This window comes from Leucoraja erinacea, chromosome 14 (assembly GCF_028641065.1).
Source record: "Leucoraja erinacea ecotype New England chromosome 14, Leri_hhj_1, whole genome shotgun sequence".
Lineage (NCBI taxonomy): Eukaryota > Metazoa > Chordata > Chondrichthyes > Rajiformes > Rajidae > Leucoraja > Leucoraja erinaceus.
This window is the reverse complement of record NC_073390.1, coordinates 20127724-20271902: the sequence shown is the minus strand read 5'-3', so window position 1 is coordinate 20271902 and position 144179 is coordinate 20127724. Positions and strand designations below refer to the sequence as shown.

General features: G+C 42.8%; 1 protein-coding gene across 1 annotated transcript; it reads right to left on the bottom strand.

The window, feature by feature from the left end:
- Positions 1–22844: 22844 nt before the first annotated feature.
- LOC129703352 (TSC22 domain family protein 2-like) lies at positions 22845–95133 on the bottom strand. Its single transcript, XM_055645723.1, has 3 exons — positions 92255–95133; positions 26487–26538; positions 22845–24520 (listed from the first exon to the last, which is right to left on the bottom strand). The coding sequence occupies exons 1-3, from the start codon at positions 94099–94101 to the stop codon at positions 24245–24247; spliced, it is 2175 nt and encodes a 724-aa protein (XP_055501698.1). The 5' UTR covers positions 94102–95133; the 3' UTR covers positions 22845–24244.
- Between the last annotated feature and the right edge of the window lie 49046 nt (positions 95134–144179).

Sequence of the window (144179 nt, the reverse complement as noted above, 5' to 3'; positions counted from 1 at the left end):
GTCCAACTTTGGTCTTAACTAATTTTTTCCTCTTCAATACCAAAATAAGCTTTTATTATCTATCCTCCTTTATATTCTTGGCTAGCTTACCTTCATACCTCATCTTTCCTCCCCGTATTGCCTTTTTAGTTCTCTTCTGTTGCTCTTTAAACATTACGCAATCCTCTTGCTTCCCGCTCATCTTTGCGCAAAGATGAGCTCATCTCTTTTATTTTTAGACTGTCCCTGATGTCCCTTGTGAGGTCGCTCCTTATTCCCCTTGGAATCTTTCTTCCTCTTTGAAATGAACTGATCCTGCGCCTTCTGTATTATTCTCAGAAATACCTGCAATTGTTGTTCCACTGTCATCCCTGCTAAGGTATCTTTCCAGTCAACTTTGGCCAGCTCCTCCATCATGGCTCCATAGTCCCCTTTATTCAACTGTAACACTGACACCTCCATTTTACCCTTCTCCCTCTCCAATTGTAGATTAAACTTGACCATATTATGCTAATCTCCTAATGGCTCCTTAACCTCAAGTTCCTTTATCAAATCCAGTTCATTACACAACACTAAATCCAGAATTGCCTTCTCCCTGGTAGGCTCCAGTACAAGCTGCTCTAAGAATCCATCACGGAGGCACTCCACAAAATCCCTTTCTTGGGGTCCAGTACCAACCTGATTTTCCCAATCTATCTGCATGCTGAAATCTCCCATAACAACCGTAGCATTACCTTTACTACATGCCAATTTTAACTTTTGATTCAACTTGCACCCTATATCCAGACTACCGTTTGGGGGCCTGTAGATTAGTCCCATTAGGGTCTTTTTACCCTTACAATTCCGTAGTTCTATCCAAACTGACGCCAAATCTTCTGTTTCAACGTCACCCCTTGCAAGGGACTAAATTTCATTCCTCACCAACAGAGCTACCCCACCCTCTCTGCCCACCTGTCTGTCTTTTCGATAGGACGTATACCCTTGAATATTCAGTTCCCAGCCCTGACCCTCTTGCAGCCATGTCTCTGTAATTCTCACAACATCATACTTTCCAATTTCTAACTGAGCCTCAAGCTCATCCACTTTATTTCTTCTACTTCATGCATTCATCTAAAACACTTTGACCTCGGTATTCACCTCCCCTCTCGCACCGCTATTGGCCCTGACCTCACTCTCTTATCCCTTCTTGAACTTTCCTTCCCATTAATTTGGGATTCTTTTGTAACTTTTCCTGTACTCGCTTCCCGTTCAACTCCATCTTTATACTCCCAATTTGTCAATCTCTCCTGATTAATTTTAGATTAATCGTGCTTGTACTGACCACATTCAGTTCCAGAAGTAACTAGTGCAATGTAGACAATGCTGAGCATGCAGCCAAATTCACAATTACCTTCCTAGTATTAATACTTAGACGGGTGAGCAAAGTTTATTAAGAAAGTAACCACAAGTGAGTTTTAAGTGCTCCTGTGTCCCATCCTGGTGTATGTCCAACTCCTACTATCCCATCCCTATTTTCACCCATATCATGTTAGGCTGCTCTGGAGGATTAGAGAGCATGGGTTCCGAGGAGAGATAGCTGAATGCATAGAAAATTGGCCTCATGGAAGGAAGCAGAGGTTGATGGTGGAAGGTTACTTTTCAGACTGGAGGCCTGTGACTAGTAGTGTGCCTCAGGGCTCAGTGCTGGGCCCATTGCTGTTTGTCATCTATATCAATGATTTGGATGAGAACATCCATGATATGATTGGCAAGTTTGCAGATGTCACAAAAGTGGGTGGTATTGTAGGTGGTGAACATGATTGTGAAAAATAGCAGGATCTTGATTGGTTGGGCAGGTGGGCTGAGGAATGGTTGATGGAATTTAACACAGGAATGTGTGTGTGTTGTATATATTAATGCTTTGGAAGAGAATGTAAGTGGTTTAATTACATACAGTGCCCTCCATAATGTTTGGGACAAAGATCCATCATTTATTTATTTCCCTCTGTACTCCAAAATTTGAGATTTGTAATAGAAAATAAATCATGTGATTAAAGTGCACATTGTCAGATTTTAATAAAGGCCATTTTTAGACATTTTGGTTTTATCATGTAGAAATTACAGCAGTGTTTATACATAGTTAACCGCCACCATTTCAGGGCACCATAATGTTTGGGACACAGCAATGTCATGTAAATGAAAGTAGTCATGTTTAGTATTTTGTTGCATATCATTTGCATGCAATGACTGCTTGACGTCTGCGATTCATGGACATCACCAGTTGCTGGGTGTCTTCTCTGGTGATGCTCTGCCAGGCCTGTATTACAGCTATATTTAGCTTATGCTTGTTTTGGGGGCTAGTCCCCTTTAATTTTCTCTTCAGCATATAAAAGGCATGCTCAATTGGGTTCAGATCGGGTGATTGACTTGGCCACTCAAGAATTGACCATTTTTTAGCTGTGGAAAACTCCTTTGTTGCTTTAGCAGTATGTTTGAGATCATTGTCTTGCTGCAGAATGAACCCTCGGCCAATGAGTTTTGAGGCATTTGTTTGAACTTGAGCAGATAGGATGTGTCTATACACTTCAGAATACATTATGCTACTACCATCAGCAGTTGTATCATCAATAATGATAAGTGAGCCGGTACCTTCAGCAGCCATACATGCCCCACCCCACCACCGTGTTTCACAGATAAGGTGGATTGCTTTGAATCTTGGGCAGTTCCTTCTCTCCTCCATAACTTTCTTCTGTATGCCCATTAACTCAAACTCTGATATGTTAATCTTCATCTCATCTGTCCACAAAACCTTTTTCCAGAGCTGTGGTTGCTCTTTTAAGTACTTCTTGGCAAACTGTAACCCGCCAATCCCATTTTTGCGGTTAACCAGTGGTTTGCATCTTGCAGTGTAGCCTCTGTATTTCTGTTCATGAAATCTTCTGCGGACAGTGGTCATTGACAAATCCAAACCCGACTCCTGAAGACTGTTTCTGATCTGTCGGACAGGTGTTTAGGGATTTTTCTTTATTATAGAGAGAATTTGTCTGTCATCAGCTGTGGAGGTCTTCTTTGGCCTGCCTTTAGAAAGCTCATCAGTGCTCTTTCTTCTTAATGATGTTCCAAACAGTTGATTTTGGTAAGCCTAAGGTTTGGCTGAAGTCTCTTCTATTCTTGTTTCTCAGTCTCATAATGGCTTCTTTGACTTTCATTGGCACAACTTTGGTCCTCATGTTAATAAACAGCAATAAAAGTTCCAAAGGCGGTGGAAAGGCAGGAGGAAAGACTAGGTGCTGAGAGCTCTCTTATACCTGCATTAAGGAGGCAATTAAACACACCTGAGCAATTACAAACACCTGTGAAGCCATTTGTCCCAAACATTATGGTGCCTTGAAATGGGGGGGGGGGGGTGGGACGATGTATAAACACAGCTGTAATTTCTACATGGTGAACCCAAAATGTATAAAAATGTCCTTTATTAAAATCTGACAATGTGCACTTTAACCAGATGTAATTTATTCTATTACAAATCTCAAATTGTGGAGTACAGAGGCAAATAAATGATGGGTCTTTGTCCCAAACATTATGGAGGGCACAGTGGAAACAGAGAAAAATAGGTGCAGGAATAAGCCGTTTGGCCCTTCAAGCCAGCACCGCCATTCAATATGATCATGGCTGATCATCTAAAAACAGTATTCTGTTCCTGCTTTCTCCCCATATCCTTTGATTCCTTGAGCCCTAAAAGCTAATTTTTCAGATAACATCAAGGTGAAAGGGGAATATTTTGAGGCAGGGTGCAAGTTTTTAAGAGAGGTTGGTAGTTATATGGAATAAGTTTATAGAGGTGATGACAGATGGGCACAAAATGCTAGAGTAGCTCAGCGTGTCAGACAGCATCTCTGGAGAAAAGAAATGCGTGACGTTTCGGGTCAAGAAGCTTCTTCAGACTTTTCTCCAAAGATGCTGCGTGACCCTCTGAGTTACTCCAGCATTTTGTGTCTTTTTTCAAGGTTTACAGGAATATGGGGTACATACAGACAAGCAGGATTAGTATAGATAGGCATCTTGGTTAGTGTGGATGGGTTGGGCTAAAGGTGCTATTTCCGTGCTGTTTAACTGAATCTAAAACACTATAATTATCTATTCTCACACTCTGCCACTTGACATTTTAGCGCTGGCAGACTCGTATCCTTCATTGTGGATACTCGCTCATAAAAACATTTGACTTCTCTTCATTGCCTAGCTGGGATGCAGTTGTTTAATGCCTATGATGCTAAGAAGAGGCTTATCAAATTTGCATCTAGTGGACACTGAACTTAAAGATTTCCTTTGCAACCCAAAAAAGTTGGATTTTGATATTTCAACTGTGCATAAAATCTACAGTTGACATATTCCACTCCAGGGTTACTTGGAAATAATCCAACCACTGACCGTCAACCGACTTGCTAAACATTTTGCAAGCTTGCTTGTATTTAACACCGCCATTTAAAAAATTTGACTTTAAGCTATTCAGCTATTAAGTAGTACATTGTGCGCTCATAAGTACTGTAATCATGAAAAATCTCTGCAGTGGGTAGAACCAGTGGCGTAGCTGATAGACACACTGTCTCACAAAACCAAAGACTTGAGCTTGATTCTGACCTCGGGTGCTGTCTGCGTGGAATTTGCACGTTCTTCCTGTGGCTGAGTGGGGTTTCTCTGGGTGCTCCAGTCTCCTCCAACATCCCAAAGACGTGTGGGTTTTATCGATTAATTGCCCCTAGTGTGTCGGGAGTGGATGTGTAAATGGGATCACTGATGTGAACAGGTGATCTGCAGTCGGCATGGACAATGGGCTGAAGGGCCTGTTTACATGCTGTATCTCTGAACTAAACTATCCAGCAATAAAAAAAAGTTGTGTGAAGGTAACCGAGTTCTCCAAATCACCCAAAATCCTAGGTTTTTGTATCTTTCTTTTGATTTGCATCCTCCCTCTCTCCCATTACTTGCCTTCTCATCTTATGACACAAGACATTTGGGCTTTTGGCTCTGTGCCATTGCCCATGGGTGTAATCCTATGTCATATTGCCCCCCTCTCCTCCCTTCTATCTCCCCCTACTCCAGAGACGTTCTTCTGTATGCCCATTAACTCAAACTCCCCTTTGATTCATTTTACCTTTAATCTACACTAATGGGTATTTACAGTAGCCAATCGATTTTGGGGTGCAGGTGGAAACTCGCATTACATGCAAAGTCTCCGCAGAGGATCAAATTGAAGTTGGTGAAGCTATCATACAGCAGAGTTAATTGCTCTGCCACCGTGCCACACTTTCTCTCTTGCTGCTTTTACAACCAGACTGTGGTGGCTAACCAGACTTTTGAGAATATCTGTATTAAAGATTTATTTATTTGATACTTTGGAGTCATCTTGACACACAAGCTAGACTCGTATCTAAAATAGTTTTGGAGAAGAGTTATGAGGATATTGTCAGGATTCAAGGGACTGAGCTATAGGGAGAGGTTGAGCAGGCTAGGAATTTATTCCTTGAAGTATTGGAGGATGAAGGATGGTCTTTATAGAAGTGTACAAAATCGTGAGAAATAGATCGGGTAAACACAGTCTCTTGCCCAGAATAAGGGAATCGAGAACCAGACAACATTGGTTTCAGGTGAGGGGGGAAAGATTAATAGGAATCTGAGGGGTGTTTTGTTTTGTTTTTTACACAAAGGGTTGTGGGATTAGAAACATGCTTACTTTGAGTGACTGATGTACAAGCACACCTAGGTCTCATTGCACCTCCCCTTTTCCTAATCAGATAATAATCTGCCTGCCTGTTCTTGCCACCAAAGTGGATAACCTCACATTTATGCACATTAAACCCCACTTGCCCACTCACCCAACGAATCCAAGACACCCTGCAGTCTCATAGCATCCACATCGCAGATCCACCTTATTACCACTACTCCCTGCATTAAGGCACAAAGCTTTCAGGTTAGTTTTTCTTATCTCCCTTCTACCTTTTGCTTCTGGCCTTGTTTTATGACCCTCTGTCTCTTTGCATTGGGTCCCATACCCCTGCCTTCTTAGTTTAGACGTGATCTTTCCTACACTCTCTATCCCGTTAGCTGCACGGATACGCATCCACATTGTTGACTCCACCCCCCCCCCCCCCCCCCCCCCCCCGTTATGTTTAAACCTATCCGTGCAGCATTAGTAAACCTGCATGCCAGAATGTCGGTTCCCCTCCAATTAAGGTGTAACCTGTCCCTTTTGTACAGGTCACCCCGGCCCCAGAAGAGATCCCAGTGATCTAGAAATCGAAATCCCTTCACCAACTCCTCAGTCACACATTCAGATCCCCTATCTCCCTGTTCCTACCCTCACTGGCATGAGGTACTGGAAGCAACACAGAGATAACCACCCTAGAATCCTGCTTTTCAGCCTCCTGCCTAGTTGTCTATACTCGCGTTGCACAACCTCCTTCCACTTCTTACCCATGTCATTTGTGCCTACATGCACAACTATATCCGGCTGCTCACCTTCCCTCTCGAGGATGTTCTGAAGTCGATCTGAGACGTCTTGAACCCTGGCACCAGGGAGGCAACACACCATCCTCGAATCTCGCTTGTCACCACAGATTCTCCTGTCCGCACCTCTGATAATGGAGTCACCATCACTATGGCTCTGCCTGACATCAGTCTCGCCGGTCAAGCCTCAGCGCCAGGATTCGAGTCACAGAAACTGTCTGCCCTCGGATTGGAAGCGTTGCCTGCCCCGACAGCTCCCAAGAGGAAGTACCTATTTTCAAGAGGCACTTCCACCGAGATGTCCTGCACTAGTTTCATCCCCTTCCTTTCCGTCTCTAACCATCATACCTCTTGTACTCTTGGAGTGACCACCTGACTGTAGGTCCTGTCCAGGAAGCTTTTGCCTTCCTGGATGGACCACAGGTCATCCAGCTGCTGCTCCAATTCTCTAACTCAGTCCTTGAGGAGCTGCATCTGGACACAGCTCCTACAGGTATAGTGGCCAGAGACACCAGCAATGCCCTGGACTTCCCACATCCTGCAACAAACGCACTGCAATAACATTTCTGCCATCACGTCAATAAGTTTAAACGTTTAAATTAAATTACACACATAACAGAATAAATATAGCCTCCTCGCCGAATACTGTTGAGCCAAAGACTTGCACTTTGCCTCTCCAAGGCCGCTCCCAATGGGCTGCTTCACTACACCTGCACTTAATTTTATCTAATCAAGACAACTATCCACTCAACTAATTAGGATGTCTTGGACAATCTGCTCCCTCGTTGGTCCAGCTTCTGCTCCTCTGCCGACTTCAAGGTAATTGCCCTGGGCTGTCGCTTGGCGCTCTTTTTAAAGCTCCCGAACTTTACTAGCATAGGAGAAAGCCTATATGGAGCGAGCTGCTGGAGGAGGTCGTTGACGCAGGTACTATCACAATATTTGAGAAACATTTAGACGGGCACATGGATAGGATAGATTTAGAGGGATATGGGCCAAACGCAGGCAGGCGGGACTCTTGTAGTTGGGACATGTTGGTCGGTGTGGGCAAGTTGGTCCGAAGGGCCTGGTTCCATGCTGTATGACTCCATGACTCTGGTAAGCACACAATTATAGTTACTGTGGTCTGAATTGCCTGTTTCTGTGTATTAAGATTCTGCAACTCCCTTTCATCTCAGCATATCATCTGTTCTGAACAAGTAGTTAATCCTTGCATTGGCTGCCTTTCTGTTCACACAGCTAATGTCAACTGTGCTAACTACATTAGTGGCTAATTAGCCTAGATAGTTCGTCATTTGTATTTGGAATACGAGTCACCTTCATATAGTTCTACCCTCTACCCTGTTTATGCGATAATGTTATCTATAAGTGACCTTGGGTGGAGCAAGGGAAAGCTTCAGTTGGTTTGGAAATAGAGTGTTGACAAGCCTACTTGATGCAGGTCTGGTTCCTTACAATCTGTTTTTCTCAAGATTAGTACAGGTAGTATGCTTTTCTACATTATTTGCTGAACCGTTGGACCTATTTTAAAATAGTTTGGGGAACTATCATGTAATATATTTATACAACTAATAAGCTCAACTGTAATATAGGTATAGCTGGCTGTCGTGTGGAAGAGATTAATGTTTCAGGTAGAACACATAGGATTGTTCACCACAGAAATAAGTAGTGTCCCATTATACCTTTGACAGAAAGTGATAATAAGGACTGCAGATGCTGCTTTTTCAGGCCCACTGATTCTCCGGCAACTGGTGGTCCGGTATCACTGGACAAAATTATGAGACCACACTTAAAATCCCTCCTGGAAGAGACCCCCCCCCGGAAATGTAGCCTACGCTTAGGCCAGCTGAGGCGGCTGATATCAACCTCTTCAGCCGGTTGAATTTGCCTCCTGTGGCCAAATCCCTGGAACTCTGGCCGGAGCTGGCAGATCCGCTCCAATAGCTGACTTCTGCGGCCGATTTTCTGGGCCAGTATCTCAGCCCCCCGGCGGGCTAGGTGAACTGTTCCAGGAATACCTGTACCAAAGAAAGGCAAAGTGCTGGAGTTAAACACAGCGAGTCAGGCAGCATCCCTGGGTGGCATTTCACGTCTGATGAAGAATTCTGACCCGAAACATTGTCTGCCCATGTTCTCCAGGGATGCTGCCTGACCTGCTGAGATACTCCAGCATCATGTGTATATCTCTGACAGAGCTATCCTATTAATCACACTTCCCTCTCCAGAGCCCCTGCTACTGTCCTGTCTAGACTTTAGAGATACAGCGCAGAAATAGGCCCACTGAGTCGGTGCCGACCAGCCATCACGCTGTGCTATCGTACACACTGGGGACGATTTATAATTTTTTACCAAAGCCAATTAACCTACAAACCTGTACGTCTTTGGAATGTGGGAGCACCCGGAGAAAACCCACGCGGTAATGAGGAGAACGTACAAACTCCATACAGACAGCACCCATAGTCGCGATCGAACCTGGGTCTCCGGCACCATGAGGCCTAAATGTCACCATGTACAAATTCTCCCCATCAAGTACAAATCCAAATCACTTTAGGAAAGTTACTTTTTAAAAACGTATTCATAGGTTGTAGACATTGTTGGAAATGCCAACATGTTTTGTCCATTCCTAATTGCTCCTAAACAGGGGAGATAGTTGAGATTGAATGTCAGTGATGTATCTGAAGGTGAGACTGGACAAAGATGGTGCACGCATGAAAGACATTGATAAACTTAATCGATTTAAACAACAGTCTGGTAATTCCATGGTTACTGTTACTGAAACCTGCTTTTGAAATTCTTGAAATACTGTCACAATTGGAGTGAAACGTCTTTGATTTGAGCCACTAACTCTACCGCTGTAGTACATTGCCACAGCGGTAGAGTTGCTGATTTACAGCACCAGAGACCAGGTTCGATCCTGACCTCGGGTGTTATAGTTACAGAGTTTGCACGATCACCCTGTGCCCGCACGGGTTTTCTCTGGGTGCTCCCACATTTCAAAGATATGCAGGTTTCAAGGTTTAGTGATCTCTGTAAATTGTCCCTAGTGTGTAGGATAGAACTCGTGTATGGGTGATCATTAGTTGGAGTGGACAGATACTGTTTGACTTGCTGAGTATTTTGAGCATTTTGTTATTTCAGATTTCCAGCATTGGCAACTTTTTTTGGTTTTTTTTTAATTGTCGGCTGCTGTGCAAGGATTCAAACTTGCCTTTTGATCAATGGTCCAGAAATCTGGCTCGTACTCTGGTGCATTAACCACTGGCTTCTATTATTTTAAGCAGCGAACTCCAGATCATCGTGACTCCATGTAAAACTGGAAAATCTCTCTCCAGTTCAGTGTCAATGCTCTAAATGTTACTCCTCCGGTTATTGGTGTTGCTGTGGGTGCAAAGTTCCTCCTCGTTTATTCTATCAAAGCCCCTCGTATCATTGAACCACTAAACCTCACTTTGACCATTGTTGCTGTGAGGAAACACATTTTAGCTGCTCTAGTTTCTCCATGCTACCTTGTGTGCTTTGTGGCCTTTAAAATGTAATTCTACACTGACAGTCTTATTTGGGATAGTTTGCTCGAGTAACAAATTGGCCACTTGACTAGGAGGTGAGGTTAGGATATGGTGGGCTTAATGTGGGTGGCTCTGGGTCTTCCTAAGTCAGGAGAATGCGTTCCGTTTGCTCAATGCCCACAAGAGAAATGTCTCTGACTGTTTGCCTCATTTACTGTAAAGCCGAGATCTTTGAGAAAGGAATGTGCAGTGTTTCTGAGGTCTATTCTTTCCGAGATGACATTAAAAGGGATATGTGCTGTGAAGGCATCAAGGTAGCAACTTCACTTGGGGATTACATTTGTGTATCCATTAGTGGTACCTCTTTTTGTTAAAGTTCCACTTTTTGCAGTTGCCCCTCTACCTGCATTGCCAGGCTAACCCAAAGACACATGGAGAGGGAGGATCCTACTGCTTCTAAATCTGCTCCTATCACTTAAACATGAAACTTACCTGTTAAATTAGATGAAGTAATTCTCCTTTAACAGTCTTTATTCCTATTGGCAAAGGTTTTACATTGATCTTTGGACAGCTCCAGTGTATACAAGGTCAAAATGACCCTGTTCAAATATGCAACTTTATTGACTTGTTTTTATTCCTGCCACATAAACCTTGGCTACATATACACTTGGGAAAATGTTCATTTGCCAAATACACGTGGCATTATGCAATATGGTTCTCAAATAAACAAGCGGCTTTCAGCCATCCTAATAAGAGGGCCACATGACAAACTAAGTGAATGTGTTGTCCTTGGAAGGAATGCAAAGGGAACAAAGTTAGATTGTGAGGAGCGATTAAGCAAACTGTTTGTTCCGCTTGAAAACGGGTCAAAGGAGTGATTGAATAGAGGGTGAGGGCGACTTCAGCAGAAGCTCTTTTCTTTAATATTGAGATGGTTATATTTTAAGACGTATAGTGACTGCTGTGTGGAAAACGTTAATTTGCACATTAAATGTTAATTTGCTGAATGGATTAGAGGGTATTGGTTATTAATAGGACTTGAACAAACGTGGATTGTTTCCTTTGGAGCATCGGAGGTTGAGGGGAGATGTGATATAAAATTGAGAAGCAGAGATAGGGTAAATGGTCGGAACCTTTTTCCTCTGGTTGGAAATGTCAAAAGACTAGAGGAAGTAGCTTTAAGGTGAGGGGAGCAAAGTTCAAACTAGATGTACGGTATAAGATTTTTTTTACACAGTGATGGGTGCCTGGAACATGCGGCCAGGGGTGATGGAGGTAGATACAGTAGCGGCGTTTAAGATGCTTATAACCATATAACCATATAACAATTACAGCACGGAAACAGGCCATCTCGACCCTTCTAGTCCGTGCCGTAATCTCCCCTAGTCCCATATACCTGCGCTCAGGCCATAACCCTCCATTCCCTTCCCATTCATATAACTATCCAATTTATTTTTAAATGATAAAAACGAACCTGCCTCCACCACCTTCACTGGAAGCTCATTCCACACAGCTACCACTCTCTGAGTAAAGAAGTTCCCCCTCATGTTACCCCTAAACTTCAGTCCCTTAATTCTCATGTCATGTCCCCTTGTTTGAATCTTCCCTACTCTCATTGGGAAAAGCTTTTCCACGTCAACTCTGTCTATCCCTCTCATCATTTTAAAAACCTCTATCAAGTCCCCCCTTAACCTTCTGCGCTCCAAAGAATAAAGCCCTAACTTGTTCAACCTTTCTCTGTAACTTAGTTGCTGAAACCCAGGCAACATTCTAGTAAATCTCCTCTGTAATAGGATGCTTGTGGATATTGCAGAGAATGGAGGGTTATGGATCATGTGTAGGCACAGGAGATCAGTTTAACTTGGCATCATGTATGGCACAGACACTGTAGGTCTGTTCCTGTGATGTGCTGTCCATGTTAATCGTGAAGTCAAAGCACTACCTCCAATCTGCGAGTCAGTTGATTGAGTTCCCTTGCAAGCTATGGATTCTTCAAGCTGATTCTCCATTAAGCTTGTCTGTCCATAACCATTTTTAATCATTCTATGTATCTTGCTTTTATATGTCCTGGTGGTAATGTTAAAATGTCTGGCTTATAAGGACAGTGCTAGGGGCTGAGGTATAGGGAGAGGTTGAGCAGGCTAGGACTTTATTCATTGGAGCACAGGAGGATGAGAGGTGTACAAAATCATGACGGGAGTAGATTGGGTAAATGTGCAGAGTCTTTTACCCAGAGTAGCGGAATCAAAAACGGGAGGATATACAGTGCCCTCCACAATGCTTGGGACAAAGACCCATAATTTATTTATTTGCCTCTGTACTCCACAATTTGAGATTTGTAATAGGAAATAAAACACATGTGGTTAAAGTGCACATTCTCAGATTTTATTAAAGGCCATTTCCATACATTTTGGCTTCACCATGCATAAATTACAGCAGTGTATATACGTAGTCCACCCATTTCAGGGCACCATGATGTTTGGGACACAGCAATGTCATGTAAATGAAAGTAGTCATGTTTAGTATTTTGTTGCATATCCTTTACATGCAATGACTGCTTGAAGTCTGCGATTCATGGACATCACCAGTTGCTGGGTGTCTTCTCTGGTGATGCTCTGCCACGCCTGTATTGCAGCCATCTTTAGCTTATGGTTGTTTTGGGGGGCTAGTCCTCTTTAGTTTTCTCTTCAGCATTTAAAAGGCATGCTCAATTGGGTTCTGATCGGGTGATTGACTTGGCCACTCAAGAATTGACAATTTTTTTGCTTTGTTGCTTTAGCAGTATGTTTGGGATCATTGTCTTGCTGTAGAATTAACTGTTGGCCAATGAGGCATTTGTTTGAACTTGCAGCTAACCAGTGGTTTGCATCTTGCAGTTTAGCCTCTGTATTTTTGTTCTTGAAGTCTTCTGCGGACAGTGGTCATTGACAAATCCACAACCGACTCCTGAAGAGTGTTTCTGATCTTCCGGACAAGTGTTAGGAGTTATTTCTTTATTATAGAGAGAATTCTTCTGTCATCAGCTGTGGAGGTCTTCCTTGGCCTGTCAGTCCCTTTGCGATTAGGGAGATGAACAGTGCTCTCTTTCATCTTAATGATGTTCCAAACAGTTGATTTTGGTAAGCCTAAGGTTTGGCTGATGTCTCTAAAGGGCCTGTCCCACTTGGTGATTTTTTTTTCAGCGACTGCCGGCGTCATTGACTGACATATCGGGGTCGCCAAAAGATTTTGAACATTTCAAAATCCAGCGGCGACAAAAAAAATGTTGCGACACTTGAGGAAACACCAAGCGACAATACGTCATCACGCAGCTACATTTTCGGTGACCTGATACGTCAGTCAATGATGCCGGCAGTCGCCGAATAAAATCGCCAAGTGGGACAGGTCTGTAACATTTTTATTCTTGTTCATCAGTCTTATAATGGATTCTTTGACTTTCATGGGCACAACCTTGGTCCTCATGATGATAAACAGCAATAAAAGTTTCCCAAGATGATGGAAAGACTGGAGGAAAGACTAGGTGCTGAGAGCTCTCTTATATCTGCATTAAGGAGGCAATTAAACACACCTGAGCAATTACAAATGCCCGTGAAGTCATGTGTCCCAAACATTATGGTGCCCTGAAATGGGGGGACTATGTATAAACACTGCTGTAATTTCTACATGGTGGAAAAATGTATAAAAATTGCCTTTATTAAAATCTGACAATGTGCACTTTAACCACATGTGATTTTTTTTTTTTCTATTACAAATTTCAAATTGTGGAGTACAGAGGCAAATAAATTAATGATCGGTCTTTGTCCCAAACATTATGGAGGGCACTGTATGTTTAAGGTGAGTGGGGCAAGAATTAATAGTAGCCCGAGGGCCAGCTTTTTCACTTGAGTATGTGGCATGAGATGCCAGAAGAGTCGGGTACTAAACACCATTTAAACTCTTCAGCTACATGGATAGGAAAGGTTTAAAGGGAGACGGGCCAAATGGGATGAGCTTTGATTGGGGCATCTTGGTCTGCATGGAAGATTTGGGCTGAAGGGTCTGTTCCTGTGCTGTGTGACTCTGTGACTCTGACTAATGTACTTTTTCCAAATATATTCTAAAATTAAACTTACTACAGGTACCTTTTTTGTTCCACTGCAGCTATCTTCCAGATTATTCAGAGCATCCGGATGGGCATGTGAGATGGACAAAACACAAACTTCTGTACCTTTTAAGTGTCTTGCTGTTAATTCCAGCTGTGAGTCTAACCATTCCAACACTTTCGTTATCTTATAAACAATGGATTTTACAGAACTCTGTCTGTAAATGCTTCTGACAAACTTAATTCCATGGTGTTGCTAAACGTCCAGTTCATTCCTTCGTGTCTCTCTCTCTGGAGGCAAGGGTACGGTGAAAGCCATCCAGCAATTTGATTTTGTATTTTAATCAGGGAAACCAGTTTGTAAGTTCATATTTAATGTGAATATTTTAGCATTATATATAGTAAGAGTATGTAGGTGAGAACCCATTTTGTGCATTCTGAATTTTGTTCCCATCCTTTCACACTAAACATCAAAAATTGTAGAGAAGATGAATCTACTGCCTGTCCCCTTTTGAGATACAAAATGTGCATCTTTCTAAATTAAATTTATAATTCCAGAAAAGTGCCTTTTTTTGTATATTAAAATGTACAACCATTTTGAGACTTGGATGGGAATGATTTTTGAAGGTAAATTGATTTTGATTTTTCTTTTCATTTGAAGTAGGCAACCTTTCTAAAGTCTTTTAGTATCTGATGAAGCAAACTCTGGTCTAACTTTTTTGGGGAGGGAAGCAGCGGGTTTAAGTTTTAATTGAACTGAGGTAACGGTAATCTGGTACTGAGGTACAATGTTCTGAGCATGTTTTGAGGGCAAGCATGGCCATTTCAAACGTGCTCACCGGCAGTTTCTTCTCTGTGGTAATTGAAACAATCAAAATACAATCTGCTTCATTGTCAACAGTATAGTCTGAAACTGTTGTAAATCACAGCATGATAATATTGCCACTTTTTTTGGCCACTTGTTGCTGCTTTGTCTTATCAGGGCCAATCGATTTGTGTTTGAATGTAAGCAACTGCAGCATTTTGTCGCCCAAATAAATATATTTTTGCTTGATTCAGCTGATGTGCTCATTTTAAATCTCATTGTCTTCAAAGATAAACGACTTTTCAGAACAGTTATTGTAATAAATGATTACCTTCAAGTGCCATTCATTATTACTGGAGAGTCTGAGTGATAACTTGTGAAGCGGGAGAATCTATGAACCCAAGGCAGGTAAATATAATTGTCCTCCATTTCAAATCATGTGCAATTTATTTTTGTTATTAAAATGTGGATGTGGAAATTTTCCTGAGAACTATTTACACCGTGGTACATCTAGTTTACAAGCCTGCAGTCCAGATGTGTGTGTGTCACATTTACACATGATTGGCTTGTGCTCTGTCCATGAAACCTGCCAGTGAAGTTTGTTTCACTTCCTGATCGAGGAGGTGTATCAGAAATGGGGAAGAGGATGCTGAAATCTTTCTTGACAATGCAAATGCCTAACACATTGCTGCCATGGAAACGAGGCCACAGTGTTAAGTTTTGTAACAGAGAAATGCAATAAAGAAAATTATATCTCACAACATTATTCTTGCCAGTGAAGTTGCCTTATTTGTGTTACTGCTCTCACACATTTGCATCGTGGTTCAAGTTTAATTATTCACCTTTAACTATTTACAGTGATATTGATCTGGTAGATATTTTAATTCCTAGAATACACAGAAAAGATACTTGGTGTCAGGCAGAATCCTAGTTGAGACACCACCTCATCCAATGCTTAGGAAGGAATTGCAAAAAAAGGGTTACTTGAAGTTAGAGAAATTCATACCACTGGGTTGTAAGCTGCACAATGAAATATGAGATGCTGTTCCTCCAATTTGCATTTTGCCTCACTCTGACAATGGAGGAGAGTGAGAACAAAGGTCAGTGTGGGAATGGGAATTAAAGTGTTCAGCAACCGGGAGATCAGGTAGGTCGGTCCACGTGGACTGAGTGAAGGTGTTCAGCAAAACGATCGGCCAGTCTACGTTTGGTCTCATCGATGTGCAGGAGTCCACATCTTGAACAACAGATACAGTAGCTGAGGTTGGAGGAGGCGCAAGTAACGCTTGCAAGTGAAAGAGGAGACTTCCTCCTGTCTGTACATTATCAATATTTAATTAAACCATTCATCATTATACCCGAGGGTTAAACTGTACCAGTAATTACAAAATAGTCCCATAAGATGTAAAATAGGAGGTCACCTCATGAAATAGCAGTAAATCACATCAAGTGCTTTTATTAAAGTGACATCGATCATCGACAAACTGGAGCAACTTTGGGCAATCTGGTTTAACTTTCTCAAAAGCCTAAATAACATTCCATCCCTCCCCCACACAAATCATACCAGCTTTCGTTCTTGCCTGGCTGCAGCTAACAATGGCCTGTTTCCTTTATCATTGTTAATTTTTTGCATTTCATTCATTTGTTCTATATCTCTCGTTTCCCTTTCCCATGACTTTCAGTCTGAAGCAGGGCCGTGACTCGAAACGGCACCCATTTCTTCTCTCCAGAGACGCTGCCTGTCCCACTGAGTTACTCCAGCATTTTGTATTATCTACCCTTTTAGAATGTTTAGAATTGGCTGCAACTGGGATGAATTCACTGCAGGCTTCGTTTTTATTTAGAGATACAGCATAGAAACAGGCCCGTTGACCCACTGAGTCCATGCCGACCAGCAATCACCTCGTACACGAGTTCTATCCTACGCTAGATACAATTTGCAGAAGCCAATTAACCGACAAACCTGAACATCTTTGGAATATGAGAGGAAACCTGAGAAAACTCACTTGGTCACAGGGAGAATGTACAGACATCACACATAGTCAGGATTGAACATGGGTCTCTGGTGCTGCAAGTCAGCAACTCGACTGCTGAGCCACCTTCTGACAAATTGCCAAAATAGTTCTCTCCCCTGCACATGAAGGATGGCAAAGGTTGATTGGGTGCAGAGATTCACGGAATGACTGGGGGGGCGAGAAGAGAACCCGTAGCCAAGGAGATTAGAAACATAGAAAATATGTGCAGGAGTAGGCCCTTCGAGCGTGCACCGCCATTCGATATGATCATGGTTGATCATCCAACTCAGTATCCCATCTCTGCCTTCTCTCCATACCCCCTGATCCCTTTAGCCACAAGGGCCACATCTAACTCCCTCTTAAATATAGCCAATGAACTGGCCTCAACTACCTTCTGTGGCAGAGAATTCCACAAATTCACCACTCTCTGTGTAAAAAATGATTTTCTCATCTCAGTCCTAAAAAACTTCCCTCTTATCCTTAAACTGTGACCCCTAGTTCTGGACTTCCCCAACATCGGGAATAATCTTCCTGCATCTAGCCTGTCCAACCCCTTAAGAATTTTGTAAGTTTCTATAAGATCCCCCCTCAATCTTCTAAATTCTACCGTGTACAAGCCGAGTCTATCCAGTCTTTCTTCATATGAAAGTCCTACCATCCCAGGAATCAGTCTGGTGAACCTTCTCTGTACTCCCTCTACGGGCATTTGCCCACTCACCCAACCTATCCAAGACACCTTGCAGCCTCCTAGCATCCTCCTCACAGCTAACACTGAGTTGGATGATCAGCCATGATCATATTGAATGGCGGTGCAGGCTCGAAGGGCCGAATGGCCTACTCCTGCACCTAATTTCTATGTTTCTATGTTTCTAAGAATGTCTTTCCTCAGATTAGGAGACTAAAACTGTATGCAATACTCCTACTTTCAATGACTGGTGTACCATGACACTGCATCTCCCCTTTTCCTAATCGGCCACCATTCAGATAATAATCTACTTTCCTGTTTTTGCCACCAAAGTGGATAACCTCACATTTATCCACATCATATTGCATCTGCCATGCATTTGCCCACTCACCCAACCTATCCAAGACACCTTGCAGCCTCCTAGCATCCTCCTCACAGCTAACACTGCCCCTCAGCTTCGTGTCATCCGCAAATTTGGAGATGTTACATTCAATTCCCTCATCCAGATCATTAATATATATTGTAAATAGCTGGGGTCCCAGCACTGAGCCTTTCGGTACCCCACTAGTCACTTCCTGCCATTCTGAAAAGGGTTTTTGTCAAAGGCTTTCACAACTGAAATGTTAACAATTTTTCTCACATGCTTCTTGATGTGCTGAACGTTCCAGCATTGTATTTAAGATTTCCAACATCTGCCGTGTATGTTTTATAGAAACAAAGAACTGCAGTGCTGGTTAATACATCAAAGGACACAAAGTGCTGGAGTAACTTAGCGGGTCAAGCAGTATCTCTGGAGAACATGGATAGGAGACAGCACGGAAACAGGCCCTTTGGCCCACTGAGTTTGTGCCAACCAGCCATCACCTCGTACACTAGCACTATTCTACCCACTGGGGACAATTTACCAATGTTGCCAAAGCCAATTGACCTACAAACATGTACATCTTTGGTGGGAGGAAACCGGAGCACCTGGAGTAAACCCACACGATCACAGGGACAATGTACGAACTCCACACAGACAGCACCCGTAGTCAGGATTGATCCGGTCTCCGGTGTTGAATAAATTGTTGGAGCTTTGATTTCTTGCTAAGAGTGGCTTCAGTAAACTGCACTGCCATTGTAGTAATTGATTAATGTGAGCTTATCAAAAATACATAAGTACAGATGTATTTCTCAGCAGGAAAGAACAGCAGCAGCTGATTTTTTTTTAAATTATTGGTCTGTGTTTTGTAGCATGTGCACATTCTGCCATCTGCTGGACATTGGACATATTACAACAACTTCTGGCTTGGTTTGAGAGGCAGAACCTTTACCACCTGGTGATCTGTTACATTTTGCTGCAGTGGTAGAGGTCCATATTTGCTTCTGGATGGAATATAATGCCAGTATTCAACATAATTTTATAGGAAACAACATTCTTCCTTCATAAGGCATTAAATGCAGATTGGAAGAAGAGCATTTCATATTCTGAAGAGACACAAAATGCAGGAATAACTCAGCAGGTCAGGCATCATCCCTGGAGAACATGGATAGATGGTATTTAGGGTCAGGACTCTTCAGATTGATTGGGTGAAGATGGAAGAAGGGCTGGACAGAACACAGCAGGTAACGTTTTTTGTGGCTATCTGGTTATTGTTATTTCATGTTCCACTTGTGCAGCTTAAATTCAGAGTTTAGTTTAGAGATGTAGCATGGAAACAAATCCTTTAGCCCACCAAGTCCCCATCGACCACAGTGAACCCATTAACATTAGTTCTGTTATTCCACTCTCTCATCCATACCCTACACTCGGGGCAATTTACAGAGGCCAGTCAACCTACAAACCCGCACGTCTTTGGGAGGAAACCCATGCCATCAGGGGGAAAATGTGCAATCTCCACGCAGACAGCACCCGAGGTCAGGATCAAACCCAGATCTCTGGCATGGCAAAGCAGCAACGCTACCAGCTTCACCACTGCATTGCCCTTGCAGTATTGTTCTAGTGTTTTTGTTTACTTTCCTTCCATAAATCTTGTTTCCTTGCTTCTCACAAAGTGCAGCTAAGGTAAGGACTATGAGAAAGTTATGCTGGGGCTCGATCCTGTGTAACGGCCTCTAGCACACTTCATTGGCGAATTATTTCAGGAACCACGATTGGCATTGATGCATTGTAAAACAATATATTGAATTGATGGTACAATGAACATGGAGAAAGACAAGCTGTGTTTTAATGCTGAATAATGAATAAAATACATTTAGAAAGGTACTTTGGGGTCCTGGGATTGAGCAAAGCAATTGACTTGCTTACCTTTGTTTTCCATGAGACAGCCGGTGAATTGGTAGAATGGCTTGTTAATTGCCACGCTGGCAACCTTTATGCCGCCTGGTCCCCAGTGGACTGGCCTCGTTCCTTGCCACTGGGAGCAAGATTTCAGATGTTTCCTCCACTGCCTCTCAACTTGTTCCTATTACTGCCTCAGGTATACTCTGGTCTTGGATCCAAGCATTTCTCAAGCCACTGCATGCCCAGGAACGCAAGTCTGACTCGCACAGCCCAGTCAGATGCAGAGCAACAGGTTAAAGGATGAGGGCAGGGTGTGCGTGGAGATGGGCAGCAAGAGATATGGAGCAGGTGAAGATTACATTAAAGAATGATGTAATTCTTCTAAACACGGGCATCAGTTAGGAAATCTAGTTAATATCCAGACAACAGGTCAAACATCAACCCCAATGCATTGAAAATCAAAACAGATGGTTGACAGGTTTAGGTTTATTATCACATATACTGAGGCACAGTGAAAAGCATAGTTTGGCATGCTCTCCAAACAGCTCACATAACAGGAATACAAAATCAAGGCAAACTCAAGTAGAATATGTAGAGTAAAGGAAGTTACAGAGAGCAGAATACAGTTCTCAGCATTGTAATGCACCAGTTCCATGGACAAGGTACTGTCTTGCAATTGGGTGGAGGTGAATCAGACTGGTTCCAGCTTATGGAAGAGCGTTCAGAAGTCGATAACATGGGGAGCAGCAGTTCCATATTCCCACAGAATTATCAATGTAGCAAACTACCACCTCCAAGGATAATTAGAGATGAGCAATTAAAGGCTGCAAAACCCAGATCCCTGGAATGATTATATGAAAGATCATCTGGCTGAGGTCAGTCCGTCCATCGAGTAATGCTGCCTCATTGTACAAAGGTCACTATACCTGTCCAATTGTCTTTTAAATGCTGTTATACTACCTGTATCCAGAAGGATTTAGGTATCACTGTACAAATTCAAGATAAGATGCTGGTACAGAAAGCTATTAAGGCAAATATATACCAGCATTAAACAGGAAATAGGAGGATGAGGAACATCCTCGTGATATATAGCAAGACCAAACCATCAGTAACACATGCGAGTCTTTACTTAGAAGGAACACGAAAAATCAGGCAGATTCAATAAGGCTTCACAAGATTAATTCCAAAGATTGAGGGGTGGTCAGAATCGGCTTATTTTCAATAGGATTTTAGAAGAAATAATTATATACAGTGCCCTCCATAATGTCTGGGACAAAGACACATCATTTGTTTATTTGCCTCTGTACCCCACAATTTGAGATTTGTAATAGAAAAAAATCACATGTGGTTAAAGTGCACATTGTCAGATTTTAATAAAGGCCATTTTTATACATTTTGGTTTCACCTTGTAGAAATTACATCAGTGTTTGGGACACAGCAATGTCATGTAAATGGAAGTAGATGCTGAGAGCTCTCTTATACCTGCATAAAGGAGGCAATTAAACTCACCTCAGCAATCACAAACAAGTTATGTGTCCCAAATGTTATGGTGCTCTGATATGGGGAGACCATTTCAGGGCACTGCTGTAATTTCTACATGGTGAAACCAAAATGTATAAAAATGGTCTTTATTAAAACCTGACAATGTGCACTTTAACCACATGTGATTTTTTCTATTACATATTCAAATTGTCGAGTGGAGGCAAATAAATAATTGACGGGTCTTTGTCCCAAACATTATGGAGGGCACTGTACTTGCAAAAGAGTCGAGTGAATATTCACTGTGTTGGTCCTCAGGCCTGGACTTAGTGTAAACTTGCTGACACATCAAAAGTTCGTACAAGGATAATATTTCATTAAGCTGGGTATGCAGAGGTCATTGCCTCCAAATGAGAGCTAACCATTCAGGATGGCAATGAGAAGGGATTTCTTCACTCAGACAGGAAATCTTTGACATTCTCTACCCAAGACAGCTGTGGGTGTTCACAAAGTATCTTCAAGGCAGATTTGTATGGTGCTACAATATTACAGGGCTCAAGAGATACCAAGTTAGCACCGGAAGGATTGAAGCAAATTGATCAGACGTGTTATTATGGGTGGTAGAAGAATGAGGGGCCAAATGGTCCACTTTGGCTATTTCTAATCTTTCCACTCCCACAATAACCTACTTACCCTGCAGAATTCCCAGCACGAGTGTGTGGTTGCAGACTCCAGTACTGACCCAGGATAAATAGATTTTCCCCATGTAAAACAATCACTTGGACAAAGCCAGGCTAACATGTAATCAGCCAGGCCAGTCTGTAATTAACCAAAAGATGAACAAGCCATTTTATTGTCCATTTGCAATTCAGGTAGTCTTCCTGTGGAAAGATTCTGACAAATTAATAATAGAAAACTACTATGCAAATGAATTAAACTCTAGTGTTCATTAGAGTTTTCAATTTTTCAGAAATAGGTCTGAGTTAGGAATTGAGAGGGAGGAAATCAAGGAGGTGGTATCAGGGGGAGTGGTAGTGAGCCAATTGTTGGACCCAAACTGAAAATACTGGGAACACCTGGCAGGTCAGGCAGCATCTGTGGAGAGAGAAATTGAATTCATATTTTAGGTTGATCACCACAAAGCATATACCAGCTGATTGAAGAACTTTTTGCCTAAGTGTGGAGGAAATAGATTTGATTTCTCCAAGGCAGAGGTACATAGATATTTGATGAGGGGCAAGGTTAAAGCAGGTTGATAGTTATAAAGGGCAGAGGTTACAGTGAGTTCAGCCAAGATCTTAAAGGACAAAGTAGACTTATGGTGTTTATTTATGCTCCTAATCGCCATTCTTATTTCCTCTCTACCTTCCTTCCCCCCAAAGACACTATGCATGTCCAAGAACCAGCTTGCAATCTTGTAGTTTATTTTAAGCAGTGGATTTGTGATCAGTCTCAGGCCTTGCATTTGAAGTTAGACACAATGAGATTTTTCTTTAAACTACTGTTGCAGTTTTGCTCATTTTAATTTAACCACACAGGACAAATCGCACATCTGAATCGGCACGTTGCATTTATTAAATACAATAAAATCTGCAATGTAACAAAACTTTATGCATATGAAATTCAAAACACCATTTAAACAAAAGATGGCTCACTCCATTTTTTTTCTGACTAGCACTTAACACTAGTTCGAATCCAGCTGTTTTAGTTTTCATTGGACATTGTTCACAGACTAAACTTGTTACAGTAAGAGTGCTCAGTAAAAACATGAGGTAAGAAACTGGTTTGACAAAGGGGTCATGCAGAACATGCTGAAGATTAAAAAGGAAAATAAAGGATGCATGTTATAGCTCGAGAAAAAAAAAAGTACAAACTAAAATACGTACAGAATAAGCGTACAAAATAAATGAATTCAGATACAGCTTTGCTTCTTTGGTTACAAAGTAGGTTGAACAATTTCACAGCTTATTCCCCCCCCCACCCCAAACATACTTCTGAGGAAAGGAGAAAAAAAATGTAGAACAATCATGGCAATTCTCCCCCTCACCCAACCCACAAAGAAAAATCAGTAACAGAAGTGAGCACAGTTTATTTTTCTTTATCAAAAAAAAGCCCAAATATTCTTTCAAGGTCTTAAATCGCAATGTCTGGTGCCTACTTGTACATGTCTGCTATGTTCTTCCTTACATTACTTACACTCTATACAAAATTTACATTCAAATTGGGATTCAACTATTGCAGAAGAAAATCCCCAAGGTAAAACTGCCATTAGTGTCAGAACTCTTAAGCCAGGATTTTTTTTTAAATTTTATTATTGCCTATATATTTTTTAAACTAATATATGCAATCCCAACTATCGCTTGCTTTTACCAGTAATCTTATCTTTTAATTTCAAACTTACAAAAAAAAAGATTCTGTGACATTGTTCATATACATATGAAAATAGCAGCCCTGTAATAAATAAAAACAAACAGTAAATGAAAATTCATGTATGCAAAAAAGTTACGAGAACAGTGGCTCTTTTCGAACAGAGCTGCTTATTGGATCTTAATGTTAGACAGGAAAAGGCTCGTGGCCTACAGATTCCTATAATATGCATTTTATATATATTATTTTTATATATATAAAAACCTTGGTAAGCCAGAAAGATGGAGGTACCCTCTTGTCCATTAACCGGATGAAGATCCGCTTTTCTCCAACAAGATTCAGATCCTTCAACCAACTCTGATTGTGCAGTCACACATTTGCTGATGCCAACTGGGACATCTCAGGCAGAAAGCTCTTGCAGATGATTGTCTAATACTGAAAAGGCCAAGGAGCAAAAAACACATTTAAGCATGGCTATTTGCTGTTCAATGGAGAGTGGTAAGAACACCAGTGGCACACAGAGACAGGATTTTTCTTATTTTTTTCCTCTCTGAAGGATTTCCTATGCAGGCGAGCGAGTTTCATGCAGAAGGAATGTTAGGCTGCGGAGGAGGCTGCGTCTGTTGTGTGCTTTGTTGAGGTTGTGCTACTGCTGCCGGCTGCTGTGGTTGGGAAGTGCTACTGAGGTTGGTCACCTGCGTTTGAAGCTGAGTCAGCTGGTCATTGTTCGCTAGAGATTTTAACAGGGAATTCTCTCGTTCAAGTATACAGTTCTTCTCAATCAGCTCTTTGATCTGCTCCTTTAAGACTTCCACTTCCTCTCTCACAGCGTACATCAGATGACTTTTCACTAAATCCTGCATTAAAACACAGATAATCACACGTTTAGTGAAATAGATTTCACACTAGCTTGAAATCCTTCCGTGAAAAGAGAAAAGGCCTGCTAAGTTTGTTATCACGATACTGTGGAAACAAGGCAGAAGTGAGATCAAGCCTGGAATACTTGTTGCTCAATGAAACTTTGCATCAAAAAATTTACTTGACAGAAATCCATTTTCTTGCCGAGAGGGAGTGCATTAATGGACATTCATGATTATTATCTCTCCTATAATATCAACTCAATGAGAAACACAGACTATTCTACCGCAGGAATTAATGATTTCAAAATGGTCTCCTGTCCAAAAGGATTGAAAGATGCAATATGGAAACAGGCAATACAGCCCACAACACTGAATGATCACCCATTCACACTAATTCTGTTATCCCGCTTTCTCATCCACCCCCTACACACCAGAGGCAATTTAGAAGTTAATTAATTTACAAGCCGGGACGTCTTTGGGATGTGGGAGAAAACTCATGCGATCACAGGGAGAATGTGCAAACTTCACAGACAGCACCCATAGTCAGGATCGAACTTCTGTCTCTGGCGATATGAGGCAGCGGCTCCACCACTGTACTGCCCAAACTGTAACATTTGAGCATTTATGAGGTGTTCAGTCTCTCCCACACCTCACCATCTTTGCACACTGCACTGTCCAGTTTCACTTCAGACAAACTGTTAGCTAATTTATAATATTGACATGGCTTATATGTACCTACAACCACATTGATAGATATTCTCACATATACCCATTTTAAAGACTGCTTGTGTGGAATCCTGTTCTTCATCCAGTACTTGTAAAACAGACAATGAAGAGATTCTTACATCCAAGAGTCCAGAAATAGCAAAACTAGTCAGGAAACTTCCCCCAGGCAAAGACCAAATTACATGGAATGATGATTCAAATATCACAAAACAATGCCAGTCATCCACCTGGGCTGCAGTGCTGTTGAGCTATTAATTTACTTGGCTAAATTTTAAGTCTGTTATTGTTACATTTAATGTTTTTTCCCCAAACATCTGCAGTGGTACACCAGCATTTGGTTTTGGTATATTAGTGTCACATGCACCAAGAGTGAGAAACTTTGTATGCTATCCAGTCATATTATACTCTACACAAATACAATTAAGCCATACACAAGTACAACGGCTAATGCAAAGAGAAAAATAGTAGAGTGCAGAATATTGCTCTACAACAATGACAGGAATACAGCAACAGAGAAAGAGCTTAGAGTTGCAGCAATAGAGAAAGGGCAGATTAAAAGGTTCAAGTTGAATGATTTCAGTTGGGTGATCAGGATGACAGCATTAGTCTATGAGGATCGTTCAGTAGAAATGTGTAGGAAGGAACTGCAGATGAGGTTTAAACCGAAGGTAAACACAAAAAGCTGGAGTAACTCAGCGGAACAGGCAGCATCTCTGGAGAAGGAATGGGTGACGTTTCGGGTTGACCAAAACATTACCCTTCCCTTCTCTGCAGAGTTGCTGCCTGTCCCGCTGAGTTACTTCATCTTTTTGTGTCTATCTTCATTCAGTAGAAGCTGTTCCTGAAAGTGGTGATAAGACACAAAAAGCTGGAGTAACTAAGCTAGTCAGGCAGCATGTCTGGAGAAAAGGAATAGGTGACATTTTGGGTTGGAGACCCTTCTTCAGACCGAGAGTGAGATACCCTCCAATAGACATCCATTCACTGTGCCTACCTCCCACCCTCCTTTAGGGTTTTTCTGCTCTCCTGCTATTGTGCAGAAGGGTCCCAACCCGAAACATTGCCTAATCATTCCCTCTACAGAAGTTCCACTTTTTTGACAAATTCTAATCTTATTTAAATCAAAAGGAAAGAATAAAATGCAAGCTCAAATTTGCAAGTTGTAAATCAAAAATTCTTGGGAACTTCATTAATTTGAAACGGAAAAACGGAATATTAATGGTATAATTTCACTTACCATGGCCTGTTCTATTTTGTTATCGATTGCTACCACACTTGCTCCTGAAGCACTGTAACACAAACAAAATGCACCATGATTACAACGTGTACTCTTTTCAGAAGTTTTCAAATGAACCACCAAACCTTTACTGTATGCAATGTTGCAAAACCAGAGGCTGGTATAACACTACTGGTGTAGATTTGAAAGCCACACGATTGACAGTTAACACTGAAGCACAGCGAGAACTAGATTTAGAAAACAGTTTCAATACTTTTCTCCCAACGGCTTCATTCAAATTTCTACGCACTGATCAAATCCCTAAATTTATTACGATTTTAAATTTCTCATGACAAATCTGAGCACAAACTTGATTTAACATTCCATTACTGGTGCAGACCCTCAGATAATATTTAAAAAGGTGTTGTTTTTTTTAAATATGGAGTGCAACCTTTAAGCCCTTTTTTAATGACAATGCAAATTTTCAGCGATTTGTTTACAATTCCTAGGAAATTCAACATTATCAGTAATATGAGCTCACCTTTCCAATGAAAGATTGAGAAATACAAGGAACAATTTGACAGCAATATGTATTATACCTACACCAAAACAAAGTGCTATGTCACAATATTATCACCTCAAAATAACATCCAGATCTTCATGCATATTAAAGCAAACCTGGGTAACAAATTTAAATTTGGGAAGAAATATACATTCTAGTCAGATGCTAGTATTGTCAAGATCTAACACCAACCAAGCTAAGCAAAGTTGCCATCAGCTTAGAGCTTAGTGTTTGAGGTGTTTGCCAGCTGTACATTTGCATTAAATAGTTAAAGACACAAACTCTCAGCTTCTTCCACTTCACTCTTTCTTTGAGATGAAGGAATACAGATAAAACTTTGGAAAGTACCACGTCTAGATTTAGACTGGAATGCCTCCATCCCATATCAGGATAGTTAGCACCGTAGCATATGACTTTGCCATCTACTAGGAAGAGTAACTTTATTAAGGTTAGACACATAGTGCTGAGAGAAACTCAGCGGGTCAGGCAGCATCTCTGGCGAAAAAGGATGGGTGACATTTTGAATCGGGACTCTTCTTCAGACTGAAGTAGAAGGGAGGGAAATAGAGGTAAGAAAAGGCCAGAACAAAGCAGGACCTGCAACAGATGCCCAGGGAGGGTGGAGCCCATAATGGCCCATTGTTGGCTGGTGAAGAGATGATAACAAAGGGAGACTAGGATGCAAACAGAGGAACTAGTAGGCCAACTAGGGTGGGGAAGGAGGAAGAGAGGAAAGGCAGGAATTACTTGAAATTAGAGAAATCAATATACTGCTGGGTTGTAAGCCGCCCAAGTGAAATAGGAGGTGCTGTTCCTCCAATTTGCGTGTGGCCCCACTCTGATTGTGGAGAAGGCCCCGAACCGTACGGTCAGAATGGGAAGGGGAAGGGGAGTTAAAAATGTTTGGGAACCAGGAGATCACATAGAGCAAGGCAGACTGAGTGTAAGCGTTCAACAAGACGATCGCCCAGTCTGCGGTTGATCTCGTTGAGATATAGGAGCCCACACCAAGAACACAGATACAGTAGCAGAGGTTGGAGGTGGTGGAAGTGAACTGCCTCACATTTTAATTGAGGCTGTGGCTCCTGCTACTCTTGTTTTGTTGCAACATATACTGAGGGGTGGAGGAGGAGAGGACCCTGGAAATGCGATTAGGCTCAGTTTGAAACAACAACAAAAAACTGCTGGAGGAGCTCAACAGGTCGAAAGGCATCCATGGAATCAAAGGGATGGTTCATGTTTCAAGTCGAGAACCTGCACCAGGACGAAAAGAGAGGGAGAGGCTGGTAAGAACCCAGATCAGAAGGGATGATTGGTAGATAGGACAAGGAGAGAATGGAGAGAGGATAGGGAAGATGAAACAAGGAAGAAACCCAGGTAAATAGGTATGTGGGTGATGGGCAGATGGGATGAGCAGGGGTAGGGTAATCATTTGGGGAAATGTAGTGGGCAAGAGAAGCAAAGAATGAAGATGGAAGAATTTCTTTAGCCAGAGGGTGGTGAATCCATGGAATGCATTGCCATAGACGATTGCCGAGGCCAAGTCATTGGGCATTTTAAAATCAGAGATGGATAGGTTCTTGATTAGTAAGGCCGTCAAAGGTTATGGGAAGAAGGCAGGAGAATAAGTTGAGGGAAAAGTAGATGAGCCATGATTGAATGGTTGGGCAGACTCAATGGGTCGATTAGCCTAATTCTGCTCCTGTCTGATGGTCTTATGAAATAAGGGATTGGAAAATGAGAACAGGAGTGTGCTGGTGGGAGTGGGAAAGGAGCACTTTGGGTGTGGGTTGCGTGAAATTGGAAAATATATATACCAGAGTTGCAAGTTCCACAAGTAGAAGGAGGTATTCTTCTAGTTTGCACATGGCCATACTCTGGCAGTGGCTAAAGCCAAGGACAGACAGGTTGGTGTGGGAAGAGGAGTTACAACGATTGCAACCGGAAGCACAAAATGGCCACCATGGACGCTCTTCAAAATGGATGCCTGAACTGTGCTAGATCTCGCTGGTGTAAAGAATCCACATCATAAGTGCAGAATGCGGTAGACTGTGATGCTTTCGGACCTAGTGGAAACGAAAGATGCTATGCTGGATGCAGAGGCTAAATGAAGTGAAAGGTATCTTCCATTCAATTCTCAAGTCGTGCTCAAGATTTTTGCCCAAGGTTCCAGCATCTGTAGTTTCTTGTGTCTCCATGCTTCCTTTTAATATTGCTCATTCTGACTGAAATCATTTCAAGCAAAAAACTGAATTGCTAAGAATCTAAGCTTGTGTCAGTCTTTGTTCTCTACTTTTGACTCGTACTCACCCTCAACATCCTATCAGCATCTTACCCTGCCAGATAAAATCTAGATGTGAGAATAATTACAAAGCCAAAGAGCCAAGTTCAAGCATGCCCCAAAGATAGCAACGTTTTGGAAAAAGTAACCTCTGCTGTGACTCACAACACCGGATATTCGATTTTAAGAGATTATAGAGGCAGATATTTCTCATAACCATTCTACATTAAAAAAAAAAATGATCAGATGGGCAAAGTAATTAGGGTAAAGAGGAAATAACACTGCACCGTGTCATTCTGGTCTGTAGGGGAAGTAGATTTAATAGTTACTGTCAAAGACAGGTGGATAATGACGCTGTGCCTTATCATCCAATGACTAATTTTACTAGTCGAGACAACACTGACAAAGTGACTCAGTGGGTCACTCAGCATCTCAGATGATGCATGGATAGGTGATGTTTCGGGTCAGGATCGTTCTTCAGAATGTTTGTGGCAGGCATTCCCCCCCCAACAAAATGTTGCCTATCCATGTTCTCCAGAAATGCTGCCTGACCCGCTGTGTTACTCCAGCACTGTGTCATTTGTAAGCCAGCATTTGCACTTGGGTTCCCAGAACATTGATGGTAAGTAGTCAAGGTTTGCCCACAGAATCTTTAAACTTTCATTTAAAGAACTTAGCTGATAAGAGATCTGTGGCCGACTTACAGCAGACCAACTTGATCATGTTACCTATCCATAACAAAGCTGGTAAATGTGACCATTGGACAACCTCAGACAACCTCCATCCTTGCACGATTGTGTTGGGCAGAACTATAATTGTGTTAATTGGGATGGACTCTGGTAGTTCAAACAGAGCAAGTCTGAACATCTGAGGTTCCATCGACAATAAACAGCAGAAATGCATTCCGTCATATATATATCTGCAAAGTGAGGATGATCTGGACTGCTGTTATAATCACAGCAGCAGATTAGCCTTGATCCAAGAGCACAATAGGTCACCATAATAGTTTAACTTACTTTAAAGATACAATATGGAAACAGTTCTTTCTGCCCACTGAGTCCACGCTGACCATCGATCACCTCTTCACACTAGTTCCATATTGCCGCGCTTTCTAATCCACTCCCTAGACATGAGGAGCAATTTACGGAGGTCAAGTAACCTACAAAGCCACAAGTCTTCAGATATGGGAGGAAACCCACGTGATCACAGGAAGAATGTGCAAACTCCACATACAGCAAGAGAATCGAACCCATGACTGGCACTGTGAGGCAGATCTACCAGCTGCGGCAATGTGCTACCCTTATTCGTGCTATGTACGGGGCTGCAACACAGGGCTAGTTGCTAAAAAGCAAAATTAGCATGCAATTTAAAGAGTTAAGAAATTACATAACCGATGAATTCAAAGGTGAGGCATGAAACGCAGCAGACATTAACAGGCAAAGATTCCAAGAATACCCCATCCTTAAAAATGGCAGACATTCATCCTGTAAGCCACATTCATAAAAATATTTAGCTGCTGTCCAATGATCCATCTCTGCTTCCTCAGATTCCCACCATCACATTCATCTTTAGCCAATTCAATACATTTCGCGATTAGATGAGAATTAGACACGAGGTTACAAGATTAGAAACAACACGTGCTGAAGATCTGCTTCTAACCAACCTCTTCTTGTAACAGTTAGAATACTGGCAACCAACTAACAATATGGAAGATTGCCCACACCGCTGGGCATAAAAGGACAAATGCAATCCTGCTAGTTGCCGCTCTAATTAGTCTATTCACAATCATCAGCAAATCGACAACGGTATCAGTGACACTGCTAGAAAACATGGACCAGAGGCAAATTCCAAAGGGAATTGAGAGTGACTTTCCTTTAGAACGTTTGACCTAGAATGGCAACAAAATCCCAGTGATAAGCATCCAGGTGAAATACCTCCAATAGTTAAAGTCATATATCTCCTAAAGAAAGATGGTTGTGGTTTCTGGACGTCAATCATCCTTGCCTCCTGGTCTCTGCCCAACCATCTGCAGTTGCAAGAGAGGATATTCACTAATGAGTCTACTGTTCAATTTCATTTGCAACTCCTCAGCAAATGAATTATTCCTTAGACATGCAGCATGGAATGGTAAGTGGCAAGTAATATTGGTACTCAAATGCCACTCGATGACCATCGCCAACAACAGAATCTAACAGTAAACACTTGATATTCAACAGCGATACCATTGAAGTCCTAAGCAATTAATATATTGTGTTTACATGACCAAATGTGAATCGATACTTAAATAATGTTGCCACAAGAGTTCTTCAGTGGATGGGCATCCTGGAGCAGACCACCCACACCTGGTACCCCACAACATTTTGCAGGCGATAATTAGATATTTGCAGGGGATATGAGGATAATTAAAAATGGTATTTCCTCATTACACAGGTCAATCGCTTCATGTGCCAACAGTCAAATCTATCCCATGTATCTACTTATTTCCCTGTAAACTATTTCTCTCAGGTACCCATTGACTCATTAATTGAAAATCATATTTTCTCATAACATAGAAGGCCAAGCGTTACATGTGCCATTGGACAGATTCCACCATCTTAAGCCACATCACAACTCTTGCCTCTTGCTGTAGCATCGAACACCAACCACACAGGTAGATCAACACCACTCAAAAGAAAGCAGCCTGCTTGACTGCCATCCTATTCAGTAATCAGTAGTTCCCTCCATTAAGACCTGCTGCAGCTAGCAGGCAGTTACTTGTCACAGCCACTGTAAATACAACTCCCAAAACTGTATCCTCACTCAAAGGGCAAGGGCAGAAAGCATATATGGGAACATGCAGGTCATAGGGTCACAGAGACGGAGCATAGAAACAGGCCTTTTGGCCCAACCTGCCCATGCTGACCGAGATGCCTATCTAAGCTAGACCCACTTGTCTGCTTTTGCCCAATATGCCTCTAAACCTTTCCTATCCATGTACCCGACTAAATATCTTAAAAGTTATACCTACTTCAACTATCTCTGGCAACTCGCTCCATATACTCACCACTCTGTGAAAACGTTGCCCCTCAAGTTCCTATTAAATCTTTCCTCTCTCACCTTAAACCAATATCCTCTGGTTAAATTTTGACTGTGCATTCACCCTATGAAGTGCTTCCATTCATGATCTTGTACACCTTTATAAGATCACCCTTAGCCTCCAAGGAATAAAGTGTCAGCCTGCCCAACTTCTTCCCATAGATCAGGCCCTCGAGGCCTTGCACCATCATAAATATAGAAGGTACACAAAAAAACTGGAGAAACTCAGCGGATGCAGCAGCATCTATGGAGCGAAGGAAATAGGCAACGTTTCGGGCCGAAACCCTTCTTCAGACATCATAAATATAGAGGTGCTCTTCAAACCTTGACACCATCCTAACTTGGAAATATATCACTGTATTGTAACTGTCGAAATCCATAATTTCCTTTCCCATTGGCACTGAGGAAGTACCTTCCACAAGAGGGTAATAATTCAAGGTGACCCAAAACCACCTGAAGGAAGAATGGGGACAGTTAAACAATGTTGGCCTGGCCAGTGATATGCACATCTGGAAATATTTAAAAAACCCTGAATGACAGCAGGCAATGAAATCAGTATCCTGCAAATTGAGGCAGTGGGAGGAATATAAGTGCAGATCGCTGGCCTGTAATGTTGAAGGAGGAATGTCGAAAGTACTAAATAAAAAGGAAGTGAGACGGTGATTTCAATTCCTAGGGAATTCCTAGAAAAATCACCGCAAAAAGCACTGAAAAAAACCATGTTCAAATATTACACTTACATTTTGACTATGTATAGAAACTTGCGAATCCGAATAGTTTAAAATAATGTGCAAATAATTCAACATCTGTAAAATTCATTTTTCTTTTGCATTGAAAATGAAATTGAAACCACAAGGTTGTTCATTCATCCTCTGTATCAGAAATAAAATGCATCTGACAAATGCAGTTGGAAAGTACTGAACTCGCTTGTTTCCTTTTGGGCAAACAGGTGCAGAGATCACTCGAAATCCTATTCAATACATTCAACACGTCGGCTATATGTCCAGTGACAACATTTAGGGCATAGCCTGTAATGATTTTTGTTTTGGCAATCATTAAGGCGGCACAGTTAATAAGTTACAGTGCCAGCGACCCGGGTTCAATCCTGACTATGGGTGCTGTCTGTACGGAGTTTGTACGTTCTCCCCTTGACTACGCGGGTTTTCTGCAGGTGCTCCTGTTTCCTCACACATTCCAAAGACGTACACGTTTCTAGGTTAATTGGCTGTGGTAAGGATTGTCCCGAGTGTGTAGGATAGTGCTAGTGTACAGGAATCGCCCAAAGGGCCTGTTTCCGCGCTGTATCTCTAAACTAAACTGCACAGACAGAGAGATTTGTAATTGCCAAAACCATTGTCCGTTGTCCAAGTGAAGCCCAGCTACCTCATTCAAATGTAGATGTGAGTGGATGCCACACAAGCATCCTGAAACCTGTGGCAGTGCAAACATAAAATAAAATCCAGGTGCCCGAGCAAAAATGGGTAATTTACCATCGCAGAAAATAATTAACTCCACTAAAGTGGTTTCTGTAAAGTTGTGCATTTATTTATAGATACACTGATTTATTCAAATATTCACAATTCCCCATGTAGCCAGTCATCTTTCACAAACACTCTGGAACCCTTGGCTAACTCCCATTCTCATCTCTTCAAACACTTATCGCTACTCCCAAACACCTACACCCTCCCCTCCCCCTGTATAAACAATCCCCCCCTCTCCTCTGCCCCACCTGGACGCACCAATTTCTCTCCTCCCTCCCACCCCATCCACAGTAGTACAAGACTTTGGTGAGGGCACCTTTAGAGTATTGCATTTGGTTTTGGTCAGCCTGTTGCAGGAAAGATGTTGAGCTGGAAAGGGTACAGAAAAGATTTACGGGAAGTTGCCAGGACTAGAGGGAGAGGTTGAGTAGGCTGGGACTCTATGCTTTGGAGCGCAGGAGGATGAGGCGTGATCTTATAGAGGTGCATAAAGGGCCGGATTCTCTTGGCGATTTTTTCGGCGATATATACACACATGAATATTTATTCATGTGTGTATATATTTATATCATGGTATATGGACACATTTATCTGTTTTGTAGTAAATGCCTACTATTTTCTGTGTGCTTAAGCAAAGCAAAAATTTCATTGTCCTATACAGGGACACATGACAATAAACCCACTTGAACACTTGACTGCCGGCGTCATGTTAGTGTCGCCAAAAGATTGAACATTTCAAAATCCAGCGGCGACAAAAAAAGGTTGCGACACTTGAAAAAATACAGCGCGTCATACGACGTCACGCCGCGTCACCGCCGCATCTTTTTCGGAGACCTGATACGTCAGTCAATGATGCTGGCATTTGCCGAAAAGAATCGCCAAGTGGGATAGGTCTTTTAGATCATGAAAGGAATAGATAGGGTGAAGCAGTCTTTTACCCAGAGTAGGGGAATTGCGAACCAGACAACATGGTGAGGAGGGAAAGATGTAATAGGAACCTGATGGACTGCTTTTTTTTTAACACAAAGGGAGGTAGGTATATGGAACGTGGTGCTGGAGGAGGTAGTCGAGGTAGGTATTATCATGTTTAAGAAACATTTAGACAGGTACATGGATAGGATAAGTTTAGAGGGATATGGGCCAAACAGGTGGCACTAATGTAGATGGGGTATGTTGGTCGGCATGGGAAAGTTGGGCTGAAGGGCCTGTTTCCACGCTGTATGATTATTACAATAAACAATTCGACAAATTATTTTTATCTGGCGTTTTACATAGTATCGTTTATGCACCCAGTTATGAAATAGTTTTCACTTCCTGTGCTATTTAATTGCTTTATAAACCAAACTCTTTCACTGATCAATTTAAGCGCAATGCTGTAATGATAACAAAACGTTGATCGACACTGCTAAGACACAAGTGCAAGAGATCTTTATGCGTAGGTCATAGCAATTGAAATCCTGCTCTAAACCCCCACAATAACAAACACTTACCGCACAGTTTTCCTTTTTATTTCACACGAATATCTCCGAGAAGTCACTTTTAGAGGCATGGGTAATTCTGAAGAACAAACTAAAGCTAACTGAGCGAGAACATCAAATGTCGTCTGTTAATGCTTACTGCAGCCTTCTGGCTTAAGCAACAGGATGTATCATACCAAAAGCGGCAGAGTCAATCAGCAACGGGCAAGTAGAGACAAAAAAAAAAAAAATCATGGTTGACGTTTGCATTGGCACTGATTGCTAGGGAACCTAACCACCGCCCCTTAACCGTCTACGTTTCGAAAGATTTGCGACATGATAGATATCTGCACACAAAAAAAATCCCATTACCTTCACAGGAAACAGGTCAAACTTACTGCCTATTTATGTTAAAAACAGTTAGGGTTATTCCAAGTAAGTTTCCAAGTACCTATTTAGAATGAAAAAAAAACAAACTTCATATCTTCTGAAGTTTAATGTAAAAAAGTACACGGGTTTCTGGGCAACTCCACAACCATCACCGATTGCCAAATAATAATTTATCATGGTTACAAAACCAATGTCTCCACAAATAAGAATTTGGGAGACAAATGTTACTAAGTTTTCAAAAACATCAGAAGCAAGCTGGCACACCAGCCACTAATAAACCTCATGGGCTACATAACTATGGGGTAGTAACCTTTCATCCCTTGCTTATCTCTGCCCCTAAACCACGGGTCGGCAACCTTGTTCTGCATAGGGGCCGGGATCCATGTCCGTGAACCAGTTAATAAATGGAGGTAATAATAATATATACTAACTAAATTAGTAATAATACATACTAATAATACATAAATTAGTAAAAATACATACTAATAATACATACGAACTAGTGTGACACTTAGTGTTTTTCAATTCATTTTCTGCAGTTCCCAGATCCCTCACGTCCCCAGAACTAGCTGCAGTTCCCAGGTTGCCTGCTTGCCCCTGGGACTGGCTGTAGCGCCCAGGTTGCCTGCCCCAGGACTAGCTTTAGCGCCCAGGTTGCCTGTGAGCCCTGGGTCTAGTTGCAGTTCCCAGGTTGCCTGCGAGCCCCGGGACTGGCTGCAGTTCTCAGGTCGCTTGCGTGGCCTGGGACTGGCTGTAGCGTCCAGGTCACAAAAACAAAATTGGGGGAAGGAAAAAAAACACGGCCAGATGATTTCGGGTTACGGGCCGGATCCGGCCAAGGAAGGAGCTTTAAAGACTCTTGGGTGTATGGAACAAGCTGCCAGAGGAGCTAGTTAAGTGAGGAACTATTGCAGCTTTTAAGAAACATTTAGACATTTAAACATTTATTCAGAAAGGATAGGTTTAGAGGGATATGGGCCAAAAGCAGGCAGGTGGGACTAGCGTAGATGGGATGTTGGTCAGCGAGGGCAAGTTGGACCAAGGGCCCGTTTCCACGCTGTATGACTATGGATATCGGGGGAAATCCAGTCTTACATAGGGACATTTTAAAAATTGTGATCCCAGGCTGGATTCTACCACATATAAAATATCCTTTCCACAACCATCCTGTCAAAATCCTGAAGGATCTTCCATGTTTCCTTCAAGTCCCCTCAATTGTTTAAACTCCAGCATGGTACCTAGAAAGACTTGTGTATGTCGTTTGTCAGTGATCTAGTTACGGAAAGACAAAAAATGCTGGCGTAACTCAGTGTTTTTCGGGCCGCATCCCTGAAGAACATGATTAGGTGGCGTTTTGGGTCGAGACCCATCTTCAGACTCAATATCTCTATTATCTATTCACAAAGGTACGCTTACATCAACCGCTTATTTTCCATAACCACCTTTGACGCAGCACTTTCTGCAGATAGAGGGGCAACCTCAGCACTTGTGGTGAAGATGTGAATGGGGTTTGCACATTAGTCTTATGACTGTGTCGATATTCCCCAGGTGCTCTAGTTTCCACCTACAACCTAAATACAGGCACTTTGTGTTTTACGTGTGTTTAATTTGTGCGTCTTTGAAATAATGCCCTTGTTCCTTTAATACCAAAACTTGATTTATACGTTTGTATTGTTGGAATAAGTCACTCAAATTTACTGCATAGTCGGGTGTAGGTTTAATTTATGCCAATTATATCACACACTGGGTAGGAAAATAGATCAATATATTAGCAAAGAGGTGAAATAAATAGGGAATTGCAATAAAATGCAGAAAAGAAAAACAAGCATAAATGAAAGTAGACAAAGAACTGCAGATGCTAAAATTTAGGGCAAAAAACAAAGTGCTGGATTAACTCAATGGGTCAGGCAGCATCTCTAGAAGACATGAATAGGCAGCATAACAGGCCGAGACCCTTCTTCAGACAGTCTGAAGAAGGGTTCTGACCCGAAACTTCGTTTTGCCAGTGTAAAACGATAAGATGCATTAAATAGTGAGCCACAATACTCCCACCTGCCTGCGATTGGCCCATATCTCTCTAAACCTGTCCTATCCATGTACCTGTCCAAATGTCACTTAAACATTGCGATATTACCTGCCTCAACTACCTTCTCCGACGTCTCGATCCATACACCCACCACTTTGTGTAAATAAAGTTACCCCTTGGGTTTCTGTTAAATCTCTTCCAACCCCACCTTAAACCTATGTCCTCTGGGTCTTGATTGCTCTACTCTTGACAAGAGACAATGTGCTTTTACCCAATCTATTCCTCTCATGATTTTGTACACCTCTAAGATCACCCCTCACCCTCCGCCTCTCCCTATAGCATAGGCCCCCAAGTCCTGGCAACGTCCCTGTAAATCTTCTCTGCAATTTTTCCAGCTTAACATCTTTCCTATAACATGTTGCCCGAAACTGAACACAATACTCCAAAAGTAGCCTCCACCAACATCTTGCAAAACTGAACTTCCAAATCCTATATTCAATACTCTGATGAAGGCCAATGTGCCAAAAGCTTTTCTGACCACTTAAGAAAAATTCTCTCAATTTACTTTCCTCTCTCTGTTCCTGTCCCAAATTCATTTTTAAAATTCCAGTTTTTCAGTCTTTGACCTTGGATGCTGGAACAATTGATCTGATCTAAGAGTTTCATTTACAACACCCAATACCTGGCTCCAATTAAACTGCACACAGCCCAACTCCTTGTTCCTTTACCACAATATCTACCTGAACTCAAAAGGAAGCTATTGGAAAAAAAGTCAGCTGGTTTATCAGTTCATGAGAATTGACTACAAGAGTTTTAAAACATTGTTGGGCCTTGCTCTCATCTGATAATGCATCTCAGTATTCCATCTTAAAAAGTTTTGCTAAAGATAACACTCAACTATTTTCCTCCACAACAAGACACTAAACTCTACAACAAAAAAAATCTACAGATTTGTCCAACTCTCCAGTCTTGTGCACTCAAACCTTTGAAATATGTGGGGTCCTTTTCATCAGAAGTCTCTGCTACATCCTTCCCTTCTACCAGTGCTCAGTTTACCAAGATTTGAAAGACTGGCATTAGCTCAGACTTGTACCAGTCTTCCAGACAATCTAGACCCTTGCAATTTTGTACAAGAAAAACGCCTGCAGAGGATGTGATCTCTCTTGACCCACATTCAGCCCTGTATCACTTTGACAATAAGAACGATGTCAGAATGCTACTCTTTGACTACAAATTGACCTTCAACACCACAAGGCCAAATAAGCTCATAATTGAACCTCGTCCTTGGGGCATCATCTGCAACTGGCTTCGACTTCCTCACCAGCAAACCCCCATTGGTTAGAATTGGTCGTATTTCCTCTACCCTGACTCTGGTAACCTTTCAGAGTTGCGTGCTCAATCCCTTGCGCTGTTTCCGGTACACCCATGACTGAGTGGCCAAGGACAGCACAAAGTCCATTTTTAAGTTCGCCAAAGAGATGCCGCACAGGAAAGAGATCGAAGATATTGTGTCATGGTTTCAGACCAACAACCAAGCCCTTAATGTCAGCAGGACAAAGGTGTTAGTTGCCGATCCAAGCAAGTGAGGGAGTAAACACACCCCTGTCCTTATCAACAGCTACATTTTCAGAGTCAGTCATACAGTGTGGAAACAGGCTCTTCGGCCCAAATTGCCCACACCGACCAACATGCATCATCTACATTAATCCCACCTGCCTGTGCTTGATCATAACCCTCTAAACCTATCCTATCCATCTAATTGTCCAAATGTCACAAACGTTATGGTAATACCTGCCTCAACTACTTCCCATGGCAGCTCATTCCATATAAACACCATTCTGTGTAAAAAAAGTCACCCCTAAGGTTCCTATTAAACCTTTCCCCACTCACCTTCCTTGGCATACATATCACGAGCAACCTAACCTGGTCCCTTCACACTGATACCATGATCAAGGCACATCAGCATTTTCTTTCTTAAGATTCTGAGAGGATTCATCATGTCCACCAGCATTCTCCCAAACTTCTACAGACGAGCTGGAGAAAATACTTATTCTGATAGGAGGCAACGGCTCCGGACCCCCTGAACCCGCAGAGTAGCAAACGCAGCCCAGTCCATCACAGGCTCATCACTTCCTTCTATCCAGTCTATCTGCACAGTGCATCTCATCAGAAGGGCTGGAAGATAGTGCCAGTAACTCTGCACTGCCTCGGAAGTCAGCCACAATTGTTGCACTTTTGTATTTGCTGATGATTGTGGTTATGTAAAGTATGATTTTACTGTAGTATAAAGTTCACTGTTCTACAGTGCATTCAGAAAGTATTCAGACCCCTTCACTTTTTCCACATTTTGTTACGTTACAGCCTTATTCTAAAATGGATTCAATTCTTTTTTTTATTTTTTTTTTTTAATCAATCTACACACAATATCCCATAGTAAAAAAGCAAAAACAGGTGTTTAGAAATGTTTGAAACGTCAATAAAAATATCACATTTACATAAGTATTCAGACCCTTTACTCAGTACTTTGTTGAGGCACCTTTGGCAGCGATTACAGTCTCAAGTCTTCTTGGGTATGACGCAACAAGCTTGGCACACCTGTATTTGGGTAATTTCTCCCATTTCTCTCTGCAGATCCTCTCAAGCTTTGTCAGGTTGGACAGGGAGAGTCGATGTACAGATATTTTCAGGTCTCTCCAGAGATGTTCGATCGGGTTCATGTCCAGGCTCTGCCTGGGCCACTCAATTCACAGGCTTGTCACAAAGCCACTCCTACTTTGTCTTGGCTGTGTGCTTAGGATTGTTGACCTGTTGGAAGGTGAACCTCCGCCCCAGTCTGAGGTCCAGAACGCTCTGGGGCAGGTTTTCATCAAGGATCTCTCTGTACTTTGCTCCGTTCATCCCGACCAGTCTTCCAGTTCCTGCCACTGAAAAATGTCCTCACACCACCATGCTTCACCTAGGTATGGTATTGGCCAGGTGATGAACGGTGCCTGGTTTCCTCCAGACTTGACGCTTGGAATTCAGGCCAAAGAGTTCAATCTTGGTTTCATCAGACCAGAGAATCTTGTTTCTCATGGTATGAGAGTCTGTTAGGTGCCTTTTGGCAAACTCCAAGCGGGCTGTCATGTGCCTTTTACTGAGGAGTGGTTTCCGTCTGGCCACTCTACCATAAAGGCCTGATTGGTGGAGTGCTGCAGATATAGTTGTCCTTATGGAAGGTTCTCCCATCTCCACAGAGAAACTCTGGAGCTCTGTCAGAGTGACCATCGGGTTCTTGGTCACCTCCCTGACCAAGGCCCTTCTCCCCAGATTGCTCAATTTGGCCGGGTGTCCAGCTGTGTGAAGAGTCCTGGTAGTTCCAAAGTTCTTCCATTTAAGAATGACGGAGGCCACTGTGCTGTTCGGACCTGCAATGCTGCAGAAACTGCTTTATACCCTTCCCCAGATCTGTGTCCCGACGCAATCCTGTCTCGGAGATCTACGGACAATTCCTTTGTCTTCATGGATTGTTTTTTCCTCCGACATGCACTGTCAACTGTGGGACCTTATATAGACAGGCGTGTGCCTTTGCAAATCATGCCCAATCAATTTAATTTACCACTGGTGGACTCCAATCAAGTTGTAGAAACGTCAAGGATAATCAATGGAAACAGGATGAACCCAAGCTCAATTTTGAGTGTCATAGCAAAGGGTCTGAATACTTATGTAAATGTGATATTTCAGTTATTTCTTTTTAATTATTTTGCAAACATTTCTAAACACCTGTTTCCGCTGCTTCATTCTGGGGTATTGTGTGTAGATTGATGATTTAAAAAAAATGTAATCCATTTTAAAATAATGTGGAAAAAGTGAAGGGGTCTGAATACTTTCTAAATGCGCTGTAGGTGCATGTGACAATAAAGCACCGTTAAACCATTGAAATATCAAGGATGCATGCCACCCTGGCCATTTTGTTTCCTCTCTCCTCCATCTTCACCTCGAAACCATTACAACTTTCCTTCCTCACTCTAATGGTTAGCATTTCATGTCATGGTTGTCATATGCACAAGTATACAAAGGTACAGGCACGACAACATTCTGACTTGCAGCAGCATCACAGGCGTTTGGAATCGGCCAACACAAACCAAATTATACATAAATTACACAAAATCTACAAGACAGTGCATTGAAACAATTCCCTATACAATGACCTAGTGAGTGCAGTCATGGGTCACAAAAATGTACAGTCACCCAACCTCAAACAGAAATGCTTATGCTATTGTCCACTAGTATTTCAATTTGTATGGTGTTCAAATCTCTCCAACCCCTACTCTTGCATTTGTAGGACCCTTACATTTTTCAATCCCCACCCATAGGCTTATCCTTATTTGCACTTCCTTTTATCACATGTTGAATGCCACGCCTCAGCTGTCTAGATACCGTGCTTAAGCTCCACAATTTTCTAAATCTCTGGCTTTCTACTTCCCTCTTTTAGCCAATCCTTGCATCCTAAATCAATTTCTCAATAACCTAGTGTTCAGTCATCTGACCAAATATTCCAATTATTTCCTGATTAGTTGTCAAGCACATTGGAATGGCTCACTCCATTTAAAACACTCTCTAAATAGCAAGTTATAAACAACTCTAAACAACTCATGACCCATGCATTGGGAGAGGAGACTGGAGTGCAAATGTGTTTGATGCTTGCATATTCGACATAGGTACTGATGGCAGGCTTGGCATCCCTCAAGTCATCATTCAACTACTAAATGATTAGCATCATGCCTCAGAAATTTACTTCCCAAATGAGAATACTGGGAACACAATGCCTGCAATGCAGCAAATCAAGATGCCATTTTATCCTCCCTTTGAGGGCACAATGAGCAGGCATTAAATGAGATCCTTCCAACATTTCTATTCCAAGGCAACAATAATTACTGGCAGAGATATATTAATTGTGCATTGGTAATTACTGGTGGCTGCTGTTTCAATTGTTGCAGTTTAACATGTTTAAGAAGGAACTGCAGATGCTGGAAAAATCGAAGGTAGATAAAAATGCTGGAGAAACTCAGCTGGTGAGGCAGCATCTATGGAGCAAAGGAATAGGTGACGTTTCGGGTCGAGACCCTTCTTCAGACTGATGTGGGAGTGGTGGGGGCGGGAAGGAGAAAGGAAGAGACGGACACAGTGGGCTGTGGGAGAGCTGGGAAGGGGAGGGGAAAGAGGGAGAAAGCAAGGACAACCTGAAATTGGAGAAGTCAATGTTCATACCGCTGAGGTGTAAACTACCCAAACGAAATATGAGGTGCTGCTCCTCCAATCTACAGTGGGACTCACTCTGGCCATGGAGGAGGCCCAATTAAGCAATGGTAACTTTTAACCAATTCAAGATAGAAAGAATGAATTATGTATGGCCAGGAGTCTAGACCTCAAAAGATAATGCTGGATCATCAAGTACAAAGAAAACCAATTTGCCATTACAATTTACCATTTAGGACAACACAGTGGTGCAGTGGTAGAGTTTTTGCCTTACAGTGCCAGATACACGGGTCCAATTCTGACATGGGGTGCTGTCCGTACGGAATTTGTACGTTCTCCCCGTGACAACGTAGGGTTTCCCCGAGCACTCTGGTTTCCTCCCACACTCCAAAGCTGTCGGTTAATTGGCTTTAGTAAAGATTGTAAATTGTCCCTAGTGTTAGTGTAGGGGGATCGATGGTCGGCTTGGACTTGGTGGGCCTAAGGGCCTGTTTCCACGCTGAATCTCTAAACTAAATCATGAAAAATACCGATAAATTAATTCCCATTGGTTATTTTGCACTATGACATATACAGTGGCTTGCAAAAGTATTCATACCCCTTGAACTTTTCCACATTTTGTCATGTTACAACCAAACGTAAATGTATTTTATTGGGATTTTATGTGATAGGCCAGCACAAAGTGGCGCATAATTGTGAAGTGGAAGGAAAATGATACATGGTTTTCAAATTTTAAAAAAAATAAAAAACTGAAAGGTGTGGAGTGCAAAAGTATTCAGCCCCCTTTACTCTGATAAAGGTGGGTGTGGTATGTTTTTTGACTCTTCCTTCGGGGGGGGGGGGGGGGGGGTGCGACCTTTCCTACCGTATCCCCCGTCTCCGTGTCCGTCTGCGCTGAGGCCTATCGCGGAGCTGGCGGCCTCCAACTGCGACCGACCTCGAGGCTGCGGAGGCAGAGCCAGGACTTACCAACGCGAAGCTGGCCGACTTCAGGGCTGTGGTTGCGGTGCGACCCAACTTCCGACTCGACTTTGGAGCCTCGGAGGCTCGGCCGAGGGCCAGTAGACGACATCATCGGGAGCTCGCAGGTCACAGGTGGTGACCTGTTTTCCGGAGATCCCGCAACTACAGCTGCGTCTGCTGGACTGGAGGGCGACAGCGTCGACCTCCCCGGGCCGCGGAGTTTGAACCGGCCCGTTTGCGGAGCACGGATTCAGCCGCAGGACTTACTTACCATCACCCAGCGGGGTCACAACATCGGATGCTTGGATTGCCTCAGCGCAGAGGGAGAGCAAGGAGGGAAGAGACAATGACTTTGGGACTTTAAACTGTGTTGAGTGTTTGTTATTTATTCTATGTTATGACTACAGGCTAAATCATTTCGTTGCACTGAAAAGTGCAATGACAATAAATTGAATCCAATCCAATACCCCTAAATAAAATCCAGTGCAACCAATTGCCTTCAGAAGTCACCTAATTAGTAAATAGAGTCCACTTGTGTGTAATCTAATCTCAGTATAAATACAGCTGTTCTGTGAAGGCCTCAGAGGTTTGTTAGAGAACATTAGTGAACAAACAGCATCATGAAGCCCAAGGAACACACCAGACAGGTCAGGGATTAAGTTGTGGAGAAGTTTAAAGCAGGGTTAGGTTATAAAAAAATCCCAAGCTTTGAACATCTCACGGAGCACTGTTCAATCCATCATCCGAAAATGGAAAGAGTATGGCACAACTGCAAACCCACAAAGACATGGCCGTCCACCTAAACTGACAGGCCGGGCAAGGAGAGCATTGATCAGAGAAGCAGCCAAGAGGCCCATGGTAACTCTGGAGGAGCTGCAGAGATCCACAGCTCAGGTGGGAGAATCTGTCCACGGGACAACTATTAGTCATGCACCCCACAAATCGGGCCTTTATGGAAGGGTGGCAAGAAGAAAGCCATTGTTGAAAAAAGACATTAGAAGTCCCATTTGCAGTTTGCCACAAGCCATGTAGGGGACACAGCAAACATGTGGGGGAAGGTGCTCTGGTCAGAGGAGACCAAAATTGAAGTTTTGGGCCTAAATGCAAAACGCTATGTGTGGTGGAAAACTAACACTGCACATCACCCTGAACACACCATCCCCACTGTGAAACATGGTGGTGGCAGCATCATGCTGCAGGGATGCTTTTCTTTAGCAGGGACAGGGAAGCTGGTCAGAGTTGATGGGAAGATGGATGGAGCCAAATACAGGGCAATCTTGGAATAAAACCTGTTAGAGTCTGCAAAAGACTTGAGACTGGGGTGGAGGTTCACCTTCCAGCAGGACAACGACCCTAAACATATAGCCAGAGCTACAATGGAATGGTTTAGATCAAAGCATATTCACGTGTTAGAATGGCCCAGTCAAAGTCCAGACCTACATCCAATTGAGAATCTCTGGCAAGACTTGAAAATTGCTGTTCACAGACGTTCTCCATCCAATCTGACTGAGCTTGAGCTATTTTGCAAAGAAGAATGGGCAAAAATTTCAGTCTCTAGATGTGCAAAGCTGGTAGAGACATACCCCAAAAGACTTGCAGCTGTAATTGCAGCGAAAGGTGGTTCTACAAAGTATTGACTCAGGGAGGCTGAATACTTTTGCACGCCACACTTTTCAGTTTTATATTTGTAAAAAAAAAAATTTGAAAACCATGTATTATTTTCCTTCCACTTCACAATTATGCACCACTTTGTGTTGGTCTATCACATAAAATCCCGATAAAATACATTTATGTTTGTGGTTGTAACGTGACAAAATGTGGAAAAGTTCAAGGGGTATGAAAACTTTTGCAAGCCACTGTATACCTCAAATTTTAAAATAAATGTCAGATTATTTCAGTGGGATTTTGACTGAGCTTGAAGGTTTATCAGGTAATTTTGAGTTTGACATTAATGCTGAATACATCTAAAGAGGTACTACATGACAAACTATACATGGTAGTTTTAAAACCACATATTGAACTATAAGGAAAGTGAAGTGCAAAGTAAGGTGCATTTCAATTGTGTTCTATTTGTTCAATTTAAAATGTGAGTTTGTTGGAGCTATTCATTGGTGAAAATAACATACTGTTGCAAATTGGGCATTTATCCTCAACTTTTGCATCCATAATCTGAGCACTGAAAGGTAGTGCAGAAATTAAGGAATTATATTTACACACAGGTTCAATCAGCAAATTGCAAAGAGCGTTTCTCACCACTGCCTGAATCATTAGAGAGAATCGGAAAAAATTATGAATTCTGACCATTTACTCCATTCACGAGGCAACATTATGCATCTACCTTGAACACCATTTTTTTTTTTTTTTTTTTTAAGTGACTTGCAACCCTGGAATCGATACATGACAAGCTGCCAGCACTCATACAGAAAATTCTCATCACATGCACACTGCAGCAACTCTTCTGCACTGCAGACTGTGGCTAGCTCAGTAATATCTGAATCACTTACGGAAATGTGACCTCTGTAACTTTGCTATAATTACCCAATTCAAAGTTCTTCTCTCACGAACCCCTGATAACAATACCCCCGCAACCACACCCCCCCCCCCTCCCCCCACACAAACAACTCTGTCAATTTACTCAGAACGAGCACTTCAGTAATAGTTAATTGGAAAAAGGGGTCAAATACATTGATTTCGGGCTATAGGGAGATGGGTGGGGACAGGAGGAACAAACTGCCAGACCAGATTTCCCTCACTAGTACGTGCTGGCCTTCTATCTATTCCTGAGCTAAAAATATATCAAAAGATAAAGGAACACTGGGGAGCAGGTGGAGGAAGATTAACAAAATAGCAGCATAAGATTTTTTTTTAATTTCCAGATAGCTATAGAAATTAAGAGGCTTGAACTGTCTTTTCCAAATGCAATTCCATCTTACCCCTCAGAATCCCCTTCAATAACTTACCTCCCGCAGATGTTAGGCTCACTGGTCTGTAGTCCCTGTGTTTTTCTTTGCAGCTCTTCTTAAACAGAGGCACAATTTTTGCCACCCTTCAGTCTTCCAGTACCTCACCCGTGGTTAACGATGATGCATAACGGTAAGAGATGATGCATCTCTCTCAGCCAGCGCTCCCGCAATTTCTTCTCTAGCTTCCTGCCGTGTTCTTGGATATATCTGATTAGGCCCCGGGGATTTATCTACCTTCATACATCTTAAGACATGCAGCACTCTTCTACAGACTATTCCCAAGACATGCCCATTAACTTTCCCCATGTCTTCATGTAAAATTGTAAATTGTAAAAATGTAAAGTTCTTTCATGTCTCCACAGTAAAAACGAGAAATATACATCAAGGACCTTACCCACTTCATGTGGTTCCACACATAATGTCCACTTAACTTAAAACAACACAACTCAATGCTTTTTGCCATATACTTTTAATTCAGACTGAACATGTTTAGTTTGTACCTGCATGAAAAATCCAGATGTTTCTGATTAAATGATGCACCTGGCTTCTGAAGTGCAGGCTTTACTTCCACCACTTAAATAATTACAATTGTGGGTTCCAACCAGGAAATGTATGTGGGTCTGTATGAGGAGAGACATGCTGCAATAAATTAATTTTAAAATTGTTTGTGTATAACCTACACTGTCAATCATACCAAACGCAAGCCTAAAATAACACAAATACAGGTATTATAACGCGCAGTTTAAAACGCTGCATAACTGCTGAACAAGATGTACAAATATCAAGATCTGCTTTTCTTCATAACACTTCAGAACATTGACCTCCCTTCTGCAATACAGATTCTCGTTGTGCAAGGAATTGCAGTGTTTGAATTGGTGCATCGATTTAAACCTGCTGATTCCAAGCACTTTAATCCACGCTCATGAATAACAAAAATCTCATTAAGTATTCCAGAATACTGCAACACCCAAATGTGGTCAAACCACCTATCTCCTGTATAGTTCTGGCAAGACATCAGCTGGGTTATGAGCAGCACTGCTCTCTAGTGGTTATATTGTGTATACCTGGCTGCACCCACTAATGCAGGCAGCCCCTGCGTTACCAGGGTGGGGTAGGTTTGCATCTCTAGAAAATGCCTCCCATCACAAATTTGCACAATGCAAAGCCACAGAAGGGTCAGAGAGTCATGTAGCATGGAAATAGACCCTTCAGCCCACCTCATCCAAAATACCCCCATCAAAGCTCGACTCATTTGTTTGCGTTTGTCCCATATCCCTCTAAATACTTCCTATCCAAATGTTATTAATGTTATAATATCATATAATACTTGCCTCAACTACTTAATCTGGCAGCCCGTTCCATTTACCCACCACCGTGATAAGGTTGCTCCTTGGGTCCAATTAAAATGTTCCCCTTTTACCATAAACCCGTGTCTTCCACTATTAATTCCCCCATCCTAGAAACAAAATTGTTCGGTTATCCACTCCCCTCATGATTTTAGCACCTCAATGAGATCACCTCACATTAAACCTATGTTCTTGATTCCCCAACTCTGGGTAAAACACTGTGCATTTACCCTATCTATTCCTCTCATGAATGTATACACCTCTATAAGATCACCCCTCTGCCTCATACGTTCCAAGAATAAACTCCTAGTCTGCCTACTCCCTTCATACAACTCATGTCCTGGTAACATGTTCGTAAATCTTCCCCGCACCCTTTCCAGCTTCATAGCATTTTCCGATAGCAGTGTGACCACATTGAACACAATATTCCAAGTACTGCCATCAAAGTCCCACTTGTCCCTATTTGCAGTGTCAGCAGTTAAATGAAAGCAATTTGACACAAGATTTAAGTGCAACCTAACCAAAGATCTGACCCAAAATGTTTCCTCTGCAGAAGCTGCCTGACCTGCCAATTTCATCCAGGTGCTGCCATTTTTTCTTCAACACTGATAGTATTTCTTCAATGAATGGCAACAGTTCTTTCTTTACCTGAAGCCACTCCATATTCTATTGTAAATTTCTACCAACAGATTTCCTGCCATCAAGAACTCAATTCATATGCTAATGGAAAATTTCAACGGTATTGCAGCTATATACATAAATTAGGATTGCTGCAATTAATTACATGCAACTTATATTTAAATTTGCACTTCATTAATTTGATAATCATGGCAGGAGCCTGCCAGTACATTTCGAAAAGCGCATTTATCTTCACTGATCTAACCATGGTGCCGATGCCCCACTGCAGGAAAGATGTGGCGGCTTTGGAGAGGGTACAGAGCAGGTTTACCAGAATATCATGGAGTTATACAGTGCGGAAACAGGCCCTTCGGCTCAACTTGCCCACACCAACCAACCAACCAACATGCTCCCTCGACACTAGTACCACCTGCCTGTTTCACCTTAGGTTCCCGTTAAATCTTTACCTCAACCTTATGTCCTCCGATTCTCAATTTCGCAACTCTGGTCAAGAGACTATTATCCAATCTATTGCTCTCACGATTTTGAATGCTGCCTGGATAAGGGTTTCAGCTTTAGGGAAAGGTTGGGTAGTCCTGCATTGTTTTCTCTGGAACGTCAGACGTTGAGGGGAGACTTGATAAAAGTGTATAAAACTTTGAGGGGTATAGATAGGGTGCACAACCAAAACCTTTTTCCCCAGGGTAGAAATGTCCAACACTAAAAGGCACAGCTATAAGATGATAGGGAAAGGTTTAATGGAGACTAGACCAAGTGGGACCCGTTAGATCACTGTCACACGAGAGGCCTGGTCCCCCAACACAACCCGATCCCCAACGTAAGATTCCACCACTCAGACATTCCCCCAGCGCAATATCCCATCCATCATCCATAACTCCCAACTAAGTTTATTTTTAAAGCATAGTGGTTGAAGCCTGGATCCCACTGCAGGGGTGGTCGTGGTAGAGCCAGATACGATGGTGGCGTTAAAGAGATTTTTCGATAAGCACACGGAAGTGCAAGGAATATAGCAATATGTATCATATAGAAGCAGATGAGATCAGTTTAACTTGGGATCATGTTCGGCACCAACATTGTGGGCCAAAGGGCCCATTCCTGTGCTGCACTGCTTTCTCTTCTAAATTTAGCCATTGAACACAAGCCACCTGGATATGGGCAACATTACATTTCATCTCCCCTTCCCCCCCCCCCCCCCCCCCCCCCCACCACCCCCTCACAAACACCTTCAGCCAAGATAATAAATCTGGAATCAATTAAGTGGGGTTTTTTTTAAATACTCATTTTGAAAATTTGCTAAGAAACCAAAACTTCTAACAATTCAATATCATGCCAACAATATTCAAATTTTGCAACAAACAACATGAAACAGGAAGGGCCAGAATGTAAAAATACATCAAAAATTTATGGGTTTCAGTGTACTGGCAAAAAAGTGGGAAGAAGCAGAGGTTTTATGGATGCATTTACATCACTTGTCAAAAACAACCCCCAAATTTGGCATCAATTTCTAAAGCAAACAAAGCTTTTTTATTTCCCCTCGAGAAGTAGTTGACCACTAAAAGTTGTGGTTGTAGGCCCAGCCTTACAAAAATCTGCTTCACAAGTAGAGGTTGTGCTGCCAGAACTCCTGGTGGAATGTGCATCGGCACATTTCTCTCCTCTCCATAATACACAGCAAAGTATTTTTCCATTTGCAGTTCTCTACAGACTATTTGGAGCCACCTGGGATAGCCAAACATCCTTTGGGAAATGACTGCAAATAGCAAAGTTATACTAACATTATTCCATAAAGGCCACCCTGTTCAAGCATGAAGTGACCATCCACAGCCATGAACAGTGCAGATCGCAATTGGCAAAGAAATGGAAGCCAACTGCAATTTGATCATAATTTCAAAATACTCAAGGCAGCCACTGTGCCAGCTTCATCATTGTTAGCCATGGCAACTTCAACTATTTAAAGAACAAAGGCCACCACTTCACAGCATTAAACAGTTAGAAATATTGAATGATTATCAATAACATTACAGGATTTATTTTCCATGAAGTAGCTTAGTTAGGGCATTGATGATACAGTGTGTGGGGTCAAATTCATTTCCAGAGACTCCCGCACCTCTGTAAATTGGTAAACAAATGGAGGCGGAGTGGCACACATATACACGCACTAACTGCACCCAAGTAGAGATGGTTGAAAGCTTCAAGTTCCTAGTTGGTCATCATCACCAACTTGTCCTGAACCACCCTTTTTGAAGCAACAGCCAAGAAAGCACACCAATGCCTCTACTTTCTTAGAAGGCTCGGGAAGTCTGGCATATCCCCAGCAACTCTCACCAACTTCTACAGATGCGCCGTATAAAGTATTTTATCAGGATGCACCACAGTACGAGCTGGGAACAGCACCATCCAAGATTGCAAGAAATTGCAGAGAATAGTGGACACAGTCCGGATCACACAGACCAACCTCCCTTCTACTAACTCCATTAACATTTCATGCTGCCTCAGCAAGGTCACCAGTATAATCAATGACGAGTCTTCTCCCAGTCATTCCCTCTTCTCCCCTTCGGCAAGAGGCACCAAAGTGTGAAAACACACACCTCCAGATTCCGGCAGCTCATTGGAGACCCTCGGACTTTCCTATGCAATGAATGTTATTCCCTTTATCATGTATCTGTACGTGGTGAATGGCTCGACTAATTATGTATTGTCTTTCCACTGACTGGTTAGCACGCAACAAAAGCTTTTCACTTTACCTCAGTGCACGTGATAATAAACTAAACTAATGGGATTTCAGTAGCGTTTGTCCTTCATTTTAAGCTCGGAGGCCTATCTGCCCCTCAAGAGGATACAAGAAGTTCTTTGTTACTACGTTAAGAATTTATCTGGCTAATATCAAAATTATATTAAAAATGGTAACCGCATGGAAGGCCAATCAGTCCATGATGACTACAGCAAGTACATGAGAACAATCGAGAGAGCCTCATCAACATTGCCCCCCCATCCTTAGAGCCCTGCAAATTCCTTCCCGTCACTTATTTATCAGACTACCTTCGAACTGTCCTTTGTTAAAGCTTCCTCTAATGCTATCTCAGCAGTGCACTCGAGAGCTTTTAAACATGTGTGGTGTAAAAATAATGTTACTCCCCGATTCTTTTGCTATTCACTGTAATTCTCTGCCCTCTTACTTCATTCTTTGCCCCCTTAGTTCATGATTATGGGAATGGCTTATTTCCAATACCATCCTTCACGACTTTGAATACTTCTACCACATCTCCTTTGATCCTTTGAAGGGAACAATCCAACTACTTCTGTCTCCCGTTCCCGGAATCTTAATAAATCTCATCTGCACCCTCGCCAAAGCCTTCGTATCTTTCCTAGAGTATCGCACACGATACTCCAGATGTGACTAAACTAGTTCATCATTCAGTCCAAAGACTGCTTCCAGAGATTTTACCATCATTGTATGTCTGTAATCAATTGATTTCCCTCTATTCATTTTTTTAATGTGTCAGTATTGGTATTTATCCAGTCCTTAGGCAGCATCATGAACCTGTCCAATTTTGAAGATTACAGTAAGGGTTCAGCAACCACCTTCCTCAGCAACTGGGGTGCATTCTACTAGGACCAGGTGAGTTACCCACAGTCAATACTGCAGGCCTTTCCAATACCACCAGCTAAGATTTTAGCCGATCCAGAATTTGGTTAATCTTCCTTTGCTGAGATTCCTGCTGCAGTTGATGTAAAGAACCTTAGTTTAGTTTAGAGATACAGCTTGGAAACAGGCCCTTCGGCCCATTGAGTCTGCGCCGTCCAATGCTCACCCGCAGTCTAGTTCCAACCTACACACTGGGGACAGTTTACAGAAGTCAATTAATCTACAAACCTGCATGTCTTTAGAATGTGGGAGAAAACCAGAGCACTGGGAAAAAAACCCACGCAGTCACTGGGAGAACATAGAAACGCTGTAGTTAGCATGCATAGTCAGGATCGAACCAGGTCTTTGAAGCTGTAAGGCAGCAACTCTACCGTGGTGCCCCTGTGCCACCCCAACCTCTTGGTATCTCAGCCAGCCCTCTGCCTCCACCAGTGGATGAAGAGATTTTATGACCATTACACTAATGCGCATGCAAGATCTTGATGTGTGCAAGCTGACTGAAAAAAATACTGAGATGTTAAATTGGTTGTAAAGTGCTTTGCAATACTTAAGGTCATGAGGACCACAATTCTCCTTTTCTAAGAATTAGAATTCTGTGCAAAAGTACAAATTAGATCAGCTTTCTGTGAATTGGCTGCTTGGTCGGGTGAAACTTCCACCTTTTTCAGCATAGCAACATTGCCACTTTGTTAATCTAATAACATTTCTAGTATTAAATGTAGTAACATTTCTAGTTAAAAGCAGCAAAGAGTTGCAGAACTGCAAGTGAGCTATGATGTTTCATCACTTCTGACCAGATCCATGTTGACAATTCCACTAAATGTACAGTAAAATGTATTTTCAGCCACCGAGTCCGCTACAACTAGTTATCCCCATACACTAACACTATGCAATAGACTAGGGACAATTTACAATTTTACTGGAACCAATTAACCTACAAACCTATACGTCGAATGTGGGAGGAAACCTACACTGTCACAGGGGGGAATATATAATCTCCAGACAGACACCATCCGTAATCTGGATCGAACCTGGGTCTCTGGTACTGTAAGGCAGTATCTCAACTGATAGCCACTGTTCCTTATGGGCCTGTCCCACTTAGGCGATTTTTCAGGCGACTGCCAAGTCACCGGCAGTCGCCTCAAAACCCGGCGATTGGAACGGCACCTGTCAGATTGGAACACACACACCGCTTCCTTCACCAGCCCGTTATGCAGGCGGGGGACAGGGCAAGCGGGGGGGAGTGCTGTCTGAGTGAAATTCACACAGTGCAAAGCACACACCATGATGAACAGGAACGTTGGCGCTGTAATTAAGACGGCTGAGCACAGTGTACGGGAAGGGTCACCCAAGTCCTTTAAAAGAGGGGGGAGAGGGATGAGAAGGAGTGGAAACAACTTTTAAGAAGCCAGAGATACACGGCTGTGAAGCTTGGCAGACATTAACATTACCGGTCGGTTATCCTTGGTTCCGAAAACGACTGGTTACGTTTTTTCCCCCCAATGAGCCAATGAAATTCACCGGTCAGCACTGGCTACAACCGACGAGAACCTATAATGAGCCCACGACTAGTTCCCAGAATGTGGGAACTCCTCACGACCATAACGAGCCCACGACTAGCTCCCAGAATGTGGGAACTCCTCACGACCATGGAGGCGACTACCCGGCAACCATCCGTGAACATGTGGCGACCGCATAGTTTCCTGCAGTCACCTAAAAAGTTGCCTAAGTGGGACAGGCCCATTATGAAGGAATAACAATTGTAAATGTGCAGTTCTACATGCCAAAAACTTGTCTCTTGATCACGAGATAGTTACCCTGTACACAAGAAACCCCTTTTATATGTGCAATATCCAAAAATCTCTGGTACACATATGCATAGTCTGGAATGGCTACAGAATAAGACAATTAAAACCAACATAATTGTGAAAGTAACTGGTGGGTACAAGGAACTGCAGATCTTGGCTTCTCCAATTTTAGGTAACAACAAGCCTGTCCCTCTATACCCAACTCCCCTCTCCCCCACCAAGACTCACCTACTTCTTCACTCTTCTTCCATCCCCTTCCACCGATTCCTTCAACTGACTTCACGATTCACAGCTCTTCAATCCTTTTTCTCGCATCTGTGTTTTCATCTCTGGCCTTCATCACCATCTGCTATCAAAACCCCACCCTCGCCCCTCATCCATTACCTGCCAGCCTTTGTCCTGTCCGGAACGAAGATGAGGAAACACTTTTTCACACTGAGAGTTGCGAGTCTGTGGAATTCTCTGCCTCAGAGGGCGCCGGAGGACGGTTCTCTGGCTACTACTATGAAGGTTGTCATATTAAAGAGCTAGATAGGGCTCTTAAAGAAAGTGGAGTCAGGGGCTATGGGGAGAAGGCAGGAACGGGGTACTGACTGAGATGATCAGCCATGATCACATTGAATGGCGGTGCTGGCTCAAAGGACCTACTCCTGCACCTATTGTCTATTGTCTTCCCCTTTTCCAGCTTTGTCCCCCCCCTCACTCGCAGTCCAAAGAATCCCAACCCAAAACATCACCTATCCACGTCTTCCACAGTTGTCGCCTGACCTGCTGAGTTACTCCAGCATTTTGTTTTTTTTCTGTAAACCAGCATCTGTAGTTCCTTGTTTCTATTGTTATAAGTTATGCCTGATCCGCTGAGTTACTCCTGCACCGTCTTTTCTGTGAAAGTAACTAATTGGAGTTATAGATTAGAGCCGATTGGCTAGCACACAACAAAAAGCTTTTCACTGCACCTCAGTACAAGTGACAATGAACTCAATTGAACTTAGTCAATCATGCCTCAGTGTTGGAATTCATCTCCAAATGAGAGGCTTCCACGTTTGTGCCCCAATTCACGAGCATAAATATAGTTCAGGATAATGCAGTACACTCCATAATGAAGGAACCATCTTTCAGACTTGACATTGAAGGTTCCTGGGGGTTCAGCAAAAATCCAAATGCACCAGTCAAGGCAAGAAGACCTTCAGCAAGCCCTGGCCTCAAACGCAATCACCAAAACAGATCCGGTCATCGTCACATCAAGTGAAAATTTGCATTGTGTTACCCCAAGATTTCAATATCCTATGCTTTATGTTAAAAGTATTTAATTAGTCATGGAGTCTTGCAAAATGCTGCAGCGATGAGTGATGATGCACATTCAAAACCACGTACTCAACCTATGTAGAATTAATTCACCCACAAAGGGCTTGGAGAAAACACTTCCAGATACATTCACATAAAAATCAGTGAGTCACCAAATGATTTAAATGAAATCCGGATACCTTACTCAAAGTACAGGAAAAGGAAGGGTTAGAATGAGCCTGTATAGAGTGAGTCAGTTCACAGACACTTGGCAAACCAACCTCCCTGCCTTCAAGCCCTTTAATAGTCATACGTACATCACCAATCACTTTTAACCCTTGTCCTAATACTCAGCTGAAATATTTTAAAATTTAAGATTTACTGCTGCGGCACAATGGCGCAGCAGTATTGTTGCCTTACAGCACCAGAGACCCCGGTTTGATCCCGACTACGGGTGCTGTCTGTACTGAGTTTGTCCGTTCTCCCTGTGACTGCATGAGCTTTCTCCGGGTGCTCTAGTTTTCTCCCACACTCCAAAAACGTACAGGTTTGTATGTTGATTGGCTTTGCTAAATTGTCCCTCGTGTGTAGGATAAAACTAGTGTACGGGGATCACTGGTCGACATTGACTCGGTGGGCCGAAGGACCCGTTTCCACACTGTACCTCTAAACTAAAAAGGTATAATCCAGATTCTTATTAATGGCCAGCCAACAGAGGGAATGTAAAGTCAAAATGTTTCAGAATCTAGCACTGGCCATATTTTGGTACAAATATAGGAGTTGTTAGGGAATTAACAACAAGAGCTCCATTTCAAAGGGGAATACACAACCAATGTTGTAGTGAAAACCAATATTTACGTGCATGCTCAAATAATTCGAAGAATGAGGTTCAAATTTCAAGCACTGCCTTAACTCCCTCTAAATTTTTTCCTGGACCCAACATAGATAAAAATCCCAAGTTTACAAAGAATTAGCAAATTATAAATAAAAATGTTCTCAAAACACTCAAGTACAGGAGCATCTGTGGAGAAAGAAAGTTAACATATTGAGTCAAAGTCCCTTCATCAGAACTGGAAAAGTGAGAAAGTAAGTGCCTTGGGGTGTAGAGGATGGTGAGTGGAGAGACAAAGGGAATCCATGTTATAGGGTGGAAACCAAGGCTGTCCAAGTGACAGTGTTTTTTTAAGTTGCAGATGAATGGATTAGAAAACAAATGGAACATACTGGAACACAGCAGCTGCTGGAAATCTGAAAGAAAAAAATGCTGTAAATACTGCACTGAACAGGCAGCATCTGACACAAACAGGAGAAACCGGTTATCTCAAATAGTCTAATTCAATACAGAATTGAATATACAATTCAATACAGAATATAGGATGCAACATGCCTAGATGGAAGGTGAAGTGCAGTCCCTTCAGCTTACTTTGGTTTGATTGGGATAGTGTACAAGGCCAAAGGTAGGGGATTGAGTAGGAAAAATTACCATCTGCTTTGCTTTCTCCACCTCAAACCCTCTGCAAAAATATTTTCTAACGTTTCAATTTAGATGAAGGGTCATTGCCTTGAAATTCCAATCCTGTTACCCCTCCATGGATGCTTCCTGACCTGCTGTTCCAAGCCCTTGTCTTCCTTTCCCCCTTTCTCCCTCCCCCCTGGCTGGGTGCAATTGTGTCCCATCATTGCACTGAAGAACAAGTGATACTTGCAAGAAAATCTGTGTGTCAAAATTACCACATGGGAGATTTATTCCTGTTAACAAAAAGTCAAGACAGGTGCCCCAACAAGATTTCAAATATTTTAATCCCATTTAAAGACGAATAAATTTTAGGTTTTACAAACAGGCCTCAGAAATATCCAATGCAACACATTGGTCAGCCAATTAAATCAATTACAATTTACTTTGTATATTTAAATTAAAAGTTATAAGATACCTTTCTACTTCCTTTTAGCCCTTCAAGTCTGTGCTTGCTCAAAGAACAATGTCATTTCACACTCATTTCCCTCCAAGAAAGAACACGAAACTGCAGTTGCAGATGCTGGTTTTCCAAAGAAAACCAAAATGCTGGAATACTTTGGCATAGGCAGAACCGTGGTACAGCGGTGGAGTTACGGATTTATATTTCCAGAGATTCGGGTTCGATCCCAACCACGGGTGCTGTCTGTACAGAGTTTGTACATTTTCCATATGACCGCGTGGGTTTTCTACAAGTGCTCCAGTCTCCTCCCACATTCCAAAGCCGTGCGGGTTTGTAGATTAATTAGGCTCTGTAAATTGTCCCTAGTGGGTAGAATAGACGGGTGATGGCTGATCAGCACAAACTTGGTGGGCCGAAGAGTCTGTTTCCATGCTGTATCTCCAAACCAAACTCAGTGAGTCAGCAGCATCCCCAGAGAACAAAGATCAGTGATGTTTCGGGTTAGGATACTTCTTCTGGGTCCTTTGTCATGCTCTTCTAGCTTTCTCCTCCCCCCGTTCTCCAGTGATCCTGCCTGACCCGTTGAGTTACTCCAGCATTTTGTGTCTTTCCCTGTAAAAAAATTCTCACATGCTACTCAATTACTGCATTTCGTTGTCTCTGTACTGTACACTGACAATGCCAATTAAAGTTGAATCTGAATCTGATCTGAATCTGAATTCTATCCTGTCTCTTCCGCTCAGCTACCCAAACTACGTGCAATTTGCAATATACAATTAACCCAACTGGCGTGGCTTGGAATGTTATCTTTGTGAAACAGACACAACACTATAGTGGTTAGCTCAGGATAAAACACTGTGTTTGCATACATTTCACTATTCTTAGAAAATAGCCATTTTACAAAATTTCTGTTCTTTATCTTTCAACAGATCCAAAAACATCAACCAGTAAAGCACAGAACCAGGCCCTTTGGCCCACAACATCCATGCCGAGATAAACTCATCTGCCTGCACCACCATTTCCTGCATATCCATGTGCCTATCTAAAAAAGTCTCCTAAACGCCACCATCATTTCTGCCTCCACCACCATTCCTGACCACACATTCCAGGCACCCACCTACCTAGAAAAAACACTTGCCCCTCCTTCATCAAATACATCTCCTTTAAACTGTGCTCACTGTTTTAACGAATTAGAAGAGGGAATTGAATGTGACATCTCCAAGTTTGTGGATGACAAAGCTGGGTGACAGTGTGAGCTGCGAGGAGGATGCAATGGATAGCTGACTTGGACGGGTTAGGTGGGTGGGCAGATGCGGTATAATGTGGATAAATGTGAGGATATCCACTTTGGTGGCAAGAACAAGGCAGATTATTATCTGAATTGTGTCAGATTAGGAAAAGAGGTGCAACAAGACCTAGGTGTCCTTGCACATTAGTCACTGAAAGCAAGCATTCAGGTACAGCAGGCAGTGAAGAAACCAAATGGCCTGTTGGCCTACATAACGAGAGGATTGGAGTATAGGGACAAGGAGGTCCTACTGCAGTTGTACAGAGGCCTCGGGAGACCACAGCTTGGAGTATTGTATGCAGTTTTGGTCTCCTAATTTGAGGAAGGACATATTGAGGGAGTGCAGCATAGGATCACCAGGTTACTTTCCGGGATGGCGGGACTGGCATATGATGAAAGAATGGATTGACTGGGCTCATATTCACTGGAATTTAGGATGAATACAGGAAAAATGTTCCCAATGTTGGGGGAAGTCCAGAACCAGGGGTCACAGTTTAAGAATAGGGGGTAGGCCATTCAGGACTGAGATGAGGAAAAACATTTTCAGCCGAAGTTATGAATCTGCCACGGTAGGCAGTGGAGGTCAATCACTGGATGTATTCAGGAGAGGTATAGCTCTTAGGGCTAACGGAATCAAAGGATATGGGGAAAAAACGGGAGCAGGATACGGATTCTGGACGATCAGCAATGATTATATTGAATGGCGGTGCTGACTTGAAGGTCCGAATGGCCCTACTCCTGCACCTACTTTCTATGTTGCCTAAATTTTCAATTCCTGATGAAGGTCAACAGAGGATCTGAACCATTTGGGACTCGTGTGTGCGTTCCCTTCCACCTCCATTTAATCCCATTTAACTCTCCCCAAACTATTTGATTCAATTTATCAGTTCCATTAATTGCAAGCATGCATTCAACTTAATTAACCACTTAATGTCAGGAAGCATTTTTACTGTCTAACATTGGCTGAGCCAACAGTGGGTTCCCTAAAGTAATCTTGGTCTGGAGCAATGATTAACAATAAATTAAATCTCACTGCTGCAAATGGAGTATTTAATTTTACCCAATTAAGTCTGGAATAAAAATAATTCCCACTGATGATGCCGACCACTATAGTCATAAAAAGCTCACTTGATTCATTGACATAATTTAACGTGGAACTCGTTACTAGGCCCAGTCCTATAATCCACATCTATAGCATTGTGGCCAATATAAAATTTTTCTGAAATGGCCTACCAAATCATGTTGAATTTGCTGACAATACCACTGTTGTTGTCCCAGTCATGGGTGGTGATGCATGAAAAGACATGATTACTTATGCAAATCAATTAGAGTGGCCCACGACTGACCACATCTTCCCATCTCCACTCCATTCTGCTTCCCGCAGAGACGGTTCCTCCGCAACTCTAGTTAACTTGTCCCTTCCCACCCAAACCACCCCCTCCCCAGGTACTTTCCCCTGCAACTGCAGGACATGCAACACATGTTCATTTCCCTCCCTCCTCGACTCCATCCAAGGGCCCCAACACTCTTTTCAGGCGAGGCAGAGGTTCACTTGCACCTCCTCCAACCTCATCGACTATTGCGTTCCAGGTGTCAATTTCTGTATGTCGAGACTAAGAGCAAGCTCCGCGATGGTTTCACTGAACACCTCCGCTCAGTCCGCCTTAACCTACCTCAAAGTCAAAGTAAATTTTATTCGTCACATGCACCCGAAGGTGCAGTGAAAGGAATTTGCCAGCAGCGATACACTTAAAAATACACACAATATACAATAAAATTTTACACAAACATCCACCACAGCATTCTTCACTGTGGTGGAAGGCAACAAAGTTCGGCTAGTCCTCCTCCTTGTTCACCCGTGATCTGATGTCCCAGTTGCTCAGCACTTTAACTCCCCCTCCCATACCCGATCTGACCTCTCTGTCCTGGGCCGCCTCCATTGTCAAGAGTGAGACCCAGTGCAAATTGGAGGAACTGCACCTCATATTTCGCTTGGGTAGCTTATACCCCAGCGGTATGAACATTGACTTCCCTAGCGTCAAATAGCCCTTGCTTTCTCCCTCTCTCCATCCCCTTCCCAGTTCTCCCACTAGTCTTACTGTCTCCGATTACATTCTATCTCCGTCCCACCCACTCCCCTGACATCAGTCTGAAGTGTTTCGACCCGAAATGTCATCCATTCCTTCTCTCCAGAGATGTTGCCTGTCCTACTGAGTTACTCCAGCATTTTGTGTCTACCTTGAACTGGAGTGGTGATTTTTTGATAAAATATGGGCTCCATTCATTAATTATCTGATGGGATAGATTGACCCAGCACGAAAACCCAACTGAAACTTGAACTCAGGATTAGATGAAAGTCATACTTTATAATCTACGAACCTATCTCCAATGACGTATTATAAGTAATCCATTCCACTTTTTTTTTTTTTTTTATATTTGTAACTCTTTTTTCTCTTTCTCTCTTTTTCTATAAAAGAAAAAAAGAAAAAAAAAAAAAAAAAAGAAAAAAAAAGAACTGAAGTGGTGATGGTTGAAGCGCACCCTAACACAGGTAATGATTTGAGGTGAACACCACAGCACGAGGAAAAACTAGTAAATTTACATATGGGTTTTGAAAAAAAAGCCAAATATGCCATGAAATGTAAATGGTACAGTTATTTAATGGGCCATGTGCTGAAAATATGCATTTACAAATTAATTTACTTACAAAATGTGTGCGGACCACAAAAATTCCAAGAAACGGCCAGTTTAAAGATTTACATTCACACTATAGGGCAAGGTGGCTATGCAAAAATCCATGGAATGTCTGCGATAGAAATGTATGCAAGGAAATGTGATGTCACACTGAAGTGCATGGACTGTGCTAAAAAATGAGTTGCAAATGTTGATAATTGCATTTGAAATTATGTGAAGTATATTTTTGAAAAAAGTGAAATGAAATGGATAACCACTCAAGTAATTTTCTTAAATCTGCGCAAGGATCTAATTCCTTAGCCATTCAATTCTAATGTTATATAGGACTTTGAACATTTATGCGAAAAATTCCACATCCTGACCTTTCCCTCAGTTCTGTTTGCAGCATTGCAAATACATTCCTGCTCTCAGTAATTCTCAGGAAAAAAGTCCTGTCCAACCCATGTTCTCTTTTGCCAACTGCTCTCCCTCTCCTTCGAACTGCTCTCCCTCTCATTCTGCAAGTCCTTTCATTAAACAAACTATTTTGAAGCTAACTTTGTTTGTAAATGGATCCATGCTACTGCCAGATAGGTTAATGAAATGAAAAATCATGCTGTAGTTCAGAAGTGCAACAAGCATTAGCTGGTTTGGCTGAGCAATAGGGCTGGACAAATCGAAACAGGTGGCTTTGAAACAATAGCTATATTATTCATTGCTTGAAACGCGAGAGGATATGACTAAAAAGATCCCGTGACATTTCCATCCTGTAACACCAGGATGACACAATTTCAGTGTTAGTTCCCATACTATTCCAGTTTGAAGGCAGACATCAATGATGAAATTTACAAGTACGTTCAATGTGCCAACAAAGCCTTTGGCCATCTATGTTCTCAGACTAGGGTGTCAATGCTGGCACAAATCCTATCAGACAGCAGTGATCCCTGCTTTGTTCAACACTTCTAAATCATGGACTGTCTACTCTAGGGCATACAATCAAAACACTAGTGTTTCTAATTCTTGATTAGTAAGGGTGTCAAGAGTTATGGTGAAAAGGTAGAAGAATGGGGGCGAGAGGGAAAAATAGATCAGCCATGGTTGAATGGCAGAGTAGACCCAATGGGCCAAATAGCCCAATTCTGCTCCAAGAACTTATGAACAGTGCGATAGCATCAATGTCGTCTCCACAAAATCCTCTAAAATCACAGGCAGAATAAGCAAATCAAAGCTAGCATTCTCTCCCAGACCACCAACCCCAGCATCAAAGGTTCTAAATAGTCTCAAGAATGAAGGATTCCGACTCGAAACATCAATGTTTTTCAGAGATGCTGTCTGACCCGCTGAGTTACTCCACGCTTTGCCTTCTGACATATATTCTCAATTGGCTCACCATGTAAAAATTACAGCTGTGTTTATACATAGTCTCTCCCCCCCCCCCCCCCCCCCCCCCCCCCATTTCAGGGCACCATGATGTTTGGGAGACAATGTCATGTAAATTAAAGTAGTCATGCTTAGTATAGCACATCCTTTGCAAGCAGTGACTGCATGAAGTCTGCAATTCATGGACATCACCCGTTGCTGAGTGTCTTCTCTGAAGATGTTCCGCCAGGCCTGTATTACAGCCATCTTTAGCTTATGCTTGTTTTGGGGGCTAGTCCTTCAGTTTTCTTTTCAGCATATAAAAGGCATGCTCAGTTGGGTTCAGATCAGATTGACTTGGCCACTCATGAATTGACCATTTTTTAAGCTTTGAAAAACCCCTTTGTTGCTTTAGCAGTACGTTTGGGATCATTGTCTTGCTGTAGAATGAACCTCTAGCCAATGAGGCATTTGTTTGAACTTGAGCAGATAGGATGTGTACACTTCAGAATTCATTATGCTACTACCATCAGCAGTTGTATCAATGAAGATAAGTGAGCCAGTATCTTCAGCAGCCATACATGCACAGGCCATAACACCCTCACCACCATGTTTCATAGATGAGGTGGTATGCATTGGATCTTGGTCAGTTCCTTCCTTCTTCCATACTTTGTTCTTGCCGTCACTCTGATATAAGTTAATCTTCGTCTCATCTGTCCACAAGATCTTTTTCAAGAAATGTGATTGCTCTTTTAAGTACTTCTTAGCAAACTGTAACCTGGCCATCCTATTTTTGCAGCTAATCAGTGGTTCGCCACAAAACCAGTTGTTCGCGCTAGAATTTAGAAGATTGAGGGAGGATCTTATAGAAACTTACAAAATTCTTAAGGGGTTGGACAGGCTAGATGCTGGAAGATTGTTCCCGATGTTGGGGAGATCCAGAACAAGGGGTCACAGTTTAAGGATAAGATGAGAAAAACATTTTTCACACAGAGTGGTGAATCTATGGAATTCTCTGCCACAGAAGGTAGTTGAGGGCAGTTCATTGGCTGTATTTAAGAGGGAGTTAAATGTGGCTCTTGTGGCTAAAGGGATCAGGGGGTATGGAGAGAAGGCAGGTACAGGATACCGAGTTGGATGATCAGCCATGATCATATTGAATGGCGGTGCATGTTCGAAGGACCAAATGGCCTCCTCCTGCACCTATTTTCTATGTTTCTATGTTTGCATCTTGCAGTGCAGCCTCTGTATTTCTGTTCATGAAGTCTTCTGTGGACAGTGGTCATTGACAAATCCACACCCGACTCCTGAAGTGTTTCTGATCTGTCCAACAGGAGTTGGGAAATTTCTTTCTTATTGAGAGAATTCTTCTGTCATCAGCTGTGGAGGTCTTCCTTGGCCTGCCAGTCCCTTTGCGATTAGTCAGCTCACCAATGCCCTCTTTTTTCTTAACGATGTTCCAAACAGTTGATTTTGGTAAACTTAAGGTTGACTGATGTCTCTAACAGTTTTATTCTTGTTTCTCAGTCTCATAATGGCTTATGATTTTCATTGACGCAACTTTTGTCCTCATGTTGATAAACCACAGTAAATGTTTCCAAAGGTGATGGAAAGACTGGAGGAAAGACTAGGTGCTGAGAGCTCTCTTATACCTGCATTAAGGAGGCAATTAAACACACCTGAGCAATTAAACGCTCATGAAGCCATGTGTCCCAAACATTATGGCGCCCTGAAATATGGGGGGGGGGGGGAGAGACTATATATAAACACAGCTGTAATTTCTACATGGTGAACCCAAAATGTATAAAAATGGCCTTTAATAAAATCTGACAACGTGCACATGTGATTTATTTCTATTACAAATCTCAAATTGTGGAGGACAGAGGCCAATAAATGTCCCAAACATTATGGAGGGCACTGTATGTATTCCTACATTGTCATTTTAAAGCAAATCAGTTGAGTGCATTCAAAACATTCTGCAATGTACCACTATTGCTGGTCTCAGCATTTTCCTTTCACATCCTGCAATACCACCCCACCCCCAAAAATAGGATTGTCGCTCAAAGGAATCATTGCATCTTTATGATACATAAAACAGTATTCTGAAATACAATACCAAAAGCTACCAAGTGGTTATAATTACAAATTTTAAAAGCCTGACTTACAAGAGCACTAGCAAATGCAACAAGGTACAGCCACTAAAAGGAATTGAAATTATATAGTTGAAGAAACAGGTCATACGAGAGTTGTAATGTAAAGTCCCACATGACTTGTGCCATACAACATAATGAAATAAAGGTCAGGATTAATTGAAATTTCTTTACCCTGAACTGTTAATCAGATTATTCCCATCTTGAAACAATGTATTACACATATTTGAGTTATTCAAATTACAACCCAATTTGCACTTTGAAGTTATTTAGCTACACAAATCTTTTGCTAGTTCCCTGGGAAGCATGTACCACCCTATTGCATTTTGTGTCCTTATCAATGGAAGTAATGAGGCACTGCAATTTGTCGTCTGCAGGATTGAAAACATTCTGGTTTTCTCCTCTCACCAACCAAAAGTCAGGAAAGTTGTTAAAAATTAGGCTAACCACAGAAGGAAACCAAAGTAGCAACACTGACGGCTCATGTCAAGCAGTTCTCATGTGCTCAATAGAACATTCAATGAGTTAGAAAGGGCAATTTCCAAATTCATGCCTCAAGTCTAAATAATTATGTAAAGTCGCAGAAGTATAAACTTATGATTAAACCCATCTACAACCTCACCCGTCCCAATTCTTGATCTCTTACAGCAGTACCATCTTAACCGTGGTATCTATATGCTCCCATTTCTGACATTGACCATCCCCAATCATCTTGACCATCCCCAATTGTAATTACACCACAACTGGCATCTACATTTTCAGCTGCAATTGACACGTTCAGAGTTCCTTCAACCTCCCCCTGCCCCTTAACGTTTCTTCCACAATCCTTAAAACACACTTGTCTGGCCACATTTTTGGTAGTTGTCCTAATATCACTGCACAGCTTAAGTTTGATCATGAACCCCCTTGAATATTTTGCATTATTAAAAGGGTATTTTACCAGTAACAGACTATTTCAGCACACTATCAAAAGGGGCTTTAAAGCTATTGCGTTTTTAGTGGGTACAATCCCTGCGTATATGCCAAAAAGTGGGTTCTAGTTTAGCTCCAGATACATGAAAAACGTTTAGGCTGATATTCCAGTGTCGTGCCACAGGAATGCTTTCTTTTTGATAAACCACACCTGGTCTCTTCCATGGGCACAGAAGATCATATGGAAACACTCAAAATCAGGAGCTAAATACTATTTGTTTTCCAATATTTTCTAATATTAATCATCCAATCAACATAAGAAACGCAAAGTGCTGGAGGAACTCAGTGGGCAGACAGCATCCTTAGAAGCAATAGACAGGCAACGTACTAAAGGATCCAAACTCAAAATGTTGCCTGACCATTCCCTCCACAGATGTTGCCTGATCCACTGAGATCCCCCAGCATGTTTTTGATCAAGATTCCAGCAACTGCACTTCCTTGCATCAACATTAGTAAAACATGTCATGTTTGTGGTAGCTTGCAGCATCAAACTTGGTTGCTGTGTTTCCTTCATTATAACAATGGCCACACTTACAAATCACTTTGGAAGGCCTTGGCAGAACTAAAAGCTGTCCAGTAAATGCAATTTTTTTTAAATTTGCGATCTCCAAACATTTCCGAAATATATTCTTTAAATGCAATAAACATTGCTCCTTAGGCATTGTGGCTATCTTCCTGCATTTTTGACACAACCACAGAAACTGTTACTTTGCTGCACAAAATAAATGAAAATTTAATATGCATTGTTATACAGATATATTTCATAATTCTGTATTGAAATAGAGTATCTTCATCAAGTGATAACTTGGATGTAAAATTCAGATGCAGCCAAACTCTTGTGATTTGACCTTGCAATATTCTTAAAGAGGCTGATAGGCTGGATGCAGAGTTGATATTTTCCTTGCTTGGGGAAAGGGTGTTACGTTTTAAAATGTTGTCAGGTGTCATTTAGTACAAAATCCAGGAGAAATCTTCATCAAGGCGGATTGATCTTTGGAATGCTCTTCTTAGAAGTGCAAGACAGATTGATAGACTTAAGTGAATCAAAGTATTTGGGCTTTCTGCAATGAGAGGATGCTCAGACACCTCACCAATTGGATGGTGGAACAGACGTGAGGGTTCGAATGGTTTATGCCTGCTTCTATTTAAATAGATCAGTATAGTACCAGAAACCGTGCCGAACGTGATGCCAAGTTAAATTAATCTCCTCTGCCTGCATGTGATCTACATGTCTACATTCCTTGCCTCTCCAAAATCCATTATCGTATCTGCCACCACCACCACTCCAGATCTATTCGCATTAGACAACAGCGGTAAAAACAGAAATGTTGCATTACTGAGTAGATCAGGCAGCATCAGTGGAGGGAAAATATCCTTTGCTTTTCCACAGTATCAGATAATCTATAAATCCAGTCTTGACAGGCAGTATCTGTGGAGGGAACAGCTAGCATTCACAATTCATGAATTTTCTGCTGTGGCATTTCCCAGCATTTATTTACAATATTGTGCCAATATTCACAGCATTTTAATGGCAGCACCATCTTGTGACCTCTTTTGCTGACTTCCCATGTTTTTATATAAAGAGGCATTGGTTGAAGTAAATTCTTTATTCCTGGAGTAGATCTTGAAAAAAAGATGAATCCAAGCAGTTACATTTACTCCAACTGCAGTGAAGCAAGACAAGACCCAAAACAAAATGGATCAAGTCATTTACACATCACAGAAGTTATACTTTGTAAAACTGACAGGAAGGAGCATTTAAACGGAATGAAATATCATTTTGTTCCAGGAAAGTAACGTTCTTATAAAAGAGAAGAGATGTGCTTGACTTTACAAACACTGCGGTGCTGCAGATTTTGTTAGTGTGCTCTACTCTGTGCCTCACACAAGCATTATCAGGCAGTGAAGAAAGCAACATCCACAAAGACATAATCAATGTTATTTATCACATGTAAATTGAGATAGTTTCCTTTTTAAAATAGGCAAAATGCTGACTTTTCTTCTCGAACGGAGGCTAGTTCTCACAGAAGTTACCTGGCCGATAACAGCAACACCAGAAAATATATCCAGGGAATCTGGCATGCAGGATTTGATGAAGAATGCTGTGTAGTATCTACCAAGCAAACATTAATTGTCTCTTTAGTTTGGGACATAAGAAATGTCATCTGCCTGGGATGTACATTTTCCTATTAAGTTCTTACAGCATTATAATTCCTGCTTGTATCCCTGTAACATTTGGGTACGTAGCTGTCGGCCAGTTTATCAATGCAGTCATCAGTAAAAGGTCCAATCGCTGTTCAATTTTTCTACAAGGAAAATCATCCTTGCATGCTTTCAAATAGCAAGCTGTGCTTCTTGCCCTTCAATTAACACTGTCTTATTATTGATCTTAATTTAAGTTTCATATGGGGAAGTATTGTGCTAATGGGTAGAAGCACATGTTTCTCCTCTCTTATTTAATGAGCAATGCACCCCTAATGTGAAGTTACCTTGCCTGAATGGGTAACGAATCAAGGTCAGGTACAATTTCTAGTATTTTGAGGGGTTTTGGTGTATACCAATACCTCTAGAATATTTGAAATGACTGCATGTGTGACATAAATTGCACTTATTCTTTCTAAATGGTTGACGAGAAACTAGAACAGTGCAAAGCAAATACATGCATACTACTGCTTGTATGCATTTTTACGTAGTCATACCTATCGTAGAGGTTCTTTGCATCCCAAGACTTGTTTACAGGGAAAGCTTGGTAGAAAGCAGCAGATGGATCCCTACACGTTTCAAGATTCAAAGATGGAGACAAAAGAGTAGAAAATAAAACATTGGAATAAACAGAATATAGATCCGATAAATCTTATCCAGAATTAAATCGACAAGCATATTTGTCAGAGCAGAAAGTAGTCGCCAGAAAGTGTCACCACAAGAAATAACAGAACAAACCGCTTGAGAAGAAGAGGAGTAGGTTAAGGTGTGTGCAGGGTGGGAAGTTTGTGATTAAATTCGAAAGGTATTTATATGAAATAACATGTTATGGCTCCTTAGTGATTCGATCTTCAACATGAGTATTTTTTAATTCATTGGCCTAAACTTAAATGCAATTATGAAAATCAGCTATTAAAAACAACTAATTGGTACAATGCCATCTCACTTGAGGAAAGAAAGTTGGAACCTTTTAGCAAATATTGGTGTCATGTTCAATCTGGAAGCTCTTAGCTGCATGATTCAATGCCATACTTTAGGATAATACTGCTTATGCAGTCATGCCTTCTCCACATCCATCCCAAGAATGCCTATAATCAATTTTCTGAATTTCAGATGCTGGCTTTGAAACCAAAATTAAGTAAATTTGACTAGGCTAGCATATTGCTACAGCTATATTTTCTGCATAGCCAATGACCAGAATTATGGAAAAAAAATAATGCCTTCATTACAACACCTTTGACTGGTGCTTTCTAAACCCAGAGTTGTCGTTAGTTTGGATGCACAAACGTATTGACTCTGATACAAAGAATTAATCCCTATAACTTGTGTCTCTTCCCGACCCAACATTGCTAGAACATGGTTTCTAACGATTACCATACCAAAAATCCAACATTTCAGTTAATAATGAGCTTGAAACAGTTCTGTAAATAATGGTGGATAACTGGGCAGAGGCTTGGCCAGCAACAAGGAAATAGAAGATAGGATGTGTGGTGGTAAAGTCTGAAAATGGGAAGCTACAGTTTCCTGTGAAATAGTAGCAGTTCTGCTTTTTGTATACTGTTAAAAATTGTTATTAGTTACAACCCAGCCTACTGAATATATAATAGCAGAGTATCCCTTTTGCACTGTTAGGATTGACTGAGCCACTTATGAAGCAACGATTCTCATCCTAGAAATAACACCCTGTACAGTTGAACGTACAAGTTTTGCAACGAAATTCCTTCAGAAAAGGCAATGGCATTCCAATAATTGTTAATTGTCTGTGATACATTATTGTTAGTCAAATATACATTGAAGAGATCAGGCAATAATTCCATTCAATGATGGGGATACGTCATGCTTATCTTATGCCAAATCGTATTCTCACACTTAAATGGTATTTATGTAAAATAAAATGAAAATAAATTGAAAACAATGCTGCAAGATGAACACAGAGGAAAACTGCAATAATTTCCCTGTAACCAAAGATACCCAGCTGCTTATGATGCTCTTTACTATTTTCAAAGTCTTATAATTATTTTGATTGGATATTTAAAGTCAATTATTTTGTAAAAAACAGCACAATAATATGTCGAGCCATTAATAAATTACGAAATCTTCTTCAACACAATAGTTAAATTCAAGCATTATTTAGTTTAGTGATACAGCGCAGAAACAGGCCTTTCAGGCAAAGCCAATCAGCAAACACTCCATACACTGGCGCAATCCTACATACCATGGACAATTTACAGAAGCCAATTATGCTACAAATCCGTACATCTCGATTGTGGGGGGGGGGAAAGAGACACTGAAGCACCCAGAGAAAACACACGGTCACAGGGGACAGGCAACTGAAACATGCCACCATAACCAGAGCAGTGCTGAACTATTATCTACCTAATTGGTGACCATCAGACTATCCTTGATCAGGGTTTGCTGGCTTTACCTTGCACTAAACGTTATTCCCTAATCATATATCTATACACCGTATATGGCTCGATTGTAATCACGTTTTGTCTTTCTGCTGACTGGTTAGCATGCAACAAAAGCTTTTCACTGTACCTCGGTATACTTGACAATAAACTAAGCTAAGAACGTACAAACTCCATACAGACAGCACCCGGAGTCACGATCGAACCCTGGTCCCTGGTGCTGTCAAGACAGCCATTCTACCGCTGTACCCCATTGCTTCAAGACAAAATTCAAATTAAACTCAAATTAAAAGATTGCTCGATGGAACAATTTCAATGTCCTGTCAATTCTTGCCTTAAACTGGCAGTCCCTACGTTGTACCAACAACAATACCACTCAATGGGATCATGGTGGAGAACGGTGTCAAGAGGAAAACATTCAGTTGGCTCTGGAATAAACTGAAATTTAGTATTTGTGAGAAATACACCTTATTTATTAAAAAGGATATGCTTAATAAAACTTGAGGAAGACAGCTCCCTTTGATAAAAAGACACCCAAAACTTGATCCGAAGCAGAATTGGTTGAGAAACTTCTCAAGAAAATGTTGGATTGTGGAAAGGTTTTGCAAAACAAATTTAATTTAAAACATGATCCTTTGATGGTAAAGAGGCAGAAAGATCTACATTGATTAAAAAAGCTGATCTGTCTGAAAGCATCTCAGGCCAGGATCTTAAACAGATTTTCACTGAATTTTAAGATACCAATGGCATTACAACATTAAAATAACAATACTCAAACCAGATGCTGCACATAATCATTCAAATCAACTCCTTGCTAGGCATAACTTTTTGGAACAAAAATGAGTAAGATTATTGTATATTCAAGATTTGTGTCAGTGATATGAAATAACATCACTATGGGTTCTATTCTTTGTGAAGATTGGAACAGCGGGAAGTAAAGAAATGGCTACATGGAATTTCTCTTCTTGTAAGTATGATGATGGCATGCCACCAATTGTTTTTCCTTGAAACATCTAAATATCTGATTATCCTCGCTCGGTCAAATTATTCCAACAGTTCTTGCAAGTATGAAACACCCAAAGATGTTTTACAATGTTGAGGCTGGATTCCAGTGGAAGGATATCATGATGCCAGGTGCCAAAGTAAAAACCGAACTTTGTAAACATGGATCGGCAACAGTGGCCTGAATATAGGTGTTAAAGAGGGAACTGCAGATGCTGTCACCTGAATATAGGTGTCAGATTTGATTTGATCATGCCAATATCATGTGGCAATTTACAAATTGGTCGTCCAGTATCTGATCCAAATTAAAAGGGACAGTTAGAAGCACTATGGATCCTCTCAAATTTGTTCCATCATTAAGATCGTAGCATATCTCACTTAGCTTGGTCCTCTCACTCCTCAGTTTTCGTAGTTAAAAAAGCCATCTGAACTCAATGACTTAGCATCAACACCCATCATGAGGGGAACATTTAGTGAAAGAGACATTGATAAACCTATTCTTTGAGGTGGTAGTGAATAAAGGTGAACCATCAGACATATCAAGAGGCATTTTAAAATGTAGCCACATATTAGGTTATGTCAAAGGCAGAAATTCACGGCATCGGGATAAATAGGAAGATGGATAGAGGATGGGCTAATGACAGCTAACATGAAAAAGGTAGTTTTCATGTTAGAAAGCTGTTATTAGTGGGATGGCACAAGTCTCACTAGTGCGACTAACAATTTACAATCTTTATTGGTAACTTATAAGGGCTCGGTTCCCCCTATTGCGCCCCCCACGCCCACTCCGGCTCACCCTAGTCTGGGCCCCAGCCGCACTCTCCCAACTGGCCCGCTTCCAGGATCACCGCCCAACCATGCCGCAGCCTCACCCCCGGACTTTTAGCCATCGTTTCGAGCTCCCAGACGGGGGCCGTCCACACAGAGCCTTAGGCGCCACACACGACCCTCTAGCACCCCCCCCACTCCCCCCACCACCCGACACAAGCGCCTTTACCAACCCCATACACAAGAAACCTCCCCCCGCAAATCCAACCCCAAACCCCCCCCGTGAACACTCAAACTATATCGACCTCACCCATCTAACCTCACCTTCACTGTCACGAACGACTTGCCGAGCCCTCGGCTCTAAGTCCCTCGCCCCGCGCTGTTGCACCCAACTCTGCCCCCACGCTTAACCAACAAATCACCACGGCACTTCCCCCCCCCCCGGTGCCCACCCTCTAGAGTCCTTCCTATTGCCCAGGCCCCCCACTTGTCGGACCCATGACCCAGGGACCCTTTACATTCGAGCACCTCTTTTTGTCTCCTCCTCCTCGGTGGTCGGACTTCCTCCGCCCACCAGGTATACCCACTTCACAATCCATCGGCCGCCCCACAATGACCGGGAGCCACCCCGCGCCACTACCGGCAGCCTCTATGGCGCGAAGGACACTAGGCACCATTTCGCGGTCGGCGACCCCTTCTCCGCCCCGACCTTTTGCTTCATATTCCTACTCGCACACCCATCCACCCATATGGCTTGCCCTCCCTGCTGCGTTTCTACACAGACATTTTTGTCTCCCTTCGAGTTTTCCCGCCTCTGCAGGCTCCTTCTTAAGACCCTGACCTCCCACCCTGATTCCGTTCTCCTCGCTCCCACCCACGCCTTTCTGCCCCCACAGCCCCCCCATGCGCTTGCATCCGCACCCCCCCCCAATCCCCCCCCACTGCCGACCCCTGGCCACATGTGCCGCCTACCCGACTCCCATTGCCCCTGCACCAGCCCCAACCCCCCGCCACCCCGTCCCACTTCCCTAAAGCCACGTCGCTGTAACATGTACACCGATTCCCCGAGCCACACGGGGCGCCGAGAGGACCGGCCCTAGATCCTACTCGCCTACCATTTGCAGCACGCCACCACACAACACACACATAGAACCCTGGACCAAACCAACCCCCGGTCTCCCCAGAGCTACACCCATTTTTCGTAACGGTAAAGGTACACTCTTAAAACAGTCCTCTTTCCTCACTCCCTTACAACTTTCATTTACAGACAGGGCCATTTTTCTCACATGGACCTTTGCCAGGAACCCCTTTCTACTCACGCATGTTCACCTCTAGCGCACGTGGTTATCAAAATTAAAACCCCGCACCCAGGGGCCATTCCCACCACACCTGGTCATTTTGGTTGCCTGCTCTCGAAACACCCCCCCTACCCCCCCCCCACAACCACCCCACCAACCACAACAAAACCCCAAACACCCCACCAAAGGCCCGTACACGGGTTTTTTGAAACAGCAGCAGGACAGGGAAACTATTGTAGCTGTCAATCTCGTTATCAATGATTTGCAAAAAAGAATGTTCTTTCTCAGCTTCTCCGCATAGAGTAAACACCCCACCACATACCCCCATGAAAATTTCCACCCTTCCCAGGAAACCCATGGACACAACGCCCATCCACCGCCACCCCACCCCTCATTTCGGAAACCCACCCACACCTATCTACTTTTTGCAAGTCAGTAACATAAAAGATGTCCACTTAATCGACACCAATACAAAAATAAAGGCTGCACACCCAGTCCCATGATAATATGACCCCCCCGGCTTCAAACACCCGACCCATGCAACCGATGGATAATAGGGGACCCGAGCCAGAGGACAAGAGGACATTAGGTTTGTGTAGATAGGGCGGATACGAGTACTTAGGATACTAACCAATGTGAGACAAGATCAGGTAGATGACTGGATAGGAGTGACGCCACTGATGGGCCGAGAAGTGGCAGGAGGCAAATAGGTGCGGCAATAGGCAGGAACCACAATGCGGTACCAGAGCACAGGAACGGCGCACCCCGCATCCCACGATCAAATACGGAACCATTAAGAACGGTGAGGATGGAATCATCCCCAGTTACCCGAGAGGGAAGGGTAACAAGCCAGTGGGTCGACACTGTGTGCATAGTAGGCAGACATCGATACAGGTGCGGGTCCCCAGACCAGCGAGCCGGGCGGATACGGGGGAGCGGGGGCCCCAGGGCCCCTGCCGGGGGGGGGCTGCGGCGCGCAGGGTCGTGGGGGGACGGGGGAAAGAGGGACAGGATATGGTGGATGGCAGCGAAGCGCAGGATAGGGACCAGGATGGGGAAGCGATGCGACACGGTAAACACTTGGAAAATCGAGTGTTCGCACTGTTAAGTAGTACTATGGCCGGTTACATAGCGATTGGTTCCTTTCATTTGGTGACGACATGCTTACTGAGTTAAACTACAGAATCGGACACCTCGAAGCAGAATCAAATGGGGAACTTGAATGTGCACATCCGATTATTGGCATTGTTCTGGTATACCAGTTCAATGAGGGAGCTTTGCCTGCTATCAAATCAAACAGATGAATGTATACAAAACACAAACAAGCCATGCTCAAGTACCATAGGTAGCGGAGAAGGAATGATACTTCAATCGTGGGTAGGGGTAGAACAATAATTCCAAGGACTATTTTATGGGTACAATTCACCAGGGGGGTGTCCCATGGGTTGGGTCTAGGGGGGTGTGGGGGGGGGGGGCCGGTTGTGCTGTGCAGGTGTGGCCTAATTGTCCTGTGTGTCGTGGAGTATGTAAGGACACAGGCTTGAGATTGCGCAATTGGCAAAAGGTGGTCTCTCCCTGTATCAGGATCCACTCACAGGGCAACTAGATATTGTCGCCGTGGCAGTTGAAGTTTTGCTTAAAGAAAGAACACAACATAGCACTTCCCACACAAAATTAGGGAGAATCCAACGTGGAACTTTGAATAGTTGGTGTTTACTATCAGAGTTAGTTGGCCACGGGCTGTATGCCAAGCACTCCACTGACTCAGTCTGGTATGCTAGGGCGTCATCAAATCATAATAGATATGTTGACAACGCAAGAAATATCCAAAGGCTCAAGATCAATAGGAGCTAGTGAGTAAGGAAATATTACACGACATAGTTTTGTCTAGCAATCAAGAAGGACATGGAATTGATGGAGGATATTCCCAAATGTGTCAAATTGGTTATGAGGAGTCCAGTATCAGTGGCCTCACACACCCTAGGGTAATTTTCTCAAAGCCTTGAACATGTAGCAACATTAACCTGGAAGGTGATCGTGTGTTCCACCACGTGGGAGACACTGCTAAAGTGCACCTGTCATACTCTTCTTCATTTTCCGGGTATTGCCCTAGTATTAATTGTATTATGTATTTGTTGATTTTTTTTTTCTTAGGTTCCAAAAGTTTAGGGTCTGAGTTTATGTGTTTTAAAATCGTCTAGGAAAGGAGGTTTGCATATGAGTTAATTCTCTTCCCTTTACTATTGTATCTCAGAAGACTTACAACCAGACTATCCTTGATTTAGAAATCAACCTTTTGTTTTTTATCAAGCAGCATAGTTGATATTGTGAATATAGTTGGGGATCAAGGGGGCTCCCTGCAAAGCCACTGGAAGACCTACCTGGGGGCCTGTTGTGTTGATTTTCCCAAGTAAATCAGAGTTTATGCTTTTATGCAGTTCTGGTTAAATCTATCAGTGTATGTCTTTAGACTCAGCCGCTGCAAAAAACATCACTCTTTAAATGCAATTTGGATGACATCATGAACATAGACTGTTTGGGCACACTGCATATGCAATAAACCCATCTCCTCTGACAACGATTTAAGTAACTACCAAGCTTAGCTCTGAATTGGCACGTTGCTTCAAATAAAATCAAAATGAAACTTTAAATCCTAACTGCATGTAATGACTTGCCCGTTTTTCAAAAGAATGATAAGAGATCAAAAAAGGTTTAGGTTTTCATATCATACTTCATAAAGTTGTATATTGCCTTGTGTTTAGATGTGAACTGCCCGTTTTTCAAAATAACATTGGTTGGATCAAAAAGAAATGTGTCAAGAACGGATACTGCAGTCATGTTGGTTTAAAGCGAAGCTCTCCTGGGATAGACTGAAGCTAACTCATGCGGGACAGGACCAGATCTCTGGAGAGAAGGGAATGGGTGACGTTTCAGGTCGAGATTAGTTCTGTCGGAAGTTGCAGAGAGGTTCATTCGAGGGGAAACCCGGGACAGGAGGCTCAGAGTCTTAGCTAGGCCATTTACAAATATATTACTTTCCCAAGGAATAATATAAAATGGCAATCAGACCTTCTGATCATACTTCAGATGTTCAGGTCCAGGGTTCCCATGACATTATGAAAAATACAGTATTTTTGCTGGGCAAGGATTAGCAACTCAGAACTTGAATGGCACAACAGACGCGAGGGGCTGATCCTATTTGCATGTAATTAGAACCATTTGGTGCTATGAATTATGAAAAAGAGCAACTTACACACAAAATACGTTTCATCCATGACACCTGGAATGAGGTTACAAAGCAAGCAGCCACTCACACAAAGGAACACATATGCAGATTAAGGTTTTGGAAAGGATATCGGTCAGTTGTACAATTGCGGGATAAAAATATTTTTTTAAACGACAAGACTGCAGTTTCCATAAACTGAATCTGAGCTCAATGGTCTTTTTTCTGAAGACAAAAATCTTTCCTTCCACTTTAGAGCGTGCCTTCAACCACTATTTACTGTACAGAACAAGCATTCTATGAGTGTAGGAAAGAACTGCAGATGCTGGTTTAAATCGAAGGTAGACGCAAAATGCTGGAGTAACTCAACGGGACAGGCAGCATCTCTGGAGAGTAATGGGTGACGATTCAGGTCAAGACACTAAGCAATTTAGAAGAGACCAGGCTTCATTTTATATATTGATGCAAAGCAAAAAGTTACATATTCTGGGATTTGATGTGATGTGCTAAATTTGACATCTTTAGCCAGCAACCTTCAGCAGAATAAACTAACGAACATTAATAAATATCAAATTTATTCGAGATCCCCATTTCGGAAAAGAATCAGTGTCTGCAGATCTTAATATTGCTTATTTATACAAGATATTCAGCATTTTTTATATTGGAACACGACAATATAATGCACTCAAATTTTTGTGCAAATTAGAGAAATTTCAACCACAACCATAAAGTGGGATGGTGTTTATATTAGTCTTTATTTTAAAAATCTTTACAGAAGTTAAAGGCTTTAATCTCAAGATGAATTCCCCAGCATTCCCACCAAGTCACGATTGAAGCTTTTCCCACCAAGTACATTACTATGTGCAGTGTCAAATGCAATATTGTGAGAACATGATCATGGGTGAACACAGCAAGCTCAAAATTAATTTGCCGAGACGTCTGTTATGATTAATGGTGCATTTTAAACACGCCTATAAATTCTGCTGCATTAACACTTTAATACTAGAAACCTGCAGTAATATTTAATGAAATCCAGTGACAAGCATTTAATTAGGGTTGGAAATCAGAATGAAACATAGATATCTGCAGATGCTGGAAATCTGAAACAAAAACCAGGATAGGCAGTGCCAATGGAGAGCAAAACAGTCACTATTTCAAGTCTCTAATCCTTTGTCAGAACTGGGAAAGAGACAAGTTATTTTTCATTAGGAGAGAAGATTGGGGGAGGTGTCAGATGTGTTTAACAAAGGGAATGACTGCAAACAGTTCATCAGAATTGGCTCAGTTAAACATAACCAGACTGGCCGGGAAGCTACTGGAATTGGGGCTCAACACCTCCCTGTGTGCCTGGGTCCTGGACTTTCTCACCACCAGGCGCCAGGTAGTCAAGATGGGAGGGAATACATCGAAGTCCCTCACCCTGAGAACAGGATCGCCCCAGGGCTACGTCCTCAGCCCCCTATTGTACTCCCTGTACACACATGACTGTGTGGCTAGGTTCAGCTCCAACTCAATAATTAAGTTTGCTGATGACACTGTGGTGGTGGGCCTGATCTCAGACAACGATGAGAAGGCCTGCCGGGAGGAGGTGGCTGATCTAGCACTCTGGTGCCAGGATAACAGCCTCCTCTTGAACATCAAAAAAACGAAGGAGCTGATCGTGGACTTAGGAGGGCACATCATCCGAGGACGTACACGCCATTGAGGATAAATGGGGATCCTGTGGATAGGGTGAGCTGTTTTAAATATCTGGGAGTCCACATCTCTGAGGATATGACATGGACATCACACGCCACAGCACTCGTGAGTAAGGCAAGGCAGCGCCTTACCACCTCAGGCAATTGAGGAAATTCAGAGTGTCTCCGAGGATCCTCCAGTGCTTCTGCGCAGTGGCTGTGGAAAGCATCTTGTCTGGAAATATTACCATCTGGTTTGGGACTTGCTCTGCCCAGGACAAGAAGGCTCTGCAGAGAGTAGTGCTTTCGGCCGAACGCACTATGGGAACTTCACTCGCCCCCCTGCAGGAACTATGCATCAAGAGGTGCAACTCCAGAGCCAACAAAATCATGGGAGACCCCTTCCACCCATGCAACGGACTGTTCCAGCTGCTATGGTCAGGCAAACGCCTCCGTTGCCATGCTGTGAGAACAGAGAGGTTGAGAAGGAGTTTCTTCCCAGAGGCCATTTGAACTGTAAATCTCACCAGGGACTAACTTTACTGAACATTTTTCCTTCCAATATTTAATATGTAAAAGAATACGAGTGTGTTTATGATTGTGTTTATAGTTTGTTTGGTTGTTTGTCCGTTTGTCTTTTTGCACAAGGTTCCGCGAGCATTGCCACTTTCAATTCACTGCACATCTCGTATGTGTATGTGACAAATAAACTTGACTTGACTTGAGTCACTGATTAACTCAGGAATAAGTTCTTCAGCCTACCATCTCTGTACCACGAAGCCAATCAAATTAATTCCATCTGCCTACACATGGTCCAAACCCCCCTATTCCCTGCCTTTATTGCTTCTATCTAAAAGCATTTAAAACATTGCTGTCATGAATGCTTCTATCACTTGCCAGGCAGCAAATTGTGTGTAAAAGAAACCTGCTTTGCAAATCTCATTTAAACTTGACTACTCTCGCTTTAAACTATGTCCACTAATATTTGATATTTTCAAGCTGGGATAAAAAAGTTAATTCTTTATGATTCCATTTTATTAACCTTAAATCCTACAATTCTCATATTCCTTTAAGCTTCAGTATTTATGTCCTTACTTTCAAGCCTACATTCTTAGTGCATTCTCTCTTAAGTTGTAAATCACCAAGGCTTGCACCTTTATTTACATTAACCCAGCCTCACATATTCTTCCAAGCTCTAAAACTTTTGTTTGGAATTATTTGAGAAAGAGAAAATGAAACAGAACATTCTATCGCTCCTTTGTCATGGAACTTACTACTGATCCCATGACACCAATGAAGTATAATTTCTCTTCTGCACCCCCATCCTAAAATTGTGCTTGACATCAAGGTCATCAAAGCATTCACATCCATAATACTCCTGTTGGAAAGAAAAAGATCTAAAAAGTCCCACGTTTTAATTTGGCTTTAGCAGAACAGTATTTGTTACATTCAAGTTCATATTTGGTAGTAAAACCAGTCAGCTACCATAATTTCCCATAGAGCAAAAACGAAAGATGTCGAACCATTAAAATCTGATTTATAACACGATTAGGCAAAAGTTACTTTAAAAGGAAATGATTCATGTAGAATATTGTACACAAACGACAATATAATATTGGATGCCTAATGTTTAGTTGAAGTTCTAGCTCGACTTAAATGTCAGATCGGCAGAATGACAGCACACTGGCTCTTAAAGGAGTAAATGGAAAGGCACAGTGGCCACAAAGTGCTGGAGTAGCTCAGCGGGTCAGGCAGTATCTCTGGAGAACATAGATAAGTGACATTTTGGGTCGGGACTCTTCTTCAGACTATACACAAAAGGACGCCATGTTGGAGTAACAACGGATCAGGCAGCATCTCTGGAAACACGTACACAAAAGGGCACAAAGTACTGGAGTAGAAAGTCTAATCTTTTGGCCTTTAACAATAGAAAGTCAAATCTTTGCCACTAGTTAGTTTCACCAAATAGAAGCAATGTGTAGAAGAGGTGGTCAGGGGAAAGCTTAGTTCAATGCCTTGAGACGTTTGAGAAACAATAAGAAACTGGGGCACACCACCCCTGTTCAAGCTGCACAATGGAATAGAGCCAAATGGAGGAAATACCATGATCGGATGCTACAATGAAATCAAGGAGGTTCTTTTAATTGCAACTTTAGATTGATTTACAGCAGGTCAGGGAAATCCTGGTGCATGGGGAAAAAACAGCCACCTATTCACCGGTCTCTGGTGCAAAAGGAAGAGTCAGCAGGACCAAGAAAAAAACCCATAAAATTTATGTTATCTTAGATGTTATAGTCTTCCCTTTATGTCCACGTACATCAATCTATAAGGGTTAGTAAAGTGTAATCCAGTGTTCGTATAATTCCATTTGAAGAATTCTAATACATGGTTTGGTTTAGTTTATTATTGTCACATGTACCAAGGTACAGTAAAAAGTTTTATGTTTCGTTGCATGCAATGCTATACCATTATACGGTATATATAATATACCATATATTCCCCCCCCCCCATCCATGTGTTAGTATTTTTCATTTTAACTACTGAATAAGGTTCTTCCAAAAGACAGGAAAACTGACCAGCTAACATTCCAGTGACTTCCAAGCTAACATTCTGCAACTCAAGTCAGGACGTCACTCAAGAATTTGTGCCACCATTTCCTCATCTTGGGGAAGTACCATCTGGTAGTGCAGTGGAAAGAAAGAACATTACTTGGCATGGTGGCTCTTACATATTTCAAATGTTCTTGCTGAATGTCTTTTAAAATGGAATGCTCAGCCACTGAATAATTTATCAATTTTGGTTACTGATTACTTAATTTGAGAATGGGGAAGGGTGATATAAAGATGTACAGTGGCCGAGTGTTAAACAAGGATGAATTAATATCCAGAGGCAATTTAATTGACAGGATTACAGTTTCATGTCCACCGTTTTCAGTTTTGCCACACTGGTAAGACTTATTTCCAGTGGATTTCATACAGCAGAATCACAAATTGGTACTGAAAATAAAAAGGGCATTTTGAAATGCCCTAAGATTTTGTAATAATTGACGGGAAGAATACTCTTCACAATTTTCCTTTACTGGATTACACATTAGATTGAAATGACCTCACACTACATTGGATTGAACAACCTACAAAGTCCTCATTAAAACAAAGCTTCAGTTTTAAGCAGCATCAAAAATACAGGAGAAAAAAAAAAATCAGTATACCAAGTTCAAGCTGCATTGCAGAAGCAATGGGGGGAGGAAGAGTACAGCGAGTACTGCAGAGCATGGGAAAACCTTGAACATTATCACAACAATTTTTACTGGATAACAGCGGATAAGGAAGGCTGAGCTCATCCACAAAAATTGGTACATCCAAATAGGCCAGCACCTCAAACTGGAATTTCAAGCATTAATTCACTCCATAAACTATTTGAAATTATGAGTCATAAAATTTAGCTAGCTTGCACATTTTGATCACAGATATAATGGGTTTCTTTTTTTTAATTTATTTCTTTTATAAAAGGTACCAATTGGCCACCAAAGAATGAAATATTCCAATTCTTTAAAGAGCTTAAGGGTTTTCCTTCGTAAACCAGAGGACATCCAAAACTCACCTGCCCGTATCCTAACTTGTACCAAACCCTCTTCAGACTTCATTAGTCTACTTGGATTACTCTATACTGCCTCCCGATTCGAATGGCATTTGACTAATTGGTCAACTGGACATATCCATGTATTCAGCTGCCAATTACCTACTTTAATATGACTTTTGCTTTCTTAAAATTCAGCTTAAAACCTATCCTTTCACCATGCTTTTGGTCCTTGCCCAAATCCTCTAAGTGGCTGTGTCTTGATAATGTTAGTGAAGCATTTTGGGATGTTGCTACATCAAAGGCAAAAAAAAAAAAAAACAAGTTGTTGCCCGAGCACTACATCTAGACTTTAAATGCACTCCTTGAATCCTGCTAATCATGTCAGACACTACACTCGAAGTGTGACATGCAAGATAACAGCACTACACCCCTAAATTCTTTAAATGGCATTACAATTATACTGCTTGCCAGGCACTCACTTTTACTCTGAGCCTGGCGCCAGATGGGCTGTATCATTTCTTCCTCTTTCCCATTCAAGTTGCTACCTTTATCTTTTCCAAATTCAACTAGTGGGGAATAAAAACACAGATGTAATAATTTATCTTCAACTTTAATTCTACTTCAAGATCTGCAAATACACTAACCCAAAGCAACTTTGCAGAGTTATTTAACTTCAACAGCTCCAGATAGTTCCATCAATTGCTAAAAAACAAGTGTTAAAATCCAACTTCAAAAGACAGCCTGCCCATATTCAACTGAAGGCAAAAAAAAAACTTCAAAAGCAAAACCAGACTTTGCAACAAACGTTAACACCATATTTGCAATGATAATCAACCAGTAAAATGTGTTTATAACAATTCCATACGAATTATCCAAATTATTGTTCTGCACATGAAGAGTTTTATTGACTCAGAGAAAATAAAACATGAAGAAAGTTTGCTGCTCAGTAAACACCTCCATGATTTAAACATTCAATAAAACGACATACTTGCTCAATGAGTTAACAATCCCCAATTTTGAATTCGACAAGCCAAAATGTAAAACAGTCTCGTAATACCGAAAAGCAGCTGTGACCTTGTGTAATTCTGAAAATACTTTATGAAACTAACTATAGTAGCAAATTAATCTTTCACCCAATTGCCATTCAGAGCAGCACAATATCCAAGCAGAAATGCAATAAATGAGCAGGAACAGAACAGGCCCAGAAAGGGATGAAGTCGCTACAGTGCCGGCACCCTAAATTTTAACACCTTTTACAGCTTGACGCCAAATACCTCACACCAGTACCAGGATAAAGTTCAACATGTTACTGATTTTAAAATGAATAATGATCAACCAAATCCAGACCCAACCCAGGCACCAAATTGGTTACCTGGACAACTGTTCAGACGCTGAGATTGTATGTTTCGCATATTTAATGACTGTATGACAATTATTTGAAATTTAAATTACCCTAACAGTGACAGTCCAGTATTCTAAAGTCCATCACTGCAAAATCCAACTTCAGATGTGGATTGATTTATAAGCAACTAATGCAAAATGGCATCAAACAAAAAAAAATACAAGGTCTAATTTCTGGTTTATCTGTTGAGGTACAAAGAAAAAAAGGATCTCAGAAATTCTAGCCTGAGGAATAAGTTCTATATTTAAATTGCTTCAGGTAACAGAGAGCAATAAAAATAATTACAAATGAACCTGACAAAATAACGTACATAGTAAAATCTAATATGACTTCATATGAGCTCATATTAAGTTTAAGAGTAATACAACTGTCTGAACTTACTACATTTTGTAACACTGACTCGCAACACAGATATGGATTATGTGAGGGTAGATGAGAGATGGTCTTTGCATTGTGTTTAGCACAGATATTGTGGGCCGATAGGCTTTCCTTATGCCATACTGTCGTGTTTTATGTTCTATATCTTCTGCAGCAAAAGGGAGCATACTCCTAATGTCTGCAGGAAATCTAATATTGAGGTTCTGACAGAGGATTTATTTAACAACTTTTAAAAACATATTCCAATGCCATTTTGGAAATGGTTTGAAACAGCTATATGCATGGAACTGTTTGCAAACAAAACTGATCAATTGGCAAATGTCTACCTGTCCTTTTTCATCCCTCATCTTGAGGTTTGGGTAGTTCATCTAAACATGCAGAACATTTCCACTCTGGAAGCACCAGCACAATGCTTTTCAACTTTCCCAGATACAACAGTGCAGCTATTACAAGCTCAAACCTCATCATGCTGATTACATTCAGATGGAAGAGCATTTGTACAAACATTAACAAACAATTGAAATTAATCTGTGCTATTCCAGAACAAAACACCTTAGATTACTCCACAATTCTTTGATGCAGTCAGACCAAATAAGTTTTTGTTACAAATCAGTTCTTGAAAGCAATGTTTAATCCTCATTGCCAGGAAATTTAGTATTTAAAATTTGACAATGCCCAGAAGACAAAAGTCATTACAAGGCATTTGCTGTTCAAAGCAGGGCAAAATCATAGACAAAACCCAGCTTTTGTCATCCTGTCTGGTGTTGTGCATGTTGTTCTATGCATCAATTACAACAAATCAAGTTGTACAATCCAGTGAAAATGCTCAAATGCATTCAAACCCTTTCTGTAATTATCCTTGTTTAAAAAGGAACTGCAGATGCTGGAAAATCGAAGGTAGACAAAAATACTGGAGAAACTCAGTGGGTGAGGCAACATCTATGGAGTGAATAGATGCTGCCTCACCCGCTGAGTTTCTCCAGCATTCTACCTGTAATTATCCTTACTTGCCAACTCACACTCTTAGTGATGTCCACCACAGGATCTTATCCATTAAACGTATTGGTGTCATCAATAACAGTGAAGTTCTCTACAATGCTCTCAAAACCACCACCTCTTGAAACCCAAATTCATACAATTCCTTAGGATTGCCCTCCCTTCCACACACTGCCCTGCTTAAGTCATCTTTTTTCTTGGACACCAAATGCCTCAAGAACAGTGAAATGCCTTGAGCCACAAAAACAGAATTGCCTAACATGCAGATCAAAATTGTTTTTACCTTCTGCTGATATTCCAAATTCATCACCAAGTGGCCACGTCCTCCTCAGTTCTGATGAACAGCCTTTGAAGCTGTAGCATTATTGGACTGACAAAACTAGCATTAGCTAGGTACAAAAGTAACAAAAAAAAGATGACACCCTGGGACCCACTGAAAATTAAATTTATGGGGAAACGGGCAACCTATCAAAATGTGTTGTCTCGTACCAAGGTTTCCAACAAAGGCCTTCAGAATTGGAATTTAGAATTTTGTGTAACTTTTGAGGAAAAATATGTTTTTAAGTAATAATTATGATGAAAGCACAGATGGAATATCGCTTTGGAACTTAGAATTTCATTTTTTAGTCAATAACTGATTAAATCAAAGAAGAAACATCATTTTATTTACATATGAAGTTGTAAAGTCCTTTCCATATAGCAAATAATCCTACTATAATCCATAGAAATAAGATCAAACTTGAGGTATCAGGGTGAAAAAAGTCAAATAGAAAATGTTGGCTTCAAAGGGAACCTTGAAACAATGGAGAGGCAGAACAGCAGAGGTACTTGGGTAAGGAATTTCAGCTACTGAGATATAACTTATAGAAAAAAGATACTTAAGCAGCCAGAAATGCAGCAGCATGGGTACCTTGAGTGACAGAGTTCAAGGTTATAGAGAAGGGAAAAGACAGTCAAAAAAGGGATTTGAAAACAAAATGAGACTGCCAGAAATTAGGCATTTGTCAAATGAAGGCCGAGGCAGGTCAGCTAGCACAGGTTGATAGATGGATACTTCTTGCTTTGGTCTCAAGCAGAACCTTTGAAAACTGAAGCGAAAAAAACACTATTAGGGAGAAACATAGAGGGTCAGGTAGCATACGTGGAGGGAAATGGGCATTCTGCAATTTGGATTGAAACCCTTTATCTGGACCATTTCCCCCAGCAGTTAGGTTTTTTTTTTTGCTCGATGCTTCTGGTCTGACCTGCTGAGTTCCTCCAGCAGTTTGTTTTCTGCTATAGTTTCCAGCATCTGCAGTCTCATGCCTTCGTAAACCTAAGGTCACATAAAAATGGGACTCAAAATAAGAACCCTTTTGAATATCTGTGGCAGTTACAAAGGAACAGTTCAAGGTTTCAACAGTGGATGCATTGAAGCAGAAGTTAGTTGATGCTATGAAATCGGCCTTAACGATGATACAGAAATGTATCATCCGTACATTTCACAGAGATTGTTTAAAATATAGTTCAGTGAAGTGTGAATAATGCCCATGTCAGCTGGGAAATTGACCAAAACAAAAATGGCTTTGGTCTTTCCAGTTTTCATTGATAGAAATTTCTGTTCACTTGTTATTAAATTGTAGACAAGCAGCCAGACACTTTGGAGATAGTAAGTGACGGTCAAAGCAGGAGATGGTGACAAGATGGAAGTAATGTTGCTGAGGAGCTGCATGCAAATTGGAGGATGTCATAGAAAGATCCTCATGGAATATCGGAGCTTAGTGTGAGGTACAGGGAGAAGGCTTTTACAAACGATTTTCTAGCAACTGCAAATAAACAATTCAGACAAAAGCTAGAGAGCAAAATATAGACCTTATACAATATAGAGAGCAGACACACATTTACTGCAACTGCACATTTCCAAAGGATCACCATTATTATTTGCAGGATCTTTTGTTGAAAAAGGCTCACTTGTTTGTTATGAATTTTGAAGACTTTGTAACTGAAACAGCCACACACATTTTAACGAAATTCACACCATCACAGAACAAGGCATGTCGTTAATTTCTACACTATATTTGTTATGCATTAAAATACTACCCGGAACATATCTAGTACAAAAAAAAGCTCAGATTTACAGATCTGACCCCATAGAAACATAGAAAATAGGTGCAGGAGTAGGCCATTCGGCCCTTCGAGCCTGCACCGCCATTCAATATGATCATGACTGATCATCCAACTCAGTATCCTGTACCTGCCTTCTCTCCATACCCCTGATCCCTTTAGCCACAAGGGCTACATCTAACCCTCTTAAATATAGCCAATGAACTGGCCTCAACTACCTTCTGCGGCAGAGAATTCCAGAGATTCACCACTCTCTGTGTGAAAAAAGTTTTCCTCATCTCAGTCCTAAAAGATTTCCCCCTTATCCTTAAACTGTGACCCCTTGTTCTGGACCTCCCCAACATCGGGAACAATCTTCCTGCATCTAGCCTGTCCAACCCCTTAAAAATTTTGTAAGTTTCTATAAGATCCCCCCTCAATCTTCTAAACTCTAGCGAGTACAAACCGAGTCTATCCAGTCTTTCTTCATATGAAAGTCCTGACATCCCAGGAATCAGTCTAGTGAACCTTCTCTGTACTCTGTACTGTGCCCAAGTTAAAATGAACAAAATCAATTCTACAACTGTTGCGGGAAATCTTTTGCCAAAACAATTAGTTTACAAGTCATAGGAGAAATGGGCCATTCGGCCTGTCGAGTCTACTCTGCCATTCAATCATGGTTGATCTATCATTCCTCTCAACCCCATTCTCTTGCCTTCTCCCCATTACCCTTGACACCCTTGCTAATCAAGAATCTGTCAATCTCCACCACAAAATTACCCATTGACTTGGCCTCCACATTATGTGGCAATGAATTCCATAGATTCACCACCCTCTACCAAAATAAATTCATCCTCATCTCTTTTATAAAGGTATGTCCTTTTACCCTGAGGCTGTGCCCGATGGTCCTAGACTCTCCCACTAGTGGAAACATCCTCTTCGCATCCACTCTATCCAGGTTTCACTGGTTAGGTGAATGTTATAATGAGGAGGATCAAGTGCAACAATGCTGATCCCCGTAAAATAGTCAGATGACATTCACCATTTTCGTGACACAGAACGGCCGAATCAGAGCTGGGAACTCCTCAGCGAAAAAAAGCAGCAAAACACGAGTCAGCAACTGGAGGAAGAAAACTCGACAGTGGAATTGAGCTGTGGGAAGAGAAAGATAGAACCAGTACTAAGATTTCCCTATGAATTTATCACTATTCGATGCTGCTATTCAGAAGATTGCTATCCAATATTAGATGTAGATTCTTTACAAGTACACATTAATGTTTACATTCTTTCTTTCAAATACTACCCAGAAGTCTTTAATCAACATCATGGAAGAGATCCACAAGCCTACACTAAGCTTTTGCTTTGGTGTATTTTGTGCGTTGTTGGTGGTAACGTATAGGAACTGCACCACCTAGTAATTTCTAACTGCAAGATATAAATAGGTTGCCGATCTCCAAGATCCCTCTACATTTGTTGAGGTGCGAGTTCACAATTGCAACCATGCAATGCGATCCTGGAATGCAGCCCAGAGTTGACGAAGGTTAGTTAACTCTGTAAAATCTGCACCATGTGCTTATTCCAATATGCTGTTATGTGCCAGCTGATAGCAGCCATTTATTTGTCCATACATCTCATAATTGAAAAAAAATGATTCAGAGAAACCCGATGAAGAATGCATACATTCAGGGCATCTGAAAATATTAAGTTTAAAACTTTTTAAAGCCTCTCCAACATTTTATATCATCTCAAGCTGCAAAATTCAAAAACACTTTTCTTTGCCTCAGATTGCACAACATCCAAGATATGAAGTTGTTTCCATTTCAGAAAAAGTAACAGCAAGGGAAATATTAGCCACGACACATCAATGGCTCTTGGATTAGAGATATGCACCACATGACCTTCAGTATTCACAAAACAAAAACAGTATTTTATCCAAAAATTCCTGTCCTAAAACAGGAAGTGTCCCTGCAATCTCAACACATGAACTTAATCAAACAAATAGCAGGTTCTTCAATTTCCCCTTCTCATTCTCAGTAAATTAACATAGCTCTACCATATACATTCAACAAATTTATGTGAAAAGTAATCTATTAATAAAAACAAATTCTGTAGCTTGCTCAGTAAACTGACTTCATTGATAGTTTTGATGTAACTTGGTTGCCGGCATATTTACATTCTTTTGATGATATTGTAACACTAGGCTGGGCTGTGAGATATTAAATGTTCAAAACTTCCATTAGTCTCAAACTTGTTTGGATATTTAACAGCAGCAAAAAAAGTCATATGGACTTGTGAAAGTACTCCATTACTAGTGTTATCAAAGAACTAACAACCCATCTTCAAAAAAATAAGAAACAAGCTTATTCGGTTCCCATTCTATTCAGCACTACACATTTGTTCCTTACAAAACTGGCCCACTGTGATTGCAATACATTTCTAAAATGCACTCCATTTACCTGCCTAGGTTATTCTATAGCATCTCAAAAACCTCAACCTCCACCACAGTGAAGACAAGGGCAGCAAGTGCATGGGCCCACCACTACCACCAAGCTTGCCTTTTAGTGCCACAAAAAATGACTCAATTATAATTTCTTCATCGTCACAGTTTAAGCACAGGAAGTGTCCAAGTAGCACACTGTGGAGCACATTTATGAGGCCTGCAGTGGCTCAGCAGCAGTTTCAAAGGAATGGGCAATAAATGCCTATCTTGCCAGAAACACCCACATTCCAAAAATTGAGTAAACTAAAAGGACTTGAGACCTGGGACAACATTTCAATCCATCACACACAATACCTTACTAGACTAAAAAAGATTCTTCAATTACCAGTACTTGTTTCAGCTTTAAACCAACACTGAAGTGCTCTGAAGACAATACAAAATAATTACTAAATTTAAAAAGGCACAAGATACACTCAATGAATCACAATAACATCAATTATTTCCTTCCAATGTGTACAGGCAAAAGAAAGGCTAAGGTACCAGATCTACACAGTTTTTTTTAATGCTTGCAGACAGCCATATCAATATGTAGCTTAACTAGGTCACAAGATCACAGACCAACAATTAGCAATTATTTTCACTTTCATAGGTATTCGATATCCAGTACTTATTTTTGTTACATCAGACATAACTGATGCAACTGAAGTTTGCCCTTCACTGGCTCATCCCGATTTGAATCAGCATTGGTGGTCAAAGTACAATTTCACTCTGGAAATAACACTGCTCCTAAGCCAGTTAATTATGGAGGTCTGTTAAAACTATGTCAGATTTCTCTGCATGTAGAAACAGCAGTGGCACTGAAAGCCAACACCTCATTTGGAGGCACTAAAAGTGGGTAACCACAGCTGGTAACCCAGCAGCATGCTGGCTGTGCATTAATGACAAGAGATATAGAAGAACATACTCATTACAAAATGAATGAGTCAAAATGAAATTCCAAACTAAAGATTAGCTTTAAATGTGAGGCTAAAGGATGTCAATGTGTAATATTTTACGCCATTTGCTTTTTTCATGTTTGGCAGTGGAAAATGGCCACTTTTGAATTTTTAAAGCATTCATAGTATTTCTGGGCATTGACTATATTACCGAATACCAATAGCATGAAATTGAATTTGAGCACAAATAGGATCTACAGGCTACTTTGTGTATTGGCACATATATTATCTTAAGGATATCCAAGTCTGAAGCTTACCAAGTGTCAGGTTATGGGAGGAAAATGTGTCTTTATTCAAACCCTAGCCATAAGAAATGATGTTACAAAAATTCTATCATAATAAAAATGAATTTAAACAATGGGGAAAGAATAAAACAAATTGCAACGAATATCATCCTTTTTACCTCAGATTTGAGTGCTTGATTACTGCAAACTTTGCCACATTGCCACATCAGATGAAAAGCTCCTGCCTACATTTTTTTCCCATACCATAATGAACAATTTTTAATGTCATTTGTCTCTGCCCCCACTCCACACAAAGGAGAAAAATGCTCAAGATGAAACATAATTATACACCATGGATTAAAATAGTGCACAAGATGGATTAAATTATCTTGCCTTCCAGCAAAACATAACCACGACAATTAACAGGCCCTGATTTCTAATTGGTAATCAAGAAACTAAACCAAAATCAATAGTGACACTTTGATGAAGAATAATATATTGAATATAAGATCAAATTATTGCCATATTGTGAGCTGCTCAATTAGTAAGCTACAGCTCAGTCTATATTTGAAATCAGCTTAATTCATTTGAAATTCTAACTTTAAAAAACTTTGCATGCTGTTAAGTTTAAGTATGCTTCGCAGATGCAAAGACTGATTGATGTAAATGGATTGCTAACCATAAACATGGTTATAACACAGTATATTTACTTCTGTAATGGATCAAAGTTTAAATATTTCAATCTACAAAATTGCAGTAACATTTATACGGTGATTTATTCCCTCCACAAATGAACAAATGTTTTTTTGTTTAAGTAAGCTAATACATCTACTGAACAAGCCATGCAATTTCAAACCATAAATGGAGTTGGACTTGACTCTGGAAGAGTCTAGCACCTGCTCAAGTAGACCATCTGATATCAGTCCCAAAAGGTGGGTCATTAGGCAAGACTCATTGTCATAATCAATTTCCTGGACATCTCGTCAATCAACACATGCACAAAAGCTGCCAGTTCATTTCAGAACAGTTATCTTTGATCGCTTGTATTTGCTGTCAATCAGGTGGCAGTAAATATGTTACTAAATTTGCCTCAGCTTTCTTGAAAAGGAAAACCAAAGCATTCACACTTCTGTAGGCTATTTAATAATCCGTGCTGGAAATTTCAGCTCAGCGGAGGGCTCCTACAGCCATCCACACGTATTGTTCAGGATCACATTAAGTATTACCGAATAACCTATTGAAGAACTGGTTTTCTTGAAACCACAAAAGTAATAAGGAACTGCAGATACTGGTTTATGCCAAAGATAGACACATGGTGCTGGAGTAACTCAGGTCAGGCAGCATCTCTGGAGAAAAAGGTTGCAGGAGGTTTGAAGAAGGGTCCCGACCCGAAATGTTACCCATCCTTTTTCTCCAGAGATGCCGGCTGACCTGCTGAGTTACTCCAACAGTCTATTCTTAAACCCATAACCCAACACTGACATTTCAGGTTAAAAAAAAGAATGTTTATAAGTGGCACCCCATTTCAATATTAGAATACAGTACATTGATCCAATAAGAACAAGTGTACATTCAGTGAATAACATACAACCATACCTGTCTTCATCTCCATCGATTTGTATTGGTATTGAGAACACAGAATTTGTGAGGCTGTTCATAGGGCTGGCCACTTGTAAATTCAAAGGGTTACCAAGAATATCAGGAATAAGAGGCTTCATGGAGGACTTGCTTTCAGCAGACTGAGAAGTCTGAGACACAAGCTGCTCGGAATTCCGTCTCTCTTCCAGGTGGCCTGTACCTTGCTGTGTGTGAAACAGGTTGGTCTGTGACACGATCGAAGATAAGTTGATTGAACCTTGCATGAGAGGAAGCCCAGATTGTATTAGGCCAGTACTCCCAGTCATTGGTGTCTGAGTACTTTGCTGGGATTGAACCATTGTTACTGGAACACTTGGCATAGTAACAGACGTAGCAGATACATTAGGCACCACAGCAGGCACACTTGAAACACCAGTACTAGGCACGTTTTGAATGCCAACAGCCACACTGGACAAGCCAGGTACCTGACTGATCATTCCAGATAGTAGACCCAGAGCTTGATGCTGTTGGGTTAAATGTTGTTGCACACCTGTTGACCCCAAAGTTTGCTGCTGTAAGATAAGACCTTTCGTAGGACCCGGCCGAGCATTTTGCTTCCCTTGTCCACACTGACCGTCCAAATCACCACTCTGGGCTGGCATACCCATAACCTGCACTCCACTGGCAGGTGACTGCATCGCTGGCGAAGGACCCTGACTCGTCACTTGGCCAGTAGGAAGGCTCATAGCTGCAGTGATCTGAAGTACTGTACCTGGTGAAGATTGCTGTATGGTTCCTAGACCCTGCATGGCCGGCAAATGTTGCATATATTCCACATGGCTGTTTGGAACAGTAGACTGAGATGGCAGTAAATGTGGAATTGGAGAAAACTGAAACTGCTGACTCTGCGAAGCATGAGCAGCAGCTACATTAGTCTGCGATGTTGACGTGCATGCTGCATGAATTGCCATGCCATTAATCCCCGTTTGCAGAACATTGTGCTGACCCAAATTGCTCTGCGATATATGTTGCTGAGCCCCCACAGAAGTATAGATTTGAGTGCCGGAAGCAGCTTGAGTCACTGGAAGCCCGCAGATGGACTGCTGGCCCTTCACGAAACTTTGGTGTTGGTTGATCACATCGGTCTGAGTTAACTGCGTTACCGTGGCGTTGATGGAAGTATCAGCCAGGGAGTCAGTGCCATGCACGGACTGAACAGAGCTGGCCGTGGCTCCCAACCCACTGTCCCTGTCGGCACACTGCTGCTCAGAGGCGGTGCTGCTGCTGCTATTGTGCCTGATAGTGTCAGCCGACCTCGTCAGCATCGTGCCGTCCGAATCTCGGTCGTAAAACTCGGTGCAGGTCCACCGGCCTCTGCGAAAAGGCTCGCCCGAGCCATGGTCCAGCTTGATGACCCTGAAACGCGAGGTGCAGGCCACCGCCGGTTGCATAGCCACCCCTCCGGTTGAGGTGCCGCTGACCGATGCGGAAGCGGGCAGCGTGGCTCCCGGTGCATTCCCGGGGACCGGAGTAACTGTACCTCCAACTCCACCTCCTGCCCCCGTCCCGGGGAGCCGGCCTCCGAAGCCTTCACGGTCGTGAGGGATGTTAGGGGAGAGCGCCCCTGGGGTGTCCGCCTCGCCCACGTTGTTGAGGGTCTCGTCGGACGAGCTGCGGTCACACACTTCGGCGTGCTCGTGGTCTGTGGCCCGGGACGACACGTCGAAGATCTCGGAGGAGATGTCCTCGGTGCGGGACTCGTCCGGGTCTTCCAGGCTCTCAGTATCCTCGGTGATGCTGTTGGCCGCCACTTGAGCCGTGGTCACGCTGGTGATCTGGAAACCGCTTTTCTTTTTAACCGGCATCTTGGAGCGAATTAAATATTCGTAGAGGTGCCGCAAGGTCGCTCTTTTCACCTCCTCGTTCTCCCCTCAAAGTCTGTGGTATTTGCTTTAACTGATGTTATTAAAAAAATACCTTTTACAAGGCGCTCAGATAGACCATCTTCACGTCGCTGTGGAAATATCCCAAGTGAAGAGAGAGAAAAATAATAACGGCCGAATAAACCTTTCAAGAGTTTGTCGGTTGTCCTGCCGATATGTGTGTGTTTAAATCCCCCTTCTTGCTCTCACACGCCGCCACAGTCCATGTCTGCTGCTTGCTGCTCCTCTGGCTTCAGCTCCTGGGCGAGAGGCTCTACTCTTTGCTTGCAGTGAAGAGGACTTGCAAGGCCGTCCGTTCGTCAGTCACGGCGACTCACCATCGCAGTCAGTGTTGCGGGGGCCGGGGCTCCCCCCGCTAAAAACTCTTTCCCCCTCCCCTGGCCCTACTCTGCCCTCCGAGGGAGGGAGGGAGCAGACAGCCCTGCCCAAGGGAAGGAGGGGGGAATGGTCGCCTCTACCCTCACTCGATCTACCTCTTGTTGCCCGCAGCTGAGACGCCCACCTTGCCTTCCTCCCCGAGCCACCACCTTCCCTCTCCTCCTCTGCTTCCTCCTCCTACCCCGGGCAGGGGAGCTCGGGCCCCCGCTGCCTGGGGGAGAGAGGTCCGGGCCTGACTTTTCTCTTGACTAGCCGGAGCAGCCGAGCGATGCCATCATGGTCCACCGTGCGAAAGCGCCGGGGACAGGGGGAAGAGGCTCCCTACTCTGGGCCGGGGCCTTCAGTGGGAACCTGGGCCACACTCGGACTACAGACGCCCCTTCCCCACCTCCCGGTCGCCTCTGCTGCACAAACCGGGGATGCGAGGGAGGTGGGGAAGGGTGGGATGAGGATTACTTATTTATTTATTAACGAGGGCCCCCTCTCCTTTCTGGATCTCTCTCCGTCCCTGTCGGTCTCCTCGGCGCAGAAGAAGGAAAAAGCTGCCACCACCGACTCGTCTCCCTCCCGCCCTCTGTCCCCCTCACTGCAAGATGGCTCGCAGCCTCCCGCGCTGCACCCTGGGAACGTCCCCAACGCCGCCGTCACGTCACCGCGTATGGTCCTAAACCCGCCTTCGCGCCGCCCCTTGACGTCACCGCGAACGTTCTATGGTCCCGCCCCGTCTCTGCGTCCCCGGGAGCCCCCCCCCCCCTTGGTCCCGCCCCGCCCCACGCCGTCCCTTGACGTCATCGCGCATGCTCCCCAGCCCGTCCCGCCCCCCGCACGTCAATCACTATGTCAATCCCTGCTCCACGTGTACCAGGTTTCAAAGGTGAAATTGGTCTCACAAGTTCACAAGTTATAGGAGGAGAATTAGGCCCTTCGGCCCATCGAGTTCACTCTGAAATTCAACCATTTGCTATCTCTGCCTCCTAATCCCATTTTCCTGCCTTTTCTCCATAACCTTAACCTACAAACTTAAAGGCATTGGGGGTTCAGTATTGATGTGGATAGAGAACTGGCTGGCAAACAGGAAGCAAAGAGTAGGAGTAAACGGGTCCTTTTCACAATGGCGGGCAGTGACTAGTGGGGTACCGCAAGGCTCGGTGCTGGGACCCCAGCTATTTACAATATATATTAATAATCTGGATGAGGGAATTGAAGGCAATATCTCCAAGTTTGCGGATGACACTAAGCTGGGGGGCAGTGTTAGGTGTGAGGAGGATGCTAGGAGACTGCAAGGTGACTTGGATAGGCTGGGTGAGTGGGCAAATGTTTGGCAGATGCAGTATAATGTGGATAAATGTGAGGTTATCCATTTTGGTGGCAAAAACGGGAAAGCAGACTATTATCTAAATGGTGGCCGATTGGGAAAGGGGGAGATGCAGCGAGACCTGGGTGTCATGGTACACCAGTCATTGAAGGTAGGCATGCAGGTGCAGCAGGCAGTAAAGAAAGCGAATGGTATGTTAGCTTTCATTGCAAAAGGATTTGAGTATAGGAGCAGGGAGGTTCTACTGCAGTTGTACAGGGTTTTGGTGAGACCACACCTGGAGTATTGCGTACAGTTTTGGTCTCCAAATCTGAGGAAGGACATTATTGCCATAGAGGGAGTGCAGAGACGGTTACCAGACTGATTCCTGGGATGTCAGGACTGTCTTATGAAGAAAGACTGGATAGACTTGGTTTATACTCTCTAGAATTTAGGAGATTGAGAGGGGATCTTATAGAAACTTACAAAATTCTTAAGGGGTTGGACAGGCTAGATGCAGGAAGATTGTTCCCGATGTTAGGGAAGTCCAGGACAAGGGGTCACAGCTTAAGGATAAGGGGGAAATCCTTTAAAACCGAGATGAGAAGAACTTTTTTCACACAGAGAGTGGTGAATCTCTGGAACTCTCTGCCACAGAGGGTAGTTGAGGCCAGTTCATGCATTTCGTTGCTATATTTAAGAGGGAATTTAGATGTGGCCCTTGTGGCTAATGTGGGGGATCAGGGGGTAGGAGGTATGGAGAGAAGGCAGGTACGGGATACTGAGTTGGATGATCAGCCATGATCATATTGAATGGCGGTGCAGGCTCGAAGGGCCGAATGGCCTACTCCTGCACCTAATTTCTATGTTTCTATGTAACCCTTGACACCCATTCTGATCAAGAATTTGTCTATCTCTGCCTTAACTTGTCTATCTCTCCCTCAGTAGGGTTGCCAGCTGCTCCGTATTTTCCAGGACATCTGGTATATTGGGCTAAATTGCTTTGTCCAAACGGAACTGCCCTTGTGCCAGATTTGACTGCTACTACTCGGGTCGAGGGGACTGTCGGGTCGGAGCGCTGCGTCCGGGCCAGCTTTACCCGTCCCGACATAGTGCAGCCCATGGAGTGCAGCAGCAGCGCCTCACCCGTGGCCCTGTCGGTCGGCAGCCCGGCCAGCTGTCCGACCCGACCCTTCGGACTCTCGCTTACTGCCGACACCACCACCCCTCCTTATCATGGCCGATCATCGGTTCATGAGTTGGATGGGGTGCCGGACTTTGCGTGCGACGTCGCACGGGCCAAAACTACTCAGCTGGCCCGCCGGCTGGGCTTTGTGTGCAGTCCAGTACCCAGGCCAACTCATCATTCACCCAGCCATGGCCGAGTCGGTCAACAAATTGCCGTCGTGAATTTGTCCCTTATTTTGACCTGTTGTCCTAAATTGTCCCCAGTGTGTAGGATATTGCTAGTGGACGGGAATCGTTGGTCGGCGCGGGCACTGTGTTTCCCTGCAGTATCTCTAAACTAAACTGAACACCACTCCCACCTACTCCATCTGCCATCAATATTAGCCTTGAATATACCCAGTGACTGAGTGTCCACAACCCTCTGGGACTTAGAATTCCAAAGATTCACAACAGTCTGAGTGATGAAATTTCTCCTGGCCGCAATTCGAAATATCTAATCCCTTATCCTGCGACAATACCTCGAGTCTCGTCTCTCAGGCCAAAAGAAACAAGCTCCCAGCATCCCCCTTGTCAATCCCCCCATTAGTACAACATTTACAGAACAGCCCACTAGGTCCAATGAATTGAGTTTGAGGCAGTTACTCATGTTTAGTTTATTGTCACATGTACCAAGGTACATTGAAAAGCTATTGTTGCGTGCTAACCAGTTAGTGGAAAGACAATATATGATTGCAATCGAGCCATTCAAAATAAACAGATACATGATCAAGGGAATAACATGAATAACATTTAGTGCAAGATAAAGTCAGTAAAATCCAATCAAAGATAGTCTGAGGGTCTCCAATAAGATAGATAGTAGCTCAGGACTGCTCTCTAGTTGTGCTAGGATGGTTCAGTTGCCTGAAAGCAGCTGGGAAGAAACTGTCTCTGAATCTGGAGGTGTGCGTTTTCACACTTCTATACCTTTTGCCCCATGGGAGAGGGGGATAGAGGCAGTGGTCGGCGTTCAACTCATCCTTCAATATGCCAGTGGTCTTGCCGAGGCAGCTTGAGGTGTACATAGAGTCAATGGAAGAGAAGTTGGTTTGTGTGATGGTCTGGGGTGTGTCCACAATTCTCTGCAAAACGTGGATGGAGCTGTTCCCAAATCATGCTATGATGCATCCTGATAAAGTGCTTTCTACAGTGCATAAGTAGAAGTTGGTGAGATTTGTTGGGGACATGCCGAACTTCCTAAACCTTCTAACTTCAATATGGGTGGTCCAGGAGAAGTTGTTGGTGATATTTATGCTGAGGAATCTTTCAACCATCTCTACTTCGGCACCATCACTGAAACCAGGTTATGTGTACCACTTTGCTTCCTGAAGTCGAACACTATCTCCTTTGTCTTGCTGACATTGAGAGAAAGGTTGTTGTCTCGACTCCAGGTCACGACTTTCTCAATCTCCTACCTGAGCTCATTATTTGATACTCAGCGCACAATGGTGGTTTTGTCTGCAAATTTATAAATTAAATTACATTTGTCTATGACTGCACAGTCGTGAGTGTGCAAGGAGTAAAGAAGTGGGATGAGAATGCATCTTTGCGGAGCACCATTGTTGAGGATTATCGTTGAGGATGATTTGGCCCCTATTCTCACTGATTGGGGTCTGTTGGTCAAGAGGTCACAGATCCAGTTGCAGACCTGAGTGCTGTGACTCCAAGTCCCGCAAGTTTGGTGATGAGCTTGGAGGATATAATGGTGTTTGAGGCAGAGCTGTAGTTTCTGAATATAAGTCTGACATATGTACTCTCTTATCCAGGTGCAAAGGACACTGCCAGGAACTCCGTATGGGCCAGTTATTGTCCCTGGGTTCACGTTCAGGAAGGCCGATCTAATCTCTGCAACAGTGACCCTGGGAAGAGGCACATTTTAGTCTGTCATCACCCAGTTGGCCTTCTGCCAAAGCAGGTATAGAAAGCAGGCAGTTCATCCGGTAGGGCCACACTATCACCACTAATGTTGACTGAACTCACTTTTCACACAGTTATTGTACTCAGACCTTGCCGCATTGAGTGGGTCCAAGTGATTGTATTGGGACTCAAGTTTGTCCCAGTATATTCTCTTGGCATCCTTGATGGCTTTGCGGAGAACATATCGGCGCAGCGGTAGAGTAGCTACCACACAGTGCCAGAGACCCAGGTTCGATCCTGACCTCGGGTACTGTCTATACAGTGTGTGTATGTTCTCCCTGTGACCCTGTGGATTTTGTCCATTCTCCAGATTCTTCCCGCACTCCCACCCACATACTACAGGTTTGTAGGTTTATTGATTTCGGTAAAATTGTAAATTGTTCCTAGTGCATATAGTGTTAGTGTACGGGATGATAGCTGGTCAGCGTGCACTCGATGGGCCGAAGGGCCTGTTTCTACAATGTATCTCTAAAGTCTAAAGTCCAGGGTGAAGTACAGAGACCATTTGTAGTGTCCCAAGCTGAACGATTGACCAGGAGCATCGTAACCACATTCAATCTGCACCCTTCTGTTCCGTGTGATTCCATTACTGATTTGTTGTCTGTGTGGAGTTTGCATGTTCTCACCGTGATGGCTTGGGATTCCTCCAGATTTCCTCACACATCCTAAAGACATGTGGGTTTGTAGGTTAATTGGCCTCTGTAAATTGCCCTGAGTGTGCAGGGAGTGGATGAGAAAGTGGGATAACATAGAACTAGTGTGAACGGATGATCGAAGTGTCATCGCGAAGTGCTTTGAGAGACTGATCCTGGCTCAGCTCAAATCCAGCCTCCCTCCCACACTGGACCCTCATCAATTTGCCTATTGGCCCAACAGGTCAACAGAGGATGCCATATCTGCCCTGTACTCTGCCCTGACCCACCTGGACAATAACAACTCCTACATCAGGTTGTTGTTCATCGATTTCAGCTCTGCATTTAATACTGTCATCCCCGCCAGTCTGATCACCAAACTCAGCGGACTTGGCATCACCACCTCCCTCTGCAACTGGACACTGGATTTCCTCACCAACAGACCCCAGTCTGTTAGGATCAACAACCTCACCTCCTCCACTCTGACACTGAACACCGGCGTGCCACAGGGCTGTGTGCTCAGCCCTCTCCTCTACTCCCTCTTCACCCATGACTGCGTCCCTATGTATGGCTCCAACATACATAAGGGACGCAGATGACACCACGGTGGTAGGACTGATCAGGGACAATAACGAATCAGCCTACAGGGAGGAGGTCCAGCACCTGGCAGCCTGGTGTACCAATAATAACCTCGTCCTCAATTCAAAGAAGACGAAGGAAATCATCGTAGACTTCAGGAAGACCAGAGGTGGCAGACATACCCCCATCCACATAAACGGGACTGAGGTGGAGCGTGTCTCCAACTACAAATTCCTCGGGGTACATATCTCAGAGGATCTGTCCAGGTCCCTCAATACCACCAAACTGATTAAAAAGGCGCAGCAGCGCCTCTACTTTCTGAGGAGGCTTAAGAAAGTTCACCTGTCCCCCCAGATCCTGTCCAACTTCTACCGCTGTACCATTGAAAGCATCCTGACCACCTGCTTCACGGTATGGTACAGCAGTTGCACCACAGCTGACAGGAAGGCCCTGAAAACCGCTCATCACATCATCGGTGCCCCGTTCCCTGCCATGAATGCCCTCCACCGCACACGGTGTCTGAAACGGGCCGGGAAAATCATTAAGGACCCCTCACACCCCAACCATGGACTATTTGCCCTCCTCCCATCAGGGAGGCGGTATAGGAGCCTTAGGTCTCGCACCAGCAGGCTGAGGAACAGCTTCTTCCAAAATACCATTACCCTGCTGAACTCACAGGCCCGACGCTAGCTATCTTTTATACCCTTTTATCTGTATATATTTATTTGCCTATGTACTAGTTTACATTGTACATATTGTTTTAACCAGTATTTTTACTACTTTGCACTCTGATTAGATACTAAACTGCATTTCGTTGTACCTGTACTCGTATTTGTGCAATGACAATAAAGTTGAATCTAATCTAATCTAATCTAATCTAATCTAATCTCATCTAATCGATGGTCAGAATGGACTCAGTGGGCTAAAGGGCGTGTTTCCATGCTGTATCTCTGAACTAAACTAAACTCTACTTTCCCACCCTTTGGGGTGGCACGGTAGGGCAGCGGTAGAGTTGCTGTCTTACAGCGCCAGAGACCCGGTTTTCGATCCTGACTATGGGTGCTGTTTCTTCCTAGTTTGTACATTCTCCCTAAAACCTCATAGTTTTTCTCTGGGTGCTCTGGTTTCCTCCCATGCTTCAAAGACGTAGGCTAATTGGCTTCTGTACATTGTCCCCAGTGCGTAGGATAGTGCTAGTGAACGGGGATCGCTGGTCAGCGCGGACGCTGTGTCTCCACGCTGTATCTCTAAACTAAACTAAACTCCACTCTCCCGCCTACTCCCTCTGCCATCAATCTTTGCCTTGAATATACCCAGTGACTGAGTGTCCACAACCCTCTGGGCCTTTGAATTCCAAAGATTCACAACAGTCTGAGTGATGAAATTCCTTCTGACCTCAATTCTAAATATCTGATCCCTTATCCTGAGACAATACCTCGAGTCTCGTCTCTCAGGCCAAAAGAAACAAGCTCTCAGCATCCCCCTTGTCAAGGCCCTTTAGAATCGTGTATGAGTATTCTTCAAGGCTTCAATCTGCTCCGTGTTATTTATTTTAAAAGGGTTAAAGTTCCAGTTTAAATAACAAAGACAGGAATTTCAGACAAATCCATTTGGTGATCTATGTTTGCAAACCATAGTGTAATTTTTTTTTCAGGCCTGGTTTTTGTATGCACCAGATGTAATTTTTTCTGAAACTTAGCCAGATACGGCAAAATCTTGGCTTTCAATGGCTATTTAATCAGGTTTGTTATTACCAATATTATTACAATTATTATTAGGTAATCAAATGTCAGACTTTTAGACTTTAGAGATACAGTGTGGAAACAGGCCTATCAGCACACCGAGTCCACGTTGACCATCGATCATCCCGTACACAAGAACTACCCTACACACTGGGAACAATTTACAATTTACAGAAGCTAATTAACCTACAAGCTTGTATGTTTTTGGGGTATGGGAGGAAGCCAAAGCACCCGGAAAAAACCCATGCGGTCAAACGGAGAATGTAAAAATCCGTCCAGACGGCACCCGTAGTCAAGATCGAATCTGAGTCTCTGGCGCTGTAAGGCAGCAATTCTACCGCTGTGCCACTAAGCCACCCCAAATGTTAAATTATATGTTTCATTTCTCCCCTTTCATTATCCTCAAGCCAGCAGATACAAGCCTAGACCATCCAAACTTTATACATGGCAACCAGCTGTTAGTTGAGTAAACTTCCTCTGAACAACATCCAATGCATTAACTTCCTTCCTTAAATAAGGAGATGAGTTTAAAAACATTTAAAAGGAAATAAAATGAACGATGGATTCACACTGGTATTCTTGTAATAACACATAACACAACCAATATTCCTAGTCATATGCTGATCATGAATGCAAGTTAAATTTACTTTACCTTGTATATATTTTCTTTTTCATGTTTAATATTTAGCTTTCTTGATCTGTGACTGGAATTGTAAATTGGATTGGAAAAGTCTGAGACGGCTTTAAATGCAAGTGTGGTCAGCATAGAGTACATGAACTGAGATCTACTTCACTGCTATTCTACCTATAAAAAATATTTAGTAACTTTCTTAACTTATCCAATTATAGTATTTGGCTAGTCTCAAAAGAATAATAACATTTTCTACCCTCTTGTTCTTTTTTCTGCGGTGAAATATTGGTCGATTCATAATACCCTTTCAATTTACACAACTCTCCAAGCTCAATTCAATTTGAGGTCTTAATTAATGGGTCCAATAAGTTAAAATGTAATATGATATTAAAAGCAAATAAAATGAACAATGGACTCACACTGGTATTCTTGTAATAACTCATAAACCCCACAGTTAAATATATAATATATTATGTATCACATCCAGATTTATGGTTTGATAAGGCATGCACTATCAGTTAAATTACAACTTTACTCAAAATAAATTGTACTGATGGATTTGGACTAAAAATTGAGCTGCTTTCAGGCTTTAAGCCAGACGGATCACCTGATTGATTTATGAGGTCAATATGGTCTCGACAATTAGGTTGGTAATAAATTTGCACGGATGAAAACAGCCACAAAAAAGGCAATGTGAATTCAAAGCAAAATTCTGCAATGTCAGTCAATATCTGCAAAGAAATGTGAATTTAGCACTTTTTGTGAGCCCACCCCCCTTCACCCCATAACTTTAACATGTATTTTTACCCTACCTGGGAATTTATATTTTTATTGTTAATATTTTTATGTTAGCATCTTCCTTAAGATTATGAGAAAAATTAATTTCAGTCAAGCATATTGCTACATTGAATAAAGAAAGGACTGGACAGAGTGGATGTGGAGAGGATGTTTCCAATAGTGGGAGAGTCTAGGTCCAGAGGGCACAGCCTCAGAATAAAAGGACATACATTTAGAATGGAGATGAGGAGGAATTTCTGTGAATCTGTGGAGTTCATTGCCACCGACATCAGTGGAGGCCAAGCCATTGGGTATTTTTAAAGCAGAGATTGGCAGGTTCTTGATTAGACTTTACTTTAGAGCAAGAAAACAGGCCCTTTGCCCCACAGAGTCTGCGCTGACCAGTAATCACCCCGCACACTAACGCTATCCTACACACTAGGGACAATTTACAATTTTACCAAAGCCAATTAACCTACAAACCTGTACGTCTTAAGCATGTGGGAGGAAACCAGAGCACCCGGACACCACGTGGGGTTTGCTCCCAGTGCTCTGTTTCCTACATCAGCTTTTAAAGCAGAGATTGACTGATTCTTGATTAGTACTAGGGTGTCAAAGGTTAGGGGGAGAAGGCAGGAGAATGGGGTTGAAAGGGAAAGAGAAATTATTCCTTCTCTCCAGAGATGCTGCTTGTCCCGCTGAGTTACTCCAGCATTTTGTGTCTACCTTCAATTTAAACCAGCATCTACAGTTCTTTCCCACACAGCCATGATTGAATGGTGGAGTAGACTTGTTGGGCCAAATTGCCTAATTCTTCTTCAATGACATGAACTTGTATTGAGTTTTTTATTTACTGACTTCTTTTTATGTTTGTTTATTATATTGTCTACTGAGTACTGTGTTTAGAAACCTGTAAGTAAGAATTTATGCTGCTGTAAGTAAGAATTTCATTGTTCTGTTTTGGTACATATGGCAATAAAAAAATTTGCTTGATTTGTGAAACATGCCTGCAAGGCCAAATGGTCAACTTTTCCTAATTCATATGTTTTAATGCATGCTAATATCATCAAAGGGGTGGGAGATTGCAACCTTCATGTGGTCCACCCTGTTTCTACGAATGCAATCAACCTGGCGTGCACAAACAGAAGATCAAAGAACGAGTTGTCTTACAACGTTAGGCTGCGCACGCCATACGCAAGAAGGAGAATATCATCAAAGACCCACATTTCCTTTGACCTCGCTCTCATTTTAATCCTTACCATCGGGAAGAAGGTACAGGATTCCAAAAACCATGACCATCAGGTTCCAGAATAGATTCTTCTAGCAACCACCAGGCTCATGAACACTACACAACACTAACTTCAACCGAACTTCTTTAGACTGTCTTTGGTTGCACTAAGTAGTTTGGGATTTTGTCTTACACTAGTATTGTGGTGATTTATTTATTGAATTTTAGTTTGTTTTCTATAATCTATGCGTTTGCGTTCACGGGGCTATTATGCTGCTGCAAGTAAGAATTTCATTGAAGATAGACACAAGAAGACAGAATTTCATTGTCCTATCTGGGACACATGACAATAAACTCTATTGACTTGACTTGACTTGACTTGACACTCAGCAGGACAGGCAGCATCTCTGGAGAGAAGAAATGGGTGACATTTCTTCAGACTCTGAAGAAGGGTCTCGACCCGAAATGTCAATCATTTCTTCTCTCCAGAAATGCTGCCTGTCCCGTTGAGTTACTTCAACCTTTTTGTGTCTGGTTTGGTTTAAACCAGCATCTGTAGTTTCTTCCTACACTAAGAAATTCATTGTTCTGTTGTTGTTACATATGACATTAAAACACTATCGACTCTTTAATTATATAGGAGCCGATCGGTAATTATTAACGATAATTTCTCAATCATAGCCAATTGTTTCCAGTAAACCATATTAAGTCTGAGAACTAATGTGTTTCTCTCTGAGACCATGAAGTTTATTTCCTGTCTGTCATGTTGCCAAAGGTCCCATTTTGGCTTTGGTTTGCAAAACGTGATAGAGGAGAGTATTCAGAAGTTGATCAGACTAATTTGAGCGTTCTCAAGTATCATAGATAGCTTGTATAGTGAGGCCAAGTGTTTAATGAGAGATGTAAATGGCCAAATGCTAGAAAATTGTTTTCATACATAACAGGGATTTAGGCAGGTTATTATGTTACTAGCCAACAAAGAGCATCTGGCAATATTTACCAAATAAAGGCACCAGATTGTGAGCATTGACCAACCGAAAAGATTAACTTTCCATCTTTGGCTTAAGATATATTGTGCAGGGTGCGAAGAATTTTGAAATGTGAACTGATATTAGGGATGGGAGGCAATTGCAGTCTCTTAAATATAAACATTTATTGTCCATTCCTGATTTCCCTAGAATTGGCGCCAATGAGTAGGCTTCTGGATATCTGGAACGCACTGCCAAAGCAGTAAGTGTAATCAGGTACAATCAGTAAAGTCACAAAGTACTGGAGTAACTCAGCGGGTCAGGCATCATCCCTAGAGAACATGAATAGGTGACATTTCATGTCGGGACCCTTCTTCACATGGATAGGTGACATCTCGTGAAAGAAATGGGGCGGCACGATGGCGCAGTGGTATAGTTGCTGCCTTACAGCGCCAGTGACCCGAGTTCGATCCTTAATATGGGTGCTGTCTGCATTATTAGTACATTCTCCCTGTGACAGCGTGGGCTTTCTCCAGGTGCCCTGGTTCCTTCCCACACTCTTGTATCTTGGAGTAGCTTTCTGGAATATCTGCAAAGCATTTGGCAAATGTGACGCATTGCAGCTATAAAGGGAAAAATAAAGAAGCAGGTGAATGGTGAATTCATCAATCACACGATTAATTAGGAAGAAAAAAACAAAAGTACAGAAAAAACTGAAATGAGAAAATGTCAAGTCTGGAAATAGGCAGTTATTTGAAAGGAGAGTAGATGGATATAATTTTTTTTTAAACTGCAGATGTTGGCAAAGTAATTGACTTGGAATGTTAACTGTTGAAAATTGTCTGACCTGCTGAGTTTTTCCAGCACTTTGTTTTTTACTTGAGGTGGCTAACGCCTCAGGAACAATTGTACATTAGGCCTTGAACTCATCTGCTTATCAGAGGGACTGCACTTTGTGGCTGCTTAATCGGCTTCACAGGAGTTTGGGAGGTTCAGAGGTTGGGAAAGAAAATGCAAGTTTTTCTTATTTTATTCTGTATCCTTGCCTGATTCAGTATTAACTTTGAGATGCTTTAAATCCGTGTCACAGATATAGATGGAGAATGATAACTGTGTAGAACATAGATCAGTACGGCACAGGAACAGGCCTTTCGGCCTACAATGCTTGTGCCGAAAATGATGCCAAGCCCAACTCTTGTTTGCCTCACATAATGCATGACCCTCCTTTGCCTGCATATCCATGTCCATGTGGGGGGGGGGGGGGGGGGGGGGGGGGGGAGGGGGGGGGGGGGGGGAGAAGATGTGTTGGTGGGTGGGGGGTTGGACTTGTTTAAGAGTGTAAGGGGATGAGGGGATGCGATTATGGAAATAGAGATTTGGTGGTTCTCTTGGAATTTGGGAGTGAGTGTCCCATTCAAACTACTCTTGGTTTCTATTTAATTCTTTCCAACTTAAGGGCCTGTCCCACTGTACGAGGTAATTCAAGAGTTCTCCTGAGTTTTCCCCTGATTCGAACTTGGCGAATGTCCGTAGCGGGTCCATAGGAGTTGGTGGATTTCTCGCAGCGGCTCGTACGAGTAAAAAGTAATAATTTTTTTCATCACAAGTATTTTTTTTACTTGTGGACATTTTTCACAGTGTTGAAAAAAACGTCACGAGTTTACCGGATTTCCCGAGTGCCTACTGTTACTTGTACGAGCCGTAAACGGGACATTCACGAACTCCTATGGACCCGCTACGGACATTCTCCGAGTTCGAATCAGGGGAAAACTCGGGGGATCTCTTGATTTACCTCGTACAGTGGGACAGGCCCTTTACTCTTGGCTATCTTATATTCTTGGTCACCAGTTTTGATTTCCAGTTGATGTGGAAATGTTGCCCTCCTTCAACCAAAGGATGCACAGATGAAAAGTCTATATACTTACAAAACTCTTATCTTGTCCTCTTCCAGTTTGCGTTGTTTGTAAATTTGCGCAAAAGTGGTACCCGATAGCGCTACGATTTTCGCCACCTTATTCGCTATTCTCCTGTGTTGCAAGTGCATCAAGTTTTATTCCGATCGGTGAAATATCACAAAAGTTATTCATCTGTCATTTGCCGGGTCAACGACGCCCCTTCCGGCATCCGTTGTCAATCACCAGCGGCGAGAATAAAGCTGAAGGAGTGGAGTGAGCACAGCGTGGGCTGTGTTCTGCGGGCGGGGTCTGCGTTCTGTGGCTGAGTGGTGGCTGAGTTTCACGAGCGGCGGCTGTATTCTGTGGGCGGGGGTGGCTGTAGCCACCATGATGATCCGGGAGCCGATGAGTGCAGCCGGGGCTGGGAGCCGCTGAGTGCGACAGGCGCCGGGGACGGGAGGCGGCGAGTGAGTCCGGAGCCGGGTCCTGGAACCGGTGAGTGTAGTCGGAGCCGGGACAGGGAGCCTCTGAGCCCACACACCCCCCCCCCCCCCCCACCCCTCCCACCCCCCCTCCCCCCCCCACACCCCCCCCTCCCCCCCCCCTACCACACACCACCTCCCCCACACACAACCCCTCTCCCACACAATCCCCCCTCCCCCCCACACACCTCCCTCCACCACACACCTCCTCCCCCACCACAAACCTCCTACCCCACAGGTGATCGCTGGTCGGCGCGGACTCGGTGGGCAGAAGTGCCCGCACTGTATCTCAAAAGTCTAAAATAAAGGCTACATAATAATAAAACATGATAATTATAAAGCGGGTTGTTGTCCCCGCTCGATGTGTTGATTTATCCAGAAAACCAGAAGGGAGAAGACGGGAGACGTGGAGGCAGAGTCACTTGCACACAACGTAAAGTAAAATTGCACAACAAACTCAGCTGTGCTGCTGTTCAGGGACTGCGTTGCTACTCTCTCCGTAAGTACCCGAGCCAGGCCCTCTCACTTCATCTCCAATCGTGCAATGAGCAGCCCTAAGGCTCAGACACGATCCCAAATTTCTTAAAACAGGAGAAAAAAATGTTTCCCGGACATTCCAAAGACTTGTGGAAGACAGGTATGCTCACGTATACTGCAGCTGTGAAGAATTGTTATTGTATGGTAATTTTTTTGGTTTAAAGAAAGTGCCGGTCCATCAGATGCCGGAAAATTGGTGGTGTACATGTATTATCTGGTTTGATTTGATAGAATGCAAAACCTAGATACACGTGATGTTAAGTAACCTAAACCTATACCCATCCTACTCCCTATTTAATGTCGCAATCCTAATGATTGCATCACCTTCAGTGGTTCCTGCAATGTACACGGTGCTATTCATCAACTGCACTATCACCGGTTATAAAAAGATTAAAATTGTTCTCACGAGCTCCAAAATACATACTACTGGAGCAACAGTTACATTGGAATGATTTAAAACTGTAATCAGTGTAATCTCTGAGTTTCTGGTGCAATTTGTCCACTATAAAGATTGCAACATAGTCATCAGTCCTGGTTATCTATTATTCTTTATTTATTCTTCAGAGCTTGTTCGGTAATTGCACTGCTCAAAGGATCAATATTTTATACCTGTCAATTTATCAAACAGTTGAAATGTAAAATAGCACTTAATGGGCACAACAATGAATGTTGCCTGACCTCCTGACTCCCTCCAGCAGTTTGTATTTTGCTCATCTTTCCAGCATCTGCAGTCTCTTGTGTCTCCATTCAATTCTTTATAAAGTCACCCAACAAAGTTTCATTGAAGAGCAAGAAACACTACAAGCAATTATGAAATTTATATCATTTAGCTCGTTTAACCGACTATTTTGTCTATATGGGCGAGAAGGGCAGCAAGAAAGTCAGGAGTGTTTTATTGTCATATGATGGCATGGTGGCGCAGCATTAGAGTTACTGCCTTACACCGCCTGTGACCCGGGTTCGATCCTGACCATGGGTGCTGCCAATATGGAGTTTGCACATTCTCCCTGTGACTGCGGGGGTTTTCTCCAGGTGCTCCGGTTTCCTCCCACATTCCAAAGACGTGCAAGTTTCTAGGTTAATTGGCCTCTGTAAAATTGCCCCTAGTGTCTATTGTATGGGTCATCATTGGTCAGCATGAACTCCACGCTGTACCTCTAAACTAAACTAAACTAAACTAAACTAAGTTAAACCAAACTAAATTAAAATAAACTAAACTTTTCGCTGGATTTTAATGTTGAGAGCAAGATTGTTGCTCTAGCACCTCTCAACCTGATTATCCATCTCCTTCCCGTTCTCCAACTCGTGGTGATCCACAATGGTGGTATTGTCGGTGAATTTAAAGATGGCTTTGGGCTGTGGCTGGCCACATGGTCATGGGTATAGAGAGTAGATCAGGGGACTGATGATGCAGCCTTGAGGTGTCCCTGTATTAAGGGTCTGTGAGGAGGAGCAGTTCAGTAGTTGCCCGTTCATTCTGATCGAGGACTGCTGATGAGGAAGTCCGAGATACAGTTGCCTATGGAGGAGAGAGACATACTTCCCTGAGTTTGATCAGAAGAATCCTGACCCAAAACATTATATGTCCATTTCCCTCCACTGTTGCTGCCTGACCCGCTGAGTTCCTCCAATACTGCATGTTTACCCAAGATTCCAGCATCTGCAGTTCATTGTGTTTTCTGAGTTTGATTATGTTTTGAAGGTTGATGATGTTAAATCAAATTAAAGTCGATGAACAACAGGCCGCGTTGCAATTGTTCAAGCATCCCAGCAGGTACGATTCATATGTTTCTATTATGTTTTTCCCAAATGCAAAACTCAAAAGTGGGCGGATTGAAGAGTAGGATTAGCAAAACATATAATACCTCCAGCAATTTGTGTTTTGCTCAAGATTCCCACAATCACAGTTCATTGTGCCTCTGTCTTAACTTTTACTTTATTTGGGTTTAGCCCTGTTAAGGGGCTGTCCACTGCAGCGACCTAATTGGCAAGTTTAGAAGAGTTTGCCCTTGACTCATACTTGCAGCACGGTTGACACGAGGTCCTAGGAGGTCTTTGTAACTCTCCCTCATGCTCGAGAGTAGTCCCTGTGTACTAGAATCCACGTGCCGTTTTCTTTTTCAACATGCTGAAAAATGCCCGTGAGTAAAAAAAGGTTGCCATGGAAAAAATCTATATTTTTTTACTCGTAGGTTTAGTCCAGGTAGGTCATAGTAGGTCGGCATGTTATTTGTAGGTAATCAAAGGCAATCGAAGGTAGTCGAAGGTAAAGCTCATTGAGAAAAATAAGGTAAGTAAACCGACCGGTAATGTTAAATGCCTGCTAAACTTTATTAAACGTTGTCTGGTTTCTTAAAAGTATCTCCACTCCTTCTTCCCCCCCCTTCTCCCCCCCTTCTCTCCCCTTCTCTCTCCTTCTCTCCCCCCCCCCCCCCCCCCCCCACTCTCTAAAGGACTTACCATACTGTGCTCGCCGTCTTTTACCTTCCTGTTCATCGTGGGTGTGAATTTCAGACAGCGCTCCCCCGCTTTCCCTGGCCCCCGCCTTTGCGACGTGTTTGTGTGTGTTTGTGTGTGTGTGTGTGTGCGCAGACGGTCGACCCGGTTCACTGTTTCATCGCTGACAGTCGATCCAGCTCGAGGTTTTTCAGGTGAGTGCCCTCGAACTTGAAGGTTGAAGACAGTCACTGAAAAGTCGCGTCAGTGGGACAGGCCCTTTAGTTCTGTTTATTGAAAAAAACACTGAATCCTGTCGCTCATTTCAGAATGTGCTCCATCATGTCCAATCGCATTGCCCATGGCACTGGAGAGGTATAAATTCATTTTAGTCTATTAGTGATGATGTCATAAGGAGGGGAGTGCAAAGTTGAGGCTTACATCTTTTGTACTTCTTTTGAGTGTGAGAGGAAGCTGGAGCACCCGGAGAAAACTCATGTGGTACAAACTCTGTACAGACAGCGCCCGTCGTTAGGATTGAACCAGGGTCTCTGGCGCTGTATAGCTGTGCCAACGTGTCGATCCTTCGTCGGACTGTAACGTCATCTGTCCATTTTCCTCCCAGATCCTGCCTAACCTGATGAGTTCCACCAGCATCAAGTTTCCAGCATCCACAGTCCCTTATGGCTCCATACACACAGCTGGGTTGATCCATTGGATAGCAAACCTCACTGTTAAAATGAATAATATTGAGGAAGACAACAGTAGATAAAAGAATTAAGCAGGTGTTCAAATTCTTCCTGATGTCTGCATAACGGCTCGATTTTCTGAAACTGATTTTACCACTGAGTCTTTTGAAACAGAAGTGGATTAAAGAGAGGGATTAAAAAGTTTAATGAAAGTCCAATTAAATGTAACTGGATTATATTCTCTGTGATCCTCTTGATCTTCTTGTCATGGCAATCACTGAATCCATTTCTCTTTCACTTGATGGGTACAAGGCAAAGCGCACCCAGCATTGGCGAGATCTTGAACCCAATGACTTTAGGCTTTAGACTTTAGAAATACAGTGTGGAAACAGGCCCTTCGGCCCACTGTGTCCGTACTGGCCAGCGATCATTCCATACACTAACACTATCCTATACAATTTATAACTGACAGAAACCAATTAACCTATAAACCTGCATGCCTTTGGTGTATAGGAGGAAACCAGAGCACCTGAAGAAAACCCACATGGTTACAGGGGGAATGTACAAACTACGTACAGACAGCATCCCATTATCCGGATCGACCCGGGCCTCTGGCGCTGTAAGGCAGCAACTCTACTACTGCGCCACCGTGCTGCAAGTTCATGTTAATTCTCACTCTACCTGGCTTGGTTCCATAATCATAGAGGTAAAAAGTCAAATTGTAGGTTAATTGGCTTCTGTAAATTGTCCTTTGTGTGCAGGATAGAGCTAGTGTATGGGTGATATGGCTCAGTGCAGACTCAGTGAGCCAAAGGGCCTGTTTCCACGCTGAATCTCAAAATTAAAAACCTGTATGTCGTTGGAGTGTGGGAGGAAACCGGAGCACCGAGAGAAAACCCACGGGGTCACAGGGAAAATGTACAAAATCTGTACAGACAGCACCGATGTCAGGATCAAACCCAGGTTTCTGGTGCTGTGAGGCAGTAACCGCTATGCCACCCCTAATTTCTCAACATTGTGGCTCATTGGTTGCATAGACAAAGTCCAATGTCCTCAAATGGGGAAGAGGTGAATCAGACAGTACATCAATAAAAAACTTAGAGGACAAACTTGGACTTGTAGCTAATGGAAACATGGCGAGAACAAGCCATTGATTAGATTGGGATTGCATATTTTGAAAGCAAGTCATAGAATGAATAATCCAAGGTAAATAATGACTGTATGCTGAAGACACAAGCAGAAAGGCACGTGCTGCTGAAGAATCCAAGGGTAGGTGTAATCATGTGAAACCGTGACACACTATCGACAGTAGTTGGGAAAGGCAGTGAGATCACTGTTGTGATAAGAGGTTGAAGGAGTGGTGCACTGATTATAATTTCTGTTCAGAAGTGTAAATATAATGAATTTTTATTCAGGGAGATAATCTTTTTATCTTGTTTCACCTGTTACTTTTGCTTCTCCCAGATCCGTGAACATTATCACACAACCCATTAGTTTCAAAGTGTAATTACATTATAAAGGCAAATTCAGCATCTATCTGGAACCGATCCACAGAGAGCAATGAACCGAATTGCTATTGTACAGAGACACAAGGAAATATAGATGCTGGTTTACAAAAAAGTACACAAAGTGATGGAACAACTCAGAGGGCCAGGCAGCATCTCTGGAGAACGTGCATAGGTGACATTTCTGGACGGGACACTTCTTCAATCTGTGACATATTGGCTAGTGTCTAGTTTTAGAAATGCACTGTGGAAACGGTCCCTTCAGCTCACCAAGTCTGCGCTGAACAAGGATAGTAAGATTAAACGAGAACTTACCAGTTTGAAGTTAGATCTTTATTTTATGAGGAGTTACGGTGGTGATTACGTGAGGAAGTCCCGCCAGTGCGCATGCGCGTCAATCTTCAAAGCAGCGGTATGAAATCACAAACAACAATTATCGAAGTAACATAGTAAGATGAGCAACTTGAGAACTACCAGATGAACTTTGTGAGAGAGGGTTGGGCGTGGAGGGCACGTAATCACCAACGTAACTCCTCATAAAATAAAGATCAAACTTCAAACTGATAAGTTCTCGTTTAATCTTACTATTTTACTTCGGAGTCAAGTGAGTGATTCCGTGAAGGGTTCAAAGCTTTGTGATTTCTTGCCGCAGATTCAAATCCCAGCTTCTCACTGCATTGATTGACTTGGAATGAGAAATGATCAATAATGCATTAATGGTGACATTGCATTAAAATGCAGTAACAAATTTATTTGAATAACAAAAAGAACAGTATCCCTTCTAACCCAGGGGGAACTTTAACAGAACTTAATATGGTATTAGCAAACAGCCCCGCGTCGGCAATCGGCCGATGGTAAAACTGGCGAAAAACCAACTTATTTGACCACCCGGCGGCTGCGAGAATATGGTCGATGGGGACGTCCATCGTCCTTGCCGCCAACGTTGCTGCTGCCCTAGTGGAATGGGATGTAAAAACATCAGTGTTAATACCTGCATCAACCAAGACTTGTTTCAACCACCTTGACATAGTCTGCACTGACACTCTCTTGTGTGGCTTCTTGTGACTGATAAACAACCCTGTTTCCATATTTCGTAAGGTCCTCGTGGCCTCAATGTATTGCAACAAATGCGTCTTTACACATAGACATGGATCTGTGAGATATGCTGAAAAAACAATCTTGAATCCTGTCACACCTGGCCTGCTCTGTTTGAGTAGGTCATAAATGTAGAACGTACCATTATCTGCATCCACTTCCATCCTGTCAAGCTGTAGCTTTTGCAATGTCTGCACTCGTGCTGATACCAGTGCCATGAGCATGACCACCTTCATGGTGACTTTGGCCAAAGTCAGAGATGTGACAGGGGTCCACTGATGAAGTAGCTTGAGGACTACGCTTACATCCCAGAGTGCCATGTACCTGGGTTTAGGAGGTCTGGAGTTAAAAAATTCCTTTCATGAATCGAGAAACGAGAGGGTGAGACCCAATAAGATGTTCCTCGGACCCCATCAATAAATACGAGGACAATGCACTTCTGGTTGAATTGATTGCACTATAACTCAACCTCTCATCGTAGTAGAGAGTTGACAGCAACTCTAGAACATGCGAGATACCCGGCGTACAATATTCAATATTATTTTGTACACAGAAAATTTCCCATTTTTTTACATAAGAAATATACTGTGGACTGCAGTGAGCATGTCCACAGTTCGCCCAGACAGTCCTTGCCCCAGATATGGCCTTCTTAAAACCTGCAAATTAACAAATCAATACGGTCATATAACGGATGTTGTTCACCAGTTACCGGGTGCACCAGTAAATCCCTTCGTTTGGGAACCTCCATCAGGGATTGTGTCATCAACTCCAATATCAAAGGGAACCATGGCTGAGAAGGCCAGTCGGGTATCACCAGCACCCCTGAGGTGGCATCTTGCTTGATTTTATGCAGACACCGACTTATGAGACAGAATGGTGGAAATGCATTTAAAAACATACCACCCCAATGTAGCGAGAAAGCGTCAATCGCTACTGCCCCACGATCTGGTTCCCATGAGACATATTTTGCTAGCTGGTTGTTGAGTCTGGATGCGAACAAGTTGATATCTGGCCTTCCATATTTGACAACTATTTCATTGAATACATCTTGATTCAACATCCATTCTGGGTTATCATGGAATTTTCGCGACCTGGGGTCTGCTACTATATTGAATCTACCTGGTAGATAAATAGCTGAAAGCCAAATATTGTTGTCAATACACCAAGCCCAGATTTGATTAGCCAACCTGTCACAAGACACTGACTTGATTCCACCCATGTGATTAACATATGCCTCTGCCGTTGTGTTGTCAATTTGAAGTTGAACATGCAGATTAGTTGTGTTAGAACAATAAGCCTTGAGCCCATAAAAAGCTCTCAAAAGCTCTAAGTAGTTAATTCCCCATGTCTGCAGAAGCAATGACTCTTCCGCATGCCATCTGCCTCCACAGCTGGAGCTCATATCAATGGCACCCCACCCTAGTGCACTGACAACAGTCTGTAAGACTATGGAAGGCAGTTCAAGCTGGAACTACTGGAGACATGCTGAATCCACCACTGTAAATCAGTAACAGCATGTGCTGTTAACTGCATGGGCCTATTATAATGGCCCAAATGCATCCTGAGTGCATGTTCCTTTGTCCTCTGTAACTGCTGGTAGTGCAATGGCCCATACTGAACTGCCGGAAAAGCTGCCACTAATTTTCCGAGCAGGCTGGCCACCTGTCTAATTGAAGGTCGTTGCTCCTTTAGCAGCTTAATGCAACCGTCAATTAGCTCCACCCTTTTTTCTCTGGGCAGAGTCACTACCATGTGAATTGAATTAATTGTGAAACCCAAATAGTCAATTGTTGTAAGTTGTGTTAATTTGGATTTCTCTGGATGAATGAGAAACCCCATTTTTCAAACGTAAATTTAACAACTGCCACAGATGCCTCAGCTAATTCCCTTGCTCGTCCTATAATTAGGATATCATCCAGATAAGCCATAACCACATGACCCTGGGCTCTAAGTAGCCCCAGTACTGATTTTAACAATTTAGTGAATATTCTGGGAGCCGAAGTTAATCCATTAGGCAAGTGCCTTGAATTGCCATTACTGATTCATCCAGGTAAATTTCAAATACTTCCTATCCTCCAAATGAACAGACACTGAGTAATATGCATCTTTCAGATCTATAGTTGCCATATAACATCCTCTGGAAACCAGTTGTTTGGCAGTCACAAATGTTTCCATTTTGAAGTGTCTATACTGTACTAAAGGATTAAGAGTTGTCAGATCCAAAATAATTCTACATCCTCCGTCCTTTTTTGGTCGCGGAAAAATATTTGACAAATTGATGGACTTGATAAACCGACCTCTCAATTACTCCTTTATTACACAACTTTTCAAGTTCAGCCTGAACCTCCATTACTTCTGTTTGTGAAAAATGGAGTGTTCTATTAGGAACATGCTGTAGGGGCAAATCACCATTTGGAACTTAATTCGAAACCCTTGAATAATACTCAGTATAAACGGGTCTGAGGTAATTTGCTTCCAATTCTAATGTAATCTGCCCCCAACCTTCGGTTGTGTTGCATTTAATATGTTCCCATGAGAACCAGGCCCACCTACCTCCTTGGTAACTGGTGTGACCTGCTGTCCCTGGTTCCTGGCGGGAAATCCCACGTTTGTTCGTTTTCCCGCTGCAGAGTGCCAACTGCGCATCTGTGTTGATGGCCGGCTTGTTCCTGGTGTAGACCCGGAATCTGTATTTCGTCTGTAGGGATACCTTCTCTTCACAGACTTGTCGACCATTGGCGTTTTGATTAACCCCGCCATTTTTGATTCGCCATCCAAGTCCTTCACACGTTTCGCGAGGTCTTCTCCGAAGAGTAAGTTGGGTGGCTGCACATTGCTGAGCTTGCAGAGCGCTGCGAACTTCGGGTTGATGGTGGGCCGAATCGCACTCTTCCTGAGACAATTAGTTTTGAAATGGGCGCTACACAGCAATTGCCTCTTGATGCGTGTTGTGGTTATCTTGTGTCGTGGACTTCTGTGTTTGTGCTTTTTTTTCCATTTTAATACGTTTTATTTACTTATTATTTATTTATTTATTATGATACTTGACTGTAAGGAAAATTCATTTCGTTGTCTCTAATATGAGATAATGACAATAAATTGAATGCAAAAAAAAATGAACGAGGCAGCCGTTCACAGACCGCACTCCCGCGGCTATCCATTGATCTTCCGGCTCGCCTTTTCCCCTTGCCCGTTTTGTCCATAGCGTTTCCTGAAACAAACACAGCACCACAGCAAACGGACCCGGACTCCAGCTAAGTTTTCCCACTTACCTGGAGTTTAATATACTTACCACTGGAGGAGCAGAGCTCCTCACAGTCTCCGTGCTGCCAATGCGGCTGACGTAATGACGCGCATGCACACTGGCGGGGCTTCTTCACGGAGTCACTCACGTGACTCCGAAGTAAAATTACCTGTACACTTGCTCTATCCTATACACCAGGGACAATTTACAGAGGCTAATTAACCTACAAACCTGCCTGTCTTTGGAGCGTGGGAGGAAACTGGAGCACCTAGAGAAAACCCGCACGGTTACAGCGGTAACGTACAAACTCCATACAGACAGCACCATAGTCAGGATCGAACCTGGTGCTGTAACTGGTGCTGTAAGGTAACTGCTCTACCTCTGCACCACTATGCTGCCTTGGAGAGGGAGGGAGAGATGTAACAGATTCTTCAGGAGATCTCCATTGTTACGAAGCCTCTCCTATATTTCACCCAGCGCAGACCTTACATTTTGTTATTTTCTTCCATATAACACACCAACACATAACACCGCTCCCCTACACATCTCTAATAAGTTCCAAATATGGTGCAAGACCAAGGTCTGGAAATTTTAGGAACAAGGAACCGCTTATGCTGGCTTACAAAAGGAGACACACGGCGCTTGAGTAACTCAGACGGTCAGGCAGCATCTCCAAACAACATGGATAGGTAACGTTTTGGATCCAGACGCTGCCATAGATGCTGCCTGACCCGCTGAGTTACTCCAGCAATTTGTCTCCTTTTTTTGGAAGCCAGCATCTGCAGTTCCTTGTGTGTCTCTAATATGTTCTCCAGTTCATTTATTTTAATCCTGTTTTCCATTGCCAGGGCAAGGGGCTTTTAAGGCCAAGATTAGACAAGATATTTTTAAGAACTTGATACTAGAAGAAGGCACTGATTCTTTCTACACTGCCGCAGAAGAAATCTATTCTTTTTTAATACTACAATTGTTGCACATTTACTTATCTATGATTGTGTGTATGTACAGCATGATTTTACTGGATTGTATGCAAAACAAAGCATTTCACGGTCTGTAGGTACAGGTGACAGTAAAGTAACTATTGACTGTAGTCTATTATTCACCGCATCATCTCTGCTTATTTACTCTCGTCCCCCTTCCATCATATCAGTCGTTTTCTTTTCTTCCTCGCTCTTTCGCCTCTTCCTCTGCACATTAAAACCTGTTTTCATCTTAATGCCCCTGTCCCACTTAGGAAACCTGAACGAAAACCTCTGGAGACTTTGAGCCCCACCCAAGGTTTCCGTGCGGTTCCCAGAGGTTTTTGTCAGTCTCCCTACCTGCTTCCACTACCCGCAACCTCCGGCAACCACCTGCAACCTCCGGGAACCGCACGGAAACCTTGGGTGGGACGCAATGTCTCCAGAGGTTTCCGTTCAGGTTTCCTAAGTGGGACAAGGGCATAACTCCCTGCAATTGTGCTGAAAGATCACTCTCCTAAATGTTAATTGAAATGTGGGGGGGGGGAGGTTTTTTACACAGAGGGTGGTGGGTACCTGGAATACGCTGCCAGGGGTAGTGGTGGAGGCGGATACAATAGTGGCATTTAAAATATTTTTGAATAGGCACATGTTTATGCATGGGATGGAGGGATATGGATTATGTGCAGGCAGATAATAGTTGGTCTTGACATCATGTTCGGCACAGACATTGTGGGCCGAAGGGCCTGTTTCTGTACTGTACTGTTCTATGATTCTATGAACTATAAACTCTGCTTCTCCCTCCATTTGTACTACTTAACTGGTATTACCACTTAGAGTCATAGGGTCATGCAGCATGAAAACAGGCCATTTGGCCCGACTCATCCGTGCCAACAAAAATTACCTTTTCTGATTTCTATCCATGTTCTCCGCAGAATCCTCTTCACTGGGCAACTTATTTTTTTTCATTGAAGACAGGATCATACGTTTATAAGTATAGGAGCAGAATTAGGTCATTTGGCCCATCAAAACTGCTCCGCTATTCAATCATGGCTGGTCTATTTTTCCCTCTCAACCCTGTTCTCCTGCCTTTAGCCCCATTACCCCAACAACCTCTGATCAAGAATCTGTTAATCTTTGCTTTAAAAATATCCATTGACGTCCCCCACAGCCGTCTGTGGCAATGAATTTCACAGATTCACCACCCTCTGGCTAAAAAAATTCCTCCTCATCTCCTTTCTAAAGGTACGTTCTTTTATTCAGAAGCTGTGCCCTCTGGACCTAGACTCTCCCACTAGTGGAAACATCCTCGCCACATCCACTCTATCCAGGCCTTTCACTATTTGGTAAGTTTTAATAAGGTCTCCCCTCATCCTGAACTCCAGCGAGTACAGGCCCAGTGCCGTCAAACGCTCATCATATGTTAACCCATACATTCTCGTAAACCTGCGCAATCAATCAGCCATGTGATTGCCTTTTCACAAAAATAATTTTGTTTTAACGCTTTATTTGATCCATATTCTCTCAGCTGGGCTGCCTGAATGACTCATCGTCAATGTGAGGAAACATTCCAGCTGAGGAAGGGTGCGAGAAGCGGAGGAGGTGATGGGTACGTTTTGATTTTTCTCTCTTTGCCAGTTACGCCAACTGATTTTCACAGCCAGTGGGAAGCAGATGTCAAGTTTAAATAATAAAATCCACAATCCTTCCTAATTCCATCATTTCATTCCATGTCAGGTGAATGATGGAAAATGATGGCCGGATTTGGGGAAATAGTGGGAGCTGTTGGGTTAGTCTGATAAGATTCTGTCACAGCCAGGCTGACACAGAGTGGCCTCCTCTCCATGGTACAGGTTAATGGATCAAGCTAAACTTTTGCCACCCACTTCCCCACCTCCCAGCATCAACCCATTCATACAGTTCGAGAGCAATTTCAGAAAACAGTTTTAAAAGTTGAACATATTTTAAATATATACCTATGTGACTTTATGAATAAATATAGATTTCAAACTATATTTTTAGACCCTTTAGAAGAAGCAATGAATATTAAGGCTGATTCACAAAAATTAATATCATACTTTTATAATAATATATTAAATAGAGAATCACCCTCAACAGAAGCACTAAGGGAAGATTGGGAACATGAGCTAATGATAAAGATCTCGAAGGATAGATGGGAAAAGTATTTGATGAATACTCATAACTGTTCTATTAATGCAAGACATAATTTAATTCAATTCAAATTATTACATAGACTATATTATTCAAAAACGAGGTTGAATAAATTTTATCCAAACGTCTCTCCCAGATGCGATAAATGTTTGTTTCAAAATGCTAATATAACACATTCATTTGTAGGATGTACAAAGTTGAATAAATTTTGGAGTGATATATTTGATATATTTACAAAGATTTTCAAGTCAAGAATAGAACCCAAAACGGAATGGATTATATTTGGAATAATAGGAGAAGATACCAATTTAAATAAAGACCAAAATGTTTTTTTTAATTATGGCTTAATAATTGGAAAGAAATTGATATTTAAATTTTGGAAAAATACAACCATACCAACTGTTAAAATGTGGATTAGGAATATGATGGACATAGCACGCCTTGAATAAATGAGACTCCGACTAATAGATAAATATGACCAATTCTTAAGGAGTTGGTCTCCTTTCATCGACTTTTTGGAATCATGTGATGCAGCGGTACCGTAAAGATTGCTGATTTCCGTTCATGACGTGGATAGATTTACATCTCCGAATAAAGATTTGAAAAATTCTCTTTTAAGGGGCCTTCTCTTCTATTTCTATTTTCCACTTTTTATTTTTTAATTTTTTATATACACACTTCACGTTTTTCTACTCTCTACCATCTATTTTTCTACTTTTTCCTTTTTCTATTGTTTTCTTTTTCTTGTCTTGCTTACTTCCTTTTCATAACATAAAACTAGAGGTTGTACATAGAATGGATTACGGTATGACATAGTTGGCACCTAAAATTAGGTTCCACTGTACTGTTTTGTATTGTATTAACTTCTAATAAAATAAAAAAATAAAAAATAAAAAAATAAAAGAGTTGAACATAGAATATCCTCCTACCCTCAGTTACAGCCAACATTCTCACCCCTACCCCCACTTCTGCGGGATAGTCTTAACACAGTTGTCACTAATTTTTACCCTTTTTATCCTTCTAACACAGAATATAGAACAGGAACAGGCCCTTCGGCCCACAATGCCTGTGCCGAACATGATGCCAAGATAAACTAATCTCTGCTTGTACATGATCCATATCCCTCATTCTTTTTAAAAAAATAATCTGCATATCATAATCCAAACCAATACAGACTTTGTTTAACGCATATCCCTCATTCTATGCATATCCATGTGCCTACCCAAAAGCTTCTTAAATACCACCATGGTATCTTCCACCACCATCACCCCAGGCACCCCACCACTAAAGATTTTCATCTCGACAGTCCTTCGCATTGTGTTGAGACTAACAATTAACTGTGATGACTGCAAACAGCTTCTGAGCAGTTGGTTATTCATCTCCTGACCATGAACAGTGGAGTGAACTCAGCCACTTCATAAGCTCTAAGCAGCACTGCCAGTGTTTATTGCAGGTCAGACTGAGATCGAAATTAAATGCAAATTGTTATAAATAAAACGTTAATTTACACCAAGGAGAATCTACTTCAGATTCTAAGTAAAACATGAACCTTAAGGTAGCTCAAGGGGACTATCTTTAATCGGACTTTACTGGACATTATCTTACACTAAACGATATTCCCTTTATCATGGATGGCTCGATTGTAATCATGTGTAGCCTTTCCGCTGACTGTACAGCACATAACAAAAGCTTTTCACTGTACCTTGGTATACATGGCAATAAACTCAACTCAACTAAAAAGAAAATTGATCTTGGTCATCAGTCCTAAATGGTGCTAACAGCGCATTAGATTCAATTTCAGAAGTTTGGTGCTATTGGCTTTAATCAAGGCAAAGTGCCACATACAGCCACACCTGTCTGTGCATTTAGTGATTGATTGATTGAATGGTTGAAAGACGTAGCATGGAAACAGGCCCTTCGGCCCACTGAGTCGACACTGACCAGTGATCACCCATTCACACTAGTTCTATGTTATCCCTCTTTCGCATCCACCCACTACACACGAGAGGCAATGAACCTGCTGTTGATATCTGAAGATGAATTTCCAGGGTCTGGACTCTGGTATTGCACATTAAACAAGGGTCTTGGGAAGAATATTGCGGTAAGGTTCAGTTATGTTGGGACTCATTACTTTTAACTTTAGCCCACCTAAGATTCCGATTGAAGTCAGCGTATGGCTTCTTCTGCCCATTCCCTTCTCTGTGTCTACCCCAGCAGGATACCATATAACCATAACCATATAACAATTACAGCACGGAAACAGGCCATCTCGGCCCTACAAGTCCGTACTGAACAACTTTTTTTCCCTTAGTCCCACCTGCCTGCACTCATACCATAACCCTCCATTTCCTTCTCATCCATATGCCTATCCAATTTATTTTTAAATGATACCAACGAACCTGCCTCCACCACTTCCACTGGAAGCTCATTCCACACCGCTACCACTCTCTGAGTAAAGAAGTTTCCCCTCATATTACCCCTAAACTCTGTCCCTTAATTCTGAAGTCATGTCCTCTTGTTTGAATCTTCCCTATTCTCAAAGGGAAAAGCTTGTCCACATCAACTCTGTCTATCCCTCTCATCATTTTAAAGACCTCTATCAAGTCCCCCCTTGACCTTCTGCGCTCCAGAGAATAAAGACCTAACTTATTCAACCTATCTCTCTAACTTAGTTGTTGAAACCCAGGCAACATTCTAGTAAATCTCCTCTGTACTCTCTCTCTATACCACCACATCGAACATCAGCAAAGGACAAATTTAAAAAGACCGTAAAAATACGTATATATTGTCAGCTAAATAGGCCACCACATAATAAGGCAAAGAGTGGCAATAATATTCTACCCCAATCCTGCCACCTAACCTGGAAGTCCTATTGCATTAATATATCATATTTAGTTTAGTTTAGTTTAGTTTAGAGATACAGCGTGGAAACTGGCCATTTGGCCCATCGAGTTCATGCCGACCATTGTGATGGGAATTTTGTGCTGGGGACTAGCCTCAGAAGAATACCTCACACATTTAAACGTGTAGGGAGGAACTGCAGATGCTGGTTTAACCCATTCAGTGCAACCCCTGAGTATACTTGGGTTATGACCAATAGTGAAATAAAACTTGACAGTGAATAGGTTCAACCGAAGACAGACACAAAAAGTTAGAGTAACTCAGTGGGTCAGGCAGCATCTCTGGAGAAAAGGAATAGGCGATGTTTCGGGTCAAGACCCTTCTGCAGACAGAGGCAGGGGAAAGGGGAATGAGAAATATGGACGGCACTTAGGACAAATGAATGAAAGATATGCAGAAAGCAACGATAATCAAGGAAATGTGGAGCTCACAATGGTAAAACTAGTATGGCAACTAGGGTAAGTGAGGGACAAAGAGAGAGGGGATGCAGGTCCTTTAGAGATACAGCGTGGAAACAGGTCCTTCGGCCCACTGGGTCTGCGCTAACCAGCGATCACTCGTACACTAGCATTATCCCCCACACCAGGGACAATTTATAATTTACCGAAGCCAATTAACCTACAAACCTGCACGGCTTTGGAGTGTGGGAGGAAACCAGAGCACCCGGAGAAATCCCACGCAGCCACAGGGACAATGTACAAACCCCATACAGACAGCACCAATATTCAGGATCGAACCCGGGTCTCTGGTGCTGTGAGGAAGCAACACTACCACTGCGCCACAGTGCTGCCCTACCTTTACTTATTCCATTTCCCAGCATTTGGCCAGAAGGTCGTCCATAGGCCATGACATTCCATGTGCCATTATCCAATGTAACATCGAAGGACCAAAGACTTGAAAAACTAGAAAGCTCATGGGCTAAAGAAGATGGCTTTCCATCAAAGCTGAGAAAATTCCATAATTTAGTGATTAAGCATTAGAAGCAAGAATGAATTTCTGCCTTGTGACCATGTGACCATGTCTGCAAAGCCAATTACCAATGGATTGGTGATTACATAGCAATTGCATAATGTAAGACTTTTGCCTCCATCATAGTGAGGAGGTGCTTGGTGAACTCACTGTGGTGGATGTTAATTTGTGTTTATTGTGTGTTGTTTATTATTACATGTATGGCTGCAGGCAACAACATTTCGTTCAGACCGAAAGGTCTGAATGACAAATAAAGGATTCGATTCAATGTAAACAGTCAGATGCGCCCAGCAATTTATTTAGGGATCATGGAGTTTCATTCTCCATAGACCAATCGTAAACAATGTTCTCATCTGGAGGATTACTGTGGAGTTAGTAGTTAAAATGTCCCTCCCTTCTCATGGTGTCCTGTAATTCCAGTAATCCATAGTCAAAGTGTCTTAGCCTTTGCAGAAACAAAACTATCTCTGTATGAAGGAACTCCAGATGCTGGTTAAAACCAAAGATAGACACAAAATGCTGGAATAACTCAGCGGGGCAGGCAGCATCTCTGGAGGAAGGAATGGGTGACGCTTTGGGTCGAGACCCTTCTTCAGTCTGAAGAGAATTCCTGCCCAGTGTCTGAAGAAGGGTCTCGACCCAAAACGTTACCCATTCCTTCTCTCCAGAGATGCTGCCTGTCCCGCTGAGTTACTCCAGCTTTTTGTGTCTAACAAAACTATCTGTTTTATTAAGGACTCATAGCCCACTTTATCACGTTTCAAATGATTGTAATCTGTGATGTTGTAGTTTAGTTTAGTATAATTCAGAGATACAGCGCGGAAACAGGCCCTTCGGCCCACCAATTCTGTGCCGAGCAACGATCCACACACAGTAACACATTCCTACACACACTAGGGCCAATTTTACATTGATACCAAGCCAATTAACCTACAAATCTGTATGTCTTTGGAGTGTGGGAGGAAACTGAAGATCTCGGAGAAAACCCACGCAGGTCATGGGGAGAACGTACAAACTCCGTTCAGACAGCATCCGTAGTCGGTCACCCGTTGTAATTGCTGAACATCTTCGCTCAGTCCACCTTGGCCTACGTGATCTCCCGGTTGCCAAACATTTTAGTTCCCTTTCCCATTCCCATTCCCATAACGATTTTTCTGGCTTGGGCCTCCTCCACTGTCAGAATCAGACCAAACATAAATTGGAGGAACAGCACCATATATTTCACTTTGGCAGCCTACAACCGTGCGGTATGATTTCAAATAACCCTTGCATTTTCTCTCTCTCCATCCCTCCCCACCCTACTCATCCTAATAGTCTGAAGAAGGTCTCGACCTGAAAGGTCACCTATTCCTTTTCTCCAGAGATGCTGCGTGACCCGCTGAGTTACTCCAGCTTTATATGTCTATCTACTAGTTTCACTGTCATCCTGCTTAGTTTCACTGTTCGTATCCCCTTGTTATCTTTTCCTCAGCCAACAATGGAATATTGTGGGCTCTGTCTTTCCTTGATCTTCGGTGCTGGCTTTGATTTGTTCTCTTTGTCATACCTTTCATTCATTTGTTCTTGTACCTTTTCATACCTCTAGTTTCCCTCTCCCCTGATTCTCAGTCTGAAGAAGGGCCTCGACCCGATACATCACCTATTCCTCTTTCCTAGATATGCTGCCTGACCCGCAGAGTTACTCCAGCGATTTGCATCTATCTTCGGTGCAAACCAGCATCTGCAGGTCCTTCCTACACACTTATTGTAATTTACAGTCATTTTGATAATGGTTTCCCTTTCATCCTTTAAAGATCCTCAATTCTAAAATGCTCATCCTTATTTCTGCACGGATCCTTGTTTTCAGGATCTGGGTAAGGCCTTTGAACTAACGGAAATCAACCTTTCAAAGACTGTATTCACAACCTAGAGCCTATTGGGTCTGCACAACAACTCCCAGCATTCTCTATCAGCAACACCAACATCTTTCAATTCCAAGAGCCTGAAGTCAAAAGGCTTTTTCAGGAGAAGGAGTATTGTGCAGAATGCATGGCCACCTTTAGACCCTAGTCGATAGAGTTACTGCACAGAAACAGGCCCTTCCGCCCAACAAAACTAGCGTTCCTTGTTCACTAGCACTATCCTATACAGACTAGGGGCAATTTAGATTTTTTACCCGAGCCAATTAACATATAAACCTGGATAGAAGGAATGGGAAGACAAAAATGCTGGAGAAACTCATCGGGTGAGGCAGCATCTAAGGAGCGAAGGAAATAGGCAACGTTTCGGGTCGAAACCTATTTCATTCGCTCCATAGATGCTGCCTCACCCGCTGAGTTTCTCCAGCATTTTTGTCTACCTTCGATTTTCCAGCATCTGCAGTTCCTTCTTAAACATAGAAGGAATGGGTGATGTTTTGGGTTGAGACCCTTCTTCAGACTGAGTGAGAGATCCACTCAGTCTGAAGCAGGATCTCGACCCGAAAAGTCACCCATTCCGTCTCTCCAGAGATGCTGCCTGTTCCGCTGAGTTACTCCAGCATTTTATGTCTATCTTCAGTTTAAACCAGCATCTGCAGTTCCTTCCTACAACCTACAAACCTGTATGTCTTTGGAGTGTGCGAGAAAACTGGAGCACCCGGAGAAAACCCACGCGGTCATAGGGAGAACGTACAAACTCCGTACAACACAGCACCCATAGTCAGGATCGAACCCGGGTCTCTGGTGCTGCAAGGCAGCTGCTCGACCGCATTGCCACCGTGCCACCTCAAAATCTCATCTCATCACAAGAAAGCAGCACCAGTCCAGGCCGACCCAGTGCTGCCTCCAGCACCACACGTGTTTAAGGCCAAAATAAGACTCGATATTTTTAGAAACCTGATACTTTAAAGGTGAAGATGGCACTGGAAACATGGTGACTGTGTGCTGCCTCGGTGAAATCTTGTCAATCGTTGCACTCTTTTACATGTAGAATTGGACATGTGTATAGTCACAATTTTTACTCTATTGTATGCAAAACAAAGCATTTCACTGTATCGAGGTACACGTGACAATATAGTACTCCCACACTATTACTAAACAGCCCTATATTATCTCTGCAATATCTCTAGCCCTATCTGAATAAGTCAGTTCTGATCTCTGCCTTTTTCCATCACTCCACCAACTGCTTTGGTGAATCTGTTTGCTTCCATCTCTTCTTCCTTTTTTCCTTTAAGATGCTTCAAGATCTTCCTTTAAGATGTTTCCTTTAAGACACGAACCAACCTCCCTTCCATTGACTCCATCTGCACGTCACACTGCCTCGGCAAGGCCACCAGCATAAACAAGGATGAGTCTCACTCTCTTCCAGCAGGCAAGAGGGGCAGATGTGTGAAAACGTACACCTCCAGATTCAGCGACAGTTTCTTCCCAGCTGTTATCGTGCAACAGAACTGTCCTATCACTAACTAGAGAGCGGTCCTGACCTACTTCTCAGACTATCTCAGACTATCAGATCCTCAGACTATCTTAATCGGACTTTACTGGACTTTATCTTGCACTAAATGTTATTTCTGTATGGGTACACTATGGACTGTTTGATTGTAATCATGTATAGTCTTTCTGCCGACTAGATAGATGCAACAAAAAACTTTTCACTGCAACTCAGTACACGTGACAATAAAGTTCATAAGGTTCTTGGTACACCACTAATATTATCTGTTTGACCAATAATCAGGGTCAAACTTTGTGTTGCAATTCGTTAATCAAAGCTTTTCCAAAACAATCTAAAAACATCTTGAAAAATTTGAGGAATTAGCGGAATGATGAAGAACTTGTCATTGGAAAGACTATAGATTCATCGGAGCCACTTTCAGACAGATCGTGTATGTTGTACACCATGAAGAACATTCCATTCCATAATCGCTGGCTCTCTCTTCAGCTACAAGTGCTTTGCACTTGAACTGCCCTTCTTAATTTGTTGCCTAACTTACTCGTTACACTGAGTCCACGCCAATTATCGATCACCCTTCACGCTAGTTCTATGTTATCCCTCTTTTGCATCCGATCCCTGCACACCAGGGGCAATTTACAGAGGCCCATTAGCCTACAAAGCCATGCGAGTTTGGGATGTGGGAGGAAACCGGAGCACCTGGAAGAAACCCACGTGGTCAATGGGCGAACGTAAAAGTCCACAAAGACAGCACCCAAGGTCAGGATCGAACCAGGGTCTCTGGTGCTATGAGGCAGTAGCTCTACCACTGCACTCCGGAAAAGTCAAACGGAACTGCAATACCCTGATTATCTTTCCAAGACTTAACTGATGTTACCAAATACACACATTGAGTTGTTACTTATCCCTTTTCTATTGATGGGAGCCAGCTATGAACACATTGTCTCGTCAGGCTGTGTAGGTGCACAATCAGCAGGGATTTTATTCCATAATTATTAATTGACACATCAGATTTATCCTGAGGGTGTGAAAGGTTGTATATAAATATAACAGGTACAGAGAAAGAAATTATGGGTATTTCAAGAGTTCCAGTTTTCTTCTTCCCTTACAATCAGCCCGAAGAAGGTTTCCAACCCAAAATGTCACCTATCCATGTTCTCCAGAGATGCTGCTTGTCCTGCTGAGTTACTCCAACACCTTGTGTACTTTTGTGTATCAACCAGCATCTCAGTTCTTTGTCTCTACATTTCGACTGCCCCACTGCAAATTCTCCTCCTCTCTGCGATGGGTGTTCTGTGAGACCCTCTCTCATTGCTCCCCCTCCGTGATTCCTGCTGCTGCCTGGCTCTATGGGCCTTTCAGACTTCCCCTACCCCCTCCCCCCACACTCCACAATCAGTCTGAAGAAGGGTCTCGACCCAAAACGTCACCTACTCATGTTCTCCAAGATGCTGCCTGACCCGGCACTTTGTGTCCTAAAGAGCATTTCAAGCCTTTTTCACCGTACAATATGATCAAGGATGATTGACACTGAGGGGCAGTGTTTGGCGGAGACACTCCTTAAACAAGGGGAAGGATACTACCTTCGGGGGCCACAAATGTTTAGTTTAATTTAGTTTATTATTGTCACATGTACAGAGGAATAGTGAAAAGCATTTGTTTGTGTGTGAACCAGTCAAAGAACTATACATGAATACAATCATCTCATCCACTGTGCACAGATAAAGGATAAGGGATGCAACATTTTGTGCAAAAATATAACATTGAAGTCCTATAAAGTCCAATTAAAAATATTTATAAGGTCTCCAATAAGCTGGATGTGTGGTCAGGACCGCACTCTAGCTGACGAAAGGATGGTTCAGATACCTTAGAACAGTTGGAAAGAAACTGTCCCTAAACCTGGAGATAGACACAGGCAGCATCTCTGGAGAGAAGGAATGGGTGACGTTTTGGGTCAAGGCCCTTCTTTAGACTGGAGGTGTACCTTTTCAAACTTCTATCCCTATTGCCTGATAGAATAGGGGGGAAGAGATGAGACCGGGGTGAGACTGGTCCTTGATTATTCTGGCGGCCTTACCGAGGCAGGGTGAAGTGAAGATGGTAGTCAGTGGAAGGGAGGCTGGATCGGGAATCTTAACTGGATTGGGGGTGCTCCTGGAATTCCAACACGTGGACTGGACTTAGTGCTTTGGACTGTTTGTGTTTTCTGTTTTTTCTATTTTCCTTTTTTTAAACAACGCCAAAATTACAGCAAGTGTGTATTTGTGGTTGTGCAAAAGAATTTCACTGTGTTGCGCACACGTGACAGTAAAGAACCATTGGTTTGCGTGATGGTCAAAAACTCTCTGCAATGGCCCAGTGTGTTGACAAGTGCCAAGGGTGCTTGGTTTAAGTGAACACTATTGAATATGCCAATAATGAATGAATAGACGCCGAGAAGGTCTGAAGATATTTTTTCTACTGTTGATATTTTGTATATTCTTTTTATTCTGAGTAAAGTTTATTTTTGGAAATAAAAAGATCAAGGATGATCTGATGAGATACCACCATTTTTATTTAACATTAATTCAGATTATTCAGCTTCATCAATAGACATTTCCCAGGGTTTTAAATTAGGCTAAAATGATAGATCTCTGGACTTTGCCATTGGATTATCAATTCCTATATTTACGCTCTCTTACAATTTGTTTTAACTTCTACTTTTATCTGGTCAGTTGAAGGGAATCGATAAACTGCATTAAAAATAAGACACAAAGTGCTGGAGTAACTCAGCAGGCCATGCAGCATCGCTGGAGAACATGGACAGGTGACATTTTGAGGTGGGACCTTTGTAAACCAGCATGTGCAGTTCCTTGATTCTACAATTAGCTACATTAAGGGCGGGCAGTAGCTCAGCAGTAGAGTTGCTGCTTACAGCATCAGAGACCCGGGTTTGATCCTGACTGTGGGTGCTGTCTGTATGGAGTTTGCACGTTCTCCCTGTGACCTGCGTGGGTTTCCTCCGGATTCTCTGGTTTCCTCCCACATTCCAGAGACGTACAGGTTTGTAGGTTAATTGGCTTTGGTAAAATTGTAAATTGCCCCTAGTGTGAGTAAGATAGTGTTACTGTATGGGGATCGCTGATCGGCACGGACTAGGTGGGCCGAAGGGCCTGTTTCCTCGCTGTATCTCTACACAAGACTAAACTACAACTAAATGGCTTCCCTGAATATTTCAGCTGTTCCCTGAGTCTCGTACAGGAACATCCTACTTTTTTAAAAAAGTTCGTATTTTTATCTTGCAATAATGACACCTGAGGAGAAATGCAGCTTGTGAGAGGTCACATCTGGGACCTGACATCAATCAACAGGTCAGTGGACCTATGTTTGCCTAAAGGCATATCGGGATGAGATTGAGGATGCACCCACCTGGTTCTGCAAGACTGAATCCATGCAGAGCTACCGCCCATTGTTAGCGCATGTATCTTCTTTCAATTGCTGTGCTGTTGAGTCTGAACGCACAAGCGGTCTATGAAAGAGTGATTGAAAAAGATGGAAAGCACTGGGATAAAGAAAGCATTTTCTCTCAGGGAGCCACAGTAAGCCTGGATGCTACCTTATCAACAGAGGGCAGTTCAAACCCAACTGAGGCATTAGTATGCATACTTCTCATTCAATCTCTTCTCTGAGTTCTAAACGTACCATTCATAGTGGGGGATACAGTGTGACGGCTTTAGTTTATTCAGGACCGGCAACCTTGGTCCCTGAAGGTTAAGTACCTCGCTGTGGCGGAATTCACAAACACAGCTCAGTGTGTAGAAAGGTTGGCTCCTGTTGAACGTGACATGCACATAGTAGCAGTTCCCCCCCCCCCCCCCCCCCCCCCCTGTTACCCTGAGTTACAGACAACAATCTCACCCACACCCCCACTTTTAGACTTTAGACTTTGGAGATACAGCACGCAAGTAGTACCTTCAGTCCACCGAGCCCACACCGACCAGCCCGTACACTGGCACTATCCTAGACTCTGGGAACAATTTACAATTTCACCAAAGCCAATTAACCTGTAAACCTGTATGTCTTGGGAGGAAACTGGAGCACACGGAGAACATACAAATTCTGTACAGACAGGTTACAAACCCAAGTCTCTGGTGTTGTAAAGCAGCAACTCTACTGCTGCGCCACTGTGCCACCTTCTGAAGGATAGACTTAACACAGTTATCACAAATTCTTATCGTTCTAACATTAAGCATAGAACAGTGCAGCACAGGAGCAGGCCCTTCGGCCCACTAAGTCTGTGCAGAACATGATGCCAAGTTAAACTAATCGCCTCTGCTTGTACATGATCCATATCCCTCCATTACTTGCACTTTCATGTGCCCATCTAAAAGCCCCTTAAGCGCCACTGTTGTATGTGCCTCCACTACCACCCACGGCAGTACATTCCAGGCTCCCACCACCCTCTTGTCATAAGTTCATAAGTTTGTAAGTCATAGGAGCAAAATAAGCCATTAGGTCTGTCAAGTCTACTCCGCCATTCAATCATGGCTGATCTATCTTTCCATCTTAACCCCATTCTCCTGCCTTCTCCCATAACATAGAAATGTAGAAAATAGGTGCAGGAGTAGGCTATTCGGCCCTTCGAGCCTGCACCGCCATTCGGATATGATCATCCAACTCAGTATCCCATCCCTGCCTTCTCTCCATTCCCCCTGATCCCTTTAGCCACAAGGGCCACATCTAACTCCCTCTTAAATATAGCCAATGAACTGGCCTCAACTACCTTCTGTTGCAGAGAATTCCACAGATTCACCACTCTCTGTGTAAAAAATGATTTTCTCATCTCAGTCCTAAAATACTTCCCTCTTATCCTTAAACTGTGACCCCTTGTTCTGGACTTCCCCAACATTGGGAATAATCTTCCTGCATCTAGCCTGTCCAACCCCTTAAGAATTTTGTAAGTTTCTATAAGATCCCCCCTCAATCTTCTAAATTCTAGCGTGTACAAGCCAAGTCTATCCAGTCTTTCTTCATATGAAAGTCTTGCCATCCCAGGAATCAGTCTGGTGAACCTTCTCTGTACTCCCTCTATGGCAAGAATGTATTTCCTCAGATTAGGAGACCAAAACTGTACGCAATACTCCAGGTGTGGTCTCATCAAGACCCTGTACAACTGCAGTAGAACATCCCTGCTCTTATACTCAAATCATTTTGCTATGAATGCTAACATACCATTTGCTTTCTTCACTGCCTGCTGCACCTGCATGCCTACTTTCAATGACTGGTGTACCATGACACCCAGGTCTCGTTGCATCTCCCCTTTTCCTAATCGGCCACCATTCAGATAATAGTCTACTTTCCTGTTTTTGCCACCCCTGACACCCGTACTAATCAAGTATCCATCAATCTCTGCCTTAAATATATCCATTGACTTGGCCTCCAGAGCTGTCGATGGCAACAAATTCCACAGATTCACCACCCTCTGACTAAGGAAATACCTCCTCATCTCTTTTCTAAAGGTTCTTTTATTCTAAGGCTGTGCCCTCTGGTCCTGGACTCTCCCACTAGTGGAAACATCCTCTTATTCTGATTTCTGATTTGCCTTTTAAGTGCTTCATTTTGGATAAACGGATCAGCAAATAGTTAATCAGTGGGGACTGGGAATGAGCGTACGAGATTGACAGTGAACTCTAACATTTGGCAACATACTCGCTACTATAGATATTTTATCTAACCCCAACAGCGGAACTTACAGGAACTTTGTTGGTGGCTGAAGCCGTGCTGTGGATATTTGATGCTGAGGCAAATTGGATTCATCGATTTTCAGTAAACGGCTGCCATTGTGGAACCAGCATTTATTTAGATCAACACTTTCTTTGGTTGCTGGAGACTTTCCCAATTAAGTTATCAAGGGAACTTGTGCAGGACAGAGGCACAGGAGATGAGGGGGAGTTGCATTGGTGGTTAAGGAGGATGTCATGGCTGTGTTCAGCGGTGACATTAAGGGCGGTTTGTCTATTGAGGCTATACGGCTGAGGAACAAGAAAGGGATGATCACCTTGTTGGGGATGTACTACAGACCACCGAATAGTCAAAGGTAATTAGAAAAGCAAATGTGCCGGGAGATTGCAGACAGCTGCAGGTCGAATAAGGTTGTTGTAGTCGGGGATTTCAACTTTCCCAATAGAGACTGGGAAAATCATAGCGTGAAGGGTTTAGATGAGGTGCAATTCCTCAAAAATGTTCAGGAGAGTTTTCTTAAACAGTATGTGGAGGCCCCCACACGTGAGAGGGCAACACTGGATCTAATATTCGGAAATTGGGAAGGGCAACTTAATGAAGTGTGTGTGGAGGAGCCTTTTGGGACAAGTGACTACCGTTCGATTAGGTTTAAGTTAATTAAGGATTTGGATAGAGAGGGTCCCACATGTTAAAATGCTCAACAGGGGTAAGGCCAATTTTATGGGTATGAGAGAAGGTCTCGCTCAAGTTTACTGGAGCAGGAACATCGGCCAAGTTGGTTGTTTTTAAAAGTGTACTGATGAAAGCTCAGGATATGTACGTCTCCATTAGAGTGAAGGGCAAAGCAGGCAAACGTATGGAAGCTTAGCTGGCGAGGGGAATTGAGACATTAGTCAAAAACAAGAAGGATGCATGGGCCAGGTATTGGCAACTGGGATCAAGTTCATCCCTGGAGGAGTTTTGGGAACTAAGGAGCAAATTAAAAAAGGAGATCAGAAGGGTAAAAAAGGGCCAAGAGAGAGTTCTGGCGTGTAGTATAAAAGACAATCCCAAAAGACAATAGGGGGGAAAGGATAACTAGAGATAGAGTGGGACCTCTCAGGAATCACCTCTGTGTGGAGCCACAGGAGATGGGCAAGGTCCTCAATGAGTATTTCTCCTCTGTATTTACCGAGGAGAAAGACAGTAGGACGGAGGAAATTGGAGCAGTCACTGGAAGTGTCATGAGAGCAGTCAGGGTCACCGTTGAAGAAGAACTGAAGGTACTGTCGTGTTTGAATGTAGACAAATCTCCACGGCCTGATCAGATATATCTGAGGACATTGCGGGAAACTAGAGAGGAAATAGCGGGAGCCCTTGTTGAAATTTATGAGTCGTAAATCCTGTAATTCCCCGTTTTCTTCTCCTCCCATTTGCACAGTCGTCCTTTAAAACAGGAGAGGTGCCAGAGGATTGGAGGGTGGCAAATGTTGTGCCTCTTTTCAAGAAGGGCTGCAGGGAAATTGCCGGGAACTACAGGCCTGTGAGCTTAACATCTGTAGTTGGTAAGTGGCTGGAGAGTATTGTGAGGGCTAGGAAATACAGGCATTTGGATGGGCAAGGGCTGATTAGGGATAGTCAGCATGGTTTTGTACTTGGGAGGTTCTGTCTCACAAATCTGATAGATTTTTTTGAAGACGTGAGCAAGAAGGTTGATGAAGGCAGAGTTGTAGATGTTGTGTACATGGACTTTAGTAAGGCGTTTGACAAGGTGCCACATGGTAGGCTGCTCTGGAAGGTTAGATCTCATGGGATCCAAGGAGAGATAGCTGAATGGATGGCAAATTGGCTTCATGGAAGGAACCAGAGGGTGATGGTGGAAAGATGCTTCTCAGGATGGAGGCCTGTGACTACAGGGTTCGGTTCTGGGCCCGTTACTGTTGGTCATCTGTATCAATGATTTGGATGAGAACATACAGGGCAAGATTAGCAAGTTTGCTGATGATACATAAGTTGGTAGTTTTGCAGAAAGTGAAGATGGTTGTGAACGATTGCAGCAGGATCTGGATCGATTGGCCAGGTGGGCAGAGGAATGGTTGATGGAATTTAATACAGAGCAGTGAGAGGTGTTGCATTTTGGGACGTCGAACAAGGACAGGTCCTACACAGTAAATAGTAGGCCTCTGGATAGTGTTGTAGAGCAGAGGGAACTAGGTGAACAAGTGCATGATTCCATGAAGGTCGAGTCGCAAAAAGGCTTTTGGCACTTTGGCCTTCATGAGTCAGAGTATTGAGTATAGAAGTTGGGAGGTCATGTTGCAGACATATAAGACGTTGGTGAGACCGCATTTAGAATATTGTGTTCCGTTCTGGGCACCATGTTATAGGAAAGATATTGTCAAGCTTGAAAGGGTTCAGAAAAGATCTTGAGGATGTTGCCAGGACTAGAGGGTGTGAGCTATAGGGAGAGGTTGAGTAGGCTGGGTCTCTATTCCATGTAATGTAGGTAGATCAGGGGAGATCTTATAGAATTATACAAAATCATGAGAGGAATAGATCGGGTAGATGCCCAGAGTCTTTTACCCAGAGGAGGTGAATCGAGGACCAGAGGACATAGGTTCAAGGTGAAGGGGAAAAGATTTAATAGGAATCTGAGGGGTAACCTTTTCACACAGAGGATGGTGGGTGTCTGGAACAAGCTGCCAGAGGAGGTAGTTGAGGTTGGGACTATCCCATCGAAACAGTTGGACAGGTACATGGATAGGACAGGTTTGGAGGAGTATGGACCAAGCGCAGGGTAGTGGGAATGGTGTAGCTGGGACATTGTTGGCTGGTGTGGGAGAGTTGGGCCGAGGGCCTGTTTCGATACTATTTCACTCTATAACTCTATGAACTACCAGGTTCTTTGCAAGAACACGTGTTTAGAAGACAAGAGGTTTGAATGAATTTTAACGGGTTTGGCCATCTCACGATTATTGCTCATTCCAGAAGCTCACAAAATGCTGGAGCAATTCACCGGGTCAGGCAGCATCTCTGGAGAACATGGATAGGTGATGTTTGGGGGTCGGGACCCTTCTTCATCCAAGGAACTGCACTTATAGAACATAGAACATAGTACAGCACAGGAACAGGCCCTTCGGCCCACAATGTCTGTGCCAAACATAATACCAAGTTAATCTGATCTCATCTGCCTGCACATAATCCATATCCCTCTATTTCCTGCACTTCCACGTGCCTATCTAAAAAGCTTTTAAACACACCACTATCGTATCTGCATTCCAGGCCCCCCCCCCCCCCCCCCCCCCCCCCCCCCCCCCCCCCCCCCCCCCCCCCCCCCCCCCCCCCCCCCCCCCCCTGCCCCCCCCATCCCCCCCCCCCCCCCCCCCCCCCCCCCCCCCCCCCCCCATCCCCCCCCCCCACACCTCTCAGTTAATGTTTAGGAGAGTGATCTTTCAGCACAATGACAGAGTTTGAGATAAAAACGGGCAGAGGAAGAGGCAAGAGAGCAAGGATGAATATAAAACGACTGATATGATGGATGGGAGGCGAGAGTAAATAAACAAAGAGACGCTGCTGTAAATAATAGACTATAGTCAATAGTTACTTCACAGTCACATGTACCAAGGGACAGTGAAATGCTTTGTTTTGCATACAATCCAGAAAACCATACCGTACATAAACACAATCATAGATAAATAAAAGAATGTAACAGTTGTGGTGTAAAAAAATGAATGGATTTTTTCCGTGGCAATACAGAAAGAGTCATTGCGTTTCCGGTGTCTTCTTCTAGCTTTCAAGTGCAGGTCCACCACCAATTTTACGGCATCTGGTGGTCCGCACCTCCTTCAATCCGGACAAAATTATGAGAGCGCATTTGAAATCCCCTCCGGAAGTTCCCCCCAAAATGTGGTGCCTTGGCTGAGTGAGGCAGCTGATTTGGACCTCATCAGGACTTCCACGGCCGATCGGCGGGTTGAATTTGCCACCTGGGGCCAGGGCTCTAGAACTCCGGCCTGGCCGGCGCTGGCAGATCCATCCCATAGACCGAGTTTGGGCGCCGGTATCGCGGCCCCTCAGCGGCCTAGCCAGACTGTTCCAGTACTGTTCAACTATCAAAGGCCATGACCTCTGTTGGTCCAGCAGAAAGGCTCTGGAACCATGAATGCCTGAAAATCGGTGGTGGGCCTGTATCAAATTCTTAAAAATATCCAGTGTTATCTCAGCCTTAAAGGCCTGTTGCCGTGGTGGTGGCAAACAGGATCAAGGGATGAGAAGGAGAAGAAATATTAGAGAGACACAAGAGACTGCAGATGCTGGCTTACAAAAAAAGAGACAAAATGCTGGAGGAACTCAACAGGTCAGACCGTATCTCTGGCAGCGTCTGAAGAAGGGTCCCGACCGGAGCTGGATTAACCATTAAGCAAAATAAGCACGTGCTTAGGGCATCAAGGGAAGGGGGGGGGGCACCACAGAAATGGTAAATGGTTTACGGCACAATAGAAATCACTTTAAACTTGCTAAAATACTATTCGAAGTGGTTTATATGATTGGAAATATAATTTCAAAGTGTTCATGGTGTCATAGTAAGATTAATTTTGAGGATCTGATCAAAGACTTTGCAATTAAAAAAAGTAGGAGAAAACTTTTCAAATATAAATAAAGTGGAAGTATACAAAAATAAATATTATTTTCCATCTTACTGTTAGTTTTGGTTCATTTTGAAAAATAAAAATGTATTTTATGGTTTATTATTGTTTATATTTTGAATTACATATATATGGGGGCACCAAAATCTTTTAAGTGCTTAGGGCCTCTCTGGGTCTTAATCTGGCCCTGGTCCCGACCCAAAATGCCACACATTCATGTTCGCCAGAGATGCTGCCTGATCCGCTGAATTACTCCAGAATATTGTGTCTTTATTTCAGGAAAATATTAATTGGTCTTTTGTAAATTGTAGAAGAGATGAGCCGTTGAACATTGTTGTTTGAGATGATAGGATCAGGTTAGCATAATTAAAGCTATTAGCTGACTGTTCAGTTTTAGCTAATCCGATTTTGATGGAAATAATAGGATGTTGTATTGTGTAGGAAGGAACTGCAGATGCTGGTTTATGCCGAAGATAGCCACAAAGTGCTGGAGTAACTCAGCGGGTCAGGCAGCATCTCTGGAGAAAAAGGATGGGCAATGTTTCGAGTCTGGAACCCTTCTACGGACCTGAATAATGTTGTATTGTAGACAGACACAAGATGCTGGAGTAACTAACACAGTAAACAACTTTGGGGTGGCACAGTGGCGCAGCAGTGGAGTTCTGCCTTACAGTGACAGCGACCCGGGTTCAATCCTGACTAAGGGTTCTGTCTGTACGGAGTTTGTATATTCTCCCTGTGAACATATTTCCTCTGCTTGCTTCGGTTTCCTCCCGCATTCCAAAGACAAAAACAGGCTTCGGTAAAATTGTAAATTGTCTCTAGTGTGCAGGATAGTGATAGTGTGCGGGGATCGATGGTTGTCATGGACCCGATGGGCCGAAGGGCCTGTTTCCATGCTATATCTCTAAACTAAACTATACTCAGCGGGTCAGGCAGCATCTCTGGAGGAAAAGGGATGGGTGACGTTTTGGGTTAGAACCCTTCTTCAGAGCCGAATAATGTTGTATTGTTTTGGGAAAAGTAATGGATCAGTAAAGATAGGTGAGCAGCAAAGTAAATGTTTTAAAGGGCACCAGTTTCAGGCAGGCTAATGAAGCTGGGATAGGGATTCAACTTGAGATGTGTCCTTTCAAGTAATTACAGCACCTCTATTAAATACTTATCATTCTGAGAGTATCTGATGGCAGAAAGCCACAAAATAACATGATTTAATTTATCTTGTGATACTCCAAAGAACCTTTGTGCAGGGAATATTTGCATTAGGCATGTATTAGAAGGGGAAAATGCAAGCACAAACCACAAAGCAAAGTCAAAGAGTCATAGTCGTACAGCGTGGAAACAGGCCCTTTGGCCCAACTTGCCCACACCCATCAACATGTCCCATCTACACCAGTCTCACCTGCCTGCGTTTGACCCATATCCCTCTAAACCTATGCTAAAGGTATACTTGTCTAATTGTTTCTTAAACGTTGCAATAGTCCCAGCCTGAACTACCGCCTCTGGCAGCTCGTTCCATACACCCACCACCCTTTGAGTGAAAATGTTATCCCTCAGGCTCCTATTAAATCTTTTCCTCCTCCCCTTGAACCTATGTCTTCTGGTTCTCGATTCCCCTACTCTGGGCACGAGACTGTGCATCTACCCGATCTATTCCTCTCATGATCTTATATACCTCTATACGATCACCTCACTTCCTCCTGCGTTCCAAGGAATAGTCCCAGCCTGCTCAACCTTTCCTTAGAGCCCAGTACCTTGAGTCCTGACAACATCCTTGTAAATATTTTCTATACCCTTTCCAACTTGACATCTTTCCTACAACTTGGTGCACAGAACTGAACACAATACTCTCAATAATGTGCCCGATCTAATTTCTGGAGCGACAAAATTCCACTGTGAAATGATTGTAACTGTGTCCCACACCAGAAAAAAGGGAATTAAAGGGAAAAAAGGGAAGAAAGCTGCACATTGTGTCAGAATTGTTTGGCAATTGTACCTTTTCAAGACTCACAAAGCATATTAGAATAACTCTTTTCATCAATATTGAAATTGGGAAGAGGCAAGCAGTTAGACAAGTTGTTGATGGGGATACTGGTTCATGTTAGGTTAAATAAAGCTATACACTGATTATAAAAACACAAAATGCCTGAGTCAGCACTTCAGCCTCAGTCTGAAGAAGCGCCCCGACCAAAAATATCACCTATCCATGTTTTCCAGAGATTAGTTTAGTTGAGTTGAGTTTAGTTTATTATCACGTGTACCGAGGTACAGTGAAATGCTTTCGTTGTGTGCTAACCAGTCAGCGGAAAGGCAGTACCCCTGTACATGATTAAAATCAAGCCATCCACAGTGTACAGATACAGGATAAAGGGAATAACGTGAATAATGTTTAGTGCAAGATAAAGTCCAGTAAAGTCCAATCAAAGATAGTCCAAGGTTCTCCAATGAGGTAGATATTAGCTCTCTAGTTGTTGGTAGATGCTGCCTGACCAGCTGAGTTGCCCCAGCACTGTGTGTGTCTTTTTTTTTGTATAAACCAGCATCTACAGATCCTATAAACTGACTATCCTGCCTCAGTCACCTTGCTCCTTTCCTCTCCTTCATACTGCTCTCCTCATCTCCCATCCCCAAGTCCCTCATATTCCCTTCCCCTCCCTCTTTCCCCTCCCCACTGTCCCCGTCCACCTATATCCCTCCTTCTGGGTTTCAATCCCCCTCTTCTCTCCTTATCTGACTGTCCTGTGTCTCCTTTTCACCTCTAGCCTTTTGCCACTTACCCCGCCCATCTGCCAAACAAGCCCCCCTCACCCGTACCCTATGGGGACTTGGAGAAAATGAAATGTATAAGGGAACTAGTGGGTGTGAAGATGGGTGATGGTTGAGTGACATAGACTCCAATGGGCAGAAAGTCCTCTCTGTGACTCAATGACTTTCACCTCTCTCCAAGATGGTGGAAAATAGAAGACAATTTAATTTTCAACAAGTTTGTTTGTTAAACAAAAGGAAAGCACACAATAAAGCATAGTGTCTGTGTTGCGTCTTCTGTCTACACAGGATGATTAGTTTATACTGAAGTTATCTGTTGCAACTTGCAAGTGTAGATGGTCACATGCCAAAATACCTAAAGTGCATTGCATGAAATATTGCATAAGCATGTACATTACAGCTTTGTAGGAATGTAAGAACTGGGGAGAGATCTCAACACTTTCTATTTTGCAGCTGACAATAACCAAGGTTAATGAGAGATAGTGGATGAGGTGAATAAGAATTAAACAGAATTTCCTTGTCTTTCAAGTTTAAGATATAAAGCCATTCGTTTTTGGTGTGTCTGTGTGAAAGTACTTTTGTTGGGCCAGTCTTTATGGACTTGAGAGGAATCTTGAGCAAAACACAAAGCGCTGGAGTAACTCAATGGGCCAGGCAGCATCTTTAATTTAATTTAGAGATAAGCGTGGAAACATGCCCTTCGGCCCACGGCGTCTGTGCCCACCAGCGATCACACGTACACTAGTTCTGTCCTAAACAGTAGGAATATTTACAGATGCCAATTAACTTACAAACCTTCACGTCATTGGAATGTTGGAGGAAACCACAGCACCCAGCGAAAACCCATGCGGCCACAGGGAGAACGTACAAACCCGGTACAAACAGCACCCTTAGTCAGGATCGAACCCGGGTCTCTGGCCCTGTAAGGCAGCAACTCTACTGCTGCGCCCTAGCGCTGCCCGTTCTAATGCCTATCCGTTCCCTCCACACATACTGCTTAACCCCCTGAGTTCCTCCAGCACCTTGTGTTTTATCAACATTCCGGCATCTGCAGTTCCTTGTGTCTCCATTGAAAGGGATCTGCTCGGGCCAACTTATAATGGGCATAGTTGACCTTGCCAATATTGACTTCACACTGAGTGATGATATAGAAAGAATTCTGACTGACAACAGCCATAAAAGTGTACTTAAATTGAATTCAAATTGATACAAATTTGGCATCAATACTAATCGCTCTATTCCGCCCACCCCATCCTTCTCATATTCCAACAGCGGCAGAGTTGCTGCCTCACTGCGCCAGAGACCCGGGTTTGATCCTGACTATGGGTGCTATCTGTTCCAAGTTTGTACTTTTTCCTAGGACCATGTGTGTTTCTCCAGGTGCTCAGGTTTCCTCCCACACTCCAAAGACATACAGATTTGTTGGTTCATTGTCTTTGGTAAAAAATGTTTAAATTGCCCCGAGTGTGTATGATAACATCACTGTGCAGGGTGATTGCTGATTGGCGCGGACTCTTTCGGCGGGCCGAAGGGCTTGTTTCCACGCTGTATCTGTAAAGTAAAGTAACTAAAACTAAACATCAGAACTGCTCACCATAACCAAAGTCTGTTTAAAGCTGCAGCATGCCCTATATCTCTGGGTCATTGTATATATTTCAGTAGGTGTTAGATTTCTCCTCTGAACCGTCACAATTTTCTTCCTGCAGTAGAGCTTCCAACCACAGCAAATGCACTGAAAGCGCATTTGAATAGTTGTGAAGGAATGCACGGATTGCAGGAAATATGCGACTGACTAACTCACGATGAGGGCTGCAAGGAGTATAAATAGCATCCATATGCATCGGGAAGGAACTGAATCAGGGACAGACCACTAACTGCTAGTATGGCTGATATTTCAAAGATTTGGAACCAGCTGGCTGGGCAGGTGATTGCCGTACAGGAGATTAGCATAAGCCAGAGTTTTGTCCTGCTGGTTAATAATAGATATATGTGCAGAATATTCATTGGTTACCATTCCTGAAAGCGATACAACATTCCAAAAGCTACACATGATGGTAATGGAGACATAAGGTATGTAGTTAATAATCTTAAAGGTAGATAAGTAACCTTGATAGCCATCTACCATAAAGAGAGATAAATTGGAGACACAAGGAACTGCAGGTGCTGGAATCTTGAGTAAAACACAAAGTGCTGGAATAACCCGGAGTGACACAGTGGTGCAGCTGCTGGCTTAGTTTAGTTTAGTTTTGTTTATTGTCATGTGTACAGTGAAAAGCTTTTTGTTGCGTGCTAACCAGCCAGCGGAAAGACAATACATGATTACAATCAATCCACCCACAGTTCAGTTTAGTTCAGAAATACAGCGCGGAAACAAGCCCCTCGGCCCACTGAGTCCGCACAGACCAGCAACCCCCACACATTAACACTATCCTACACACACTGGGGACATTTTACATGTATACCAAGAGAAATAACCTACAAACCTGTACGTCTTTCGAGTGTGGTCCCAATACCTGCGCTCAGAGAATAATTCCCACCCAGGTCCCGTCCATATACAAACTATACAAACATTTTTAAATAATCAGGAACGAACCGGGCCTCTGGCACCTGTACTGGAAGCAACTCTACCCCCCTGCGTCACGATGCCACTCTCAAGTGTAAAGATATACGTGATACCCCTAAATTCTGTCCCTTAACGTCTAGCATGTCCCAAGTACGAATCTTCCCTGCTCTGGAGTGGAGGGAAAAGGATGGAGCACGTGTAACGCGTGATCCCTGCTGTGATCATCATTTTAAAGAGTCGCCAGGCTTAGAGTGCCCCCCTTAACGCCAGAGACCTGCGTTCCATACTGAATGGGTGCCCTGTGAGTGGAGTTTCAACCTTTCTCCCTGTGACCATGTAGGTTGCCACCCACAACCCAGGCAAATTGGGCGGGTTTGTAAAATGGTCCTCTGTACATTCTGAATGTCATGGAGACGATGAGAAAGTGCGATAACATAGAATTAATGCGACTGGGTGATCGATAGTCAGCGTGGACTCGGTGGGCCAAAGGACCTGTTTCCATGTTGTGTCTCTAAACTAAACTAAACAAGACTAAATTCAGGCAGCATCCCTGGAGGACATGGATAAGTGACGTTTCTGGTCGGGACCTTTGACCTTTGACTTTGGCCATCCACGTGCCAGTGAAACCCACCCCCCTTCATCTTGAGGTGAGTTTAGTTTAGA

Bases quoted from the DNA above. Each gene is read 5' to 3' on its own strand.
- LOC129703352 (XM_055645723.1), bottom strand. From the start codon at position 94,101: ATGCCGGTTAAAAAGAAAAGCGGTTTCCAGATCACCAGCGTGACCACG. The intron at 26,539-92,254 runs GTATGGTTGTAT...TTTGTGTTACAG, and splicing joins ATCGATGGAGATGAAGACAG to TGCTTCAGGAGCAAGTGTGG. The intron at 24,521-26,486 runs GTAAGTGAAATT...GTTTTAATGCAG, and splicing joins ACAAAATAGAACAGGCCATG to GATTTAGTGAAAAGTCATCT.